Raw genomic sequence first — 142,416 nt, forward strand, 5'->3', positions numbered from 1 at the left:
GGAGCTCAAGGGCCGGGAAGGCCATAGTTTGCCACCTCTGCTCTAGTGAGCGGTAGACTGGCCCATTGGAGCTGAGTGTTAGCACCCAAAGACTGCCAGCCTTTCAGCCACACAAGCACTTTCCTCTTGACTATTCCTTGCAAATTAACAATAGGTGAATCCATGTCCCACTGAATCATTTCCCTGGGATATCCAGCCCTTGACGCTGGCTATTCACAGAAATAGCACCATCCTCTGCCCCTGAGGTGCAGTGAACCCCAGTTTACCAGTGTTACCTTAAACCACCATTCCTCACACAGCACTTGTGAGAACTTATAATAAAACAAGTAGGGCTGTCAAGTGATTAAAAAAATTAATCGAAATTGATTGCACTGTTAAACAATAATAGAATACTATTTGTTTAAATATTTTAGATGTTTTCTACATTTTCAAATATATTGATTACAATTACAACACAATACAAATTGTATAGTGCTCACTTTATATTATTTTTATTACAAATATTTGCACTGTAAAAAAGATAAAAGAAATAATATTTTTCAATTCACCTGATACAAGTATGTCGTGCAATCTCTTTATCATGTAAATTGAACTTACAAATGTAGAATTATGTACAAAAATGCATTCAAAAACAAAACAATGTAAAACTTTAGAGGCTATAAATTCACTCAGTCCTACTTCTTGTTCAGCCAGTCTCTGTGAGACAAACAAGCTTGTTTACATTTGCAGGAAATAATGCTACCTGCTTCTTGTTTGCAATGTCACCTGAAAGTGAGAACAGTCATTCGCATGGGACTGTTGTAGCTGATGTTGCAAGATATTTATGTGCCAGATGCGCTAAAGATTCATATGTCCCTTCATGCTTCAACCACCATTCCAGAAGTCATGCGTCCATACTAATGATGGGTTCTGCTTGATAAGATCCAAAGCATTGCAGATCAACGCGTGTTCATTTTCATCATCTGAGTCAGATGTCACCAGCAGAAGGTTGATTTTCTTTTTTGGTGGTTCAGGTTCTGTAGTTTTTGCATCAGAGTGGTGCGCTTTTAAGACTTCTGAAAGCATTCTCCACACCTCGTCCCTCTCAGATTTATGGAGGCACTTCAGATTCTTAAACCTTGGGCCTAGTGATGTAGCTATATTTAGAAATCTCACGAACAACATGTGCTAGATCATCATCCAAGACTGCTATAACATGAAATACATGGCAGAATGTGGGTAGAACAGAGCAGGAGACATACAGTTCTCCCCCAAGAAATTCAGTCATAAATTTAATTAACTCTTTTTTTTTTTTTAATAAGCGTCATCAGCATGGAAGTATGTCTGGAATGGTGGTCAAAGCCTGAAGGAGCATACGAATGTTATATCAATGGCAGTAGAAGGGATGCAGTGCAGGTGACACCGTTTCAGATTCAGGGTGAACCCATGATCTTCCTCAAGGATGGGCAAGCATATCAACATCTTGGCATGGTCACAGGTTTCCACGTCCAGCAGACACCTGAAGATATCATCATGGAGATCCTATGAGATGTGGGCAGGATTGACTCCTCCCTACTGGCACTATGGCAGTAGATCAACGCCTTGATCTTCCTGTATCTCATTCATCATGAGGGGATCTGCAGTGATGAAGGCACCTCTTAACAAGGCAGACAACACCATCAGGCAGCTAGTGAAGAAGTAAATGTTTCTTCCCCAGAGAGCCAGCAATGAACAGGTGTACGTTAGGGGGGAGGGATAGCTCTGTGGTTTGAGCATTGGCCAGCTAAACCCAGGGTTGTAAGTTCAGTCCTTGAGGGGCCACTTAGGGATCTGGGGCAAAATCAGTACTTGATCCTGCTAGTGAAGGCAGGAGGCTGGACTCAATGACCATTCAGGGTCCCTTCCAGTTCTAGGAGGTGTGTATATCTCCATTATTTTCTTAGGTTGGATATTAGGAAAAACTTTTTCATTCAGAGAGTGGTGAAGCACTGGAATGGGTTACCTTGGGAGGTGGTGGAATCTCCTTCCTTAGAAGTTTTTAAGGTCAGGCTTGACAAAGCCCTGGCTGGGATGATTTAGTTGGGAATTGGTCCTGCTTTGAGCAGGGGATTGGACTAGATGACCTCCTGAGGTCCCTTCCAACCCTGATATTCTAAGATTCTATGATTCTACATCTCGCACAGGCAGTGCAGCACCAATGTCCCTTGTATGAGTGATCTCTGTGACACTGCGGTGATCAGTCATGCCTTCCGTCTTCTGACGTGCCCTGATGCCATAGTGAGGAACATAGCAGAAAGTGCTATGTAGGATGTCTTCAAGAAGCAAATCGCAAGGACCCCTCCAACCAAGATGTTGCCACCTACCTGAGTAGCTCGTTGGAAGGCAAATTTGGAAGAGACGGAGAACACTTTACTTCACTCTGGATTCATGCCCACAATGCTAATCGACAACTGGAGATGTTTATAAGCTGCCACTGGATGTGGTGTGAGGAACGCCAGGAGTTGGGAGTCCTGGTACCACAGGTAAAGAATGCAGAGCACACAGTGTCACTCTGAGAGTTAGAACCATGCTGGAGAGGACCCTGAAGAATTCCCTCTGCTGCCTATATGTGGAAAATCTGAAATGGAAGCTGGACCAGGGCAAGGCATTTGAGGTTACGTGCAAGTGGGATTCCAGCAATCACTTCCTCCCTGGGGGCAGCTTCACCTGATTTGCTGACTGGAGGTTCATCAACAGAACCCAGCTCAACTGCATTCCGCTGAATGAACTGTCCACCATGGAAATCTGGACAAGTGATGCAGGAAGTGCAGCTATGTCAATGAGACCCTACCCCACGTCCTGTGTAGCTGCAAGCCCCATTCCAGAGCCTGGCAGCTGTAACACAACGCTAACCAAGATCGCCTAGTCAGAGCCATTCCACCACCCGTAAGGAAGGTGGCCATGAACTCCACCATCCCTGTAACCAACAGCCAACTGCAACCAGACATTGTCATTACCAACAAGGACCAGAAGAAGATCATGATGGTGGACATCACAGTGCCCTTCGAGAACAGGTTCCTGGCCTTCCATGATGCCCGAGCTCAAAAGGCGGAGAAATTAGTTGAAACAATAGTAAATTAGTTGAAACAATAGTAAAGAATAAAATTGTCAGACACATAGAAGTAAATAAATTGTTGGGCAAAAGTCAACATGGTTTCTGTAAAGGGAAATCATGTCTTACTAATCTATTAGAGTTCTTTGAAGGGGTCAACAAACATGGCAAGGGGGATCCAGTGGACATAGTGTACTTAGATTTCCAGAAAGCCTTTGACAAGGTCCATCACTAAATCTCTTACGTAAATTAAGTTGTCATGGGAAGATCCTGTCATGGATTGAGAACTGGTTAAAAGACAGAGAACAAAGGGTAGGAATAAATGGTAAATTTTCAGAATGGAGAGGGGAAACTAGTGGTGTTCCCCAAGGGTCAGTCCTAGAACCAATCCTATTCAACTTATTCATAAATGATCTGGAGAAAGGGATAAACAGTGAGGTAGCAAAGTTTGCAGATGATACTAAACTTCTCAAGATAGTTAAGACCAAAGCAGATTGTGAAGAACTTCAAAAAGATCTCACGAAACTAAGTGATTGGGCAACAAAATGGCAAATGAAATTTAATGTGGATAAATGTAAAATAATACACATTGGAAAAAATAAACCCAACTATACATAAAATATGATGGAGGCTAATTTAGCTACAACTAATCAGGAAGAAGATCTTGGAGTCATCGTGGATAGTTCTCTGAAGACGTCCATGCAGTGTGCAGCAGCAGTCAAAAAAGCAAACAGAATGTTTGGAATCATTCAAAAAGGGATAGAGAATAAGACGGAGAATACCTTATTACCCTTGTATAAATCCATGGTACGCCCACATCTTGAATACTGTGTACAGATGTGGTCTCCTCACCTCAAAAAAGATATACTGGCATTAGAAAAGGTTCAGAGAAGGGAAACTAAAATGATTAGGGATTTGGAACAGGTCCCATATGAGGAGAGATTAAAGAGGCTAGGCTTTTTCAGCTTGGAAAAGAGGAAACTAAGGGGGGATATGATAGAAGTATATAAAATCATGCATGATGTGGAGAAAGTGAATAAGGAAAAATTATTTACTTGTTCCCATAATATAAGAACTAGGGGTCACCAAATGAAATTAATAGGCAGCAGGTTTAAAACAAATAAAAGGAAGTTCTTCACACAGCACATAGTCAACCTGTGGAACTCCTTGCCTGAGGAGGTTGTGAAGGTTAGGATTATAACAGAGAGAACTAGATAAATTCATGGAGATTAAGTCCATTAATGGCTATTTGCCAGGATGGATAAGGAATGGTGTCCCTAGCCTCTGTTTGTCAGAGGGTGGAGATGGATGGCAGGAGACAGATCACTTGATCATTACCTGTTAGGTTCACTCCCTCTGGGATATCTTGGCATTGGTCACTGTCAGTAGACAGGATACTGGGCTGGATGGACTTTTGGTCTGACCTAGTATGGCCATTCTTATTTTCTTATGAGAAATATGCCCCTCTGGGCAAAACCTTGAGAGCTAAGGGTTACCAGGTTCAGACATACGTGCTTATCGTTGGAGCCCTGGGCACATGGGACCCCAGTGACGAGTGTTGAGAGAATGCAGAATCGGTCAGCACTACGCTTGGCTGATGCGGCAATTCATGGTATCGGAGGCCATCAGGTGGTCAAGGGACATCTATATAGAACACATCACCGGACATGGGTAACATCAGGAGAGATGAGCTGAAGTGGGGATGAGAAGCACAGTCAGGAAAGTAACTGAAATATTTTCCTCATGGATTGTATTTTCGAAAAGGACAACCAACTTTAAATTCTCAATTACTGAGGGACAATCTTCACTCATTGATATATTTGCTTTCCATAACCAACTCTCTATATAACTTTTCACGAGTGATGTACCCAAATACTTGGATGCTAATATCTAAACCAGGGGTTTCAAAGTCCTGGCCTGCAGGCCATTTGTGGCCTGAGAACGTCCCCAATGTGGCCTTCAGGACTCCAGCCATTTGGGGGCCTAGTCTATCCTCTGGCCCTGCCTGCCACCCCCTGGCACTCCCCCACCCCCCGGGGAACCCCCAGGTGATTTTAAATGGCCCGGGGCCCTGCCCACCACCGGCAGCACAGCGGAGATGAACAGCTTCTTGCATGCTTGCTCCACGTGGCTGCCAGTCTCTCCCTGCTGCCCTGGGGCAGGGTGGGGCTGTACCTCCATGTGCTGCCCCCGCCCTGAGCACCCCTGTGGCCAATGGGAAGCTGTGGGGGTGGTGCCTCGGGGCAGCAGCATGCGGAACCCCTTCTCACCTGTCCCGTCTTGGAGCCCCAGGTAAGTGCTGCATCCCCCTACCTCTTCCCCACACAGCCCCTCCTGCCCCCAAACTCCCTCCCAGAGCCTGCAACCCCACCCCCTTCCCACACACCCCCTCTACCCTCAAACTCCCTTGCAGAGCCTGCACCCCTCCCCCTCGTCCCTCCCAGAGCCTGCAACCCCACCCTGCACCTCCACCCCCTGCCTCAGCCCAGAGCCTGCACTCAGCACCCAAACTCCATCCCAGAGCCTGCACCTCAGACCCCTTCCCCACCCAAACTCCCTCCCAGAGCCCAGCCTCTCACCCCTTCTGCACCCAAACTCCCTCCCAGAGCCTGCACCCCAATCCTCTACCCCAGACCTCCTCCCCCACCCAAACTCCCTTCCAGATCCTTAGGCAGGTGGGGGCGGAGTTTTGGGGGATGGGTTCTGGGCAGCATTTATCTCTCATAAGTGTGAACAAACTCGTTTGTCTTAGTGATTGGCTGAACAAGAAGTGGGACTGAGTGGACTTGTAGGCTCTAAAGTTTTACATTGTTTTGTTTTTGAATGTAGTTATGTAACTAACAAAATCTACATTCATAAGTTGTGCTTTCATGATAAAGAGATCGCATTACAGTACTTGTATGAGGTGAATTGAAAAATACTATTTCTTTTGCATTGATTTCAGTGGGTCAGCTGACACTGCCCTTTACTGACATAGTGATTAAAAACAAATCCTGCCAAATCTAGTTGTACTGAAGCAGTCTTTTGTCTTTATCAATAGACAGGGCCACCCCTGTCTGTTGTAATTAGGGAGACCAGATAGAAAGTGTGAAAAATTGGGATGGGGGTTGAGGGTAATAGGCGCCTATATAAGACAAAGTACTGAATATCAGAATTGTCCCTATAAAATCAGGACATCTGGTCACCTTGGTTGTAATATTCCTTGTTGACCTCCAAGGGTTTTGATTGTTTACAGTTGTCTTTGATGGTTTTCCATTGATGGTTCTAGGATGGACATTGCCAGATAACTGAGCCTGGCATTACAGTGCTGGCTGACCAGGGAGGGGTGGCCACGCCCTCTGCAAAAATAGGCTGTCACTGAGTAATATTGCTGTCTGGTGTCTCCTTTTAACTTTAAGACCATTGGGGCGCAATTTCAATATAGTTAAATTATTCATTAAAAGACCTTAAATATCACCAGGATTGTGAACATCCATAAGCTGCAAGTGTTCAGTAGAGACCTGAGCTGTTACCCTTGCTGGGCCATTCCCTGTATGCAATGGATTTGACATAGCGAGTTTGTCAGGTCTGAGACAGGCATTGTTTGCAAAGAGCAGGGGATCCACTGACAAAGGGGCCTTTGTGGCACAGAGCTGGCAGATGCTTTTCAGGATGAGGCCAACCCCTCTACCCCACCAGCGTGTGGAGACTTGTTCCTCCTGCAGGAGCTCATTGGATCATCAGCCATGCACCAAAGCGCAAGAGGACTGTCTAGACTCATGGGGATCAGCTTCTAGCGGTGAGGGATTGTGAAGTACCCTGCTGTGAAACTGTGGTGTGAGGAGCGGTGGTGTGAGGTAGGGAGCCCCCAGAAGCACCCAAGGCTTGCTGTGGGAATACCAGTGAGCTTCCAAAGGCCCACAGGGAAGCCAATAAAACTTTTAAGGTCTGTAGAAGGAGTGAAATCCCCCCACTCCACTGCTAACCCATCACCCTTTCTTCACTGCCCTGGCCCATTCTCCTCTTCTCCCTGCTGTCTCCCCTTCCTCCCTTTTCCGCTGTCCCCACACTCTGCTGCCACCCTCCATGCCCTAAAGCTCCACTCTCTTCCTTCCCAGCAGGGCACTTGGGACATGGGTGAAGCAGGAGAGCAGGCATGCCCTCTCTCTGATCCGGCAAAGGAGCATTAGCAGAATTCCTAATGGTGCTGAACACACTTTTCTTAAAGCATCCTAGTTTACCAACAATCCATCTGGAGAATGTCAGTGTTTGGGGAAAATTCTCCTCTTCTCATTGAGAGGTCTCTGCGAGGGGTCAGTTTAAATGCTGAATTCCCTTTTTGCGGGGTATGGGCCGCCAACCACAGATCTCCAGAGTCCTCTATCCTGGGCCATTCGCTCTAGCTGGTTCCAGGTATAGCCCATTTTTTTGCTATCAGCCTGCAGGTCGCGTCGCCAGGTGTTTCTTGGATGGCCTCTTTTCCGCTTGCCTTGGGGGTTCCACCGCAGTGCCTGTCTGGTGATGTTAGTTGGCTGCTTAAGTAGTGTATGTCCTATCCAACCCCACCTTCTCCTTCTGATTTCTTCCTCTGCTGGGAGTGAGTGAGTGACTCAATGGATGATCTGTTTTACAACAGCTGTTGAGCATTGTCCCGCTGTCTGGAGTGGCTGACGACCCTGAGTGCCACTCCCAGGGCATATTGTCAGAAAGCAGGGCACGAACCCTGAACTGGCGGTGTGTTCTAGAGTTAGATTTCACCAACCCAGTAACAAGAGTGAACTCAAGCGCTATAACAGCCTTAACACGGAGTCACAGACAGTCCCCTTGGACACTCTGATTTATCTTGCCCCCCAGGCAAGCCTGCCTTTGTGATAGATGGTCTCTTACACCATCAGAACAATATTCAAGTTACTCCTAGTCTTAAAGGGCCAGTCACTTACCCCAGCAAGTCAATTGCACCCTAGATCTCTTACCAAACTAAATGCTTGTAGCCAATCCTATAATAAACTAACTAAAGATTCATTAACTAGGAAAAGAATTGAGAGTTATTTACAAGGTTAAAGCAGGTGAAGATCCACACACAAATGAGATAGTCTCAGGTTCCGAAAGATGATAGCAGCTGCTATAATACACATGCTTTATATGTCCTTTGCACTCAATCGGGTGCAAGGTAAACAGCTCAGAACTCCTTGCTTATGCTTAGAAACTCTTGCCCCTCAGAGTTCAAGCAGCACAGGAATAAAGTTTCTTCTGGTCAGGCATTTTTATTGCCTTCCTCCAGAGTTCAAACTGAAAGAACAAGCGACAGAGCCCATCTCCTTTTCATGTGAGCGGGGCAGGCAATCGACAAAAGTCTTTGTCCTTTGATGTTGCACAAAAGCTATTCATAAGGTCTAAACACTAAATGTGTTCTTATCAACTTAACATCTAGTTAACAACACTAACACACAGGTGAACCAGACTGGTTTCCAGCTATACATTTGTCAGTGCTCAGTGAGGCCTAGGAGCATTGGCATGAACTGGCCCCTGGTCTGCCAGGGTCACAAGCAAATTCTGATATCAGTCCTGTGTTCAAAATCTTAATCACTTTTAAAATTAATTTAAGCAACTAATCTTTGTTCTGGGGCACTAGATCTCTGCTAGGTGAATTGTCCAAGCTATGGGTCACAGTCATAGTGCTGGCTCGCACCTCTGTCCCCTTCCTGGTCTCTGTGCACACCCCTTACCAGTCTGAGAGTGGAATTTTGCAATTCTCCCACTCTCAGACTGGGAGCTGAGTACCCCATTTCTGGAGGAGGGTTGACTAGTGCACTCCACGGTGGCTGTGTGTGACATAGCAGCTATTTCTTTTCTAGTGCCCCCTGCTGGTCAATCTGGCCCCATGTTATTCCACCTCTTCTCATGATTCAGCCCTCCAGCCAAGTCATGTTTTAGTGCCTCCCCTTCTGGCGGAACAGAGAGTCCAACAAACAACAAGTCTTGAGCCCAGGGCCGGCTCTGGCTTTTTTGCCACCCCAAGCAAAAAAAAATAAAAGGGGGGGGTGGCTGGAGCGGCAAAGCAGAGGAAAAAACAAACAAACAAACAAACAAACAAAACCTGTGGCACAGCCAGAGCGGCAAAGCAGGAGAAAAAAACAAACAAAAAAGCCACAAACATGGTGCAGCTGGCAAAGCAGGGGAAAAAAAACAAAACAAAAAAACCCTAGAGGGCGGCTGGAGCCAGGGTGCAGGGGGACTCCCTGTGCAGCAGAGTGCATGCCCGGTCTAACGGAGGGGAGGAGGAGGGAGTGGGAGGCAGAGAGAGAAGGGGGCTTGCCAGGGCTTCAGCAGGGTGCTCGCCATGAGGACCCTCCCACCATGCCGCCTGCCTGGTGGGCTCAGCGCCACTCCGGTTGGCTGGGAGGGAAGGACAAGGGCTGCCCTGCCGAGTTTGCTGCAGGGCGCTCCCCTCCTCCAGCCCCTACAGGGTGGCCAGATTGGGGAGCCAAAACAAAAACAAAACCGGCCATGCCACCCTAGGATTGGGCAGAATGCTGCCCCATAGAATCTGCGGCCCCAAGCAGAAGCTTGCTCAGCTGGTGCCTGGAGCTGGCCCTGCTTCAGCCCCAACTCTGGGCCCTGTGTTTCTTGCACCCTCTTGTGGCAGGGCTTTCAAATATCCAGATCCCCTTATATCATGAGGCTTCACTCCACCTTCCCAGTGGCTGGTAGGGAAACCCAGGCTCTCCCATTACACTAGGTTCCAGTCCAGGGACCCTAGGACAAGCAGCCATGGTCTGCTCCATAAGACACTTTGCAGCTGATTTCCTGGACTCTCTCCTACCATTAGCCTTTCTTTAGGCCTCTCCCCAGCCTCTTTCTGGGGTTTTTGTGACAAACAACATCTGCCAGGGCTCCTCCCCAGAGTAGGTCTGGTTCCTGACCCTGTGTCAGGCAGAGGCAACTCCAGGCACCAGCAAGCCAAGCGCGTGCCTGGGGTGGCAAGCCATGGGGGGCGCTCTGCCGGTTGTCATGAGGGCGGCAGGCAGTTTGCCTTTGGCTGTATGCCTGCGGAGGGTCTGCTGGTCCCGCAGCTTCAGCGGACTTCCCGCAGGCATGCTGCCGAATCCGCGGGACAGGGGACCTCCTGCAGGCAAGCCACCAAAGGCAGCTTGCCTGCCGTGTTTGGGGTGGCAAAATACGTAGAGCAGCCCCTGGTGCCAGGGTCAGTCACAGGAGTTTGCTCCAATCCTGTGTCTTGCAGGCTTCTTCCTCCTCATTCAGGAGACTTCCTGTTCCCCACCCAGCCCATCATTCCCTGATACCTCTCTCCCTGCAGCCCCCTTCATCTCATCAACATCTTCTTCTTGGGTTCGTGGTGCAGTTACTTCCTGAGTCTCTGGCCACCATTCACTGGACTCTGTAGTTATGACTTACATTCCCCTACCTTTCCCAGTATTCTTAAAGAACTGCAGAATAGCTTTTTTAATTGGGGCCCATTTTCCTTGTACAGTAAAACCTGCCTTAGTGACTACCTCTGAAGAGAGACCACTTCTCAGGAGTGACTACTTGCAGAGGCCACAGAACTTTTTCCCCAATCATTTGTCTGTGAAGAAACTCTGAAGAGCAACCACCTTGCATTTGCGACCAGTGACCATATTTTTTTTCTTCCTTCAGAGCCGGATGCCTGGCCAGCAGCTGCCACTCTCTGCTCTGCCTTCAGAGATGGATGCTTGGAAAGCAGTGGCTGCTTGTTGGGTGCATTGCTCTTAAGATAGCATTGCTGCCGACAGCAGTGCAGAAGTAAGGGTGGCATGGCATTTCCACCCTTACTTCTCTGCTGCAGCTGGCCACGGCGCTGCCTTCAGAACTGCGCACCCGGCTAGCAGATTCTGCTTTCTGGCTGCCCAGCTCTGAAGGCAGCAAACTTTTGAAGAGAGACCATCATTTACAAGTGACCACTTTTGCTAACTCCAGTGAGTGGTCACTCTTGGCAGGTTTTAATGTATTTGGGAGAGGTGCTGCAAAGAAATGTTTGTTACTCCAAGGCTTCTGCATTTTCTATAGAAAAATATCTCCTTTCACTGGGACAAGCTTTACAATTCCACAAGAGATGATCTATTGTTTCCTGGACCATACATGTTTTGCATAGCCAATCTTTACTTTTGTTTATTAGCAATAGATTATTATTAAATTCACATTTACTTGTTAAAATTCTGATCAGAGTCACTTCCCTCTTCCTCTCCGGGCCTTGGCTCATATCAATATTTTCAACCCTTAGGCGTGCTTCACAGAATTTTTTCCCCTTCATTTCATGTGCCCACATTCTTCCCATATCTTTCTTAGCTCATTTTTGATTAAGTCTTTCAATTCCAGTTTGCTTAAGGGGATCTCTAGGTCAGCTTGTACCCTACATGCTTAATGGCATTTTTTGCCTCTTAGTCTGCCAATTTGTTGCCAGCTATCTCAACATGCTGTGGGATCCATGTTATTACTATGGTCACATGCCAGCCAACTGGGCCATTTTGGTCGTTAGCAGTCATATGTCATTACGTGTATCATTTCTGCTGTCAGACTTGCCATTGTATGGTGCCTGACGCCCTGATAAGGAATTGGACAAGATGGCCAGGTCAGCTGGCTGCATATCTAAGGCCCAAGTTAGTGCCAGCAATATTCCTGTATGCTCAGTCATAATGACAGACATAAAGTTAGTTAGTGCCTGAATATGAGCACTCAGAAAGCTACCTTTCTGCCTGTTCCTTCCTCTCTGGAGCCACCAGTGTACTGTTGGCAACCGCATCCCAATTTATCACAGATATATTGGGTTTTTCTATTGTGTATATTTATCATTCTTCTCCTTTTGTTCATTTGATTATATAATTTTATGTCTCTCTCTGGAGCAGGGTGATGGGGAGGGAAGGCAGGGAGGAGTTCTAGTGAAAGAGTATTTTCCCACAGCTACTTTAAGTCTTTCTTTTCACTGAGATTTATCCACTTCTTTACCATACTTGCATAAGGAATGCTGAGTTTTTGTCCTGACCGGTCTCTGCTTAATTCCTATCAGTCGGTGTATATTAGTTTAGGGTTATCTTCAATAATCCCTAGTATACTGGGCCAGAAGGGGAACTCTAGGCATTTCATTCTAAGAGTGATAGACATTTCTCTAGCTCAGGGGTAGGCAACCTATGGCACGGGTGCCGAAGGCGGCATGTGAGCTGATTTTCAGTGACACTCACACTGCCTGGGTCCTGACCACTGGTCTGGGGGGCTCTGCATTTTAATTTAATTTTAAATGAAGCTTCTCAAACAGTTTAAAAACCTTATTTACTTTACATATAACAATAATTTAGTTATATATTATACACATACAGAAAGAGACCTTCTAAAAATGTTAAAATGTATTACTGGCACGCGAAACCTTAAAGTGAATAAACGAAAACTCGGCACACTACTTCTGAAAGGTTGCCGACCCCTACTCTAGCTGCTATCTGCAGTACACAGAGAGGCATAGTAATGAAGGCTATATGCTGTATGCCTGTGCTTGGATACAGTCTAGTTTTCTCAGGTTTGTTTTCCATGCTGACCTAAAGGCCTAGAGCCATACTCAATTACAGGTTGGGTTAGCACTCTATATAGCATTATCACCCTTTTCTTATCTGCGCCCCAGGAGGTTCCAGAGCAGGGCCAGCTTCAGCTTTTTTGCCACCCCAAGTGGCAAAGCGGAAAAAACAAAAAAGAGGATAAAGCCAATCGGCGACCCTTCGGTGACAGCTCAATCGGGCCGCTCCATTCTTCAGCTGCAGTTCAGTGGCGGGTCCTTCGCTCCCTCTCTTCCTCTTCGGCAGCACTTTGGAGGCAGCTCAAAGAGGAAGAGACATACTGACGGACCCTTCGCTAAATTGCCACCAAAGACCTGGATGTGCCGCCCCTTCCCATTGGCCGCTCCAAGCACTTACTTCCTTTGCTGGTGCCTGGAGCTGGCCCTGTTCCAGAGATACTTTTACGTAACTTGATTCTTCCTTTGCACTTATTTATAATATTTTCAGTAAGATCCCTCCATGTGAGCTTGTTATCAAATATCTCATCTAAGAATTTGTCCTTTTTTTGCTATACTTATCTGCTGGTCAAATATGTATGTATGGTAGATAGATAGATGGATAGATTTTACCTCTTTTGAATCATCTGTGTTGTGAAGATCTTTCCCTTAGTTTTGTCAGTGGAGAACTTGAAGCCCCACCTGTTTCCCCGTTCTGTACTCTGAAATCCATCCTTGTTGCTTTCGATGGCACTTTGAAGGTTTCTGCTTTTCATCCATATGCTACAGTCATCAGCAAATCATGAGATGCCTATTCCTGTACACATCTTCTTTGGAAGGTCATCTGTCATGATGACAAAAAGGGTGGGGCTAATCATACTCCCCTGTGGAGTTCTGTTGGTCACAGAATAGATGGTGCAAAAGGTTTCCCCCACTTGGCGTTGTATAACTCTTTTGCTCAGAAAAAGAACCAGGTGTTCCTGTGGCACCTTAGAGACTAACACACTGATTTGAGCATAAGCTTTTGTGAGCTAAAACCCTCTTCATCGGATGCATGCAGTGGAAAATACTGTAGGAAGATATGTATATACACAGAGAACATGACACAATGGGTGTTGCCATACCAACTATAATGACAGTAATCAATTAAGGTGGGCTATTATCTCAGGTGCCACAGGTACTCCTCGTTCTTTTTGGGGATGGGGGAGTGCGAGGGCCGCGGAGAAGAGAAGGGGCAGCATTAGGTTGGGGTCTCAGGGGGAGGGGGTAGTGTGGGGAGGCAGGACCATGGTTCTAGCACAAGTGTCCCCCCCCAAGCCTTTTAGGGCACTTCCGCTGCTCCTGCCAAACAAGCGATGTCATTGCCAATTACTGACTTCAGCTAAAACACAGCTTGAGACAACTTCTAGCACCTCAACTGCTAGAAGAGGGCCTCATCCTCCCTGATTGAACTAACCTCGTTATCTCTAGACTGATTCTTGCCTGCATATATATACCTGCCCCTGGAAATTTCCACTACATGCATCCGATGAAGTGGGTATTCACCCATGAAAGCTCATGCTCCAATATGTCAGTTAGTCTATAAGGTGCCACAGGACACTTTTCAACTTGAGACAGTTCACCCTTATTTCCAGTCTTAATCTAGAGCAGATTTACAGCCCCCTTTCTGCCCAAGAAGGCCTTTCTGCCCTGTCTCTTCCTGCTGATCAACAGCTTTTCTCTAGCCCCTGGGGTCACGCAGGCCCTGGTTTTGGAGAGAACACTGCTAGTGAGGTGGGAAGGGCATTGTTGGCGCTTTTTAAGACAGAGTCTTTTTGTCTTTTTTAAAACCATCTGCAGCCACCCCTATTGGTCAGATCCTTTCTTTTTAGAAACCATAACTTATTTCATTCCTTCCTCTTTGAACCAGACATCTTCCCTGCTTCCTTCCTTCTGACGCATAACTCATTATTTTCTAGGCCTTCCTTCTACTTGCTAGTCGGGGTCCTGCCTTACAACACAGAAATTTCCTTAGCCAAACATAAGCCATCTCTAAGTCTTTTATTTCCTCTTTCTTCTACACCACGGATGCCACTTTATGTAAAAGTCTCTCTCTCCAAAATATATCGTAGGTTTTTTCAAAGTGCAGAAAGGTTACTATCAGGTAATCTTTGCTTCTCCAGCTTTCCGTGCTCCTGTCTCTATCTGCACAATGTTATCAGTCGTGCTGCTATCTCTTCTGAACCCACTTTGCTCCGATTTCTCATTACGTATGCTGCTAATCTCACTGTCACCAGTTTTTCCATCATTTGACCACAGCATGCAGGGAGGGCAGTTGGTCGGGATGCCTGAGGCGTGGAGTGCACCTGGAGCAGGTGCGTTAGCTTCAGTGCCCTGCCTCGATTCCAGGGGAGTTAATTATATGCTGCTGCACAGCTAGGTGCCTCCGGCAATTTCAGTTGGAGCAGTGCAGAGCTTCCATGACTAAAGCCAAAGCCAGGCGAAACTCATGTAGCATCAGATCCGAACACGCAGGTGAAACTAGCCACGCTTCGTGCAGAGCAGCGTGGGGTCCACAAATCTCTTGGCTGGGTCTGGGAAGGCAGGGTAGTTTCAGGCCTGGGTCTGCAGTTTTGCAGGTAACAGGCTTCTGGGCCAATGACTGGCTGAGCCTCCCTTTAGGCGGGGCAGTACACCAAATGACCATGCAGTAGGCAGCTGATCTGTGCAATCTGTCACTGGCAGTCACAACCTTGGGTCTGGAGGCAGGGATGGATGGAGGGCACAGGGCTTGCTCCATCCTGGAGCTGTTCCTGTTTCTAAAGTGGGGTGAAAGGCCACATCTGCGACTAACAGTGATAGCAGCCAGAAGGCCTGACTGAACCTCCACGCAGTAGAAGCAGGCTTGGAAATTCATTATTTGAGGCTGGGGATTATTATTTTACCTAATCACCAGGCCAAAGATGATTATTAAAGATGCAGTATGAGACCAACAAAAAGAACTCGCAGCAAAAGGCCCACAGTGCCTTGATACAAGAGACATCCCTTTCAAGGGGCTGTGGCTGCCGTTAGGAGAGTGGGGGAGGCAGTTGTATAGATTGTCCCATGCTGGAGTGTGTGTGTGTGAGGGGGGAGAAGCACCCAGGTCCCACCCCTGCAGGGTCAAAGCCCAGTGGGAAGCCAGGGCATAAGCAGTTATTAACAAGGATTCACATGGACTGGAGTGGGTCCGAGGCCCAGGCTAGTGCTGGCTACCAAGATGGCAGAGCCAAGGGAGCAGGTTGCCAGGGAGCATCAGAACACGTGCCCTTGCAGGCCCTGATTAAAGTCTGAGATGGGAGTTGTTGCCGAAACAGAGGGTGCCCGAGGCAAGCAACAGTGGTTTGTTGCCCAGAGTGCATAGCGCCAATGAACACACACCAGGGTGGGGAAGCAAGCAAAGTTTATTTGAGATCTCAAAGCAGTGCAAGGAGACGAACGCCTCAAATCATGCAACCCTACACAAGTGGCATTTCCCTTTTTATAAGTTTTTTTTCTCTTTCTTCTTTCTTCCCCGCCCCCGCTTCTTCCCGCTGTAGCAGTTACGTAAGCGCAGGTGCATTAAGTAATCTTGGCCGCAGCAGCTCGTTAGTAAGTTTTCCTTCTGCAAGTTATCTTGTCCTTCTGCTAAAGGTGCACAGGCCTTATCACTACTGCTTTAGACCGGTTTTAGCTGTGCTGCAACTGAGAACTTACTGTTACACATTTAATTTCTCAGCTGCTAGCTTTCTAGATCAAGTAGAGTTCAACATGGAGGAGCTTTGGTTCACTGAGGCCTAGATTTATGCCTAGTGACACCAACAGAGTGTTAAGGGCTGATGGATGGTTTGATATCGTGAATGATGCTCAGCGGGGCCCCGGGGGCAGTGGACGGAGATCGCTCCCACAGCACATGCCCAGTGCGAAGGGCACCAGACACAATGCCACCCAGCTCCCCTTCTTTATGGGCTTGCTTCTCAAGCCTTTATCTACAGCAGGGTAATTGCCCGCATCCAATAGCTGGGGGCAGCAGGAGGTCCAGAGGGATTCACACAGAGTGGCTCAAGACATGCAGCATTCAGCACTGCCTCCAGGAGCAAGGGGCAGTTGCATCCCCATCACTGGGAGTGACATGATCTGATTAAAATATGACCATTGTTGCAACCACTGTTATATATTTGCAGCAAATATTGTACAAAGGTTGTCGAGTGAGGTGTCTATGAAAAGGCTATCATTTGCTGGTTATGATTATGCTATCAGCATGCATGTATCATTTTTGTATGTGAAGTTATAAGTATTGGAATATCCACCAGCTTTATGGGGATTGTGTGCCCCATTCTTTGCAGTTCACACTAATTGAGTTACCACAGTTATCCCCCACTGGGACACCGGTCACAGCCAGATATGCCATGTAAGATATCTGCAAAAATGTTATATTTTGCCAGATATGATAATCTTGTTGATATGTTTGTATCACTTTTGTATTACGAGTTATAGATAGGCATGTCTGTCTGTATTTCAACAGTTTGGCATCAGCACTGCCTGGCCTGCTTAATGGTCCGTTAAGGACCATCAGCCATATAACTGACCCATTGAGAGAAGGCAGATACACCTTATAACTCAGCAAGGCATGCAGGGACCTGCCTATGGAGAGAACTCTAGGCTTCCAAGCCATGTGCTGGGCAGCTTGTGTTTGAAAGAAACGAAGCAGATGCCACATGGCAAGAGATTATAAAAGGCAGCTGCATCTTTATTTTGTCTTCAATCCTCCTTCTTACCTCTGAAGGAACTTTGCTATAAACTGAAGCTCTGAACAAAGGACTGAATAATCCATCCAAGCTGGGGATGTACTCCAAAGGCTTGAAGTAAACCAGCAGTTTATTCCATCACTTCTACAAACCTGAACCAAGAACTTTGCCATTACTGGATGTAGTTGTTTCCTTTAACCAATTTTAACTCTCATCTTTCTTTCCTTCTTTCCTTCTTTCTTCTTCCTTCTTCTGCGTGATTTTAGGGTAAGATCAGAGTTTTAAATTGACCTGGGTGTGAGGTTGGTACTTTGGGATCAGAAGAACCTATTATTTGATGAGATGGGTTGTAAAGAACCACTCATCTCTGAATCCAGTGTTTTTGGTGGTGATACACGGCTACCTCAATATAACGCCACCCAATATAACATGAACTGGGATATAACGTGGTAAAGCAGTGTTCCAGGGAGGGCGGGAGGCTGTGCACTCCGGTGGATCAAAGCAAGTTCAATATAACACCATTTCACCTATAACACGGTAAGATTTTTTGGCTCCCAAGGACAGTGTTATATCGAGGTAGAGGTGTATAAGAACTGGAATACCTAAGGTAACTGCCTTTATGTTTTCTTGTTAGCCAGTGTGGTGAAACAGGAGTTTATTTTTGTGGCTAGTTTGGTATATCTTCTAAAAGGATTGTTGTCAGATGCTACCGGTGTGGTGCTCTGCTCTGTTCAATGTTGATATCACTCGGCTGCGATCGTGTGTTCCCTCTGTGTGCTGTCCCAGCTCTGCGCAGATAGCTGACACAGCAGATCTCGAGAAACCCCCCAATGATCACAGAGTCCAGTAAGGTATGAAGGCACGTCGGCCAGGTTTATTGTCAAACGAAGCGCAATGATAGTTCCCCTAGATTGTTACTCTAGTAAAAGGCATTCTACTAATATGTGCCCCCTGGCAATGGACTCAGCTCAGTCAGTGGCGGGACTTTCCACTGCCCCCTCAGTTGGACAAAGACACTGCCCAGGGATGCATTCTTATACACAGGTACAAGTTACACATCACTCCTGACATATTGAGATGCAACCCTTCCATGTAGCAAGGTACAACCCCTCTACGTAGTAAGGTACCGCCTCTCACCTTGTACGTGTTGGTTCAAACAAAACAACTCTATCCATCATATTACCTTTTTGGCCCTGTTATTGGGATGGGTCAGCCTGTTCCTTGTTATCTGTGTGGAATGTGCAAGTATGTGAATGTTCTGATCTCTAGTGTTCAGTACCTTTTAGGTACGTAACTTCTTGCAGCATCAGCCCTTTCCTTGCCAGCTTGCGTGAGCAGGGCCTGCCTCTGGCTCAGAGCTTCACTTTGCTTTATGTTAGCAAAGTCTTGATCATTACTTTAGTTCAGGCCTCAGGCCTCATACCGGGCCTTTAATACCAAGATTTATATCTTAGAGCCTCCTCTTACTACAAGGATAACCACCAATTGTGGGTTGTTTGCCCTATTTCTCAGCAGTTTGTCCCGAATTTGGCATTCTCAGTTATGACCTACTAAGGCATGGTTACACCGTGTCTGATGGGGCAAGGCAAGCAGCGCCTTGGCATTGGCCGAGCCTTATCTAACTGCCAAGTGTCTGTGATGGGTGGGATGAGGGCTTTGCGCCAACCTCGGATGCTGGCCCAGGACTCCTCAATGAGGCAACCCCCTCATCGTGGCAGATGAAATGGCAGCTGCAGGTGTCCAGCCTGAGGATGGGCATATTCCAACTCCTGCCTTCAAACAGGGCTGGAGAGCTGAATGGGGGAGGGGATACATCTGCTTTGAATGTTTTGGGGTTGGTCATACTGCCACTACATGTCTGTCTGTTAGGGGTTCCATTTGGTTGCTTTGCTTTGCCAGGATTCCTTCATACAGCTCTTCCTGCTGGGGCTCAGCATTGCCACATGGGGCTGGACTTGGTCTGAAAAAAGTGGGGGTGACTACCATTTTCTACAGATATGAAAGAGATAGCACATCTGTTCTGCCCCTGCCCCTGCTCCCTATCTGTTCTGCACCCACATCTGTTCTGCGCCTCAGCTCCCTGTCCATTCTGCACCCACATCTGTCCTGCCCCCCAGCAACCCATCAGTTCTGCACTCCCATCCGTTCTGCCCCCCAGCTTCCCATTAGTTCTGCACCCACATCCGTTCTGCCCTTGTGACGCTCTGATCCCCAGGGGAACACCCAGCCCCTCCCCGCAATGTTCATCCTTGTAAAATGAAAGTGGGTATCCAATGCAAAGTTTCTCATGCTGGGTGTCTTTGGAAGGCTCATGATGCACTGAGCATGGTTGTTATAGTGATGTTATAGTAATTGTTACAACAATCTTATGTTATAGGTTATAATTTCATGTATATAGTTATGAGGCTGAAAATGTATCCTCATGGCTCAAAGCATCCCAGGCAAATACTCTCTAGGAACAGAGAGGCAGTTCACAACTCATCAGGGCAGGTATGGGACAAACCCAGCTCAGCCTCACAGGAACAAAGGACAATGGCCTAGGCAGCAACAAAAGAGGGAGTCGGCCCCCTTTCTTTAGTCAGTTTGGAGCTGTGATGAGGTAATGCTCACCTGACTCTGAAGGGCAGGGGGCAAAGCCAAGAGGGAAGAAAGGACATGATAAAAGGGAGAGACATTTGCCATGTTCTTTTTCTCTCTTCCACCTACATCTACAGACACCACCACACCAAGTGACTGAAGCACTGCTCAAAGGGGAGAGCCTGGCTGAAGGGCAACCAGCCAGCCTGTGGTGAGAAGCATCTAAGTTTGTAAGGGCATTGAAGGTGTTAAGATCAGCTTAGAAGGCGTTTTGCTTTTATTTCATTTGACCAAATCCAACTTGTTATGCTTTGACTTATAACCACTTAAAATCTGTCTTTCATAGTTAATACAGATGTTTGTTTATTCTACCTGAAGCAGTGTGTTTGGTTTGAAGCGTGTCAGAGACTCCCCTTGGGATAACAAGCCCGGTACATGTCAATTTCTTTGCTAAATTGACAAACTCATATAAGCTTGCAGCATCCAATGGGCATAACTGGACACTGCAAGATGGAGGTTCCTAGGGTTGTGTCTGGGACCAGAGATATTGGCTAGTGCCATTCACTTGCAAGTAGCTGGGAGCAGCTTACATGCCAGAGGCTGTGTGTGAACAGCCCAGGAGTGGGGGTTCTCACGGCAGAGCAGGGTAAGCCTGGCTCTCAGAGTCAAGGATTGGAGTGACCTAGCAGATCACCCCTCCAGATAACACCAGAGGAGAATGTCACAGCCCCCAGCTCCCCATCAGTTCTGCACCCACATCTGTCCTGCCTCCAACTCCCCATCAGTTCTGCACTCACATCTGTTCTGCCCCCCAGCTCCCCATCAGCGCTGCTCACACATCTGTCCTGCCACAAGCACCACATCAATTCTGCATCCCCTCTGGCATCACCTCTACTCCTCCTGCCATTCTTACCCTTCACCTTGCAGGCCTGAGGGGGGGGTCTTTGGCAGGGTCTCCTCCCCTTGCAGGTTGTGGGGGCTCAGTGGGGAAAGCAGTCACTCAAAGGGTTGAAATGTGGCCCCTCAGCTGGCTGGAGTCATAGAAATGTTATTTGCAGGATCTTTGTCCCCTGGGAGCCTGGCGAGCTTGAAGCAGAAGTAGTAGAACCTGCCCTGGATGCCTCCATTCCCCAGCCATGGAGACAGCTCTATTGCTAATCCCAGGCATTCCCAAAGAACTAATCAGGTTTCAAAAGTCATGAGACTGGCTTCAAAATAATAAACATTATCTCCCCCAAAATATCCCAAGCCCCTTCACTCCCTTTCCTGAGGAGGCTTGAGAATAATATCCTCACCAATTGATACAGGTGAACACAGACCCAAACCCTTGGATCTTAAGAACAATGAAAAATCAATCAGGTTCTTAAAAGAAGAATTTTCATTAAAGAAAAAGCAAAAGAATCACCTCTGTAAAATCAGGATGGTAAGTACTTTACAGAATAACAAAAGACGCAAGGACACAGAAGATCTCCCCTCCAGGCAAAACCTTAAAGTTGCAAAAATAGGGATAAACCTCTTTATTAGCATGGGGAAATTCACAAGCTGTAACAAAAATTAATCTAACACATTTCTTTTCTGCTATTACCTTCTATTTCTGCAAGACTAGATGCTTAGTTCAGATATACTTAAGAAGATGGAATTTCCCTGCCTGGTTTCTTGGCTGGCACCAAGAGACCAAGACCAAAACCTTCCCCCACAGATTTGAAAGTATCTTCTCCTCTTACTGGTCCTTTTCTTCAGGTGCCACCCAGGTTATCTGAGCTTCTTAACCCTTTACAGGTAAAAGAGGAATTAACCCTTTACAGGGTAAAGAGGGATTTTATGCTACCCTTAGCTGTATGTTTATGTCAGAGGGCTAGAAACTTAGCTTTTGTAACTGAAAGCTGAGGCTGGCTCCCTCTGACCCACCAGTGCTGGGAAGTCTAGCCCCAGGCAAGGGGCTGCTGGAGTGGTGGGGCAGGCAGGGGGATCCCCATGGAGGTCACAGCTGAATGGGAGCCAGGGAAAGCGAGGCCAGAAAACCAGTCATGCTGCAGGCCCAGCTGCAATGACACATCTTGGAAGAGCTCTGAGCAGGCGCTGCCCATGGCACAGCAAAGGGCAATGGGCCAGCCAACAGCAGGATCACCAGGGAGAGAGGTGAGCCCAGGGCAGATCCCAGTCCTCACCGATTGCTCCTCATCTTGTAGCCCAGTGGGAGTGACGGGGCCCCTTGGAGAGGATCAGGCCTGGGCTGTGGAGCAGTAGGGGTTAAAACCGTGTGGCCAGCAGCTGAGAATGGTTTCTACAGCCTCCTGCACTGCAGCCTCAGCTTCCCCTGTATTGGGGGTAGGGGGGCAGAATGTCCTTGTGGGGAAGATCCCGATTGTTCCAGGCCAGGGGGAGCCGGTGTCCTCTCCCAGGGCTCAGCATAAATGACGAGGCTCGCAGCGCCTCGGTTTGTCTGGTCACCCCCTGTGTATGGATAACTGTACACACCCAGGGCAGGGGTCTGCAGCCCCAGCCCCCTCCTTGGGAACAGAATCACATCTGTGTGCCCTGCCCTTGCAGGAGGGACCGCGTTGTCCCTTCAGTGCCAGAGGGGTGAGCAATGTAACACCCGGCCCAGGCCAGAGAGAAGACGGGGGCCCACAGGGAGCTGAGCAGCTGTGCTGAGGGCCAGCCATTGCCTGACAAGGCAGGGAGGGGCTGGGCTGCTCCAGGGGGTGACTCCTGAGCCAGCCAGCTTTGTGGTGCTCCGCACAGAGCCAGAGCATGGCCAGGATTCAAGCATGGAGCAGGTTTCTTTGTCCTCTCTGGAGAAGGCCATCCAGGGATCACTGTGCAGTTCATAGCCAGCCTGTGTGCCCACCCCTGTGCCTCACATCCCCTTGGAGGGTCCACAGCCATTCTAGAAAGGGGAAACTGAGGCACAGAAGTGAGTGACTTGCCGAAGAGCACTCAAGGAGTCAGTAGCTCTGGTGGGCATAGAACCCAGGACTGCTGCCTGCTAGTCCCCCTGCTCTAACCCATTAGTCCACACTCTCCATCACAGCTTGGAGCAGAACCCAGGAGTCCTGCCTCTATCCATCACCCCAGTGTGAGCCTGGGAGTGGAATCCAGGAGTCCTGACTCCCAGTCCCACTGTTCAGTCTATCAGAGCTTGGCCTGGCAGCTAGGGTTAACAAACACTCCCCTCTGCGGGGGAACCTGCTGGGTGGGAGCTGGTACATCATATTTGCTGGGGCCCCATTTCACTCATTACATATGTTCATGAGGCTCTCCAGAGCTCAGGGTCCCGGAATACTTCCTCCCCCACTGCACATCAGCCCTGGGTGTGTGAGCTGCAGTGCCCAGCCTAGCTGCGTTGTGGGGACAGCAGAGGGGAGCCAGGTCCTGGGCTGGCAGAGAAGGGGTGTCAGCAGCTGTGGAAATGGAACAGAGCTGCAATAACAGAGCTGGACTAACATTCCCGCCCTCTTCCTCCCTGCCAGCCCCAGCTCCCTCCCACAGCTCTGACTGATCCACAGCACTGCCCCGACATTCACATTCCCTGCACCGTTCGGCACAGAAGCTTGAGACACGGGGCCCCTGCCATTGCTCTGCCAGGCTCCGGGACACCCCCCATCTCCTCCACCCAGGGCACCAGGCTAGAACTGAGCAGTGACTGGGCCCCCCAGCCAGCTTGCAAGAATGCTGCTACTTCTGCTCCTTATCGGTGTTCTCTGCCACCGGGGAGATGGGGCAGGTAAGAGGGGTCCCCAGCACCCCTATGCAGGGCTCTGGCACCCTGAGGGAGCTGCAGAGCCACCTGGTCCTGAGCGGCTCTGAGGGCTTGGCCATGGAGACAACCCCTCGCTCTGATCAGTCCAGCTGAGAGAGAGAGAGAGAGAGAGAGAGAGAGAGAGAGAGAGATTCCCAGTGGTGTGGCCAAGGGATGGGATGGGGTCTACTCTCAGGCCAGGGTTTCCCTGCAGACACTGTAACAACCCCCATCCCCCTCCAGCCCCTGTGACACAGGGAAGTGGCAGGTCCCTTCACAGCTTAAATGCTTTTCCTGCACTCGAAGCACCACAGGAAAGGCTGGTGCCGGCCAGTCTGAAACGGCCCCCGCAAGGAGATACCAGCGGTGCTAGCATGACTGAGGGACTGGCAGTGCTGGGGGAGGTGGGCAGGGAAGCCCTGCGATGAGTGGAGCAAGGCAGGGAAATCCCAGCATCTGCTGAGCCCTCCTGTGGGAATTACCTGTGGGCTTCTCTTTCCCATGCATGGCTGAGTGCGGGCGAGCCGAAGCAGCTGGCCAGTGCTCCAGCAGGTGAGGCTGGGGGTTTGCTGCAGTGATGGAGGAATGCCTCCGGCCCCCTGGGAGGGAGGTCCTTGTGTGACAGGAAGCCCAAAGTCAGTGGTCAGGGGGATGTGGGTGGCCAGTGTCCTCCGACTTTCTGATTCTCTGGGTGTCTATCCCTCCCAGCCCTGCACACGTTCACCATGATTCAGCTCGCCCACCTTCCGAACAGCAACACCATTGAATTTTTGGGGAACGCCACTCTGAACGGGGTACTGACCCACAGCCTGCAGGGCTTCAATGCCAGCCAGCTGCTCCCGCTGGAGCCCCCAACGCAGTGGCAGGAGATGGAACGCAGCCTGCAGACTTACTTACACTCCTTCCATATGTTGGTGCAGGTGATCGCCAAGGAGAGGAAAGTGCAGTGTGAGTACCAGAGCGGGAGCGGCGCTTGAGAGCATGGGCCCCTCTGACACCTGGTGCTGGTGACATGGTTCGGGGGGTGGCAGCAAAGTGGAAGAAACAGAGTTTGCATCAGCTGGATGGCACAGGGGGGCATGCATGGTGTTTGCTACCCATAGATGGGTCAGCCAGGCAGGGTGCTGCGCTGCCCCCCCCCCCCCCACAAGCACTGTGTATAACGTGGGGGCAAGGAGGTGGAGGTGCAGCAGGGGAGAGGGTGTTATGCTTTACCAGGATTGCTAGGAGAATGTTTTTCAACCAAGTGTTTCTGGTTGAAAAAATGCATTGGCTTTGAGCCAACTCAATCCTCATTGAAACAATCTTTTCCCTTGCATTGTTTGATTCCACAAGCAAATTGGTTTTGGATCAGATTGAACCCGATTTTTTGTCACATTTTTCAGTTTGGCCCCATTCCCTGCTCAGCCTCCCACTGCCATAGCCTATCAATAGCAGTGACTTAGACCTTGGCCAAAAGGAAACAGCCAGGTGGCCCAGAGTCAAGTCTCTGTGAGCGAGCGATGTGTGCGTCTCCTGGCTTCAGACTGCACCCACTCGGCGAACAAAATGGCAGCTGCCACCCAGCTTTCCCAGGAACTCTGAGAGTACCACGAAAGGAGAACAGAGACACATCAGTTACCTAGCAGTGTGTGGCACCGGCTGGGGTATGGAAGCAGAGAGAGTAGGTGTGGGGGCGTGGGGATAGCAGTGGGGAATGGGAAGGGAAGGAGGAGGGTAGGGGGATCAGGCCAAGGGAGAGAAAAGGGGTAAAGGAAAACGAGTGGGGGACAGATCTGGGGAGTACAAAGGGAGTGGGGGTGGAATCAGGGGAAAGAAGTGAGGGGACGGGAAGATGGGGCTGAGCCCAGGGAGCAGATAGAAGTGAGGAGGATGCTGCTGACTGCCCCCCATCTGCCGGAGGGTTGCTCTGGCAAAACAAGGAGGGGCTGGGGTGCCCTCCTGACCCCTGCATCTGGGCCATGCCAGCCTGACCCCTCTGGCTCTGCCCCCTCACAGATCCCCTGAACTTGCACTGCGAGCTGGGCTGCCAGCTTTCCCCTGATGGCGCCTCCCACAGCTTCTATGAGGTGGCACTCAATGGAGATGACTTCCTGAGCTTCCGAGCGGCCAATGCCAGCTGGGTGCTACCGGGGCACAAGGAGGAGGACAAGCTGGCCACATTCGCCCATGGCCAGGTGAGCCGGTACCCAGAGACCACTTCCAAGCTGCAGTTCTTCCTGGAGACAACGTGTGTGGAGTTTGTGAGGCGGCACAGCATGATGGATGGCGCCAGGACCGGTACGTGAGGGGGGATCAGTGGGCATGGGTTTCCCAGGGGTGCTGCATAGGGACGGCACTGCAGCCTAGCAATCCCTGCGCCAGCCCATGCTGGCACCAGGACCCTCTGCCCAGCAGCAGGAATATGAACCCCCTATGACACTGGAAGGGGCTCCCTTCGGGCCCCCAGCCCAGGGGAAGAGGAGGAAACATGGGAATTGAACCTGGATCAGTCCCATGCACCAGGCCTGGCCCCCACTGTGCACGGCCCCTGAGAGCAAAGCCCGGTTCTGAGCCCATTCCTCTTGTCTTGCAGAAGGACAGCACAGGCGCTCGCACACCCCTCTGGCGCTGGGCATCACCTTGGGAGCCTTCGCCCTGGCAGCTTTGGCCGTAGGAGTCTTCCTCTGCACAGGAGGGTGGAGTAGTGGCACTAGAGGAGGCCACGCCCCAGCCAGCCCTCACAGTATGGAGTGTGGGGGGGCTCGGCAGCTGTCACACCCTGGCAAGGGGAAGGGAACGCTGCTCAGTCGCCACAGCTGATCAGCTCTGCATGTGGATCACCGCCCCTAAAGTACCAGCTCCCCTGCTATGTGCCAGACATGGGGCGACAGCTCCCACCACATCCTGTTCTTGTAGTTACCCCCAGCCCCAGCCAGTAGCCATCCAGTTGCCCTCTCCCATTCCTCGCCTGTCCCTATAGGGGAACCCAGGGCCCCGAGCAGTGACTCAGATACCAAGGAGCTCTCCTAGGGCCACAGCAGGATTGGGCCCTTTGTCCATCCTTGGGGGGCTTTGCCCAGCCCTGGTTTGGAATGTTCCCAGCGAGGGCCTCAGCCCTTCTGGGGTGGGGGATGTGGTTGGAGATGTGTCCAGGACCTTTGCATGGTCTGGGGTGAGGCCTGTTCCATTGACAAACAGATTTCTGGCAGAGGAGCTGCCCGTTTTGGGCCAGAAATGGGGAGGATGGCATGGCATGGCATGGGGGCATCTCAGCACCCAGGCCAGTTGAGGCTGAGTTGCGAAGGAGCAGGTCTGACCATGCCAGAGAGGAAGCCAACGCACTCCCAGGGGCAAACCTGGCATCACCCAGGCAGGTGGGGCAAGCTCAGGCACTAGCCCTGGGCAAAGATGGGGCAGCTGGAACATCAGCCAGCCTGTCCCTTTGGTGGCGGGGGAGAGCCATGCCTGACTCATCAGCAGAGCCTCACAGATGCTTTCAGTGCTTCTCCTTTGACTGGGCGAGGGCACGGGGAGGGTGGTTGCAACCAGTGGCGCTGGATGTGGCCACCTGTGTGCCGGTGTGCCTGGGCCCTGGTGCTGTTGGCGATCAGCCTGGTCAGGGATGGTTTAGTCTGTGCTCTATTAGCCTAAATCTGGTGCTGTGCATCGGGAGGGGGCTGTGTGAACAGCTAACAAGCTCTTGGCACTGCCTGGGGATGACCCTGAGTCAGCTCAGGAGCCCACCTGCTCCCTTGCCAGCCAGAGAGTGGTTCTGCCACACAATGAGAGGATTCAGTTGTTTGGAAGAACCACATTGAGGCAATGCAGCTCAGTGAACCTGCTGGATGAAGACATGCAGGATTCCATATTCCCAGGGGTCAAAAAACAGAGTTGCCAACCCTTCATGATTAGCCTGCAGTTTCCAAGAATGAAAGATGAATCTAATTAAAGACTATGTCACATAAAGAAACCTCCAGGAACATGTCCAACCAAAATTGGCAACCTTAAAAGGCATGAGTCAGGCTGCAAAAAAGGCACAGGATCTAAAACTCTAATAAATGCTGGATTTGTTTGACTTGTCATCTCATTTCTCTAAGGGATGCGCATGTGGTCATGATTTCAAGTGGGTCCCTGCAATCACGTGACCTTGAAAGTTCTGTTTTTAAATGAAAACTGGGCTCTCCTGCAATCTCTGGATTCCAGAGTTGAAGAGGGGGGTTAGGAAAAACACCAGGTCTTGCAAGGCTACCGATGAAACCATAAGACTTGGCAACGTAGGGGTTCTACGTTTCTTACATTGCAGTTGCTTTAGCAGTGATTCAAAAAAAGAGAGGAGTGACTCCTTTGGGAAATGTAAATGTGCCTGCCAATATTTAAAATACAATAGGAGCACCATGTCCCAGTTTGTTCCCAATTCATTGCACAGTTTGGATAATTCAGTTTTATGGGACTAGTTCATTCTTTCCACCTACCCTCCAGCTTGAGGGTGGCAGGGGATTTGTAATGGTAGGGGAATAGCAGCCCATGTACCCACACTTTGGTACACTTGTCTGATGAAAGCTGGTACATTATCAGAGTCAATACTGTGTGGTAAACTCCATTTAGGAAAGATTTCTATTATTAACATTTTTGCAGCTACCAGACTACTCTCTTTCCACCCATTTCCTGAAGCTATCTACAATTACAAACATCCATCTATTCTTCTGAGGTGTGGTGGGCAAAGGTCCCACAAAATCCACCTGCAAGTGCTGTAAGGGACCCTTTAAAGTCTGATGCATTAATTCCCCTTGCCTTTTCCTTCTAGCAGGCTCTTGTTTTGCACATGTTAAACAACTATGAATATGGACATTCAAATCCTCTTTCATTCCAGGCCACTAGCCCATCTTTTACAGTTTCTCTAATGCCTCTTCTAATTTCAGGTGTCCCCCCACAACAGAACCATGTATCCATCCCAAAGGAAGGTATTGCATTTGTTAAATTGCTAAAACCCATTCATTGTTTGGTTTTGCTATAATTAAGCTTTGTTCTTTTTTAAAATGGAATGCCCCGCCACTTTGAGAGGCATTCTACACTCCGTGGCTGTACCAACTCAACTTTTGCCTGAATGTCCTGTAATAATAGCAACCCTTCCTGGTTGTTTTTTGTTCTTGTTTTGCTTGTGCCTGGGTGGTTACTGCCAATGGCACAGCTTCCAATATTGTACTGGGTATCGCCGCTTCCTTTGCAAGCTTATCTGCCTCTTCATTTCCCCGTTGTAATGGACATTTCCTTTATGTGATTTTATTTTAACCAGTCTCAACTTATTAAAATTGGCTACCAATTCTTCCATTCGTTACCAAAGGATCTTGTGTTTAATTTAAGATCCATTGATTCCTGTAAAAGTCATAGTTTTCCAACATGGAAGATAAATGGTGGTACCTTTATAAACATAATCTAATGCGAATCAGTTCCAATAATTATTTCAGTTTTTAATTCTCTCCAACACTTCTACAACTGCTGCCACATCTGCGGACTGTGTTCCTCCCTTTTTTAGCTTGTATTGAAAGCATTTAAGTATTTGCCCGTCTCCTGTGTCTGAATCCTGTAATTCACTTTCCTTCTTTATAATATAAGCTACCATCCACAAGACAGATTGTTTTCCCAATTACCTGTTCAACCGGAGTTGTCGTAAAGACAGCGTGCACTTTAGATTCCTCCTGGGGCTCACAAACAGGTTCCTGACCAGTTAGGGTCAGACTCCAGACAGATATTTCAGGTTCTTTCAGGGTGAGCAATTGGACATTTTCTGTCATGAGAGCAAAAGACCCATTGGATAGCCTTATCCACTCACATACCCTTTGGATACATTTTCCTGACTTAGGAGTTTTCCCAGAGCATGATGGCTTTTAACAATTACTTTACTTGCCCCGATAAATCCCTGGGCTTTCTGTAGTGTCCAGTAAGCAGAAAGAGCAGTTTGCTCAGATTCCCAGTTAGCTTTCTGGAACTGTCAGTCCTCTGCTATAAAATACGCAACAAGTCTTTGGTGGGGACAGCCAAAGCAGATGCTTCCATTAACCCCCTTTTCAAGCTTTCCCATGAACTAGTTGCTTCTTCTGTCCAGATCCACTGCAGCCTTTTAAAGCACCTCATACAAGGGCTCTGCCTTTTCTGCATATCCCACCATAAATTCTCAGCGAAAGTTAGTGAGCCCCCAACAGGACTGTGAGGATTTAGTATCCACTGGCATTGGAAGGTTGCACTTCACTCTCTCCTTATCTACTGATCCTCCCTCTGCGCGCTGAGTCTATTTCCCAGATACTGCATTTCTCTCTGTTTGATCTGGGCTTTAAAAGGGTTACATTTCAAGGTGTGTGCTTGGCAGCAACCCCGTAAGTGCTGCACTAACCCTTCATGCTCTTCTTCAGTTTTACTTACTATCAAGATCTCATCCACCTACTGAACTCTCTTTCCTCTTTGCAACAATCCTCCTTTTCCCAACATACTCCTCCCAGCAGCACGGAATATCATGGGTCCATCGCAGTACCCCATAGGCAAAACAGTCCAGCAATACTGAGTGCCCTGGAACACAATGTTACACCGGGTGGGTAGCACTGGTGGCAGAGATAAACTGCACATGGAAACAGGCTTCCCTGTAGGACAGTGAAAAAGCCTGAGGTGAAATCTGTCAGAAATGGGTCTAACATACTGTCCTGAGCATGGCAAAACCTGTCTTGAATGAACAACCCTCCGCATCCCCCAGGAAAAGAGGTAACAGTTTCTGGTGAAATGAGGTTTGCACTGCCTGAGTCCAGTGGAAGAAGAGGCACTTAAAAGTTGTGGGACGATTAACTCAGATCGTGTTGAGAGCCCATTGTCTGATGTGCATTTTTTTAAAATATGGATTGGAAGGCTTGGGGTTGGTATTTTATTTAGTCCTCTTTGGTTTCAGAGCTGCTGTGAAGGGGACTGGAGTTCAAGATAACACCCACTACCAGGCCTGGCTAAGGTCGTTCCTGGAAAATTTGGGCCAACAAAATGCCCAAACCCTGGTTACCACAGAAGTTTGCAAGGGGTGGCAGTGGTGGGGGTCCTGCACCTTGAATTCTTCCTGCCTCTCTGACTTACCAGTCTTTCAGAGAGACTCCTGGATGCTGTATTTCGCCCCCCTCAGAACAGGAAAAACCCAGCCAAGGAGCTCTGGCTTCCTGCTTCCAAAGTGTCAGCTCCTGCTGCTGAATTTCTGCCCAACAGGTCCAGGCTGCCAGTACTGGTGCTGGCATTATGCAGCTAGGCCATGTGCAGGAGCATGCAGCAGCTCAGAAGCCCTGGCCCTGCCAGGGGGCACTGAGAAGAAAAAAATCAGTGCACACAATGGAGAAAGTGCCTGCTTGGAAACAGAGTGTGGAGAGGGCCAGTGGAACTGCCTGCTGCTTCCAGTGGAGGGGTCTCACAGGGGAATTAGTGAGGTTAGCAGGTCTCTGCATAGCTCCACCATCTGTCACTATACCATGCACTAGACCTCAGAGTGTGGCCACCAACTTTTGCAGGTGGCCACACTGACACTTTCCTGAAATACTTAATTAACTTTAGGAAAAACCAAATAAATATGTTCATATACACATCCACATCATTGTAATTATTTACGTAGGTTTGTCTTTTTTGCAGACTCAATAATAAAAAACCTGCTTTGAAAAGTGACAGGCATGTGTTCGTTAATATCACTTTTCCCAGCAGACTTACTAGCTAGCTGGGAGGCTGTGATAAGTTATACTAACAAACATACAAGTATCACCTATCACAGCCTCCCAGCTAGCTAGTAAGTCTGCTGGGAAAAGTGATACTTGTATGTTTGTTAATATCACTTTTCTCAGCAAGCCCCAGGACAAATTAAGCCCTGGGGGGGGGGGGGGAAGAAGGCAGTGGGGGCCCAGAGTGATTGGGGGGGGGGAGATGAATGCAGGGCTGGGGAAGGCAGTGGGGGCCCAGGGTGATGGAGGTGTGTGGGGAGCCTGCATGGCCGAAGCCAGGAGTCAGCATATGCTGCTGTGTGGTCAGAGCTAGGGGCTGTGCAGCTGAAGCCAGGTGTTGGGAGCTGGCTGCTGCGCAGCCGGAAGCAGGGGTCAGCACCCAGGGCTGGCTCCCGACACATAGCAGCAGGAGCCTGGGACCAGTGGACAGAGCCAGGGGGTGCCCGAAGTCCCACAGTCTGGCTCGTAAAGTCCCGCTGGGCTGAAGCCCAAGCCTTGCCCCCAAGGTAGACTGAAGGTATGGCTACATTTGGAATTTCAAAGCGCTGCCGCTGCATGTAAACCACATCCCTTATGGGTGTAGCGTGCAGCGCTGGGAGCCGCGCTCCCAGCGCTGCTGCCGATTACACTGACGCTTTACAGCGCTGTATCTTGCAGCACTCAGGGGGGTGTTTTTTCACACCCCAGTTGCAGCGCTGTAAAGTGTGAGTGTAGCCAAGGCCTGAGAGCTCACTTTGGTCCTGGAACATTGTGCTCCACCTGCCTCTAGAGGCACTGCAGGGCAGCGCAGCCCAGGGGAGGGGGAAGAGGTGGACACTTTGCCCTCCTTTCTCCCCCATCACCGCCCAGGAGGCTGTTGTGGCCACATAAAAAGCCCCTGGTGGCCACATTTGAGAAATGTTGCACTACAGAGAACAAAAACAGAGTTGCCTCTATGAGTGGAAGATGGTGAGGAAAAACCTAGTTTTAACAGATCCCAGAGCAGCAGAGTGAAATGCTAACACCACAGAGGGGACTGGGGAGCAGCAGGACAGTGGAGAGGGGCACTGAGCTCCTCCCAAGCGCTTTATGTTTGTGCTATTCAGGATATATTTAAGGAAACTAAACTTGAATCCTCCCAACTCTTCTGCCTCTAGCAACAAGCCCCCAAAGTCTCACACAGGGCTACAGTGCAGAGAGGGGTGGAGGGTGTTGGCTTTTCAGGGGAAAGGAAAGCAGCACTGCAGAAGTGTGCACGCATGCATGTATGTTCTGCTTTGCTGCTCGGTCTCTGCCATGCTCCCAAAGTAAGGGTCAGCACTACCCCCAGCAGAGCAGAGCAAAGGAGGGGGAGTTGCCCACAGGTGGGAATAGCTGGCTGCCATTTCTCACCCTTTGCCTGCATGGAATGAAGTACCACACAGCCAGTTTCTCCATCAGGATGTGCTTCAAGGCTTTTTCAGCTATGGCTTCTCAGTGTGCTGGAACACACAGTGGCACACTCCCATGGACAGCCTCACAGAGGACACCAGAAAAGGCCTGAGAAACCTATCCCAGCCCAGCAGCACAGTCCTCCTCTCCAGCTAAGAGGCTGAAGAGCTGTTGCCTGTATTACCTGTCAGACGTAGCACAGCTTGTATGTCACACACCTATTTTCATTAGGACAGAGCTTTCTTTAGAGACCAAGTGCTTGCAGCTACAATAGAGCCAGTTCTACCTAGCTGCATAGCCAGTCAATTGCTATTAAACTTTGAGCAGTTTTATTACAGTGCTCCCTGCTGCACCTGTTCTCTTGGAAGACTAAGTACAGGAGATACTGCACTATTCCAGCCAAGCCTGTGCGTGCAAGGAGATGGGGGAGATAAGAATTCCTAACACAGAGTTCTAGATCAGGCACAGGAAGAGATGGGTTATTTTTTTTAGAGCTCTATAAAGTGAAGAAAGGGCAAAGTGATAGCTGATATTTTCAAAAACCAGACTCAGTTCTGGCTTTAAATTTTGTGTGAATGTTGCGGGCAAACGACTATTTTTGGCATTAAGAGAGTCAGAAGAGGCCATCTTCACCACCACCTCCAGAATTCCATCCAATGGCTCTATAGCCACTCCCAAGGCCCTCACGCAGTTCACTTCTAATAGAAACTGACCTCTTTCAGGGGAGTTGTGTGTTCTGAAAGAATACAGCCCATTAGGCTCTGTGGGGAGGGGCTGAGAATGAAAGGAAAGTTAGGGGAAGATCAACGTGAGAGACACAGAGAAACGAGGAAAATACATTGAGAGGGTCAAGAAAAGTAACATCAAAATATATTTAAAAACCAGAATTTCCAATTTGCACTGAGTTTAACACCCCCCCCCCGCATGCCCATTTTCTTTCCTCAGGGGCTTTTCTCATTGCTCCACTACTGGGAACTCTATAGGCAGCACCAGTTATGCCCTGAAAAAGGAAATATTTTCCTTAAGCCATCTGACCACCTTCACCATTTGCAGAAATCTGCTTGAACCATCGCTCCACCCTCCCTCCTTTTTGTTCTGCAATGGGCAGAAGAAGACTGCAGATAAATATCACTGATTTCACTTTTCATTTGCAATCAAGTCCAATCTGTTGTGTTAGTATCCCTGCAGTCCATTGTACACCTTCTGCACAGATCCTTGTTTCAACAGCTGTTTGAGACCTACAAGAGAAAAGGAATAGTTACCACACCGCATGGAAGACCCCCACAATATTTACATATCTGACTTGCCACAGAAGCTACTTGGACACCCCAGCTGGCACATGTGAGCAATGGAATACAAACATCTGGCAGTCCCACTGTCTCACTGGACAGCTAAACAGAAGGGCTGTACACGTCCATTTCAGCTAATCCTGCACTCTCACAAAGAGAGGTGGCGCTAAGTGGATAATGCTGTTATATTAAAACCTTCTTACACATCCTCCCACAACACAGGATAGGCTGGGACCCAATGAGAAAGTCACCTCTGCTACAAACTAAGCAAGGTAGCAGATGGGGGTGGGGTGTACACAAAAAAGAGGCAGCTAGAGAAGATGCTCAAGATTCTCCCACACATACTACTTAACACACCACATCCTACTGGCCTGGGAGAAAAGTTGAGCCCAAGATACATTCTCTGGCCTCCTGTGTTGCTAGAGCAATCCACTCAACACGTAAAGAAAACAGTCTAGCATTTTACTGGGTAATATGGATACCACACTTAGTAAAGCCCTGTTTAAAACTATTTCAATGGATTATTTTGATGTCTTCCGATGTCCTGTCTATATCCATGTCTTGTCTGAAAGTGAGGGCTGGGATCTGATTGGCTGGCATGAGGTGTCAGATGCACTGGTTAGCACTCACAACACAATATCCCACCTACTTGGGTCACTGTATTAAGGGAAAGACAGACCCACTTGCATCTCCTCCACTTAGTGGCCTAGGCTGCAAGACATGGGTGGGAGCGGGACAGACAGGAAAGAGTGCGTACAGTTCTGCTGGTCTGAAACACAGCTTCCTGGCATGAAAGCAGCAGAAATGCTACTTCATTTAGACTTTTAACCCTGTGGAGTGCTGCACGTTGCTTGCTCCCCTCTGAACATTCCAGACTGCTCCTTCAGCTGCATGGGTGTTAAAGCTCCAAAACAGTAATAAAGCCAATTCAGAGAGAAGCAATGTAAGTATAGAGCTCAGGTGTAAGCACAGGAACCCTCTAGAATGTCATCTCTGGCCGGCAGGTGACAGAGAATCTGGTCAAAGGGACATCAGAGAAGCAGAACAAGGAGATCGTTTTCCCGTCTTTAGAGAGTCCCTCTGGCAGGATTCTCGCTGCTGGAGCAAAAGAAGCTCATGAGACGCCTCAAAAGAAGGTGCACTTAACATTACAAACAGCAGGGCCAGCGGCCAAGAATGAGAAAAGGAAGGAATTTTTTCCCCTCGCTAGATAAACAGAAAAGTACAGGACTAAATATTTCTTGAATATTTAGGCAGCACAGCTGCCATTCAGACAGTCAATTTATGTCGTTGATCCCCTAATAACTCCAGTAGCCCATGGGAGACATGGGTTGATCTTCTGACATCCTCCAGAGTGGTGTCCATTTTCAGTCATCTGAGAACACAAAGCCCCAGCAAGTGAAGTTACGCTTCACCTACCTCCACACATCTGGCTCAGCCATGCAGCACTGACACCAGCCCAAAAGACACAGCATTTGTAGTGCTGTTTCCTCCAACAAATCAGACCCTGTGGTGGTAGGGAAGTATCCTAGAGTTCCTATGAGCAGAGAGATCCAGCCTGCACAGTCAGCCACCCTCGCTGAAGGACAGGAGAAATGCCACTGAGTGCTCTGTGGCAGTCTTGCATAGGACAGTGTCTAGACAAGGTTGCCAAGCACAATTGGTAACCAAAAAGCACCATCACCCCACCTGCTTTGTGAAAGTAGAATGAATTATATTGTAAAAATAGAAAGGATTAAAGAAATGTTGTATGTACCTTTAAGCAAAACAGCTGAAATGTTAAAATATAGATGTTAGGAAAAGGAACATTAAGACATAAACAATGAGTCCACTTAAGCTAACGGTGAAACATTAGCTGGAGATTGGTAAAAGTCAGCAAGGAAATTAACTATGTATGTCTAGCCTCCCGTGAACTTGTCAGTTCTGCTCCCTTTGTTATCTTGTCAAGTTTGCGCCCTTTTTATCTGTTTAAATTAAGGTAGGGTAGGTCTTGCATGGTGCTCACATTATCTGGGTGTCATTAGCAGAGCGCTGTGCTAATAAACAGAGTGGTCTGACAAACTGAGCCTGATTTTGACAGCTTCTAGACTAGTGCACTAATACAGGAGAGGGAAATCCAGGGCTCTTGATGGAGACCTAATGGCCCCTCCTCCCTTCATCTCTTTAGTGAAGGCTCCACCTCCTTAGATGGGCTGGAATGCAATTGCACTGCCTTCAAGTGCTATATGTGAGATGGGGGCTGACACTTGGAGGATCTCTTTGCTTTGGGGGGGAAGATGTGCCAGGCATTCTAGATGGGAACTGCCCTACAAGACTTTGTGGCAGGCAGCAGAGTGTGCACTAGTACCAAGTCTCAGCACCCAGTCTTCATTGACTCAGGATTCATTCTGCAGGGCATTTTGCATCACCCTTGTGCTAAACCAACAGAATCTCTCTCTCCAGGAGGGTTTGGATTGAATTCCCATCCCTATGCTTTTTAAGTGCCCTGTGCATTGTGACCCAGTCCTGGTCAGGGACATCACTCTATTACACTGACAGAGCAGTCTTTCTTCCTCCTCTGACACATATGTCAAAGAGAAAGAGGGGCCCTGAAAGCCCAGAACAGATCAGAGCAAGCAAGAATGCATTGGAGACAAGGCTTCTGGAGAAAACAGCAAGACACCTGGACAGAGAGCCAAAGCTGCAGCACACACCCAAAAAAGTGATGGAGAGCTTTTAAAATCAGGACTGAAAGGAAGCTGGTGCTGCAGCTGTCAGGAGCTCCCTCACTGACTAATCAAGAAGGAAGCAACTAGAATATTCTGAAGGCAGCATTTCTACACTCTGATGGTGGCACACGACACCACTAAGGGGCTGGCTTCCACTCTACAAATTCTGGGAGATGTAGTTCTGCCATTCTTACACTAGGAGGCAGATACCCAGGAGGGAGACTCCTGGTAGATAGTGTCTTCGGAAAATGTGTGTGGTGGCCTTGAGCAAGCCCAAAGGTAGTCCAGATGCTTCTCTGTAAGTGGAAGTGGGAGAAGAGAGAGTCTCTCCATGAGCATCCATACTTAACTGTGCCAGGATCCAATTCCTTCTCCTCTTAGTGGCAGAACTTGGTTTCCATCATCCTGCTAGAGGGATATGTGGAAAAGAAGCTCTTGTTTGCTGCTGCCTGGAGTACAGGAGCAACGCCTACCGCAGATGCTGGGGGAGAGGGTGGTGGGGAGGTTCTTCTAACAGTGGTTCAGAAGTTGTGAAGAAGTAGGGGCTAAAGATGATGCTTCTCTGTCCTGCCCCCAGCTTTATGACAGCTACCTGCCCTGTCAATTGCCACCCTCAATTTAGCTCAGACATTCACCCTCTAAAGAGGATTAAGTTGCAGCAAACTAAGTCCACTTTACTCCTGTGTGAGAGCATCACAGGGGTAGGGGTTAATGGGCTATACTTTATGCATGTCGATTTCATAACGTTAGCTGATTTTCCTTAACTTTCCTGAGCATTCCTGCGTAGACTTGGCCTATGTGCTCAGGGTAAGGAGAGGTGGGGAGAAAGCATCTATTTCCTGACGCAGCGGAGCAGCTTCCACCTTAACATCAGAGCAATATCCAACTCCAAAGAGAAGTGGAGGCAGATGCTGGGAAACTGTGCTGTTAAGTCTGAGATACCATTCTAACAAGGGTGAAGCCCGTGCAGGGCTAAGACCAGTTCTAACCCACCTCTAACAAGGGAGCAATTGGTCCCTTGGATGGGAGCTTTGAAGCAGCTCCAGATTTGTCAAAGCTATACAAATATCAGACCAGTGGTCCATCTAATCTAATCTGGTAGCCTTCCAAGTACAGCAACTGAAACAAGATGCTTCAGAGGAAAGAACAAATTGCCCACAGTGCACCTAGCTAATTATATTATGCTGTATGCAGCAGCGGGGAAGAGAATTCCTTCCTGATCCCTGCAGGCGGTTATCTTAAATCACATGACAAAGCTCTATCATTGTTCAGAAAATGCAGAGATGTTGTGATAGGTTTTTAAAGCACAAACCTTCCCGCTGTTCATCTGTCAGCTGCTCTTTGGGGAAGTCCACATCAAAAGTAACGATTAGTGAGCCTTTGATGTTGTTGTTATCGAAGTTTGGAAGGCCTTCTCCTTTTTTCCACAGTTTGGCCCCAGGTTTTGTGATTTTATCTCGGGAAACATGAACCTACAAAGCAAGGAAAATTTGAGAAGTGTGTTAGTATCCTGTTATCCTAAATTTCCTTTACGGCAATACTAGAAAGGCATGCTCAATACTGAATCTGCCACAAAGCCAGTAATATTCAGTACCAGGACATGTAAGCGCACTGACACAGAACTTAGGATAACATATGCCAGCACATATCCCCTACCCTGCAGGCTAACCAGGTACTGTGCCCTCACTTGCAGCCTCTGGCGCAGACTCCAGATAGTCAAAATGGGTCTTTTTTTAATCTCTGAATGAGACAAGATTGTCTACGGCCAACAGCTGCAACCAGGAGTGGACAAGTCCCTGTAGGACACAGGGAATTCATTACTGAAATAATTTTGCTTCTAGAGAACAAGAAAGTAAACTCTTGCCTCACCTTGTGCCCATCTAAATGGGCAATATCCATTTCAAAGCCTATCAGTGCCTCGACCAGCGAGATAGTGACGTTTGTATACAAATCATCTCCTCTTCTTTCGAAGACTGGGTGCCTGTGAACAGAACATAGGAACTTGACCCACTGACCTCTCTTCCCACCTTTACTGCAAAAGTCAGGACTAGTGCTGAGCAAAATTGTTTTGGGAAATAGTAAAGTCACAGAAATATGCATTTTTATGGCACTGAAACAATGAATGAGTTCAGGCTGAATTCAACAAATGGCTTTGGCTGAAAAAGAACTGAGAATAAAAATGTCAAAGATGTTGTTTTGATTTGACATTTGAAATGTTTCCTTTCAACCTGAACAAAGCTTTTCAATTTTTCGTTTTGCCTAGAAAAATTCAAAAGGAACCCATTTTGTTTTTTTAATATTTCCATTCAGGCACGGAACTGAAAAGTCAATTATTCAGGACCTCTAGGTTACTTGCTTCCCTCCATGAAAAGGCTTGGAGAATTCACATAAATCTCAGAAGAATGGAGAAGACATTTGTAAGTCTGATTCAGCTTCCTTTTTCTGTGCTAGAGGATATGCATTACTAAGAATCTTTCCCTGTGAACTGAAAGGAGTGGAGAGGTGTGATAGGCACACTCCAGCCCCTGCATACTCCAAGTGTCCCCCTGCAGTGTCCAGCCCCATATCCATCGGACACTCATGGAATTACCAGGCCTGCTGGTCCCAAAGGAACAGTTCATTGTTGCTTACTATTTACACCTTAGAACACAGCTCCATATAACATACAACAGAGAAAGCAAGTGTAACCAAGGCTGGTAGAAGGCACAGTGGGGCTGTAGACAGGCTGCTGGGGTCAGAGTTGCCGACCCAGGGCTGTCTAGCACATAGAAACTCAGGGTGCGACCTGCATGCAGGTAGCTGCTTGTGAGCATCCCAGGCTGGGAGCTACAGTGGTAAAGCATTGTAAGGCAGCCAGGGTTGCAGGGCAAGTGGTGACATAACCTCTCACTGGTCTGGACTGCACTCCGCACTGTCTCATACATACCTAACTTCTCACATATTTTTCATACATATATCTCACAATGGTTATAATGACCAATGCGACACTGATTTTCATTATATTCTCTAGTGAACGAGTATGTAGATCACAGATGAGGGGATCCCTGTAATCCTTATGCACCTCTTTGCCCTTTCACAGTTGGCACAAAGAGGAATCTGGGACACAAGAGCTGTGTCAAACAGTCCCACATGACTCATCCAGCAGCTTCCTTTTTCCTGTTCTAGCGACATGTAGTACTAAGAACTTTTCCATTCACAGGGCAAGAAGTGGACAGGAGAGCCAAAGTATCATGTGATTCATCCAGCAGCTACCATCTAATCTTAGATTTTGAGCCAAACAAAACAAAAGGGAAGCATCCTCTGAACAGCTGGCAATAATCTCAAAGTATTCCAGCTCCTTTAACATATGACACTCTGTTCTGCAGAGTCCTGCCTCCAGCTCTCCATCAAAACCATCAGAGGACTGGCTCTCTCGCCTCACTGATGCTGCTGATGGGTAACAGAAGTGCCATTTGAACTGCAAAATTGATACCAAAGACACTGGTAAATTTTCTGTCTAGTATAATAATAAAAACAACAACTGTAGATATACCAATCTCCTAGAACTGGAAGGGACCCTGAAAGGTCATTGAGTCCAGCTCCTTGTCTTCACTAGCAGGACCAAGTATTGATTTATGCCCCAGATCCCTAAGTGGCCCCCTCAGGGATTGAACTCATAACCCCAGGTTTAGCAGGCCAATGCTCAAACCACTGAGCTATCCCTCCAGGAGAGAAGTAGGTTAGCCAGGCAAGTTACTTACTTGAGAACTTTTATTCGGAAGCGTAAGTCACCTGGCTCCCCGTCTACATGGGGTTCACCTGTGGAAGTAGGTTAGAAATGGTATGTTAAACTAAGTCATCAATTGGTGCTTCACCAGCAATTAGTCAGCTTGTCTGACATCAGAGAGACTCAGCTCACTAGATGGCTTGGTCTTGTATCCTTCTTCTAAACTGAAAAAAATCCACACCATTTTTACGAAGGACTCCCTACCTATATGCAACTTCATAGATGGAAGACCCCAGGCTTTTGGAGTCATGTCTCAGTGAACACTGTAACATGAAATTAGTGCAGAAGACTCACCTACAGAATGTGTATGTGACAGATATGGCAATGTCCTGTCACATCCTTAGGAGACTTCATTGAATAAAGTTTAAATATCTTTGAGGTCCATTGTATTAAATGAATGATTTATGTATTATTGTGGTTGTCAGCTGCAACTATATGCAACCTCTCTGGATTGGGGGGGGGAGGCAGGGGGAAGGAGAAGGAGGAGGGGGAGAGAGCAGACAGATGTGAGACCTTGAAATTCAGAGGACTATATTAAAAATGTGCCAGATGAATGGACATGGAGGGACAATAAATGTTAAGTGGATTTCCTGGGGAATACCTAGGGAGACGTTGATGCAAATTCCTCCCATCAGGTTATGTGAAAACTCAGCCTTCTGAAGCTACGCCCTGAGGAGCAGGTCATTATCTGCCGATTACCTGTTCCCAGAGATGAGATCAAAGGCCTGAACTGTACAAAAACAGCTGAACTGCTCAGACTGGGTTCTGGTTCTGAATCTGAGAGCTATTAACTTGTAATCACAGAGACAATCCAGTTGTGGGTATTAAAGGACTGACACCTACCAGAGCCAGAGGCTGGAATTGGGGTGATTCCTGGTAAGCTTTTTAGCATCTGGGTAGGTTCTTTTATTGTTTTGGTGTTGTCTCTGTAATACTTCCACCTTAACAATAAATGTGCTTGCTTAGAAAGAGCTGTGTGATACCTTATAACCATGGGGAACAGAATAGTCATTAACCTCTGGAGAGAAAGCAAAGCGCAGATGCTGGTCTTTTGGGCAGTCTGGCTTGCTGCAGACATCACAGTGTAGACTGGGAACTGTGCAGCCTTGAAGATCCCTCAGTCAGGAAGGAGTGAGATGCAGGCCTCTGCCCTATACAGATGACTTTTGAGAAGCTGAAAACCTCTAAGTGGGTGCTGTTGAGGGACCACACTGGAGAAGCACAGGAGCCACTGCCATGAACTGTGACAATGTGGATTATCCAAAACTCACACAGCTATAGTTGAGATACTGTGTAGCACTACACTCACAATGATGACTAAAGGCAACCAAAGGTTTATTGGGACATGAAGTCATGATACTAGTTAATTCTGTTAAATGGCTAGAAGAAGAATTTTTGCATAACGGAGACTTGCTGACAAAGCAGGTTGTAAGCAGAAACTGGGTCTGTTTCTGAAGCACGTACCTTTCCGCCCCCATGGAACGTCAAGGGTGAGCTCAGGCATAGGGTACAGTGATATAGGATTTAGCATTCTGCTCTGTTTTCCCTTTTGGCTTCCTGCTTTCACTTTGTCAGATCTGAACAAGTGACAATGGATAAAGACTCCGCATGCTTGGGCCAGGGGACTTGTGTACACACCTCAAATAGAGCTGAGCATTATGGCAGACATATGTCACAGGTCCTCTTTCTGATAGGAATGCTTTCCCTTTCTGTTGCCAGATGTCTAATATAAAAGCAAGGGGGCTGAACTCTAAGCAGGGCATTACTAAAATTGACTGTAGGGTGCAGTCTCTAGACTGAGAGAATGCATAGGACAAAACAACTGCTTAAAAAGGGGCAAGTTCAAAACAATGCCCCATGGCAAGTACTGAGATTCCTTAAAGCTGCCCTCTTCATAATCATCCTAGCGTTACCAAAGCTGATCTCTTTGGTGGTAGTGCCATACCTTCCCCGATGAAGGGGTATTCCATGCCATCCCTCACGCCTGGCTCTATCTCTACCTCTAGTGTTCGCTCTTCATTCACAAGCCTGGGGAGATAAAGAGAAACAAAGTAGAAGAGTGGATGCTGTGCTCAGCAAGAAGGCAGGTTTTATTCATTTTATTGGACTAGCGCAGGCTACTCCCACAGTGTACTGCTGCTTTTCTCCTGCTGCTTCTATCATTTACTGCACACTACCCATAGTGGAGGGCAAAAGGTGTGTCTCTTGCTCTGTCTCCACTGGTGAACCTTTATAGATAGAAAAGAGCGAAGCTACTGAAACCATCCCAAGATCCCACGTACACCACTACTGCAGCAGTCCCCACCTTCACATATCCCAATGAGGAACTGTACTCCTGTTCTACTTTAGTCCCTTTCATAGCAGTGCAGAATGACCTCTTTAGAAGGGTGTAAAGTCAAGGAGAGTGGAGCTAAAAATGCAAATTAAAAAACCTTTCACCTAATCCAGCTTCTCATTCCTGCCACGACTTCAAAGTATATGATAAAACCAGCTCTCTTTCCCAATAAGCCACCCCACCACGTTGATCATACTGGTCACACATGCATGTCCTTCCCCCATCTAGTGGCCAGTTGTGATTAGCTATCCATATCGCAGTACAAGGCAGAAACTCAACACTTACTTGACATTAGGACACTCATCACAGACAACTTCTTGAGTCATCTGGAAACGCCCCGGGCCTAGCTGGGTGGTCCTCATCTCCTGCCGGCAGTTGCATTTCCGTTTGCCAGGAGCCTGCCTGGCTACTGGCTTGTTCCTAACAACCTGCAAGAAACACATCCAGCAGTTTCATATCAACCAGTCACACTGTATAATGATCTTGAGGCTTTGCAGATAGAATGGTTCCTTCAAGAAACATATTCCAGACAATAAGATCCAAGATATCTGTGCTGCACCCAAAACAATAATTGCCTTTGATCTTGGAAATGCCTTCCTAAATACAGTCTTCAATTCACTACCTGAGAACCCACGGTGTCACTGTTATAGTCATGTTCTTTTTAAGCCTGCTTCCCAATGCTTATCCACCTTTCTAAATAAAAAAAGGTAACATTAGGCTGAAACATCTGATGCTTTTGATGAATTATTTTGGGAAGCTGGCTAAAATTCCATTCCTTTTACAGTAACTAGGAAAGAGTTTTTTCTCTAAAGATATTTAGATTTTTTTTTTTTCATATTCACATCTCTGAACAAGCTTATTTTAAAGATTTAAATCTGGCTGAGGCACTCGTCACTGAAGACAACACCTGAAGACTACAAGCTGTGCAAGTGCAGTACGTGATGATTCTTCTTTTTAACAGGGGTATGCCATAGTGCTAAGCTCCAGCTTTATTTCAAAACATGTCTTTATACCTGTTTTTTACTGGGTTAAAGGTCTAACAGGATTTCTGTGTCCAGATTCAAGTACTTCTGATGTGCTTTTGTGTCCATTTCCATATTATTTGGATGGGAAATCAAATAATTTTTTACACTGAAGAACCCGAGGAAATGAAACATGAAAACTGTTAATACAATGTTGAGATTCAGGAGATTAAAGTTATAGTTCCTAAATCTACCACAATTTGGCCCTATTTTATATATTAAGGTATACAGTTCGTATATAATATGGTATATTGCTATTTACACACACTGGGTATATCTACACTGCAGCTGGAAGGTGTGACCACAGTATGTGTAATCTAGGTAGACCAAAGGTAGTTTGAGTAACATTAGTAGTGAAGACAGCCATGCCCACCCAAGGCACTTCAATGGCTAGCTTGGGTACATCGACATGTGCTGCAATCATACCTGACAGCAGTGTAGACACACATACCCTTTAAGTTAATGGTTGATTGCTTTGGGAAACATAATTTTCAGTTGCCTGATTTACACACTTGAACCCTCGACTATAATGCTCGATTAATACAGCTTTTTTGCTTTTAATTCAGTACTGGGGATTGCCAGCAATAGAGACATAACTAGTTAAATGAAAGCACTGTATATTTGCTAAACACAGAATGTTAGACGTCTGTTGTGACGGAGATGATTGGCCATGTAAAAATTCAGTTAGATTAATATGGTGGCAACTACTTTGCTTAAAGAGGCAGTGTTTGATATGAGAGGACCTGACTTCAAGCGACTAAATAAGCTTACATCTTGTTTAATGTTTCATCTCTTTGCTGCAGCTTTCTATTGGATTTCAAAGCGACCTACTTGAAAACATCCCCTTCCCCACAGTGCTTTTGGTTCCCAGAACAGTATCAGGTACTTGGCAGCAACAGAAGGATGTAAAGCATAAGAAATTCCAGCATCGCCTCTCACCCATGTCTGTTTTGTACCTCACCCCGCCTCAGACACACTGTTAGGAAGTAACCCATTTCCATTTCTTTCTAAGAATGCACTATTCCCACCAACAGTTAGGCCAGCAGTCACCAGCAAGCTCAAGGGTTCAATAGGGAGGCTTCTAGAAATAGACTGTTACACTTACTTCCACAAAGTTTCCTGAATACACTTCCTCCAGTGTAACTTCCAGGTCCACAATGATGTCACTTCCCCGTGGAATATTCCTGTCTTGCTGACGAGGACTCCCTCCAAACATGAAACCAAAGTCACCAAAGAAGCTACGGAGTAATGGACATTCATTAATTCTGGAAGAAGTTTAAGTTCATTCCAGCTATGTGGCTTCATAAACAGGATCTCTGTTAGAACACAGAGATCGAATGCAGCAATAGGCTTCCTTGAAGCCTCTTCTCACCACTATATAAGATGCACTGTACAGCAAATTGAACATTGTCAAACCAAATGCTTATTCTTGGCCGATATTCCTTCAAATACAAGTTGCATGCTTTCAAAGACAAACAGAAATCAGTTATTTTGGGAGAGATTTCCTTATTTAAAGTCATCACAGCTAGGAATAAATTTTTGGCACCACATCTAAGGTACATGGCCCCAATAACCATAGTATCTGAGTTCTTCACAGTCTAACATATTTATCTCCTGTGAAGCAGGAAGCACTAGTAATCTCATTTACAGATGGAGACTGAAGCACTGAGAGGCTACGTGACTTGCATCCTCACAAAGGAAGCCTGTGGTGAAGTAGGAAATTGAAGCCAGGTCTCCTAAATCCTAGGCTAGAGCCCTAGGACATCCTTTTATGCAGTACCAACGTTCAGACAAGGACACTATTTGAGGGTGGACACTGAGGGGTCTTCTTGAGGAATGTGTCAATTGGCTTCAAGGGAATCCAGCCCTAGCAGACAGAGTGTTTAGTGGAGGAAGAAACAGAAACAAAGCATGGCCTTTCTTTTTATTCAGTCAGAGTAGTCAATAGGGGCTGCTCTCATCCTTCAAGCAGACCACACCAGTAGATACTGACACCCTAAATGACAACTGTAGCAAAGATAACTTTATCAGAAATGAAGAATCCACAGGTTTACCCTGAAGCAAGATGTGTTGTTTGAAGTGCTGGTGAATGAAGAGGTCAGATTTTGCTGTACTTAAACCAGTAAAAAACAGGAAAAGATACTGTACAGTGTTCCTTAAAAAAACCAAACAAACAAACCCCAAACCATTATCTGTGGCAGTGTAATAAACATCAGGCACACCCCAGAGGATGCAAGAAAGATTCTGCATAATTAATACAATTACAATCTATTATACATCACTCACACTAGCAAATCTGCCAAGTGAACAATGCTGGTTTGTGGGGGAGAGAGAACAAACATGGTCTTCATGCCCATTACTCAGTGGAAGAAGGGGTGGGATGTGTGTGAAAGCAGCAGCTAGGATATGAGCGTTGAATACACACTGTTGAGTCATTTATCTTTGACCAGGGAAAAATTAGGAGATTGAGGCTACTAATAACAAAGCATCTGGTCAGTGCTGGAGTCCGTGAAGTAATATTGGTGCTTTTATATTATGGACAAAATTAGTCTTCCCTGCTTGCAGAGTAGTTTGCCTGGATGAAAGCTTACTGTGAGAAGATGTCTCCATGGGAACCCTGGTGACCATCTTTCAATCCCTCCTCGCCATATGTGTCGTACTGCTTTCTCTTCTCCTCGTCTGAGAGCACCTGGAAGGGCAGAGTATGTGGGCAATAAACACTAGCGCATAAGTGAACTAGATTATTTAGACAAGGCTTTTGAAATGAACCCTGCCATTATTCCTAAACGAGGAACAAGAGACTATGGAGGCACTGAGAGAAGACTGTATTATGGTGGCGCTGGTCATGACTCCACAATTACCATTAAGTCAAAGTTTTCAGTTTAACGAGAGCTATAAACTTTTATTTTGTGTTCATCTAATTGAAACAGGAAAAGCCAAGACACAATATAATTCAACACTATTTCAAATTCTTCACAGTGGTCCAATGGAAAACAAAACAATAAGAGTCCAAAAATACAGCCCTTTCCGCAGAAATGTCACCATACTTTGTAAACCACACTGCTGCTCCTCCTATTCCTTGCTCCAATATCAGTCATACAGAAGGAGCATTTGTCTAGAGAATATTTCATAATCTTTAGCCAAAATCTCAGGTTTCAGCACCAATGGGAAGCCACCAAATGATGATGATAAATCTGCCGTGGCACAAACACTGGCACTCATTCCAGGACAACATGAGGCAAAGGAGGGGAGGGAAGAGAGATCATGAGAGCAGTGACCTCAGCTGTGCTAAGTTGGAATAACCTCCCAAATTCATGGAATGTGTGACAATCAGATGTACTGATCCGTTGATCCAAAAGCACGTGAGGTGGCTGTTAAAGTTTTGCATCAGAGTGGGACTTTGAAGAAGCTGGGATACATACAGCTTTTGGGTATCTGTTGGAGATGGAAGCAAAAGCCTTATAGAGTACTGGAGTGCGCTATTGACTGTTATACTCAATATGAAGTTGAAAAGGAAGGCACCAGTATTTCCTCTTAACTTCATATTTCCATGCTTTTCAGGTTTCAAGGGGGTAGCATACACCCTGATGCAACCTTAACTGCCACTAAATGTAGCTTTTGTTTGCTAACTTATCTTGATATTAGAACAATTACCAGCAGCTATAGCTGGGCTGTTAAACAAATAAATCTTCACTACACCTGTTGGAGCATGTCTGAGCACTGGCCTGCTAAACTCAGGGTCGTGAGTTCAATCCTTGAGGGGGCCATTTGGGGATTTAGTTGGGGATTGGTCTTGCTTTGAGCAGGGGGTTGGACTAGATGACCTCCTGAGGTCCCTTCCAACCCTAAGGACCTTGAGCTGCATGAAATATAACTTTCCAAAATAACAGGGAGTCCGGTGGCACCTTAAAGACTAACAGATTTATTTGGGTATAAGCTTTTGTAGGTAAAAAACCCACTTCTTTAGATTCATGGAGTGAAAAATCACAGATACAGGCCTAAATTTACCGGCACATGAAGAGAAGGGGTGTACAAGTGGAGAACCAGTGTTGAAGGCCAATTCAATCAGATTGGATGTGGTCCACTCCCAATAATTGATGAGGAGGTGTCAATACCAAGAGAAGGAAAATTGTTTTTGTAGTGAGTCAGCCACTCCCAGTCCCTATTCAAGACCAAATTAATGGCGTTAAGTTTGTAAATAAATTGTACCTCCGCAGTTTCTCTTTGAAGTCTGTTTTTGAAGTTTTTTTTGTTGAAGGATGAAGTTTAAATCTGTTATTGAATGTCCAGGGAGACTGAAGTGTTCTCCTATTGGCTTTTGTATGTTACCATTTCTGATGTCTGATTTGCGTACATTTATTCTTTTACGTACAGACTGTCTTGTTTGGCCAATGTACCTGGCATTGCTGGCACATGATGGCATATATCACATTAGTAGATGTGCTCCTGGTGAATGAGCCCCTGATGGTGTGGCTCATGTGGTTGAGTCCTCTGATGGTGTTGCTAGAGTAGATATGGGGACAGAGTCGTTAACAGGGTTTGTTAGAGGGATTGGTTCCCGGGTTAGTATTTTTGTGGTGTGGTGTGTAGTTGCTGGTGAGTATTTGCTTCAGGTTGGGGGGTTGTCTGTAAGTCAGGACTGGCCTGCCTCCCAATGTCCATGAGAGTGAGGGATCATTTTTGTGGATACAGACTAACACAGGTACCCCTCTGATACTTTCCAAAATAGAAACCTTCCAGACTGGAGTGTTCCATGCTTTGTCTGCCCAGAGCTGAAATAGTTTATAAAGTTGGAACACTACTGGTTAAGCTGTTTTAAATTAGGGGGAGGAGGCAAGAATCACACCTTTCCTACAATTTTATTTTTTTAAGACATCACTATAGTAAAAACGGCTGGTACAAGAAAAATGGCAAGGCCATAAGTCTCAATGAGGGCTAGTGCTTTGTGTGATTTTGTTTTAATTAAATAGGAGATTTTCAAATGGTCCTTATTCTACATGTACAGCGAGGGAAGATGAGCTGTGCATACACACATAGCTAACAAATATACGCTGCTTGGTTGAAGGTGCTTACAACAAGGTCTGATGCGAGTGAATTTGTAAATTCTGTATGTCATTCAGATGTCCCCACGTTACCTTTTCGAAACACCCACAAGAAACACTGCACTGATGCAATACTAAGATTGCACAGTCAGAAAGTGCAAGAACTAAGAGCACAACAGCAACATTAAATCTGCTGCATTGCACATATAACATTTTCTAATTTTAGTTCTGCAAAAATATTTAAGAACACAATGGACATGTAAGAGTCAATACTGGTGATTGAACCTGAATTTTTACGTTTCCTTAATGGGATTTAGTTGTGTCACCATGGTACCTTAAAGCAATATGGTTAACTTGAAATCTAGTCAACTTAAAAAAGAAATTAATGAGTTTAATGTTTCAAAGACTACATGTGCCCTGAGTCTCCCTGCTGATTTTTGTTATTTTACAATCACAATTTCCCGATTTTTTTAAAGCTATTGTGTCAGAGATGCACAGAAAGAGGTAAAACAGTAAAATGAACTATACAAAGTGGCGTCAAAAGTGTCAGGACCCACATCCTGCAAAGTCTTACACATGCTAGTAGTCCCGTTGATTTTAAGTTGGACTAGACATGAATGTAAAGCTAAGCATGTGCGTAAGTTTTCAGAGATCTGGAACTTTAAATTGGAAAGAAAACAGGTAAATATTTTTCACACAGAAGAAGTGGTGAATTTCACCATTTCCTGTTTGCAAGAGAGACAGAAAAAAAAACCCACTTCCCAGAACAATTTAAGGATTTCCATTCAAAGTGAATATATATTTTGCTTTAGAAGAGGTCCAAACTCAGCAAGACTAGTAGTAAACTTCCCTGTATTATCTGACTGAAAGTTACATCATCTCCTTTCATGCACTCATAACTATGTACTTGTGCAACAGTGCTTCTACAGTGAGGAAAGCACCAGATGTGCAATGGCTACAGTTGCAGATCTTAATCAGTTGCACAGCATTAGGGCCACCATTAAACCACTGCAGAAGAGTAAGTGTGATCCGTATCTGTTCTCCAGCACAGTATCTACTCCAGAAGTTTTACAGACAAACATACCCCAAATAAATAGATTCTTACACCTAAATAATCTGCTGGCCCAGGACAGCTGCTCACTCCGCCTCTACCTGAAAATTACTGTCAGTTCCTCCTCAGTGACCTCTCTCTGTTCCCTTGAGGCTTGAATGGAAAGGGATAGAGAAACAGCACCAACCACATAAGAGCACAGGAGGAAGAGGAAGGACAGCCACTGGATAGTCTCTAGACAGTCATCTAAGATACGAGTGTCCAGCCTGCAATAATTTGAGGTGTATCCAATATTAAATATGGGGAGGTAATACGAATGTGAGGGTTGCATAAAGTGCATTTGGGATGGCAGGGCCCATCTCTCCTTCTCCCTGGAATGCCACAAAAGGCCCAGGCAGCTAGCCCTTCACTAAACTCTTCAGTGGCCTGGGAAGGCCGCCATCCCCCTCCACTTCACTCCCTTCTCCTGGGCCACCAGCAGCCAAAAAGAGGAATACCTGTGTTGTCCCACTATAAGTGCCAGACAATAATTTTTAAGGCTGTTCTCTCACTCCGTGAATTAAATACAGATTACAAAATGAGTTTAATAGATGTGAAAGCCAGAAGGGACCATTATGATCATCTAGTCTGACCTCCTATGTAGCACAGTGCACAGAATTTCAGCCAGTAATTAAGCCTGAATCAAGCCCATATTTTGTGGCTGAAGTGGAGCATATTTTTAGAAAGACATTCAGTCAATGTAAAGGCTTTAAAAGTGAGAAAGCACCATATTTGTTGATAATTAACCATTGAAACATCTCGCCTTCACTATGTCTAACCTGAGTTAATCTAATTTTAGTTTTCAGCCAGGGGATTTTCTCAATACTTCTGTCTCCCAGATTAGTGAAACAGATCTCCCCAACTAGGTACTTATATACACCACAATCAAATAATCTCTTAAGGTTATCTTTAAATTTCTTAAGTCAATTAACTCACATAGTGAGAACACCCTTAAACCAGTTTAAGACTGAAAACATTAATTGTGCCATAAGCAATAGATAACAAAAGCCAGGTATTACAGAGTTTGGTCATTTGTCACATATTTTGACAACTTCCACTACACACTGACAGGTCTGAAGACTTAGAAGTATGTTTCAGCTCCAGACTTGAGGACAACCAGGAATCAAATTTCAAACCTATATCCTACTAGCCTAGGAACACATGCTAGGGATGGGAGAGGGCCGAGGAACTACAAAAAACTTTAAATGATCTATTTCAGGTACAACTATGAAATCCCAGAATAGCATATCCTGTCTGAAGATTCCAAAAGAATGCATAGAGATGTCCATTTTATTAATCATGCACTAGCTTCCCTTCCCCAGCGAGAGAACTTAACACCAAAGTTTTGGTGCTTTGAAAGAATAAGCTATTGTTTTCCAGAAAAGAAAATTTAGTCACCGCTGTCCTCATACACCCTGAGCATCCACAGCAATCACGCTGCATTTGGTCTCAGAAAGCCAAACACTGTAATATCTCCTGCAAAGTGAAACAAGATGTTCAGATCCCTATATAGGAATCTGCAAACTCCATCAAAGGAATCATTCCCTCTCCCACAACATGCAAGAGAGGATAACTTAACTCTGAAAATTAGAAAATTGGAATCCAAAAATTGGCCTGTGACCACTGCTAGAAATCTTAGAGCAGGCCTGCACAACCCCCCCACCAGCGCCGCCCAGCTCTGCTGAAACAACCCCCCACCCCAGCACTCGTGTAAGCAATCAGGATTCACTCCAGCAGTGCCTCCTGCTGGTCTCAGGAATTAGCTCATCCAGCCATTGGAGTGCCCTTTGGAGGCCGATGTCCCGCTGCCGCTGGCCCCGTGTCCCTCCCAGACCCCGGTGCCCTTTGATCTGGGTTGCTGCTTGCTGTGTCCCTCCTAGTCAGTCCCCCACCCACCACTCACCTTCTCCTTCCCCTGCCAGGAACCCCCCTGCCCGCCCCTAGAACCCCTGCTGGCTCACTGCTCGCCTCTTTGCCCACCCGCCGCTTGCCCACCTGCTCGTCTCCGACTCAGAGCCTCCCCCCACCCCCCGCAAGTATAAAGCCTCATTCAAAGACCCAGTGGTCACTATATTACTGCATACAGCAGTCAATCAATGCAGTTGTAGATAAATCTCTGTTTTATGCATTTTTGTATAACTTTTATATGACTTTGTATTGAAACTTGGTAACACGTTATAGTGGGCGCCTGAGGATGTAATGGGCCAGTGGTAGCCACTCCATAGTTCAGACTGATCCTAACTTACAGCTAAGAACCTTTTTTAACTTCCCTGTAACTTCTACAAAAAATTACCAGATCCCCTGAGCTCTCCTAGGCCAGGTAGGATTTGTCTGAGAGGTTTGGTAACCTTCAGAAAAGAGCTTTTGCAATTAAGGTATTTCACAAATATCCATCATTCCCTTTCTGAACATTTTTCTAGCTTCCTACCCCCAAAATGGCTTGGCCCCAAACACCAGGTGTTTGGCTGAGTCGGACAGGGGCCTCTGAGTGTTACTGGGGGATCACAAAAACCTGTGTCATGTTTATAATCTTGACTCTGTAAATTATTTAAACTGCCCTTCTTGCTGAGCCCTGGCTCTGCAGCAAAGTCTGCTCTGCAGAGGAAAAGGTAAGGCCCAGGACTGGCTGCGATGTTGCTAGGATTCTTAGGAGCAGGGCAGGGGGGATGGAGAGGAACAGGGAAGAATGATATGACTGCTGGGTTGGATCCCTGAACTGTTCCTTTCTAGACTGTCCTGCCTTTTGGTTTTTAGGGAAGTTGTTGAGTATTTGTAAGTGAGATTTGTTGATGGGCTAACTGGGCTCCTCTAAAATTTGCAGCTTAACTCTTCAGCTAATGAAGTGGTTCAGATTCATGTGCAGTATGTCATAGTTCTCTCTTCTCTAACATGGGGATGGACATTTGATTTGATCCTATCCTCACTTTGTCTTTGCACTGCTGGGAACAGACTCAGGTGCACAGGTTCTCAAAGTGTGATGGGATTGAGTCCAGAGAGCTGGGTGTGTGCACATGGAGTCAGCTTCTTCTGACTGTGAGACAAAAAGAAGTTAAATATACATTTAAGGGTCCTCCTAGTGTGGCTTTTCCATGCAATTCCTGCAGTGACAACAGCCACATGAACCCCTGATCCAAACACAGCAGCCTGTCTGGTCCTGGGATTAGCAGTGATTCCCCCCAGAAGCTGTCAAGCCTTAATGACCCAATTTTCTTTACCACCCTGGGGCAGTTACTGGAACATTTGGGACCATCAGGGCATTCTGCCATTTCCCTCTCCCAATTGCCCCACCACCACTGCCCCCTGCCCGCTTGACTCCTTAGCTGCACCCCCCTGCCCCGCCGCCAGCTCACCTGCCCCGCCGCTCGCCTCCTCAGACACCCTTCCCCACCGCCAGTTCACTTGCCTGGACTCTTACCTTCTGCCGCTGCCCCCGCCTCCTGCCACTGGCTCAGGCCTGGTCCACACTACAGCGTTAAATCGATTTAACGCTGTACCCGTCCACACTACAAGGCACTTTAAATCGATTTTAAGGGCTCTTAAAATCGATTTCTGTACTCCTCTCCAACGAGAGGAGTAACCCTAAAATCGATATTACTATATCGATTTAGGGTTAGTGTGGACGGAAATCGAAGTTATTGGTCTCATTCTTTTACTGAGCTACCCAGAGTGCACCGCTCCGGAAATCAATGGTAGCGTAGAACCATGGAAGCACACCACCGAATTAATGTGCCCTAGTGTGGACGCGTAAAATCGATTTTATAAAACCAGTTTTATAAAACCGGTTTTAATAATTTCGATTTTATGCTGTAGTGTAGACGTGGCCTCACTCTCCAGAGTCTAGCCTAACACTGGCCCCGTCACCACTCCACCCACTTGCTGGCCAGCCATCCGGCCGTTGGCTTGCCTACTCACCCCATGCGGGCCGCACAGTGAGCCCACCTACTCACCCCCCCACGGGCCACACAGTAAGCCCCTACGAGCCACATGTTGTGCAGGCCTTCCTTAGGGTGACAGCAATCAGGTTAACACACACCAGACTCTTTATGATTTTTCGCTATCACCTCCATTGCAGTTTCTAGTTATTAAACCTGTCCGACTTTTCACTTTTGTTACAGCAATGCATTACCAACAGTGCAATGTAATCATTGCTGACTCCTCCTGATTAATGCCAGCTCCAAGGACATCACTGGGAAAGAGCATTTGTTCACCCCTCACCAAAATGATGAGATGGGCAGAGATGCCAACAATACAGGAAAACCATGTTTGTGTTAGTACTGGGAGCAGATACCTGATTAACTCACTGACCTCATAGGCAGCACCCAAATCCTGGAACTTTTCTTGTGCTCGCGGATCGTCAGGGTTTCGGTCCGGATGAAGCTGCAAAGCCAGTTTCCGATAGGCTTTTTTAATGTCTTTTACTGATGCACTGCGGGACACCCCCAGAATCTTATAGAAATCCCTCCTGAGAAATACAGAACAAAATAAGCATCTAGTTGTGACCTGTGTCACATAGAACTATTCCACATGTGCTGCACATTTATCACTCATATGACAACACCACCACTGTAGCATCCAAACAACTCAAACAATAATGAATGCATCTTCCTTGAACACCTGAGAGTTTCAATAAGTACTATTAACACCCTTTTACACAGTAGGAATTGAAGCACAGAGACATTCAGTGACTGGCTCAAGATAACGTGTGCGTGTGGGCTGATGGTGATACTGACTGCGTGCTGCGTGCGCAGGGGTGCATGTGTATGTGTCTGTAATGGGATAGTCAGAGGCTGTGGGGGAGGGGGGGAATGGGCATGGGCCAAGTTTGGAAGATGGGAGGACCAGGATAGTTGGGGGCTGTGTATGGGGGATGGGCAGGGGCCAGGTGTGGGAGCAGGGGTCTGGGATTGTCAGGGGCTGTGTGTAGATGATGGATGGGAGACCAGATGTGGGAGCAGGGGAGTCAGAATAGTTGGGGTCTGGGCAGGGGCAAAGTGTGGGGGATGAGCTAATTGGAGGCTGAGGGGGGAGGAGATAGGGGCCAGAACAGTCGGGGGCTGTGTGTGGGGGTTGGGGGGCCAGGATAGTCCGAGACTGGGCGGGGGCCAGGTGTGGGGGATGGGATAGTCGGAGGCTGTGTTGGGGGTGGGCGGGGGCCCAATTTGGGGAATGGCGCCCAGGATGGTGGGGGGCGCGGAATGGGCGGGTGCCGGAACGGACAGGGGCTGTGTGTGTGTGTGTGTGTGGGGGGGGGAATGGCCGGAGGCCGGGTGCGGGGAATGGCGCCCGGAATAGACCGGGGCGGAGGAGAAGGAGGATAGGCGGAGGTTGGTCGCTGCTTGGGGTGGGCGGGGTGAGTGTGAGCGGAGGAGGGGAATGGCGTGGGCGGAGACCGGGGAGATCCACGAGGAGCGGGGGCTGGTCGCTGCTGAAGGGCTCGGAGTCGGCCTGAGGGATCGCGCCCCCTTACGAGGAGCGGACCTAGGCCCCCTCAGGCCGCGCTCCCCCGGAATCCCCGCCCACCGCGCCGCACTCACCCGGCGCTGGCCTCCCCGAGGAGGTAGAGCAGCAGCAGGCAGAGGCGGCCGAGCGAGCGCGGGGCCATGACGGCGGCGAGGCCTCACTCCCCGCCGAGCCTGCACGGGGCCGGGACACGGCTCGCTTCGCCTGGCGGGGGAGGGGGCGGTCTTCGGCCGGGTCCTGCAGCGGCGGAGACTCAGTCGCCGGTAACCATAGATATGAAACAGAGCCCGGCGAAGAGAGCAGGCCAATCAGACTGTGTCACAGCACGCGACCCCAGTGAAACCTCACCAATCACACTTACACACTTCATCAACCTCCCGGCCGGACTGGCCAATCACATCCCTCTACATCAGCAGTGAGCCTCCTGACCAATCGCTGCTAACTGCATCACCTACCCCAGTGTCCAATCAGAATGCCAGGAAGGACAGTGACATCACTATGAGAAACCCACTAAAAGGGAACTCTCGGGGAGTGCCGGTCTGCAGGGTAGCCAATCACAGACTGCTCGTGCCTCCCGGCCAATCACGGAGCGGATTATACCCCCCGACTCCACCTTCCTCAAACGCACCAATCAGAGCCTCATTACTGTGACGGAACGCGCAGGCGCTGCTATGTCCCAGAGACCCTGTGTCCCCGGGCATTGGTAGGGTCATACCAATCACGGATACGGGTAATATGTAAATCAGGGGGGCGGAGCAGCGCGAGACGCCAGGCCGGCTGCAGCTCGGGCGGACGTTTGTTGTGCCGGGGCGCTGAGGCGTTACCTTGCCTGAAGCAGGGGCTAGCCCGCGAGGAAGAACAGAAAAGGCACGTGGGGCTTACGGGTATGGGACGGAGCCTGTCCCGCTGGTGGTCCGGAAGGGGACTGGGTGGGGCACGTCTAGCTAATAGCTCGCTGGTGTTGGTGGGGACTAGCTAGGCAACTTCTCGCTGGTCTGTTGGTAGCGGCGGGTCAGTGCGCATGCGTGGTTGCTACGTGTGGCTGGGGAGGGAGCGGGGATCTCGTGCCCTGCCTAGGGGCAGGTGAGCGCAGGCTCGGGGCGCGGCGGCCGGGGTTCCGCCTCGCGGGGGGGGCAGGCTCCCTTGGAGGTTCTTTGGCCCGGCCAGCCGCCGCCCCCAGTGCAGCCCCTCCTGGGGCTCCCTGCCCGGGCCGGCTTCCCTGTGAGGCGGGAGGACGGGAAGCCCTGAGTGCGGGGGCTGGTGGTGCGTGGCCTGGGCTTCCTTTGTAGCGCTCACGGCTGTCCCCAGCAGGCCGGAGCTCTTGGGTCTGTGGGAGTGGGTTATAAACACGTTAATTCGGGTTGCCCCCCGTGGCAGAGGCTTTCCAAGCATGGTTCCGTTGTTGATCGTTTGTGGCCTGGTCGGGCCTGTGACCCCCAAGCCTGGCCCGGGCCCCCTGCACTAAATGCTGTACAAACTCGGTACTAAATGCCAGCCCTTGTCCCAGATTGCTCACTCTGGCCTTGGTGCAAATGTGCTGAGTGTTTTCGGATCAATGTCTGGTGTTTTGTTTGTCAGATCTGCAGGGAAGGCAGTTCACCCCTAGTTGTGGAGTCCTCAGAGCTGGTTAAAATGGATCAGTCCATGGTGCATCTGTGGGTGAAAACGGAACCCTTCATAGTGGGGGCTTTGCAGATCCCCCCTCCATCCAAGTTCAGTATGCATTATCTCCGGAAGATGTCCACGTATGTCCGGATGCGGGCCAGCGAGGGTTGTTACCCATGCCTTTTCTGGCCTATGTGGCGGCACATTGCCTGTGGGAAGCTGCAGTTAGCCAAGGATTTGGCCTGGCTCTACTTTGAGATATTTGACAGTCTAGTGGAACGGACTCCAGAGGAACGTCTGGAATGGGCAGAGGTGGTGTCCAGCTGCACGTCAGAAGAGGAGCTAGAGAAGCAGAGGAATAAGGCATGTAATATAGTGTTGTAATCTTTCTCTAGTGAATAGTTTTAGGCACTGGAGCATGGGTTATGCCAATCCAAGTTGTATGGTTAGGGCCTTTTGCTACTCACGCACAGTCATTTGGGATCACATCCAGGCTTTTGATCTGAAGTGTTGTACAATCACAACTCCAGCAGCCTTTTTCTCACACTCTTCATGGCAGTGAAGCCCTAATCCAGTGGTCCCCAACGTGGTGCCTGTGGGGGCATCTTAATGCGCCCGCGTCCTGGCCCCTGGGAGAGCATCCGCCAAAATGCTGCCGAATTTCAGCAGCATTTCGGCGGGGACGCCTCTTGATGATGCCGCTTGTCACCAACAAATGACATCATCGAGAGGCATCGCTCCTGAATTTCATCTGGGACACCTCTTGATGACGTCGCTTATCGACAGCAAGCGACGTCGAGAGGCGTCACTGCCAAAATGCTGTCGAAATTTGGCTGCATTTCGTCGAGTGCTCCACCGCTGCAGTGGTCCTTCGTCTGGCACCTGCCAGACGAAAAGGTTGGGGACCACTGCCCTAATCATTCTGCTAACTGCGTGTGAATGCAGATCACACTACCATTCAAGTTGTTAGTTGTTTTCTGTTTGACTGAGGTAAATACCAGCAACCATATCTGCCCTTCAGAGCCACATTGCTACTTTTCCACTTCAAAAGACAAGGTAGCATTACAGAACAAATGCTGTTCAGCAAGATTGCATATGGTTGGTATAACTAAAAGACACCTTTCTAGAGTAAAACATTTGACATAAAAATAACAGGGTCTTGCTTAAACTCTCAAAAGCAGAGAAATCCCAGGTGTGGTTTATTCCTAACACACTACTGTTTTTCTACACAACATAGGAAGATATGCACAAAGGAGACTTCTGTAAAGGTGACCTGCAAACAATTTCAATTAGCCTAGTCCTTTTTTGCTGCTTTATGATGTATAAAATAGATTCGAACATCTACATTTTTTTCTCTGTTTCATTTTATCAGGATTGTCAGCTTATTTTTTCCACTGGTTCTGCTGGCTGACTTGTAGGGAGAAGGGGGGAAAAAAAGAAAGGTCGCAAAATGTATGTTCTCCTACAAAGGGTGGGCCCATTCAGAAAAGTCATCCTTTAACGTGTTAGTTGGTCTTACCAGAAATGAGATTTAAACAGTCTGATTTAAAAATCCACTCCTGTTTTTCTTGCCTCTTGCAACGTCATTTTGCTTATTCTCTAGTCATTGTAAGGCTAGACAGGACCTGAATTTTTAATGGGGCATGGTGGAAAGCAGAAGAAAACCTTTGTCATCTGGCACAAGTCCAATATTTTTCCTTTGCATGTCACTGTTAAAGAACTCTTTCCACACTTTTTGATAAACTTTAAACACTTTCAATATTTGTTGATTGGTGGCCTTTGTGGAAGGGTCTGGATCATGGCTTATCCTTGTGGGAGGAACCTGACCTCACTTCCTTTGGTCTGTACTGGAAAAGCCAGTGGTCTTCTGAAATTGTAATGCTGTTCTCTGACAAACTCGTGTGTGGTGCAAAGAGACATGCTAAGGAGTGCACATATAAAAGATCCACGTGATAGTCCTGAAATCAATTGAGCTTAAACAGCAAGCTCCCTAAGCCAGGAGTAGCCATCCATTAGTCATTTGCACTGGCCCTTTGGGTCTTGTGTTCATCCACAAAGTCTTTGCACTGTTATCTAATGGGGCTTTGGTAGTGCTTGCAGTAGTCAAGGTTGCAAAACAGGTTTGTTTTATGACCACCTTTTTGCACACTGATCTTTGAAATGTACATCATGTAGGGGGCACGATTTGAACACAGGTCTGCCATTTGAAGTAGAGGGTGGAAAAACTATATCCATTTGAAAACCATTCTAGCACACTCGTTAAAGACTACACTTAGTTGTTTTGTTTTTTTTTTAATTTGACACTTGATAGTGGCCATTTTTCATTGGAGGGCCTAGTGCTTTTGTTTGATGGTGTCCCAAACTGAGCCCAAGGAGAAGTGTTTTTAGGAAATTATGGGCAAGTAGAAAAAAGGTTTGAGAATGAGTGTTTTCCCAAGGTTACCAGTGGCATGTGCAGTGGCAAATATTGTGATGTAGATAGTGAGAGAGGCTGAGTTTTTTGCATGGTGTAACGTGGCTACCAGTGAGGCTTGTAAAGAAGGGGTGTAGAGTTAAAAACGAAGAAACGGAAACCCCATAGAAACCAAGCAAGCACCTGTCAAGCCCATAAATCTTGTGTGTGTGTGTGTGTAAGCTAGAGCTTTCTTGAGGCTTGTTTAATAGCTGATAGTAACACCACACACCTATTTGTGTAGGGGAGCCACAGTCAGTTGTGATATTGTAGCTACCCTGTTGTCTACTTTCTAAAAGAATAGGCTCTTCGATTGAATTATTGCATGCATTAGTCCATGTTCTGGTATATGTTAACATTGTGTTCCTCTCTTGGCCAGCTGTCAGTAGACACTCTGCAGTTCCTGCTGTTCTTGTACATTCAGCAGCTAAACAAGATTTCCTTGCGGACATCTTTGATTGGAGAAGAGTGGCCAAGTCCCAGGGACAAATCTCAGTCTGCCAACCTGACTGGAAAATCCACCTGTCAAAATAAGGTATTGTTTGTAACTCTGTCCCCACAGAGGTTACTATGAGGGAGGGGCTGCAAAACCTTTACCTTAAAGTGGGGGTGGGGAGCAGATCTGCTTTGTGGGAGAAGTGAACTCCTGCCTGAGGCTTGTGTATGCACGCAGGGGTGCACTTAATCAATTGAGCTAAATAATAAATGAGATGGTTACTGTAACATTCATTTTCAAAAATCTAACTTGCCCATAAAAACTTGCAGCAGACTGAACTTTCACATCCGCTCTCAATCTGTGATAGGTTTTTAAAATTTCCCCCCCTAATCTTTGCCCTTTAAATTAGAGGAGTGTAACAAAGCAGAAAATGTTCATTTATTTCAGATGCTGCTCCTCCATAATTACAGGTTCAGGTTTCTAGGGTAGCCATTCTTAGAGCAATGTCTAAATAAGTTACACAGAGCTGTGAGAAATAGATTAGTTAGTAAAATATAATCAAATGTAGGTGATTAAGTCTTGTATCTCACATTCAGAAGAATCTGAAGTTAGGCAGGTAAGCCAATCCTGCTGCACTACCATATTAGAAAGTGACTTACAAACTGAGGGCAGCACAATAGAGACACTTAGCTGACCCACACGTTGAAAAAAGGCCAGTTGCTAGTGTCAGCAGGATTTTTGTCAGAGGTGACATCAATACCATACATGTTGTAGTGTCACGTGAAACAAGAACTGTTGAACTGCAACTCAAGAGCATCTGAAACTAAAAATAGAGGTTAGCGGACTTTAAACACAGACTTATAATAGACAGGAGTGGAAAAGTGCTTATCCAAGGCTTTGTGCTGAATGGTCCTCTTTACCCATAGTGTTCAGGGCATTCAGCATCATTCTATAGTCGATGATTTTTGTTAACTGCAGTTCAAGTTCAAAACTAGACTGGCCCATCTTGGGAAGCTTCATGAGTAGATAATGGATCTGTCATATTTATTTCAGAAGCTTCATTCCCCCACAGGGTGGGGGATTATATTCATTGTACTTATCCTTTTGTGAACTATTGAGGAAATGCCCCTGCTTGACGCTAACTTTCTAGATGTCTGGAATGGGCACTCCAGGTGACTGTAACTTCTTGGTGTGGTCCAGTGAGGCCTGTCCAGCGTAAGCTGATGTCTGTTAGAGTTTTCATCATTGGCTGTCTCATATTCTGGTCTTCCCTTGCTATGGAGACCTTCAGCACTTGAACTTTAATGATCCTTTGAGATGAATGTTTAATGGGATTTTTCCTCATAATGGATTATCTGAGGTTTTTTCTCACAACTCCTCCTGAGTTAGTACTTGATTGTATCTATTCTAAGCATCCAGCTTCAATAGGAACCATGATTGCCTTTATGGAGGCTTAGACTGTCAGGTGTTCGTTACAGTTCATTCCCACCCTCATTTCCAAGCACCTGTGTGCTGAACCTTTTCATGAAGAGTGGAGTGGGAATCCATTTCCTTTTCTCACTCTAACTAATATAGTGACTGGTTGGTCATGGCCACAGCAAGTAGAACCACTGAACCTCTTCCACTCTGAAGATGGCTAGTGGATCCAGTGTCTTTTATTTGCTGGGGGAGTCTGTTGTGGGGGTAAGAGAAGGCCTGCAGAATTAATGGTTCGGGGGAAGAGTCTGTATTCTACTTCTACTGATTTCTCCATTTAGAGCTGCTGTGGGTGGGATCTGAGCAGGATGCAATGGATATTGCATTGGGAAAGTGTCTCAGCCCAGTAAGAGCGCCTTTGTTTGTTTTTGTTTTGATTTCTAAGAACTGGAATGATTACACCCACCAAGCGTTTGTGCAGAACCACCTTTTGGATCTGCTGGAACTGCTACTGGACCCGGATCAGCTCTCGGCCTCATCCCATTCCACTCATGGTAGCCTGGTCTCCCCTGAAGCTGTTCGAGCTCTCAGCTTTCTCATTGAGGGGACTGTGAACAAAACCAGGACTGTCCATCCTCTTCATGAGCTTGCTCTCTGGCAGCCCTTGCATGTGAAGAACGGCTACTCGAAGATTACGAAAGCCTTCTCTTTCCCCAAGCTAGAGGTCTGGCTGAGGGCCTGCCTGATTGGGAGCCCGTTTGGGACATCTGCCTGCCTCAAGTCTGGGAAGAAACTTGCGTGGGCACAGCAAGGTATTTGAAAGCCTTGGCTTTGCTCTTTAGTTTTAGGATCAACTTTCCACTCTCCTCTGTTCCTGTTGATCAGGAGTCTGGTTTGTGGGCATTGGTGCTCTCCTGCCTGTCTTCTGGTTTACAGGAGAGAAGCGGGAGTTCAGAGCTGAAAGAGCTGGTCATGTAAAATGCTTTCACTTCCTGTTTCCAAACTCTCCTATTTAACACTCATTACTCCCTCTCTGTTCTCTAGCTTGCATGTGTCCCCCCTCCCTGCTTCAAGTTGATATCCAGATATTGTGTGGTGTATATTGGCTGTTCCTAGCAGGCTTTCTTATTCTTAAAAATACATATTTGTTTGGAAGGTGCATTCTGCTGCATAGTGAACGTTAATGGCCAAAAAAGCAAACAATTGATTGCACAAGCTAAACCCAGGGTTAGGTGGAATTGCTGTATAAGCTGCTCCATATAGCTCTGTCAATGTGATTCAGTCCCGACTAATGTTACTACTCTTCAGTTCCTAAGTGGGGACTAACAGATGAATGGAGTGATCCTCTAGCTGTTCAGGTACTTTCATGGCCTTAGCCACTGTTGCATCTGAGTATCTCACAAACATTAGTGAATTTACCTTCAAACACTCCTCTGAGGTGGGTCAGTATTATTACTCTCGTTTGACAAATGGGAATTGAGGCACAGTGTAGATTAAGTGACTTGCCCAGGGTTGCAGAGGGCAGTCTGTGGAAGTATCTGCACTGCAGCTGGGAGGTGTGACTGCAGCACATGTTGACGTACCCAAGCTATCTTTGATCTGTCTGTGGGTGTCAGAATGAAGACTTCTGATCTCGTTTAACATGCGATTATAGGTTTTCAAAGAGAGAAAACGAGTCTTATTCCATTCCATCAGACAGAATGAAAGAACATCCTATGGTAACAAGGGCCCTGAGGGCTGTATACCTACAGGGAGCACACCACTTGGTAAGAATGCATTGGAACAGACATGCTCCTATTCCATCAGCACAGTGTTGCAAATCTGCAGACTGCTGTAATTCTCAATTTGGCAGAAAGAGCCCTTATGTTCAGCAGGAATTTTGCAAAGAGAGTTGGGATCTAAATCCCAAGCATCAGGGTGACTGTTTTTTTGATGGGCTATTTACTCTGTGGCTGCCTGGTGAAATATGATATGATGGTCTGCCTGTTTAGGAAATATGTTCAGTCTTTTTTGTGCTAATGTATGTAACTTTTGCCTTGCAGTTGAAGGAACAACCAAGAGAGCAAAGATTGCCTGCAATGTCCATATGGTTCCTGAGGTTCACCGCATGGTGGTGATGAGCCAAGTCTACAAACAGACACTGGCCAAGAGCTCGGATACCCTGGTGGGTGCTCATGTGAAGATCCATCGCTGCAATGAGTCCTTCATATATCTGCTCTCCCCTTTACGGTGAGTTTACATTCTCCTGGGATGCAGTGAAATGTCTTTGGATGGGTTGCATAGATATTTCCTGGTTCCCATTAGACATGGCAACCCCACTTGAACAGTGTGTGGCCTTGTCCTGTTCTTGGGCATCCTGGCTTACTTGTGATCTTTCTCTCTTTCAGATCTGTGACCATTGAGAAGTGCAGGAATAGCACTTTTGTCCTGGGCCCTGTGCAGACAGCCATTCACCTCCACAGCTGTGATAATGTCAAAGTTATTGGCATCTGCTACCGTCTGTCTCTCTCTTCTACAACAGGCTGCACCTTCAACATTCTCACGCCTACACACCCTCTCATTCTCTTGGGTAACCAAGCAGTAACTTTTGCCCCTTATCACACCCATTACCCAATGCTTGAGGACCACATGGCCCGCATGGGCCTGGCTACAGTGCCTAACTACTGGGACAGTCCAATGCTGGTGTGCAAAGAGAACAGTGATGCCAGTGTCTTCCGACTCTTACCCCCCAGTGAATTTTATACCTTTGTTATTCCTTTTGAGATGGAAGGAGACACGACAGAAACGCCTGGGGGGCTGCCACATGCATACCAGAAGGCACTGAGTCAACGAGAGCAGAAGATACAAGTTTGGCAAAAAACTGTGAAGGAGGCAGGACTAACCAAGTGAGTAATTGGCTTCCTCCAGAAGGGGAGGAATGTATATTTAATGCTCTGAAACTCAACTTTTCCATACAGGTACAAATCTTTGACTTGACATTACTGAACAAAAATGCCCTTGCATGAGGTCTGTTTATCTAGTCCAGTGGTCTCCAACCTTTTTATATCTAAGATCACTTTTTGAATTTAAGGGCAACCCAGGATCTACCCTGCCCCTTCTCTGAAGCCCTGCTCTGCTTACTCCATCCCCCGCCTCCACCCCGTTGATTGCTGTCCCCCTACCCTCACTCACTTTCACCAGGTTGGGGTAGGAGTTGGGGTTTGGGAGGGGGTGAGGGATGCAAGCTCTGGGAGGGAGTTTGGGTGCAGGAGGGAGTATGGGGTGCTGGCTCAGGGGTGGGGGTTTTGGGTGAAGTAGGGGGTGTGGGGTGTTGGCTCTGGGAGGAGGAGTGGGATGTGGGCTCCTGCCGGGCGGCACTTACCTCAGGCAGCTCCCAGTCTGTGGTGCAGTGAGGCTAAGGCAAGCTCCCTGCCTGCCCTGGTCCCATGCTGCTCCCAGAAGGGGCCAACACGCCCCTGTGGCCCCACGCATTGCCCTTCTCTGAAGGCACCGCCTCTGCAGCTCCCATTGGCTACAGTGCCCTGTTACCGGCCAGTAGGGGCGGTGCTTGCAGGTAGGAGCGGCATGCGGCCGGGGCAGGCAGAGAGCCTGCCTTAGCAGCCGTCTCATTGCACTGCCAGACTTTTAGTGTTCGTGATCAACTGGGAGAGTTTCCTTAATCGAGCAGTCAATCGTGATAGACTGGTTGGTGACCACTGATCTAGTCTGTGTTTTATGCATGAGTGCACTGTGAGTGTGAGGCGCTGGTAGCGTTTGGTATCCACTTTTGTATTGAAAACTCCTCCCACCTTATTCTGTTTGAAGGAAATCGTGTGTTAAAAGCTCACAAAATACAGGAAAAATTGTGCAAAGATTTTATGAAATGAAAGAACACGCATATTATAGGGTTTACTCTGTGTATTAACTCCTCAAACACAAAATGAGAAGCTTGTAGTTCTGTAAGTAAAACATGTTAACACAGTCAAGTCTCCAGTCTACTAACTAGGGCGTACTTTACTTTTGTAGCTGATCTTGCATACTATACTAATCTACACTTTTTTACCAACTTATTGCTTTTTCAGCTCCTAGCCTGTTAAGTTTTGAATAAATTAAAACATATTCTTTTGATGCCAAACTGGCTGGATAGGAGTGCAGGACTCCAGATATTGATCATTCTGAATGTAGCTGGTCCTGTCTTCAGGATTTTACTCTTGGTATCATTTTGATGCAAACAAACTGCAACAAACTGTCTTCCAATGTTGATAATTGCAAAGTAATGCAAATTGGAAAACATAATCCTAATTATACATATAAAATGATGGGATCTAAATTAGCTGGTACCACTCAAGAAAGAGATCTTGGAGTCATTGTGGATAGTTCTCTGAAAACATTCACTCAATATGCAGTGGCAGTCAAAAAAGCAAACAATGTTGGGAATCATTAAGAAGGGGATCGATAATAAGAAAGAAAATATCATATTGCCTCTATATAAATCCATGGTATACCCACATCTTGAATACTGCGTGCAGATGTGGTTGCTCCATCGCAAAAAAGATATATTGGAAAAGGTTCAGAAAAGGGCAACAAACATTCTTGGGTATGGAACATTTGCCGTATGAGGAGAGATTAAAAAGACTGGGATTTTTCAGCTTGGAAAAGAGATGACTAAGGGGGGATATGATAGAGATCTGTAAAATCATGACTAGTGTGGAGAAAGTAAATAAGGAAGTGTTGTTTACTCTTTCTCATAATACAAAAACTAGGGGCCATCAAATGAAATTAATAGGCAGCAGGTTTAAAACAAACTGAAGTATTTCTTCACACAACGCACAGCCAGCCTGTGGAACTCCTTGCCAAAGGATGTTGTGAAGGCCAAGACTATAACAGAGTTCAAAAAAGAACTAGGTAAATTCATGAAGGATAGGCAGAGATGATGTCCCTAGCCTCTGTTTGCCAGAAACTGGGAATGGATGATGGGATGGATCACTTGATGATTACCTGTTCTGTTCATACCCTCGAAAGACAGGATACTGGGCTAAATGGACCTTTGGTCTGACCCAGTATGTCCATTCTTATGTTCTTATAACCTCCTTCACAAACCCACAAAAAGGGAGAACTCTGGTCTTCAGTTTTAAAGGATAGAAGAGAAGGAAGCAACAATAGCTTGTGTTTCAGCTGTATTTTGTTTCCCTGTTCTGGGCTCAGCCTGTGGCTTCTATATTTGGGGGTCAGTAAGCGAAGTCATGGAGAGAGTCCATAGCTTCTCTGAATTATTTAATTCTGGATGGTCTCAGTCTTCAGTTTAGTTGGATGAAGCCAGAGTTCCAATGATAAATCACAGACCAATGATACTACTCAGTCTCAAGTCCTTCCAAACCACCACCTTTTGTTTAGGGCCTGAAGAGTCCCTTGTCATTGAGCAAGGTGCTCTTTGCACTCAGTGCAGATTTCAAGACTTGACTAGATTTGAAAATGGCATTGGTTATCTGACAGTCTTCTGGTTCAGAATTTCTATTTCTCTATATTATATCTGTCTATCTTGAATCCTGACTCCTCCAGTGTGTGTGTCTTGTTGTGTAAAGGCAGAACTTCAGACGGGACTGATTTAATACCATTGATGTGAAGTGTTGGGAAGTAGCATGGGGTTAATGTGTCACTCTCTCCTCTGGAGAATACTATTTACATCTTGCCTGGGTTACAAATGGCAGACATGTATAGACTTAAGTTTTATGTGATGTAGGTTTTTTGTTAAGGTCACCGGACGTGGGCAATAAACAATAAATCATGCAAACCAGAGCTCCATCGCCTGAGGCTGAAGTCGCAGAGGTCACATAAAGTCACTGAATCCCTTACCTCTGTGACAGACTCGTAGCCTTAAGTATGTATAATTGCCTGTCTTGTGCTCTGAGAATCCTAGGGCAGAAGTCCTACAGGGCAGAGGTATAGTAACAGCAGTGTGGGGAAGTCTGCGTGGCTTATTTCAACACCAGCAGTCTCTCTCTCACAGATATTCTAACTAATAGTTTTTATTAGGTGAATTCAGTCTTTCCCGTGTGGGCAATATGAGAAGCAAATCCAATGGCTTTGTTAGGTATGATAAGTGTAGATCTGTTGCTTGTTTTGGTGAAGATGGAAAAGGCTACTCATTTGAGTAGCCAAGGAGAGATGTTTGGAAGTGTGGTGTGAATGCTTACAAGACTGTATTTCACTTGCTACATTGCTGATGTCCTGGTGGGTTTCAGAGATCAGAGGAAGCAGTTCCAGGTGCTGGTGGAGAACAAATTCTATGAATGGCTAATTCACACAGGACATCGTCAGCAGCTGGACAGCCTCGTGCCTCCTGCAGCAGGCTCCAAGCAAGCAGCAGGATAGGTTACTCTTCTTTAACAGAAGGAAAGGAAGGGTGAGTACTGAGACAGTTTCTCTCCTGCTACATGATAGAGAAATTGTCATACTACTTTACATACATTTGTGTGCATGTGGTATCCAGATGGAAACAATGAGTGCGAAATTGTGTCCGTGGGCTTCCTCCCAACAGCTTTAGATCTGGCTTTGGTTTTCAGTTTGGAGCCAAAACCTTCTCTGAGCGTCTATCTGCTCCCTCACTCCAATTCTTCCTTCCGTCCCCATGGCCTTTCTGGCTGAAGAGCTCTGTATGGATCTCTGATTTCAGTTTCTGACAGAATAATTTTGAAATGAGGTTGAAGTGCTTCACTTTTATGTGTCTGGTCTGTGTATAGTATCTGTCTGACAAACCAGCCTGCATGTATCTGCATAGACACGATGTGCACTTCAGGTATAGTCTGAAACCAAATCAGTTAGAACAGCCTAGTTGTTCTGATGCCCTTACTTGTCCTCTTCTCCGGCCACTCACCAGGCACCTGAGAGCTTGTCTACACGGGGGTTTAATCCACAGTAGCTCGAGTCAGACTAGTGTGAAAATGCCTGTACACTCACAATGTAATTCATTAGAGCGCAGTTATACTGCAAACTCTGGAATCTTCTTTCAAAGTGTATTGTGTTTGATGCAAATTGAGTTAGTGCAGTTGATTGTGTGGACACGATGCTGCCGTGCAGTACTGCGGCAGTTATTCAGCTGGTATCCCACATTTCTGTGCATGTGTCCATTACTGATCTGTCTATCTGTGCACCTTCCACTACTCTGGGATCAAGTTGACTGGATGTTCCTTCCCCCGTTTAAAAATTGTCATGGGAACAGAGTTTGCCCATTTGCTCCTGGGTTCAAATATACTGGCATTCCTTCATGCTCTGGCAGCCTTTAAAACATGCCTTAAGCACCCACTTGGAGCCTTGCTGTGCCCCAGATCTCATTGCCTGCTGGGGGTCAGTGCAGCAAGTTCTTGTGGCCAGCCACCAGATGAAGGATCTCTTTTTGGACATTGCTAAGTTGGGGTCCATAAGGGGCCACAACCAGGATGCTGACCAGTGTGGGATAAAGAGTAAACAGCTCAGGAGGACTTAGATTAAAGCCAGGAGTGCCAGGAAAAGGTCCAACAGTGGAATTGTATCCTACCTATTTCTTGAGGAGCTAGATGGGCTTTTGATCAATTACATCGTTACCAAGCCTGAGGAGCTTGTGGACCCTGATACTCCCCCTGTAGACTTCAGACAAGTGGCAAGAGTCATCAGAAGAGGAATATGAGGGCAGTGAGGGACTCTCCTCAGAGAGTCAGGATCTCCGCCAGAATCAAGATCCTGATTCCTGACATATGAGTGAGCCAGAAACCAGGCTGAGACTGCAAGGCAGATTACATGCCCTTCATAGGATTTATCTTTACAATGTATTATTGTAATATGACACCACTGTGCTAGCTTCTGATCCAAGTGCCCCATGGCCACAACCTTTTTTGGCGGGTGAGAGCTGGGAGCCTTTCCGAGTCCCCAGCACCTGCCTCCCTTTCTTAGCCTATGTTTTCAAAATGACGTCTGCTCCAGCCGAGCAGTTGGCTTCTGTCTCAGGTGAAAACCTCGACCATCAACTCTTTACAAGCATTTCCCACTTAGGACATGTATCCATCTACCTTATTTTCTTTTCTCCTTTCTGCATCCTGTCTGGCAGATGCGAGCTCCCTCTTCCTCCCTCCCCCCCAAACCTCTGTCCATCTGCTCAAAATAGTGGCTGGCAGCATGGCACAGCTGCAGTCTCTACTCCAGGGGTAGGCAACCTATGGCATGTGTGCCGAAGGTGGCACGTGAGCTGATTTTCAGTGGCACTCACACTGCCCAGGTCCTGGCCACCGGTCCAGGGGGCTCTGCATTTTAATTTAATTTTAAATGAAGCTTCTTACACATTTTAAAAACCTTATTTACTTTACATACAGCAATAGTTTAAGACTATATTATAGATTTATAGAACGAGACCTTCTAAAAAGGTTAAAATGTATTACTGGCACGTGAAACCTTAAATTAGAGTGAATAAATGAAGACTTGGCACACCACTTCTGAAAGGTTGCTGACCCCTGCAACTCCCTCTCTCACTCCCTTGCCCCCTTCCCACAGCATGTTCGAATAATGAAAACACTCAGTTGTGCAACTTTGAGCCATTTGAGACAGTGGCTCTGGGCAAAGGGGTTTGGTTGGTAGTCTCAGATGACATGGGCATTGCATGCCTGTAAAGCTCCCTGCTATAAACATGCATTCATACATGGAAAGAGGTCAGCCTTATGGATAGCATTCAGCTTTTAATGTCTTTCCACAGACTTACATAGAAAATTGGAGCAGTTTATGCTTCGAACAGTCAGTGCAGAACCTGATCTGTTTTTCTCTGCACTTTCAGCTTGTCTGCAGGGGAGATAAAGTAGAATCAGAGAAATTGCTTGATTCCCACCCCCCCCTGCACTTTATCAGGGATAGGTGCACAGTTATTGCCCTGGCATGCCCTCTACTCCTCCTGCCACGCTTCTGGGAAACCGGCTTGGTGAAGAACTTCACAGTGTATCTCACTGGTCTGCCTTTTGCCATTGTTTAATAAGACCATTCTCTGTCACCTAATCACCCACCTCAGTGTAACATCACTGAGCGTCAGGACACAGATTACTATCCTGCTCATTCCATATGCACCCCACTAAACTCCTCTGACACTGTAGAAACAACTCCAAGGTGCAGCCAAATTGCAAAACCAGAGTGGGAATATAATTCCCAATCCCACCCCCAGTCTCTGAGGCACAGCTGCAACTCAAGCCAATCTAGCCCTCCTGAGCACACACCACCTACTGGCTGTGAGGGCACACCAAGACAAGAAGAATCTCAGGGGTGGTGGGGTGGGAATGAGAGAGACACATTAAAAAAGATATCCTAGCCTGTCTGGAATACCACTACCATCCACCTGGCTAGGTTTTTTCCCTACTCCCTCAGCAGTGGCACCTGCAGTGGCCAGAACTTCAGGGATGGGGGCTTTATCCATGGCTGATGGGGAAGAAACAGAATTTGGGATCAAATAGCAGGGTTTCATTGTAGACCGTTTCCCCCCAAATAAAAAGAAACCGGTGAAGAGCTGGTAGTTGTATTTGAGGTCAGAGATGGAAGAAGACAGGGAGCTATTGAACAAGATTGTTGAAGTGGCTAGAAACAGCATCACAGTGGCTAGGGAGAGCGTTGCCATGGCAAAAGGCACTGTGGAGGAAGAAAGACAAATGCGTAGGTCACTCAAGGACGTTGTACAAGCTCAGAATGCTCTGCTGCAGTGCATGCTGCGAGTGGGCACACAGACAATCCAGTGCCCTTAGCCATGACCCAGCCATGTTCTTCTTCGAGTGATTGCTCATATTGATTCCAGTTAGGTGCGCGCAGTTGTCAGAGAGTTTTTCTCTTAGGAACACCCATCGGGTCAGCTGTGGAGCCCCCGGAGCGGTGCCTTCATGGCGCTCAATATATGACCCTGCCGACCCAGCACCTCCTCAGTTTTTTCTTACCGCCAGTGACAGTTGTTGGAACTGTGGCGTCTTACTCAGCAAGTTCTTCCATGTTTCCCTACTTTTTGTTTGTTTGTTTGTTCTCTGTACATATTAGTTAGTGTAATTGTTAGTTAGTATTAGTAGTTAGCAGTTGGGATGGGGGGGGTTAATCCTCTGTCCGGACTTTTTTTTCTTGGCAGGGCTCACATGCCAAAGTCCTAGGGGTTCAAGCCCTGCAGCAAGCCCATGCCAATGAGTGACCCCCACAACACTTGTCTAAAGTGTCTGGGGGAGGCTCACCAAGCCGGTTGGTGCAGGATTTGCAAGGGGTTTCGCCTCAGAACCCAAAAGGAGTGAGACTTTCACCTCAAGCAGCTCCTTATGGAGATGGCACTTAGACCTCAGCCTCTGCCAGCGCGGCAGGACCTGGCGCCGAGCTCACAGTGCATAGCACCCTGGCGGCAGTGGTGGAAGCGGCACCCTGGACGGACTCTGGCCGAGACCCGCAGCACCCCCACTCCAAAACTGGTGGGATCAACCCAGCACTGCCCCCACTCCCCAGTGCAGAAGTGGCACCAGAAGCAGGGGAGGAGCAGCTCTCTGTCCCAGCGGTCCACCCTTCTGGAGCCGGCTAATGGGGTGCATCCTCACAAGGCGCACCCAGTGCTGACATATGCAGAGACGGCACCATCGACTTTCCCCCCGCAAAGGGACCATCGAGTCTGGTGCCGTTGGACTCCCCAGCCCGGGTCATCAAGGAGGTAGAGCTACCATCCACCTCGGACACCTTTGAGACCATGAGGGACCTCATCGCCATGACAGTGCCCAGGTCACCCACTCCTTGCACCAAGCCTCCAGTACCACATCGTATGGCACTGTTTCGAGGCAAACCAGCTATGCTCCAGCCCTCAGCACCGCTGATAAAGTCCCGGTGCTGCTCTAGGTTGTGCCAGCTCTCCTGCTCACAACATCAATCCATGTATCGGTCCCCATTATGCAGCAGGTCCTGGTCCCGACGCCACTTAGTGACTCCGCACAGCTCCAGATCGTGGCACTGCTCTCCAGCCCTTGAGATGAAGGATGCATATTTCCATATAGCAATTCATCCCGCACGTTGACATGTCCTACGCTTCATGGTCAACCACAAGCATTACCAATTCACTGTCTGTCCTACCATTAGGCCTCTCAACAGCCCCCCAAGCATTCACCAAGTGCATACTGGTCGTGGTTGCTTTCCTCCATCAACAGCCAGTGCAGGTATACCCCTACCTCGATGAATGGCTGCTCAGGGGCCACATCAAGGGACAGGTGCAGTCCCAAATCCGTTTGTTCAGGTACATGTTTGAGCTGTCCCTACATAGCAAGATCAAGGAACTGAGGGCAGTGTGCCTAGCCTGCCAGGCCTTTCAGGCCCGACTACAAGGCCAATGCTTAGCAGTTCTACCGGATACCACCACTGCCATGTTTTACATCAACAAGCAAGGGGAAGCCTGTTCCGCTCCACTATGCAAGGAGGCCCTGCGGCTGTGGGAGTTCTGCATAGCCCACTCTATTCACCTGGAAGCATCCTTTCTACTAGGAGTTCAGAACACGCTGTCGGACCACCTCAACAGGTCCTTCCGCACTCACAAGTGGTCTGTCCAGCTGGATGTCATACACCTCATTTTCCAAAGGTGCAGGTTTCCCCAGGTCAACCTGTTTGCCACCTGATGCAACAGGAAGTGCCCACTGTTCTGCTCCTTCCAGGGTCGCAGCCCAGGCTCCCTCAAATGTCTTCCTGCTACTCTGGAGACGTCACCGGCTCTATGCCTTTCCCCCGTTCCCTCTCGTGCACAAGGTCCAGCTCAAGGTTTGCAGGGAGGGGGTCTTGGCAACACTGGTACACTGCCCTACTGGAGCGGTCAGTGGACGCACTGGTCACATTACCTCTCCTCCCCGACTTACTCAGAGCTACAGTCGCCTCTGTCACCCTGACCTACAGTTCCTCCACTTCACAGCTTGGAAGCTTCATGGCTGAACCCCATGGAACTTCTGTGCTCAGAACAAGTAAGGAAGGTCCTTGTTGGCCGCAGGAAGCCCTCCACTAGAGCCACGTATCTGGCAAAGTGGAAGAGATTCTCGTGCTGGTGTGACCAGTGTCACAACCCCTCTAGAGGCGCTGGTACCCCGCATCTTGGAGTACCTCCTACCCCTGAAACAGCAAGGCCTGCTGTCGTCCTCCATAAAGGTATACCTCGCTGTTATCTCGGCCTTCCATCCAGGAGCGTTTGGTCGATCCATCTTCGCCAACCTTATTGTTGGTCACTTCCTCAAAGGTCTGGACTGCCTACATCCCCAGATCAGGCAGCCTGTCCCTGCATAGGACCTTAACCTGGTCCTCTCCAGGCTCACGAGGCCTCCATTCGAACCTCTGGCAACCTGCTCCCTCCTGTATCTGTCATGGAAGGTAGCTTTTCTGGTCTCTATTACGTTTGCGAGGAGGGTGTCTGATCTAAAGGCTTTCACCTCTGACCCACCTTACACAGTTTTCCACAGGGATAAGGTGCAACTCAGGCCACACCTGGCCTGTCTCTCCAAGGTGGTATTGCACTTCCACACCAACCAGGACACTTTCCTGTCTGTCTTTTACCCTAAGCCTCATGCCAGTAACTGCAATCAGAGACTGCACTCCCTCCTGCTAAGCTGTTTAGAAAATCGAACCAGTTCATAGCGGTGGTGAACTGGATGAAAGGACTTCTGGTCTCATCTCAAAGAATATCCTCCTGGATCACGTCCTGCATCCGCACGTGCTATGAACTGGCCAGAGTGCCAATCTTGGCTCTCCCAGCATACTCCACTGGGGCCCAGGCCTTGTCAAGCAGCATTCCTGGCCCAGGTCCTGATGCAAGAAATCTGCAGGGCAGCGACTGGCCCAAGCTCAGGGCAGCAAGAGCAATTGCACCTGGGAACGCAGCACTTTTGAACCATCCAGTCCCCCTGATAACTTTGAGCCGTGCCATTCAACACCAGACGCCCCAAGAACAAGAGGCAACTATGAAGCGTGTATTCAGCCCCTGTTGTAGTCTGCCGTCCACTGCACTGTCACTTTAAAGCTTTGCTTCATTGTTTAATTAAAGCTTCATTTCTGCTGGTTTAAAAATCCATTCAGAAAGAGTCAGCGATGCACTTTATGCAGGCAGTCTATTCATTTTGACTAAGTCAGAGGTTTTTACAAAAGGGTAAAGGCACAGACAAAATAAAATAAGGATTGCCACATCTACCACCAATCAAAGGGACTACACAGCTCACAGTCCTTTCCCAGTTGGGATAACGGCTGGATGTATAGCTGCACATTTTCAGGTCTGAAACTCCAGGAGCCATAGACATCCCTGACAGTACTGCACTGGCTGTTTTCCATTTTCCATTGGACATTTTGCTGGCTGCTCAAACCCCTGAGCAAGTCTCCGCACCCCAGCCTCCAACCCATCAGAAAGGCTTTCTCACTTACTATCTCAAATATTGTGCAAAATATAATATGCAGCATGTTTTTTTTTTTCCCCTCTAGCTTCTAACCTATTCCACACAGTGCCAGTTTCCTTGCAGACAGCCAAATGCACACTCTGCTGTCATTCTGCAGCTACTGAGGCGATAGGATCGTGAACCAGGGCAGCAGCAGCAGAGTCTCCCACGATAACTGGAGCAATTTCCACATCATTAATGTCCAGAATGATGCTGGGGGCAAATTCTTCTTTATTCACTCAGATAATTAGAGTTGAAAGAGCCTAGCATTGTGGGCCTTTCCAGGCCACCCTATGTTTGTGAATCTGCCACGGTGGTCAACCAGCCCTTGGAATACCATGGAGAAATATCCTTCTGGTTATACACTCTGAGCCATGGTGCGGGAGACAAGCAATTGGCATGTGGGTCCCATCAATTGCCTCAATGTTATTTGGGAACCCCACATGTGCAAAGCCATCAACTTTCTCCTGAATATTACAAATTGGCTGGTTATGGATCAGTAGCATTTGGAGGTGACCAGCTTGCACATGGCATTGGTGACCAGCATCTCTATGGGTCTGGGCACCGCATGTTGGTATGCTGCCACTGCAGCTCTGGGGCTATCTCAAAAAAGATAGCTCTTGCCATCTTGAAATTCTCTCATCACTGCTGGTTGTCCCAGGTCTATGGAACAGTCCTTTCCCACCAATCCCCACTGGTTTCCCAAGCCCTGAAAAGGTGTTGCACAGTGTGACCCTGCTCCAGCAACAGCTCTGGTAGTAGCAGTTGCTCTGTGTCTTCCTTGTCTTCCTCATCCTCATCTTTGTCATTGTTCCTCCACCACTGTCCAACCTGCTGCTGAAGGAGCTGCTGCTGGAGCTGCCACATCCACTCGGTAATGTGGTGGCTTTGTCTTTGGACTCTGCCCAAGTTGCTCAGCTTTGAGAGCTGAACTATATCCCAAACAGCCTCTTCCTGTGTGCAGTTGCCAGCATAGTGGTGTGGAGCATTGCTGGGTCCATGCTGGCTGACAGCAATTTGCAAACGGCACTCGCCTCTCCAGAAAGAGAGGAATGATGGGCTGGAGAGAGCTGAAGCATGAGATATTTTTGAATTTACTCCAAGTCCTGGAATTTCACTGGCTTCTATGCATCCCACTGCATGCAGCGAGAGCAACTCCAGCATTTACACTGCTTAGCGTTGACGCAAAGGACGATGGGATACCCTCCGAGAGTGCCAGGCACTTAGTGCACAGCAAGCCCCTGCCATGTGGACACACAGACGCAGACTGAAAGCAAGCACAGCCATCCCATGTGTACACTATTAGTGCAGCTTGCGTTAATTATTGTGTTAATATTGTGCGTTAATTCTGTGGATTAATCCCTCTGTAGACAAGCCCTTAGTGGCCACTTCCTTCAAGCCTCAAAGAATTTTTTCTCATATAATCTTTTGAATTTCCTAATGTGGTGCACAAGGAGCCAAACACTTGTCCCTGGTATGGGTACAATCACCACACATTTCAAAGGGTGAGGAATAGTTTGCTAAGTCAAACTGATCATGCTCTGGGTTTTTCTCTAGTAAGCTGTTGGCCTGGGGAGGGAAAGTCACTGAATTGTTAGTGATTGCATGGTTGGAGTGAAGTTGTGCTTTGTTACAGCGTTGTGAAGATGGATGGTGACAAGCTGACACTGGTTTCCAGTGAATACTTTGGGGCCATGCTGGTTAGACACTCCTGTGGTGTTGCAAATTAATTAGGATATCTGGACCTTGGCATCAGCATGAGCTGGACCTTTTTTTTTTTTCCTGTCCTGTTCAAGACATCACTGCATCATCTTGCTCCTTTCCAGGACTTGGGGTACATCAACTCTCCAGCCGGCTTCAGGTGGAAACCAAATGAAGGATTACGTGGTAAGGAAAGGTGATGCAAAGACAAGCCTGCGCCTTGCTGTGGGCCTCTTAGGCAGGGTGGGTGCCTAGTTAAAATTCTGGGCATGTACGTATCCTGCGAAGGCATTCATGCTGGTGTGACACTGGCTGCAGGGACGCGGGGCTGTTCTGTGTACCTGTCTGTGGAAGAGCTTGTTGCTCCCATTCATAAATGAAAAGAAAATGTTTGATTTATTTTTTTCCCCGTCTTCAGTGTGTAAAATGAACTCGAGGTGTTTTTCTATGTGGAGATGGAGTTAGCACTTAAAGGATGAAGTTTCATGAAATTGCCTTGTTCTTTTTCTTTGCCTCCTCCTTGCTTCTGTGAAATGTCAATAAATGGAATTTTAAGCCAAGTCAAGCATGTTTCGTAGGAAAAGATTTCTCAATAATGAGGTGGCCAAGGATTGAGGGGGCTCAGACCCCCAGATCTGAGTACCCTAGCTCAGCTCAGTGGGTGAAGCTCTGCCTCTGGCAGTTCCAAGGCTGGCTTGGTGCAGAGCTGCCTGGCTGCCAAGTAGCAGGACAAGCAGAGAGAGTCGCCAGAGGCAGCAGCAAGAGGGGTGTGCCAGGCCCCCGTATGGTGCGGAGTCCCTCCTGAGTGCAGCCATGCCCAGTGCTGATGTGGTGGGGGCAAGGCTTCTCTGCTGTTGACTAGGAGCAGATCTGGCTCTGGGGTTGGTGCCCCACAGGGAGGGAGGGAGTGAGAGGGAAGGAGCTGCAGAGAAAGGAGCCAGACACAGCCATCCAGCCCCTAAATAACCCCCTACCCAATGTCATCCTACTGCCCCAAAGAAACCCAAGCCTCACAAAACCACTTTCTGTTACAGCGCCTCACTCATCCCCCTCACATTTAGAAGAGCCTGACACAGTAAATCTCTGAATTCTGAGAGTCAACAGGCTAGAGTGGAGAGCTGGGCGTGTGAGGTGCGTGTGAGGTGGGCTCACTCTCCTATTGCCCTCCCCTGCACACAGGCTGGGATGGAGAGAGCAACCCGCACACGTGCACTGGAGAGTTGTGTCTGACTGTTCTGACCCACCACAAAGCATATTTTAACTAGCCACCTACGGTTCTAACTCCTGCGGTGCTCTAATGACATGTAAATGTGGCCATATTTCATGTGGGGGGAACATTAGTTCCCTTAGCAACAGTGGGTGAGACTTCTCAATCCTGGAGGTCAGTGAGTTTAGTATCAGCTGTATCCCTGTCATGACAGTAGTTTGATCTCAGCAGCATTTCCTGTCATCAATATTTCAGCTTCCCACAGTTGAAAATCAGCGGGAGTGGGTCTTGCTCTCAATATCTGCTCTCAAGACCACCAGTCTCCAAGCGTATGTTCACAGTGGGATAAAAACTAACCCACGGCTGGCCTGAGTCAGCATGGCATTTGGGCTCGGGCTGATGCCTGAGCTCTGGGACCCTGAGAGGGTGGAGGGTCCCAGAGCCTGGGCTCCAGCCTGAGCTTGAATGTCTACGCTGCAATTTTTAGCTCCTTAGCCGATGCCCCTCAAGTTCGAGCCAGCTGACCTAGGGCATGAGCAGGGCTCATGGGGTACATCTGATTGACCAGTTCACAATTAGTGAGGCAAGCTGCTGCGTGGTTGATTACATGCAGCATAGTGAGATGTTTACCCAACTGGCAAATGAGAAACAGAGAAACCAAATGTGTGGCGCACAAGGAAAATAACGGGATCTGATGCGCTAGCCTCGACATCTTCTGGAACTATGCATGCATGAGTCAGCATTTCCAGCAGGCTCCTAGAGCCAGTAAGTGGAAGGGAGAAGGGGATTGAGATATGGTATGAGGAGAGACAGTGCAGCCACATGCTTCATTGGTATAGCTCCATTGACTTCAGAGGAGGAGTGATGTCTGATTGACAGCAGCTGGTGTAGTCTTCTGGCATTCAGCCAAAACTTCTGGCCATCAGTGGGTGTCATAAATCTAAAGGGAAGGGTAACAACCTTTATGTAGGCAGTAACATAAATCCCTCCTGGCCAGAGATACAGAATCACTTACCTGTAAGGGGTTAATCAGTTTAGTTAACCTAGCTGTGTTTGTTTTGCCTGAGTAACAAGTGAAGGTAAGACTTGGACGTGGCTCTTAGAGGTGTGGGACAAACCCAACTACACCCTCGGGTTACTACCCAATCCAAAGTGGATGATGATGAATCTGTCTTGCACGTTTGCAGGATGATGATAAAAATCTAATTTGGGAGCACACCCTCATAGTGTTGTAATGTCACAATTTTGCCCACCACAGGACAACTTACTCATGCAAACTCCTCTTCCCCCATCCCTTGCTCCCCCCCACCAACCCCCTCACAAGTGGATGTCTGTCCTAGGCCCAGGGAAGACATGGAGATGTTGGCTCTGAAGTTCACCTACCAGCATTTAAATAGGGGATGTGGGATAGCAAAAGAGAATCCAGTTCTGGGATTAATATACTGAGCCACTGTAACACCCTTCAGTGGGAGCTGAGTCCTAGGCTGGATGCTGGGATCTTCACAAACAGCTCTTGGATTAATGGTGGTGAGTAGCCTCACATCTAGCAGAAAATCAGTGTGTGTAAGCCACAGACCCTGATGCTTAAAGGATTAGGCAGGAAGGATAATGGGATGCCATTGGGCAGATATCTAGTTCAACCTATTGGCCTCAGGGTGCCTCTGGAGTTGGCAGGATTTAAAGGTGTGCTGGTGTAGACAGCAGTATGTGGAATCATTGGGATGAAATGGATCTGTTCTGACAGACTTGAAACAACAGCTAAGTGGTTCAGGCACTGCTTGCCAAATTCATCTGCTGTCTTTGTCTCTCTAAGCCTTTGGAGTGGTGCCGGCAATAGCTGGAGAGGTGTTTATAACAGAGTGACTTCTGGGGTCACAGACATCTACACCCCTGAGTTCCCTGCTTTGTGCTCTGCCTTGATTGTGGTAAGTATTTACCTAGCCCAGTGCATCGACTCAGTCTTGTGGTGGTCTTGTGGTTGAATCACAGTTGATCTTAGTTCTGTCCCTGACACTGATATGGACTTCCTGTGGGACTGTGGACACCTCACTTAATCCTTCTGTGCTTCACGTTCCTCATCGTAAAATAGGGATAAAAATCTCTCCCTTGGGTATGTCTGTTAATGTTCTTAACAGCAGTTTGAGCCCCTCAGATGGAAGGTTTATGAGAGTGCTATAGATGGAGGGTGCTATAGAAATAAAAACAGTCTTATCTAGAGATCCCTAGATCTCAAAGCACTCTACATAGGTCAATATTGCTATCCCCATTTTATAGATGGAGAAACTGAGGCACAGAAAGACGTGACTGGCCTAAGATCACCCAGCAGACTAGCAGAGCCAGGTTATAGAATGTAGGTCTACTGAATCCCAGTCCAATGCACTATCCACTAGGCTACACTGCCCGGTTCAGTGTTATCACTGCTGCACAGACATTCCTGTTACTTGCTTTCAGATAGTGTCTTCTAAGCAGAGACCATTCTCTCCAGCTCTCTTCCCACCCTTCTGCTGAGCATGTGTTTATGAAACCTGTCACCACTGCACCCTGCAACAGTTGGAAAATGTCCTCTCACAAGTCTTGGTCCCTTTTTACAGAGGGGCGCAGGGCCTGAGATTCTTGGATTCTAGTCGATCAATCTTCTTTTTTAGCACATTCAAAGCAGAGAGAGCAGCCAAACTGTGTCATCGCCCCAGGCAGGGGGCTTCTTAGTTGGAATGTTTTTGGCCGAGTTTTGGTGTTCTGACTCAGCAGACCATTCAGCTCTGATGTTGCAACAGCCAAAAAATAAAGGGCACAGCGAAGCCTCCCTTTATTCCCTAATCCTATTTGCTTTTCTAGAAACAATCCCTAGCCCTGGAATCACTGACTCAATTCTTGGATCCCATTCTCATGACAAAGCGAATGTCTGGTACAAAAGGAGCCTTATAAAAAGAGGCCCCCAGATTCTGGGTCTTTGCAGTTGCTTCTGGAATTCTGCAGCAGTTGGGGTGTAGTGCCTAGAACGGAAAATGTCCAAAACAGGAATCAGGGTAAGTTTGTGTGTGTTTCTTTCCGAGGGGAAGAGATGCAACTTAGGAAGCTGCTCTTGTTTACAAACATGGCAGAAGTGCAGAAAGAGCTTAGGGTAATGGAGCAGAATTTTGCACAGTGGTAGGAGAGTCTGTTATTTCTCTGAAAGAAGATCAATGAATAAAAAGCAAGTGTTTCAAAAACATACGTGACTTTTCCACTGGGGACAGGAGCTTTTCAAACCAAAAGCTTGCTCAGGTTGATAAAATGACTATTTAAAATACAGGGCTGTATTTTGAGTGATAAAGACAGTTTCTCCTCCCTTTTTCTTCAGACTGGATATTTCTCTTTCTGCTACGGTACATCAGGAGAGCGGAGGTGGGAGGCAAATGCTGTGGCAGTTGGGGAGACTTTCAAATGTGCCAAGTGCCTCATGCTCTCCTCGGTGTGTTACTGGGGAAGGTTGCTGTGCCATGGAGAGTGTGGCAAGCTTGTGGGAAGATGCGCTGTCTGTCTGCAAAGCATCTGAATTCCAAAGCTAGCAGCCAGCACCAGTGTATGCTCCATAGTTAGGCTGTCGAGGAGAAAGTACAGCGTGACTGCTGGGATGCTGATGCCTGACTCTGATCACAGGTTGGGGGAGACCAGTTGTGTGAAGTGTATCATACTGCCAAAGAGGGCACTGCCCAGACACCTGAGGTTCTTCAGGGTATGTTTACCCCAGTGTTTTGGAGTGAGCCTCCCAGCCTAGGGTGACAGACTTGGGCTAGCAGGGCTTGTGCGAGCACTCTAAAAATACCTGTGCAGACAGCGCTTTGAAGGTGCCGCTTGGGCTGGAGCTAGGGCTCTGAAGCCCACACCCTTCCCTAGCCTTCAGAGCCCGAACTGCGGCTTCAGAGTGCTGTCTACACCACTGTTTCTAGAGCATGAGCACTAAAACGGGCACAATGACACTGCACAGGCATGCCATGCAAAATATTCTTGACATCCACTCCTGTCTCCGAGTCCCATCGCAGCATGAGAACGGGGTCCTGCAGGCAGGCAGAGACCTGCCCCATTATCAGGTGGGCACCAGGGTCTGCTCATGTAGAACTTATTTCACTACTGGGACCTAAGCTCTTCTAAGCAGGGGGAAAGGTGCTTTGTCTGACAGCTGGTGGTGTTGGGGCTGAGCCTGTTGGTGGACGGTAACTGACTAAAAATCAGGGACAGGTTCACTCGCTGCTTCACTAACTTCTTTTCTTGTTGCTGATGTAACTTAAATTGTGGGGAGCAGGAGGCTCCAGTGCCCTCCGAGAGGCAGGATGGTCCAGTGGTTAAGGCACTAGCCTAGGACTCGGGAGACCTGCTGTGCCACAGACTTGCTGTGTGACCTTGGGCAAGTCACTTAGCCTCTCTCTGCCTCAGCTCAGCACCTGTATAATAGTGACGCCAGCACTGCCCTGCCTCATGAGCTGTTGTTACTGATTGTAAGGAGCTCAGATGCTATGGTAATGGGGCCCACACAAGCACGTATTACCCCAAATGCATTATGTGCTGTGGAGCCCCTACCTTGGCATTCTGGCAGTTAATGGGGTAGAGTTACACTAGGGGGTTGGTTGGTTGACTGAGGGGGTGGAATGTCACATGTGATGGCTATTTCAGGCTGGTGCACTCCAAGCACTGTGTGGGTTGTCAGGCCATTGCAGAGATGGGCCAGGAGTTTAGAACTGCAATCCAGAATTCACCAGTCACTTCCCTGCAGGTTAGAGCTGAGCCATCTCACTTGAACTAAGGATCTGTGCCCACTTGCAGTGAAGTCTGTGTGTGTGAACGGAGCTTAGTGGAGGGCTGGTGGGGAGGAGCATGTTCCTTACACATTCCCATGAGCTCTTCTCACTAAGGCTAGACATACTGATCCTTATTGTTAGTCCATTCTTTGCTCTGTGGACATAAACTTCAGGGGTTCTCAGTTCTCTCTGTGGTCATGTTTGAAGGGGGACGGGAAGCAGCCTGCAAACAGGAGCAGCAAATTGTTCTCTGTGCCTACAAAACTTCGATTTGCTTGGTTAAAGCAAATTGGGGACGGGGGAGGGAAGTGAAGTGTATTTTACAAATTTCACTTTTGAACCTTTTTTCCAGTGGTAAAATAAAATGGTCATATTATGGCATCATAGCTTCGGAAGTGGAAACAGGCTGCTGTATGTTCTAAGAACTATGAAAGGGAAAATCATGCAGTTAATAGTTAAGGCCCAATCATGCAAACATTCACATGCTTAGTTTTAAAGCATGCAAGTAGCTCTCTCACACAGTATTTGGAGGTGGTACTTTCAAGCCTAAATGTTTTTACCTCTGTTACTAATCATCCCTGAAATAATTAAAATGACAAGAGATGTGAACCAGACTAGCCTTTTCCCTCTTGATGGTTTGTTGACTTTTCGCATTTCTCTTAGTGTGGCCAATGAAAACAGGCAGTTTCATTCATCAAAATGAGAACAGAACTATGGTGTTTGGGTTGCAAACAGCAGTGCCAGCCTGGTCGCTCTTGTTACAAAACTGGCCTTCCCTCGGGGTACGCACTCTTCTAGGGACTATTGGTGGGTATGAGGCTTCACAGAATTGGGCCCACAGCAAGCAATTTAAACTAAAGCAACCTTCTCCCCCCACCCCAGTTTTTTTTATTGCCTCTTTCTTTGAATGTCATTCAAACCATTCTAATAATATTAGGTTTTGTCATTTCTTCCCAGGGCAGTCCCTTTAACTGCTCACAGTTAATGATGCGCCTTTATGTTAAAGGCAGTAGGTAAGGAGTCAGCCTTGTTAAAATGGTATGGTTTCAACTAACACATGCTTGCTTCAGTGACAGCACTTGCAGTTCGCACCCCTTCAGCCTGCCTCTTCGCTGCTTTTGCCCAAGAACCATTGACTGAGCCGTCCTCATCTGTTTGGAAGAAGGAACCTCCCCTCTCTCTGCTTTGCTTGTATTTCAGATCACTTTCTACGAAGACAAGCATTTCCAGGGCCGTCGCTATGAGTGTGACAGTGACTGCCCTGATTTTCACACCTACCTAAGCCGCTGCAACTCCATCCGAGTGGAGGGGGGTGCCTGGGTTGTCTATGAGCGGCCTAACTTTGCAGGGAACATGTATGTTCTGACCCATGGCGAGTACCCTGAGTACCAGCGCTGGATGGGCCTTAATGACCGCCTCAGCTCATGCAAAGCCATTCACTTAGTAAGTCTGACCTTCCCTTCCTCTCCCCAGCCTCCCCCAAAGCACACATGTTGCTGCTACTCGGTAACACAATGGATGGGATAGTCACAGATATACTTGAGAGCAAGGTTAAGAGAATCCCAGTAGGTCACATGGGACAATTTCTGCATCATCAGAAGGTTGCAATCTGAGGGGCAAGTGAACAAACCACAGCCCTGAGAAGGCAGAGAGAGTAAGAAAACCTTCCCAGGAAAGCTGCAGTGTTTTCATGTAGAACATGACTGTAGTTGTATTGAAACACTGCTGCAACTCAGCCTAACCCACAACAGGAAAATGCTCTGAGCTTCCCCTTGGCCCGGCGAAGTGGGGCAAAGAAATTTTATGTCACCGGATAAGAGAAACTCCCCCACTGATTTCAATGAGGAAAAGCAGTTTGCTTTGGGCAGGTTGTAGGTAAGTTTCAGTGGCTACCTCTACCAATTGGGGTGTCAGCGTAGTTTTGTTTGGAAATAAGGTTGCTGCAGTTTGCTTCTAGGCAGCTGGGGTTTGGAATTTATACAGGGGAGGTAGTTACTCTGTACCCTGCTTTCCTGAGTTTGCTCCTCTTCCTTGCAGACACAGTTTGCAGCAACTGGCGCGTACACATGGTGACATTTCCCTAAGCACCTATGTCAGTTAGGGGCACAAGACCCCTGGGAATTCCCATCCCTGGGATTTGTGCTCCTCACTCAGTTGCTCAGGAGAATCTCCCCTGCATGGCCTGTGCCAGCCTGGATTTGTCTGAACCTCTGTAGCTTGTTTCCCACTCTGCTTCCTGAACTGATCTCCTGGTCATTCAGTTTCAGTGCACCTGGCACTAGAGAAAGGAGATGGCTGCCAGGCAGTGGCTCAGCCCCCAGCCCCCAGCGGTGGGGTGTAGGTAAGGGAATGGTTCCCAAGGAGCACTCTGCTGGTGAGGACTTGCACGTGCCTGCCTGTGCATAAATCCCACACTCCATCTGCCTAGTTAAAGTTAATTGAAAACAAAACTACTTGCCCCCTCTTCCCTGGGATTCAACGTATGGTTGGAGATACGAGACAGTGTGCTGCCTGCTTTTCCCATTGACTCAGCTGGACACAGGCTCCATCCCGTTCAGTCAGACTTCCAGCTGCTTCACGGTAGGTGTGCAGCCTGCGTGGAAGGAGCTCGCTGTCTGCAGCAGGGGCTGGGAAGGACAGTGAGGATGTGAAATAAAGCCAATTGCGTTTTGATACAAGACCTTTAGTAGAGGGCAGAGTCCTCTTTGCTACATGCTGGCAGCAGAAAGGAGCAGTGAAGTGTGTGAGAACATTCCCAACTCATGGAGGGCTGTTTTTGCTTCTCGGGATCATTAGCAGAGCATGGGGAGCAGCACAAGGGGGAGCAGCCCTGAGCCAGATCGATCCCTCAACTGCCCAAGACTAGAGAGCGCAAAAGGGGACTTTTAAGCCTCGTATAACCTCAGGACCTGCCCCAAGTGCAGGAACATTGGATCTAAGATTTCTCATTCTGCCATGGTCGCAAATCGCTCCATCCAAGCATTTCAGTAGCTCCTGCCAGCACTCGCAGGGCATGGGGCCTGGCCTTCGGAAATACTGGCTGTGTACCTGCTGCACTGAGGAATCCCTGCTTACCTGCTCTTACGCAGGAGTGGGTGTGAGCTCTGTCCTGCAGCTGGTGCTGGCACCAGGTCACCCTGTGGGCAACCTGCTGAGTGAGCAAGGGGCAGCGAACACTCAATAGTGGTGCGAAAGAAACAGCTGATGCATAAGGTGGATGGGAAGGTGGGTTCCCTTCCAAAAGTTTAGAGGAAGGGACTGTGGGGTAGGCTGGCAGGGTGTGACAGGGTAACCAAGGCGTGTTCCCCTGAGTACAGGCAAATGGGACCCTGAGCGAAGGGCAGGCAGTTTTCCCAGAGCATCCCCCTTCCTTAGTCTACGCTGGGAGTTACGGTGGCTATCAAAGGAGAACACAGTGCTTGGCTGGCTTTTTTTGCCCTTCTTTTAAAGGAAGGCTTTGCTGCTTGTGCTCAGCCTGCCAGCGTGAGGAACCCGGTGCCATGACTAGGCTGTGAAGAGCAGGGAAGCTTTCATCCACTGCTGGCATTCATGTGACCCTCTCCACTGGCAGGGAATCCACTGGCCTGTGCTTCAAAAGCACAGGCCAAAGCTGATTTTGAAAGGGACGCAGCTCAGCAGTGTTTCAATGATGGTATACAGCACCCCTTTGCATTGTCCTGCATGTGTTGGTTGGAAATGTATTTATCTGATCAAATGCTTTTGTAGCTTTGTAGTGCAGCTGCCCCATGATCTATTAAGTATGGAATAAACAGCCCTAAAAATGCAGGTCACGTGGAAGGAGGGGGGGGGCCAAGTCTCAGTGTAATGCTGGAGGCAATCAGTGTGCTTTAACAGTGATGCCCTGTGGCAACCAAGGAGTGTAAACTAAGAGGGGATAAACCAGTGTCCAGCCAGCTAGTGCCCAGAGCACTGCCCCTGCCAGAGGAGGGAAATCCAACCCATTAAATACTGCATGCCTCCATATTCCAGAGCCAGGACTGGGGCATGAGCAGCTGCTCCAGCATCCTCCAGCCAGAGCATACTGTCCCACAGGGGGCTCTGGAACAGCTGGGTGAGCCCCAGAGGACACCACCTCCCCTGCCACTGGTCTCATAGAGCTGCCCCTTCTGGTTGCTTTACAGTGGTGGAGCCCTGCTGATATTCTATAATTAAACAGTGAGTGAAAGTATTTAACTTGTAATTCTGACTATTAATCCAGTCAGCTGGTGCCTGGTTTAGAGGCTTTCACCTCCCCTGCTTCCTTCACCAGCAGCCAAGGCCTCGTAGTGGTATGTGACTACCTTCAGCTGTGATCAGTGCTTGAAAGAGCCAACTGATGGGGGCACTCAGCTAGGGGGTCAGATGAATGTGAGCTATGGGAAACTTCCCCATGTGGGCATGGGACTCCAGCTCATCCAAGGCAGCAGTGAAGCATTCCTTTCTGGTGGGGAGGGCAAGAGGAACAAGCTGCCCTGAGGCGAGGCAGTTCATCACCCCATGGGAAACGGTGGCATTCAGCTTGGAGCTGGTAGTGGTAATAAACCAGAGAGGGAGGGATGAGTGGGCCAGGCTGCATGGGAAGCTGCAGATTAACACCCTTGCAGCGCTTATGGCTATTCAGTGCTTGAAATCTCAGCAAATATAACATCTTGCACATGTGAAATGTGAGTACAGACTGTCACCATCTCATTGACCCCTTACGGCCCTGGGGCTCACTGCAGCTCCAGTTCTGAAAGCAACCGAAGGCTTAAAGCAGTGGGAATCAGTTTAAAACACTGAAGTGCAACCTGCCAAAGTGCATCTCATCTGTCACCAGCAGTGCCCTGGCCTCTCCCCACTTGAGCCTGGGTTTGCCCTACCCGGCCCCATATCCAGTCTTTTCCACCCAGGGATCCTAATGCTGCATAGCAGGATGGCAGCATCTGACACCATCTGGAGATGGGCCAGTGACTACATGAGGTGTAAAGTGGGGGAGAATCAGACCTCTGAGCCTGCAGGGCCTGCTCAAGTGTTAATGCCCCTGGGCAGTGGAGGAGCCAATACTGGTACAGCAAAAAAAAATCCAGATGGGTTGGGGGAGCCTAAGGTGAACTGGAAAGCCAGCCGATTGTTTTGGTCAGGCCTGTCCTTTTATACATCTGGGAGCTACCTCTTCCCCCAACCCCCACCTCTCCTAGTCACTGTGTTCCCATCATCAGTGCATTCCCCAGGGTTGGGGGGAGAGGGGAGGTTTCTTGCCTCTCAAGTGTAATGAGGCCCCTTTAATTGTCCACCTGTGATGCTCATAAACAGCACAGTCCCATGCAAACCCAGGGTCTCTATGGCCAGTGGCCTCCTTCAGCCTTCATCCAAAGCCAATGAGACAAGAAGGATCTTGCACAGGAGTGCAATGAGCGAGGGGTCTTGTGGCATAACAGCTAATGCTACTCAGAGTTCTGGGAGGGAAACAGAACCTCCTGCTCCACTGTGTAAATCAATCCCTAGCTACCAGGGGTTAGGATGAAACCTTGAGAGGTAGATTACCGTACATCTGCCTGTTGTGGGGTCCTTTATCTTCCTCTGGAGCATCTGGCAATTGCCAGGGGCAGGATCCTGAATGAGCTGGACTCAGGTGAGCCAGCCCGGCAGTTCTATGCTCCCTGTGTATAGTGAGAGAAAGCCTGAACTGTGCTGCTGTGCCCAGCAATGTGTGATTCTCTGTCTCCTGTTCCAGTCCAGTGGAAGCCAGCACCGCATTCAGATCTTTGAGAAGGGGGACTTTGGTGGCCAGATGTACGAATCTACAGAGGACTGCCCTTCAGTCATGGACGAGTTCCACATCCGGGAAATCCATGCCTGCAAAGTGCTGGAGGGGGCCTGGGTATTCTATGAGCACCCCAACTTCCGGGGCAGGCAGTACCTCTTGGAGAAGGGGGAGTACCGCAAGCCTGTTGACTGGGGGGCTGTGTCCCCCACTGTCCAGTCCTTCCGCTGCATTGCAGAGTGAGGGGTGGGGCAGCTCCCCCTTTGCTAGGGAAACTGTGTGGAGTCTGTGAATAAAGCAAGTGGCTGATGCAGTGCTGCCTGTCCTGCTTATTTCCACTCCGGTTGTCGGGCCACGGCTGACTGCACCCCACAGCCACCCCTCACTCACACTAAGGGCTAGACCTTTGCTACCATTCGCCCTCCCTGCCCTGTGCCGGCTCCTCCCCTCCCCATGGCACCAGTGCTCCCCTCCCCACCCTGTTAGGGTTGCCAGGTGTCCAGCTTTCGAACAGAACGCCGGGTCTGAAAGGGACCCTGGTGGCTCCAGTCAGCACTGCTGACCAGGCTGTTAAAAGTCCGGTCGCTGATGCAGCGGGGCTAAGGCAGGCTCCTTGCCTGCTCTGGCTGCATGCAGCTCCTGGAAGCAGCCAGCATGTCCCTGTGGCCCTTAGGCAGAGAGACAGCCAGGAAGCTCAGCGTGCTGCCCCTGCCTCAAGCACCAGCTCCACAGCTCCCATAGTCTGGGAATTGCAGCCAATGGGAGCTGCCACATGAGCACCATGCAGAGCTGACTGGGCACACCTCTGCCTAGAAGCCAGATATGCCAGACGCTTCCAGGAGCGGTGCAGGGCTAGGGCAGGCAGGGAGCCTGCCTTAGCCCTGCTGTGCTGCCAACTGGGAACCACCTGAGGTAAGCGCTGCCTGGCCAGAGCCTTCAACCCAACCCCCTTGCCTCAGACTGGAACCCTTTCCTGCACCCTAACTCCCTCCCAGACCCTGCACCTCCACCTGCAACCCAACCCCCTGCCCCAGGTTGGAACCCGCACCCAAACTCCCTCCTGGAGCCTGCACCTTGCCCCCACTCCCAGACTCTGCCCCCCTGCCCTGGTCCTGACCCCTCCTCCTGCACTCCAAACACCTCGGCCCCAGCCTGGAGCCCCCTCCTGCACCCCAAATCTCTTATCCCTGGCCCTACCCCAGAGCCTGCACCCCCATCCAGAGCCATCACCCCCTCCTGCACCCCAAACCCCTGCCCCAGCCCAGTGAAAGTGATTGAGGGTGGGTGAGAGCAAGCAATGGAGGGAGGGGGCTGGAGTGATTAAGAATGGGGCCTCAGAGAAGGGGCAGGGCAGGGGGTGGGGCAAAGGTGTTCGGTTTTGTGCAATTAGAAAGTTGGCAACCCTACGCCCTGTGCCAGCCTTTCCCCTTCCCATGGCACCAGTGCTCCCCTCCCTGCCCTGTGCCAGTCCCTGCCTTTCCCAGCCCTTGCCTGGCTAGCCCTGCTGGGAGCCCTGGCCCCCAATGCCCCAGGCTTGATTCTCCATGGCCATGCACCTTGGGGTGGCCTTTGGGGGCCTGTGTATTCAGTTCCTGGCCTCAGTCACCTACCCTGCTTCCAAAGAGCAGTGACTGGTCACCTACCAAAGGTGATAGTATGTGGGGCCTTGTGCCTGTCGTGCCAGCCTCCCCCAGCACTGTGCACTGTCTCGCCAGCAGATACCTGCTGGGATTGGGCCCTCACCACAGCACCAGCCATGCTAAAGCAGAGGAGCTGCCCATGGGGGACAGAGGTGTGGAGGAACTAGGAAAGGGAAGTCGAGGTGAACCCAAGAAAGGGAGAGCACGAGGGGAAGGATCCCAATAAGGGATAGAGAGCTGTCGCCCCACTTCCTGAGGGGGCAGTCAGGGAGTTTTGGTAGCTCAGCCTCTTTGTGACCAAGAGATGCCTTGTGCCTGCTTTTCAGAACACCCCCAGCTCCGTGCAGACGTGGCTGCTGCTCACCGGGGCAGGAGGGAGGGAGACTCAGCTGAGAGACAGGCTCCAGGGAGAGCCAGACAAAGGTGGGGTTGGGGAAATAGGCACAGGGGCTGGGGAAAGAGGAAGAAAAGAGAGATGAAGGCGAGAGAGCAAATGGGTGAGAGAAACGAATGATATGGGAAGAGGAAGGAAGGAAGAAATGGGGGGATGGCAGGAAAAGGACATAGCTCAGATGGAAGCAAGGGCCTGCCTGTGCAGAGCCTGGGATGGGAAATCATTCGTATGGCTCATGGTTAATGGTCCATGTTCCAATGGTGTTGAAAGGCCCCAAACGAAATCAGGGCCCCATCGTGCTGGGTGCCGCACTTACACACACTGGGAGAATCTCACCCCCAATAAGCGTACAGTGTAGGCCCTGCCTCTGCCGACTGCTGGAGCACCTATCTCTGACCTCCAGGGGTGCCCCGGACCAAATGGGCCTGCTTGCGTCGTTAAAGCTGAGCACGTGCCCTCCATCTCTGTAGGCCTGGGGTCATGTACTTACTTTGCAGCCTGTGCAGCCAGAGTTGCTGGCGACACTCACATTCACTTGTCAGCATTTTGTCTTTCCACCCTTTGGGGGTGGCACAGAAATATTCTCAGCCTACAGCAGCCGTGCGGGTAAGGCTGACCCCAGTGAATGCCTTCACGGGGGAAGAGTGAACTGTTCCTTGGAAGGTAAATAAACCCAATAGCCCCCGAGGGACCATTCTCAGATGCAGCAGGTTTTCCCCAGCCAGAGGGTCCAGCTTTCCCTGGTTCCTGGTCTTGGCATCTCCTGAAGAGTTGTGTTTTCTCGCTGTGCCACCAGGTGTCAGGCTGGCTCTGCTGTGCCCACCACCGCTGGTGTAATCAATCACATTTCCTAGGCAACGCATCAGCGTGCAGAACATGACAAATGTCCATTTTGCAGGGCATGTTCTCTGCACAGGACTCTGGGGAGCCAGCAAGTTTTTTGCATATCAAGCAAGGGGACTGGGGACTTTGGATAATGACATTTGCTGCTTAAATAGAGCCCCTCCCAGCAATGGCCCTGCAGTCTCGTCCAGGTTGATAGATGAGGTTATTACGTGGCAGTGAGGCAGGTTAAGTGATGCTTGTCAGGCGCTGCAGGGATACAGCCCCCTGTGAGTACATTAGTAATTGGGGGTGGGGCGTTTGGGAAAGGGTCCTGCTCCAGAGGAGAGGGGCTCTGCTGCAGCACAGACAGGAAAGCAGGGGGGTCAGTGTGGGGGCTGCATGCCCTGGTTGTAAGGGACTAGATGTAAGAGGAAGGGCCCAGTGGGCAAGTTTAACTGAGGAAGGAGGCCTGTGGCATGGCCCTGGCTGTGGGCATAATGTGTTTAGAGAGGTGGCTGTGGGAAGAAGCCGCTGCAGCTGGAAAAGCAATCGTCTGCCCAAAGCAGCTACAGCCTCTTCCCCCACCTGGACAGCAAGGAAGCTGAAGAAACCCCTCCTCCCTGTCCTGGAGCAGGAGTGTACAGGGCTTCCTCCGGCTCACATGTCCTGACCAGCTAGGCCCAAGTCGTGTAATCCACTGCCCTTAGCCTTAACCCAGAGCGCTGGACGCAGAGGGGCCCCAGTGGCTGCTGAGCTCTGTGGGCTGCTCTTTGCCAGGTGCATGGACAATTCCTGTGGATCGCCCCCAGGGAAGGGTGGCACATTCCCCGTCCCACCGGCACAGTCCTTTGCTGCTTTCCTCCTTTGCACTCAGCTTTTCCAGTGTGTTCCTAATCAGTCTCATTTCTCCTCCTCTTTCCATTTCTCTGTCCCCTTCTCCCCCTGTGTTGTCTCCTCTTTTCACACTATCGGCCCTTCAGTCCACTCTTCCCCATCAGCCCCCTTCTTCTCTCCCCTTTCATTCTCTTCCCATCCTGTACTCCTTTGCTCTCACCCTCCTCTGTCACCACTGCCCGCCCACAGGCCGTGCATACTTCCCTTGGAGCCGGCAATCTCCCTCACAGGACAAGAAACACAGCTAGAGCAGCCCTGGTCCCTTCGCTTCTAGTCTGCCCAGCCAGTCTCATGGCTCTTTGCAGGTGAGGGTGGAGCTCCGCCTTGTGTAGAAAGGGGACCATTGTGTGCATGCGGTGGAGCACACCTTCCTCTTCACCAATACCCCAGGACAAGCGGGGGTTGCGGGTCCAGAAAGGCAGCGTGGCCCTATAGTGGAGCACTGTGCTGTCCATTCCATGCATACCCGCCTCTAGGCACAGGATGTCCTGCCATGCACACAGTGCGATCCCCTTCCCATGCACTCAGCAGGGTCCGGCCTGTACACATGCTGTCTCCTCAACACCCATGTAGCGCAGCTGGCTTCCTGTGCACAGAGGTGGCAGCTTTCAATACCTTTGTTGGGGCTCCCCTCCCCAGTGTGTTCCCACAACCTGATGTCCCTCATTCTGGCATAAAAGCAACCACTGAGGCAGATTTGAGGATACCTTAGAGATGATTAGATCATCTAGTCCAGGGGTGGGCAAACTACCGCCCACGGGCTGGATCCAGCCCGTCAGGGCTTTGGATCCAGCCTGCGGGATTGCCAGCCCCATGGCCCAGCACAGCTAAGGCAGGCTCCCTGCCTGCCCTGGCCCTGCGCCGCTCCCAGAAGCAACCAGTACCATGTCCCTGTGGCCCACAGGGGAGGCAGAGGGCTCTGTGTGCTGCCCTCGCCTGCAGGCACTGCCCTCCGCAGCTCCCATAGACTGGGAACAGGGAATTGCGGCCAATGGGAGCTTGGGGGGAGGTAACCACAGGCGAGGGCAGCGCACGGAGCCCTTTGCCCCCCCCCAGGGGCCGGGGGATGTGGTGCCGGCTGCTTCCGGGAGCGGTGCGGAGCGAGGGCAGGGAGGGAGCCAGCCTTAGCACCGCCGTGCACTGCTGCCACCCCGGAGGTGCACAAGGTAAGTGGCACTGGGCTGGAGCCTGCACCCTGAACCCCTCCTGCACCCCACACTCCAACCTGCTGCCTTGAGCCCCCTGCCGCACCCTGCACCCCTCCTGCACCTCAACCCCCTGCCCTGAGCCCCCAACCCCCTGCCCTGAGCCCCCTCATACATCCTGCACCTCTCCTGCACCCCAACCCCTTGCCCTGAGCGCCTTCCTGCACACCACACCCCCTCCTACACCCCGCACTCCCTCCTGCACCCCAACCTCCTTCCCAGCCCTACATTCATAGCCCTGCATGCAATTTCCCCACCCAGATGTGGCCCTCAGGCCAAAAAGTTTGGCCACCCCTGATCTAGTCTGACCTCCCGCACATCACAGGTCATTGCATTCCACCCCAAGCACCCCTGGATTGAGCCCAATGATTGAGTTCGATTGTAGCAAGGAGGTGTGGCCTCTCTTGGAGATTGAGAGGTAGGAACAGCAGGATGCACCCTGGTGGGTGGAACCTGGAAGGCCTTGTCCACCCCTCCGAATGCAGAGGGGCAGGACAGGAACAGGAAATACAAAGGGCCGTCCCTGCAGCTCAGCTGAGCTGGAGCTGCTGAAGGAGCAAGTTGCTTCCAACCTGCTGCTGGAGCAGGAGCCTGCAGAAGACCTCTGCTGTCCTGAGGACTTACTAGAGCTGCCAGACATGCCTGATGCTGAGGAGCTGCTGGGATTGCCAATGGTGATGTACCCCAGGGAGATGGAAGATGACCCTGGGACTCAGGTACACCCTGAGGGGAGGGGAGGAAGTAGCTCAGGGATGGCTGACTCTAGTCTGGCTGTATTGCTGCCTGAACACAGGTCAGCATGTTGTGGCTGGATTCCCTGCTGACCCAGTGGTGGAACTCTCTGCCTTGGGCTGGGACCCAGTGGGCCCGGGTCCCCCTAACCTTTGCCACCCCACCCCTGAGGTGGCAGCTTCCCCACCATAGGCCAAGAGGCCTGTGTTAGTCTATCTTCTACCAGAGCTAGGATGCTAGACCAGTCACTGCTCTGCTCTGCCCTGCCTGAGGGTGGGAGCCTTAGACTTCTCCGGTACTCTGCCCTGCCCGAAGGCCTGGGCCCCGATGGCAGATACATGCTTGGCCCTGCTGAGAGAGCGTGAGCTCTAGAGACAGCTGATTTCCCCCTTTTACAGATTACCCTTCTGAGTGTGTGACAGCGAGGAGGTGTGGCCTCCCTTGGAGATTGACAGGGAGGGATGGCCACACACACCTACTTTGACTAAAGCATTTCAGTCCTCAGGAGACTAATGTGTGCACCGCAGGCAGAGATCTTTTGAGTTTGCAAATCAACAGAAATATATATTTTTAAAAGTGGTGTGTCCTCTTGTTTTCCCCCTTTGATTACTGAGGGAAAGACCTGTCTTTTTAGATTTGTCAATCACCTACCATGCTTGGGGGGGCACCATTCAAATAGAGCTGGACAAAAGATTTTGGAATCAGAAATCTGCACTGAAATTCTGAAATTGGAAACAAAAAAAAAAGACTTTGGCAAAGTTTGCACAGATTTCCCCCTCCCCTTTCATTTTTCCACCAGTTGCTGAGCTGGTCAAAATTTTGACTTGAAATGTCCCATTTCAAAATTGAAAAGGGGAAAAAAAATTGTAATCCTCCTCCCTGTTTAAAACAGCAGGCTTAATCCAGTGACCATATCAATAACAGCGCATTATTAGGCACATTTTTCATGTGGCACAACTAAAGAAAAGTTCAGTGAACTGGCTGAGAGGCAGTGTTGTCTAGCAGGTTAAGCACTGGCTGTTTAATCTTCAGACCTGCAGTCAGCTCTCAGATCTGGCCCTTATTTGGTGTGATTTAGTTTTTGTTTTTTTTAGCATCTCTGACCAGTGTTCATGGTGATGGTGCTGAACGCTGTGCAGGGCAAATCGATAAGGTTGCCAGTTTTGGTTGGACATATTCCTGGAGGCTTCATCACCTGACAACATCTTAATTCCTGGAGACTCCAGTGCAATCCTGGGGGCTGGCAGCCCTATACATGGGAGCGTCACACTTAGCTCTGTGCAAGTGGCTTATTCTTCCTGGGCCTCAGTCACCCTGTGTCTGAAAAGAGGCCAGCCAGCCATTTTCTCTTCTGTAGAGCATTGGAGCATGTACAAATGAACAAATGCAAAGTAGCACACTTAAGCCCATTTCACAGATAGAGAACTGGGAACCAGGAGAGCTGAGAGGTGGCTGGGTGGATTTGAGTGTAACCCTTCTGCCAGGTGCTAAGGCTAAGGCCAGCCACGAGGGCTGATTCGAAATGTGTAGGGGTCCTTCTTGAAAAATAAATAAAACATCTCACGTAGGGCTGTCAGTTAATCACAGTTAACTCACGCAATTCCCTAAAAAAATATTGTGATTAAAAAAAATCAACTGTGGTTAATCACAGTTTTAATCGCACTGTTAAACAATAGAATACCAACTGACATTTATTAAATATTTTTGGATGTTTTTCTGCATTTTCAAACATATTGATTTCAATTACAACACCATATACAAAATAGACAATGTTCACTTTATATTGTTTTCTATTACAAATATTTGCACTGTAAAAATGGCAAACAAAAGAAATAGTATTTTTCAATTCACCTCATACAAGTACTGTAGTGCAATCTCTTTATCATGAAAGTGCAATTTACAAATGTAGATTATTTTTCTGTTACATAACTGCACTCAAAAACAAAACAGTGTAAAACTTTAGAGCCTAGAAGTCCACTCAGTCCTACTTCTTGTTCAGCCAATCGCTCAGACAAAAAAGTTTGTTTACATTTATGGGAGATAATGCTGCCCGCTTCTTGATTACAATGTCACCTAAAAACAAGAACAAGCATTAGCATGGTGCTTTTGTAGCCAGCATTACAAGGTCTTTACATGCCAGATTTGCAAACATTTGTATGCTCCTTCACGCTTCAGCCATCATTCCAGAGGACATACTTCCATGCTGATGATGTTCGTTATTTAATGCATTAATTAAATTTGTGATTAAACTCCTTGTATGTCTCCTACTGACTTTACCTGCATTTTGCCATATATTTCGTGTTATAGCAGTCTTGGATGATGACCCAGCACATGTATGTTTTAAGAACACTTAACACCAATGTGAGATTTCTAAAGATAGCTACAGCACTTGACCCAAGGTTAAGAATCTGAAGTGCCTTCCAAAATCTGAGAGGGACGAGGTGTGAAGCATGCTTTCAGAAGCCTTAAAAGAGCAACACTCTGATGTGGAAACTACAGAACCTGAACCACCAAAAAAGAAAATCAACCTTCTGCTGGTGGTATCTGACTGACACAGATGATAAAAATGAACATGCGTTGGTCCACGCTGCTTTGGATAGTTATTGAGCAGAACCCATTATAAGCATGGATACATGTCCTCTCGAATGGTGGTTGAAGCATGCAGGGACATGTGAATCTTTAGTGCATCTGGCACATAGATATCTTGTGATGCTGGCTACAAAAAGTGCCATGCAAATGCCTGTTCTTACTTTCAGGTGACATTGTAGACAAGAAGCGGGCAGCATTATCTCTTACAAATTGTAATCAAACTTGTTTGCCTGAGCGATTGGCTGAACAAGAAGTAGGACTGAGTGGACTTGTAGGTTCTAAAGTTTTACGTTGTTTTATTTTTGAGTGCAGTTATTTTTCTGTACATAATTTTTAATTTGTAAGTTCAACTGTCATGATAGAAATTGCACTACAGTACCTCTATGAGGTGAACTGAAAAATACGATTTCTTGTTTTTTTATAGTGCATTTCTTGTAATCAAAAATAAATATAAAGAGAGCACTGTACACTTTGTATTCTGTGTTGTAACTGAAATCAGTATATTTTAAAATGTAGAAAACATCCCAAACTATTTTAAAAAAATAATTGCGATTAATTGCACTGTTAAACAATAGAATACCATTTATTTAATCACTTGACAGCCCCAATCTCACGCTAGCTTTGGGGAATTTTCCTGGTCATCTCTGCTGGCGGTTCCCTCCCCCACACACCTTGCAAGCATTCAAAGTCCTTTGTGCATATGGGGCACCGGAATATTCTTTGTTTAGGGACAAAGGTGAACACTCCAAAGAACTGTGGAGGAAACCCTTTATCTATAGGTATGAAACTGAGCAACCCAGATTCCTCCAGGAGGGGTTTGGTCATAGCATTGAGACAGGTGGAAAACTGTCCAGAATGCTGCCTCATTACAAACTTCCCCCCACCCCAATCAAAATCCCCAACCACTGACCCAGTCAATCTGCCCAGGTAGGCAAGGGGCATCTCTAGTCTGCCCCAGTCCTGACAGAATGGCTCCACTAGGGCCTATTCTGAGGTGCAGCTGGCTGGGCCAGTTCAGAGATTTCAGGTCTATATCCAACAGTCCAAAGCGCTGGAAAGTTGGCTCAGTATCACAGAGGCCAGATCTGCTCCATCCTGCCAGCCCCACTGTATGACGGCAGCTCTTGTCCAGTTGAACTTTGCTGTAGAGATCTTCATATCGTGCATAGTGCAGGATTTTCAGCTGGGGGAACAAGCAACAGCTCCTTGACCCCAAGTCAAAGCCCTTTCCCTTCACTGAGCCCAAACTGTTAGCCAGCCAAAGTCTGTTCTTGTAAGCCCCTCGCCCAGTGCACATCCTGCACAACTGCTATACGTTGGGCCAGAGGGAGACTGGGCCCGAGAGAGAGAGCAACTTTCAGGGCACTCAGCTGGGATGGGAGAGAACCGGGGTCAACTCCTTGCTCCAATATGTAATTATCTATGCAAAGTGGATGAGCACCAACAGGAGAGACTGAGGGTGTCCCTCCCCTCAGCAGAGCCAGTAGCTTGGTGTTAGTGCACTCACATGGGAGTGGCAGACCTGGGGTCATGTCGCTGCTCCACATCAGGCAGAGTGGGGCTTCACAGCTGGGGCTCCCCCGAGCGCCGTCACCACTGGGCTATCAGGTTTCTAACCTGTGTTGCATCATGCCTAAGTAAGTCTGAAGGCCTGCTCTGAGCACTCCTACTGGATCAGGCCCCGCTGCTGAAACAGGCAGGGGAACACTGGATTGGAGAATGCCTTTGGAGCTCTCACACATGCCCGCTAGCCATGGGGCGGCATCAGGACTTTGACACCTTTGTGAACACCCACCAGCGGAAATGTAGGCACCTCTGGGAAGTTGGGCTCCGGGGCTAGGCAGCAGCTGAGTGGGCTTTTGAGAGGGTCAGTGGCACCTGAATATTGGACTTAGGTGCTGAAAGAGGCAGTTAGGTGCCTCCAAACCCATAGGTGCTGACTTTGTGGGTGCTCCAGGGCTGGAGAACCCACGGAAAAAAATTGGTGGGTGCTCAGCACCCACCGGCAGCGCCCCGCCCCACCCCACTGCTCCACCTCACCTCCACATCCACCTCCTTCTCTGCAAGCGTGTCACCGCATCCTGCTTCTCCCCCTCCCTCCCAGCGCTTGCGCCGTGAAACAGCTGATTCGCGGGGCAGGGAGGGAGGGGGAGGACGGGGAATGCAGCATGCTGGAGGAAGAGGCGGGGCCGGGGCGGAAATTTGGGGAAGGAATCCACAGGGGCAGGGAGGAGGCGGAGTTAGGGAGGGGACTTTGGGATGGGGTTGGAATGGGGGTGGAGTCAGGGGTGAGGAAAGAATGGAGTTGGGGCAGAGAAAGGGGCGGGGGAGCACGGGCACCCACCAACGCCAGAGAAAGTTGGCGCCTATGTACATACCTAGCACCAGAATCCTTTTCAAATCCAGATGGGCTGTTTTTCTAAAAGCTCTGCTCTAGGAATTATTTTGGGACAGGTCACTGACCTGTGTCATACAGGAGGTCAGATGAGATAATCACAACAGTCCCTTCTAGGAATCTCTTCCCTGTGACTCTGGACAATCAGCGATACTGTTTTAGCTTCCCACACACAATTTACCTCTGTCCTTTCATCACCCAAATGTAGACATTGCAGATCATACTTTAGTTTTCTTTTGAGCTGTGATATTTAGTGGTTGTTTTCAGACTTCAGAACGAGCTGTGGGACACATTTTCAAGCCCAGTTTTCAGCTAAGTAATCACAGAGCATTGAAACTGTTTGAACAGGGGGCTGAGAAAGTGATGTGTGTACAGAGTTCTTTAAAAGCTTGCTCTTTTGGTGCTTGCCCTACTTGCAGATAATAGTCCATGATGTAAATGTTGCATTGCTAACTGATGACATGAATGATTATTAAGAGAACAGCTCACGTGGAAACGTAGTAAAGTGTTAATATTTTAAAGGCCTAAACACCAGTTTGAAAACTGGGCTTTCTCTGCAGCAAAAGAAACCAGTCATTTCTACTCCTTAGCCCCAAACAGTACCAGAAATGAGTGGCCAAATCAGAGCAGATGATGCAGATCTTCATAATATGCCCCTTTCTCTCCTTTCTTTCATGCTTAGGTGAGATGCCAGATAATTAACAGTGTTGTCACTGAAAGTACTATCACTGGCAGCTGAGTTAGCGGCTGTTGAGATGGAAGGGACAGTTCGCAGCTCAGAGCTATAGTTTCAGGCTCCCTGCAAACTCAGCAGACATAACTACATCCATTACCTTTGTTTCATAATTTGGAGGTTTCCTTTGCAACCGATATAGCTGGAGACATACTTTATTAAAAATGAAAGGGAAGACTCTGGAAAACAATTGAAAGGTCTGTTTGTGTCTCCCAGTCTTGGCTAGATCTTTTCACCCATCGATAAGGTGGGCCCCACACATTGGGAAACATGGCATCTGGCACTGCAGAGTGCATGGGATTTAAAATTCCCCTAGCAAATAATATATATATATACCCCCTCCTTAAAGAAACACCTCGTTATCCTAACATGACTGTGGGTGTTCTCGGTGTCCATACCAAATATCTAATTCTTTCACTTATCCTGTTAGGCTCTTGGCCCAGATGGAATCTGGTGGCAATGAGTTCCAGAGGTTACTTGGGCACTGTGCAAAAAAGTATTTCCTTGCATCAGTTTTAAATGAGTTGCCTTTAACTTTCATTGTGTCCTTGTAGTAAAAGAAAGAGTACATAGCAGAGACCAACCTGCTTGTTTTTATTAGATCTCATCCATATAGGGATTTTTAAAAAATTTAAATTCACATTGATGCAGTTCTACCAGACTAATCCCCTCATTTAGACGCTTTTATTCTGGTACAAGACTGGATTTTTTTTTTTTAATTTGGTTGAGCTTATGTTGCATGGGAAGGGATTTAGGCTAAACCAGTGGATTTCAACCTTTTTTTTATTTGCAGACACTTAAAAATGTTGAATAGAGATGTGGACCCCTTTCAAAATCGTAGACATAGTCTGTGGAGCCCTTGGGGCCCATGGACCAGAGCTTGGAAACCACTGGGCTACACCAAGAGTCACGCTTATACCAGAAGAATCCACATCATCATGGAAGTTTATACTGATATAACAATAACTGGGTAATTACAAGCCCATATTCTCCTTTCTAAATTAGCCAGTCCCAATCTTCCTACTTTCTCCATATGGGAATTATTCCAGAGCTCTCAGTTTTGGCTCCTGTCTTTTCACCCCCTTTTGTGTCATATCCTTTTTGAGAAGAGCTGATCACAGTATTCCAGATGCGGGCATCCCACTGTTTGATATGATGATGGCAGCTCATTGTCCTACATGACGCTAACAGTGTATGTTTAAGACATCATAAAAGAGCCATGGATTTACAGCATTAAAAATCAGTGCAAATCCAAGCTGGAATTTTGGTTTATTAGTGATAGACTCCAGCTCCTCCAGTGGGGATGGGGGTGATTCTGTTTGACTTCCCTGCTCCTTCACTGTGACCTTGCTCAGAGCACAAGAGGGACAGACCAATATATTCTCATGTGTTTGAGTCTGACTTTTGGTTGTTAGCCCGACTTCTTCTCCTGGGACGGATTAACATTTTGTAGGTCCTGGTGCATAGACTGTGGCCCCGCCCACTGCTCCACCCCGAGGCCCTGCCCCCGCTCGGCCTCTTCCCCCTAAGGCTCTGCCTGCTATTTGCATGGATGGGGATGGGACAGAAGGGAGCAAGCCGCAGGTGGGCGGGGAGGAATAGGGCAGAGGAGTGAGCAGCGTGCAAGGCAGGGAGGGGGCAGAGAGTAGTGAGTGACAGGCAGGGCCTCGGTGGGAAGAGGCTGAGCGGGGGCAGGGCCAGGGCCCAGGTGCCAGGGACCCTTCTGAGTGTGGGCCCGGCCCCACGGTGCCATTGTAAGTGTGGTACTGCGCTGCTCTCAGGACAGTAAGGAGTGCTGTGGGGGTTGTGCAGGGGAGGCGTCACAGTCGCGTCTCTCACTGCCGGACTGGCACCTCTTCCTGCTCATTCTGGGGATTAGCTAGAGGCTGACGCCCCCTGTCCACAGCTTGCACCCCATCATTGCATCTCTGCCATCCACCGGCAGCCCCTCTTGCAGCCTCAGGAACCATGTCACTGTCTGTGTCCACCCTCCCAGGGGAGTTTAGCTCCTAATCCTGCCGCTTCCCCAGTGATGACTGTAGTCAGTTATCCTGCCACTTGCCCAGTGGTCAGTGTGTGGGGATCCAGGTCAGGGACCCTGTGGATTGCAGCCTCCTGCGGCACCTCAAATTCCTCTGACCGTTGCTATGTCTTCATGGGCCACTTTCCCATGGCTCCAGCACCTTCCTCAGGGCCTGCAACTATCTGTTCCCAACAGCCAGTCAGGACCTCCTCTCACTCCCCTAGTCTCTGCCTGCAGTAGGTCTGTCCAAGGTGCCACAGGTCTCAGCCTACTAAAGACACAGTCATCACTTCTTGAGCTCCAGACAGTGACTGACTGCTTCTGGCCCTGCAGCTCTTTTTATATGGGCCTGCTGGGTCCTGATTGGCTGCTCCTTACAGCCCTTCTTCTATTGGCTGCTTTCTGCACAGCCTCCCTAGGGCTCTATTAACCCCTTCTATGCTAGTAGGGGGTGGACACCCCATCACTTGAAGGAGCACCCCCTTCTGGCCAAGATAGGAATCAACACAGTAGCTGTTGGCAGCCTTGTGCTGGAGGATTGCTGCAACTGGAGGCGGGAGAGGGAGAAGGACTTGGTACAAATCCAGTGGGATGTCTCATCTTTTCTCCATGTTTGAGAGCCCTTCTGAGAGGCTGGGAGCAGAGATGTGGATGTTAAATGCCCCTAGACAGAACCCCATGCTCAGGAGAGAGAACGTTCCAAGGGTGTTGTTCTACACTGCAAACAAGTCAGCTTGAGCCACTCCGTGGTTCTGCTGATCGGGGCAGAGCAGCCAGGACCGTGGCAATCTGTTCCAACAGGCTAATGCCAGTCTGTAACAAGCCACCCCTGTAACACCCAAGAGCTGCTCCCTGTCACGCACGCCGAACGATCTGAGATTCTTCCATGGCTGAGTGGGAATGTGGTGAGTCTGATTCCAGTGTGCAAACCATTTGCTTGCCTGATCCACTTGCCCTTACGTTAACATTTCCTTTGCATGTCCTTTTATTGGAGTGCTTGGTCTGCCCACCACCAAAATGCAATTATCAGAATGCCTGCCCCGCCCGCGCTCCCCTGAATGGCTCTTGCCCTCTGGTGAATTTTCATTGTGCCCCTCATGTTGGCAACTCATACCAAGAACAAAAAAATGTGCTCCAGTTTTTTTGGTTATTATTTTATTTTAGATTACTTTTTCCACTGGGGGCTCCCTTGTCAAGGCTGCCCACGGAACAGAGTGCATATGTATATGAGCCACAGACCGAGGGAAAGCAAGCAAGCAGGCAATCCAAACCTGGGCTGCTGATGCCTTCACTTGACAGCTCATTTCCATTTTTCAGTATCAGGGGGTCTGTTCCAATAATTGGCATGCAGATTGTGTCTGATGGGCCTGTTATACAGAAGAAAGGAATCTGCTAGTTAGAATAAGCCAACCCCAGGCTGATGGATGGGGCATAAGGAGGTCATTTCAAAAGAGAATATGTATATATTCGGTGTGTGTGTGTGAGTGTGTGCGTGCATATATATATATATATGCATGCACATGCGTGTGTGCACACACACACACACATATAGATATTTCACATTTCATATCCTCTCCCCCTCCTACTTTCTTTATCCTGCAAACTCTAATCTAGCATATTTCATTGAGATGAATCCTTCCCTGTTTCTCTCTCTCTCTCTTTCCTTTTTTCCCTTTAAGGGATATTTTTGACAGAACCCAGTCTTGGCTTTAATAATAAGATGGTGGGGGCATTGCAGAAATTAAAGTGATGCCATGGTTCATTAACAGCTTGGGATCATCCAGAACTGGCCCACGTGTTTAATTACACTTCCGGAATTAATTGGCATGAGGCATTTCTCTCTTCCATCGTCCTTAATCCACTGGGCATGTGAGATGTTCTGATAGCCTGGCAGAAATCATAACACATCTTTGCGGCCCCTGTTTGGTCTAAATTGTTATTGTTCCTATGTGTTATTAAATGATAATTCTCATTGGCTTAGGTCATGTATATATCAGCCTCAGGCATCAACTCTTTTCCCCTTGGAACACAGCTGGAATGTCTCCCCTTCTCCCTCCCACCCCCAGGCTATACATATGTGCAATAGCCAGATACTAGAACAAACCGAGCTATTTCATGGAGGCTCCATGCAGTGCGTGCGTGCAGTGTGCACGTTACTACAGCTAAAATTCACACTAGAATGCTGATCATCTCCAGCTACACCATCACATCCATAAAGGGTTAATCTCAGGAGTTGCTAGGAAACAACATCTTGTTTTCAAGATCACTGATCAGCCAGTGAAAATTGTTCCAATGGTTTGATCTTGCATGCTATTAGCTGAGTGAGTTGTCACTCAATATCCCCTTGGAGGGCAGAGAACTTTAGGAAGTGAGAGTAGATTTTGTTTCCAGCAAAGAGTCCTGTGGCACCTTATAGACATCTGTTAGTCTATAAGGTGCCACAGGACTCTTGCTGCTTTCATAGATCCAGACTAACATGGCTACCCCTCTGATTCTTGAGTTTGTTTCCTTCACTCAGCTGAATAGAAATTGTTGAACCCTCAGTCCCAACCTGGGGCTCCAGCATCTACACTGCATTATGTAGGCTCGAGTCCAACTACCCATATCCCAGACTTCCTATCGCCCTCCCAAAAAGTGGCCACTCTAGCCATTTGTTCATGGTGCAGTGTGGGAAAGCTTGACTAACCACCAAACTGGACTGTCCAGCGGACAAAGAAAGTTGGCCTGTGGGATTGTGGGATACTTTTGGTGGACTCCCAGAGCATTAAGTTCAGTGGGGCTGCATCTACACTGCAAAGCAATTGGGCTTGAACCCTGGGTCCTGGCTTGACTCAGGCTCGGACCTTTGTGGGGTCCTGCGACACTGGGTCCAAGCCCTGGGTTAGAGTGATTTGTGTGTAGATGGAACATAGGTTAGGCTTGAACCTGAGTTCAAACCCTGGGCTTACGTTGCAGTGTAGATGTGTCCCGGTCAGTGACTAATTTGGTTATTTTGATGGCTGCCTAACTTATGTGAAAGCAAAGGTAGTCACTCCACTGAACAATTCAGCACAATGCACACCTCTGATTTCTCAGCAGCACACACCAAAGTACAACCTGAACCTGGCCCTCTGATATTTAGGAGAACAATAACAGACTTGTTAAGTACACGTCTGTCTGCTGGTAATATGCCATACCCTTGGTGGTGGGGAAGGTTTTCATGGCATGATCGGGATTAATTGCATTACCTCTGTACTAGTGACAAAAGTCACACAATCAAATCTTGTGAAATAAGTGTTAGTAAAACCTTTCCGCCCTGCCCCATCACCCTGCCATTCTGTCCAGGCCACACATTTTGCAGTACGTTTGACATGACGGGGATTCTTAAGTTAAGACTAGCCCTCTCTAAAACTGCTTCACTTACATGGCAGAGAAGAATAACTCCCACCATTGCAGCCTCCTCTGGGTGAAGTTCTCTGCCATGTGCTATGCAGGAAATCAGGCTGGATGGTCATAATGGGCCCTTTTGACCTTCACATGGGATAGCATACTGGTACTTCTCATCTCTCCATTTGTAAGGTCAGATTACCTTAATACCTGGAGTTTAACTGCTCTGTTCTCCAAAAGGACCAACTATAATTACATTGCAAATGGCCTGACATAGCTGTTGTGTAAACAAGCCGTTCTATGCCTAACCCTCGGCTTCATGGCTTAAGCCAATCTCTGGCTATTTGAGATCAGGATGGGACCTAATGTGGGAGGCAAACTGTCCCACTTCTGCCATCGCAGGGTTCCTACACCTTCCTCGGATACATCTGGTCCTGGCCCACTCTCAGAGATGGGAGACTGAGTTAGATAAACCTCAGGTCTGGTCCATTATGGCAACTCCTATGATCCTAAGAACACTGTGATGTCTTTTAATTGAGCAGGGCTACAAATATGTTTTTACCATTAAAAGGGATGCAGGGGGCTCCTGCCTTCCCAGCTCCCATTTCTAGTCCTGATTGTGAGACCCCAGCCTTGAAATCTGTCACTGCTCCAGGACTATTGCCTGTCCTAAATCTTAGGCCAATGTAATGTGTCTGCGTATGTGCGTGTGTGAAATTTTACTGCCATTAAGAGCAGATTCCCATCTCCCCCTGGAACACACAGCATTGATTCTAGCTCTGAAAGGTCGGAGACATCAGCCCTTAGAATTGTGACATTCTCAGAACAGAGAAGAACAATTTTACATCATTCTCAGACGTTGTTATGGCTCCATCTGAGCCCTGTGCAGTTGGACTTGTTATAACAAAAGAAGCCTGACTATACAGGTAGTGGGATACAAAAAATAGTCTTAATAACACTTTTAAAAACTCTGAAACCCTGTGAATTTTTTTGTGCACCGCAGGCAGTACGTATAGTGTATAGGGTGTTGGGAGAGTGGAGTAGAAGTGTGATAGATTCTCATTTGTGACAATTAGCATAACTGAGAACATGGCTAATCCCAGACTCAGGACAAAGTGCTTGTCCAACACCTCCCCACCTCGTAGATATAAATAGAGATGGCATTCATGTCTCAAAATGCAGCACCATGGGATCAATGTGCCTTTAGACTTCTGGACACCTCATCTTCCCTGCCCGCTAATCTGCTTCCACCGGGACTATGGATCACCTACTAAACATCTCAACAGCCACAAAGAGCTGCCATTTAAACAAAGGAGCCTCACAAAACAGTTCCTTTTTGCTCCCAAATCTGGAATTTCCCTATAAACCACACATTGCTCTGAGTCCCAGTATGGGCAATATTCAGTCCTGGACCAGGGACAGATTTGTGATTGGCAGGAGGTCAAACTAGGCCACCGGGTTCTAGCCTTAACACCTGTGAATCTCACTGGCAACCTGTCAGGTTTAGAAACGTCAGCTGCATATTCCCATTTATACTGTGACATTGTTATGCATATAAGCGCTCTTGGACATCAGCTGTAGTGGTTTTTATGGCTCCCTCTAAGCCCTGTGCAGTTGGACTCATGGTAAGTAAGGCCTCGATCCTACAAGCTACTCCCTGTGAGCAGAACCCTATACCATGCAGACATCCAGGGGCCTCTGTGCCACCACAAGGTTCTGCCTATACAGAACAGCTTGTAGAATCGGGGCCAAAAGTGGATCCCAAACACTGTCCCAGCCTATTTTTGTTAGAACCCTTGTAAATGAGTTTTCCAGTAATATGTGGGGCCCATGCAGGAGGGAATGGGATGGTAAATAGGTATGATCAGCCCTTGTGATTACCTGCATAAAATAAAAATAATGAAACAAAGAAATCCTATTTCTGAGACTACAATAAATCACTGCCATTATGTTCTCCCAGTTCTTAAAAGAAACTGGTCTCCACTCACTCCTCTTCCCCCTCCCCTGTCTCACCTTGGATTCAGCACTAAAAAACTGTAAAAGACGTTAATAAGACAGCAGGCGCTTTATGCCAGAGGGTATGAGTGATACGGTTGGAAATGAAGAATATTCCTCTGAATGTTGTCAATTTGTTACTTCTCATGGCTGGTGGCAGCTCAGCAAGGGGCATGGTTATCTCTGAGCCAGAGCATCATAGCTCTGGGTTTCTGCCTGGACTATTAGATATTGCTTCGTGGCCCCAGTGGGACATTCACAATTTCTTTTTCCTTGAGAACCTTTAAACAGTTATCAGGTCCTAGCTGCCTGCCTGCACCTACCAGATGGCACCGGTCAGTAGCATAGTGCTCGTGAGAATGGTCTGAACGCCTGGTCTAAAGGTGAGCACATGGCCAACAGGGCCAGAACATGGGCATGCTTATGGGGGTAAGCTCATGGCTGGATTGTCTGCTCCGTGGACAGCTCTCTGATCCCTGGAATTGGTTGCCCTTATTAATTAGACTCCTCTGAAATCTCTGGAGAGGGGGAATATTTCCACAGCTAAGGCTTGCTTAGGCTCCTTGATATCTCAGGTATTTAGGGCGATGAGCTACAGAACTTTCTCTTTTGGGGGTCTGTCCCCAACCTTCCCCTGACTGGACGGGACCGCTCAGTTCCTTTGTGTCACCAGCAAGCAGAGGCCTTTCTCAGCCTGTTTTTCCTTCTCCTCTCCCTTTCAGGGTGCATGCTGTTAGCAATAGCATAGTCAGGTTTGCTGCTGTTCTGTTGTCTCCCTCTACCGGGCAGTTGCAGATGTCAGGGTCTTGCTGGTCGGTGTATCGTTGGAGAAGAAATAATTGATGTGGAATCTGGATATTGGATAGCGTAGTATGTGACATGCATCTGACGAAGGGGTATTCACCCACGAAAGCTCATGCTCCAAAACGTCTGTTAGTCTATCAGGTGCCACAGGACTCTTTGCTGCTTTTACAGATCCAGACTAACACGGCTACCCCTCTGATACTTGACTATGACTCTCTTTTCAGTGGAAGCCAGTGCAGATCCTGGGGGAACTGTAGCCTGTGTTGTTAAGCAGACAGTACCTGAAATGATGCAAAACTTGGCAGATTTACGGATTGGATTAAAAGCTGTTTGGATTGAAGACAATGTTGTATCACTTTCTCCAGTCGTATTTGCCAATGCTACACTATTTAACTCAAATGCTTAATAAATAAACGGGAGAAAGGAAGTCTGTGTTAAACATTCAGAACTTTCAATGCAGCAGTGACAGGCCTGTTCTAGGGCTGGTCTACACTGTGTGGCGGAGGAGGGGATAGATCTAAGATATGCAACTTCAGCTACGTGAATAGCGTAGCTGAAGTCGAAGTATCTTAGATCGATTTACCTCTCGTCCTCACGGCGCGAGATTGACATCCGCGGCTCCCCCTGTCGACTCCGCTACCGCCATTCGTGCTGGTGGAGTTCCAAAGTCGATGGGAGTGCTTTTGGGGATCGATATTGTGACAGACCCAGACCAGTGGGGTTAAGGAGTCTGGTAGAGTGCAAATATACTGGTCACTGAATGAGTAGTTTTCTGTTCCCTGAGTGACCAGAGCAGGCACTGCACTAGAGTAATCAGGAACCTGCTAGAACCAATTAAGGCAGACAGGCTGATTAGATCACCTGCAGCCAATCAAGGCAGGCTAATCAGGGCACCTGGGTTTAAAAAGGAGCTCACTTCAGTCAGGGAGGGGAGAGCCAGAGGAGAAGAAGTGCGTGTGAGGAGCTGGGAGCAAGAGGCACAAGGAGCTGAGAGTGAGAGGGTGTGCTGCTGGAGGACTAAGGAGTACAAGCCTTATCAGACACCAGGAGGATAAAGAAAAGAAGTTGTTTGGAGGAGGCCATGGGGAAGTAGCCCAGGGAGTTGTAGCTGTCATGCAGCAGTTACAAGAGGCACTATAGACAGCTGCAATCCACAGGGCCCTGGGCTGAAACGCAGAGTAGAGGGTGGGCCTGGGTTCCCCCCAAACCTCCCAACTCCTGATCAGACACAAGAGCAGTTGATCCAGACTGTGGGGAAGATCACTGAGGTGAGCAAATCTGCCAATAAGCGCAGGACCCACTAAGGTAGAGGAGGAACTTTGTTACAATATATATCACGTCTAGATGAGACTCAATATATCAATCCCCGAGAAATCGATCGCTACCCTCCGATACAGCGGGTAGTCTAGACGTCCCCCTGAGGCTCCCAACAAGTCCTCCAGCAAAACCCAAGGAGACCAGATTTGATATTCCTGATATTTTGAAAGTCCAAAGGAGGCAGATGGCATTACATAATGACAACCAACCAACCCAAACGAACAGCCTTACTCCCAAGCCTCAAACCATCAATGCTATCTACACCATAGAGGCGCCCAGCTCTCTGTAACCCCTACAATAATGCTCTGCCTTGTCTACATGAGGGCTCTGAGATGCTGGTAGTGGACCTCGTGGGAATGCTGAAGGTGCAGTGCATCATTACTAGCCAGGCACTTTTGTCCCAGGGTCCCACTTGTGCTGTATGGCACAGCTGCCATTTCACTACCTTCTGAGTAACTAGCCCACGGTACGTGGCACCCCTCCCTGAAGCCCCAGGAGTGCCAGATCCATGCTGTACTTCAGCACCTGGCTCACTAGGTGGAGAGCTGTGTTGGGCCCAGATCTGGGATCCCACGGTGGTGGGACCAAATCATTCTCCAGGCTACTGGGTCACCTTGGGCAAGTCACATCTCTTTCCGTGCATGTGTGAACTGAGGCTAACAGTGCTGCCCTCCTTTGCAAAGCATGGTGAGATCCGCTGATGAACTGCACTTGGGGAGAGCTCGACATCCATCATTCAGTCCAGAAGCAGGATTGTTCTTTACCTCTGCAGGGACCTCACCCTCCCACTGCAGCGCCAAGCCACTCAGCTGGCAAAGAGAGTGGCAGTTATTGGGGGGGGGACCCTGGTGACCAGTCAGTTGGGCACCGGTTTGGGGCTGAGGTGTCTGGGGGAGGCTGCTGTTGTGAGTGCCCGGCATTAACTTGAGATTTACATCATGTATGTGTTAGATGTATACAAGAGCTAAAAAGGGCACTTACAGTACCATGTCATTGCTGAGTCAATGTCTAAGGCCTGGTCTACACTGGGGGGGGAGAGGGGGGATTGACCTAAGATACACAATTTCAGCTATGAGAATAGCATAGCTGAAGTCGACGTATCTTATTTTGACTTACCTCGCATCCTTGCGGCGCAGGATCTACGGCTGCCACTCCCCCGACGACTTTGCTTCCGCCTCTTGCTGAGCTGGAGTTCAGCAGTCAACAGGAGAGCGATTGGGGATCGATTTATCGCGTGTCATAAACAGATAGCTAAGGGTTAATGTCTCTTTCACCTGAAGCACCTGACCAGAGGACCAATCAGGAAACCGGATTTTTTCAACTCTGGGTGGAGGGAAGTTTGTGTCTGAGTCTTTGTTTTCTGTCTGCCGGCTTTCTCTGAGCTTTGGAGAAGTATTTCTGCTTTCTAATCTTCTGTTTCCAAGTTGTGAGTACCAAAGAGTTTGTTTCTTTTGTATTTACATGAATATAGTGCTGAAGTGCTTTGATTTGTATTCTTTTTGAATAAGGCTGTTTATTCATATTTCTTTTAAGCAATCGACCCTGTATTTGTCACCTTAATACAGAGAGACCATTTGTATGTAATTTTCTTTCTTTTATATAAAGCTTTCTTTTAAGACCTGTTGGAGTTTTCTTTACTGGGAAACTTCGGGGAAATTAAGTCTGTACTCACCAGGGAATTGGTGGGAGGAAGAAGTCAGAGGGAGATCTCTGTGTGTTAGATTTATTCGCCTGATTTTGCATTCCCTCTGGGTGAGGGGGGAAAGAGAGATTAACTCTCGGTAATTCTGTTCTCCAGGACTGGAAAACGGGGAGGGGGGAGTCCCTCTGTTTAGATTCACAGAGCTTGTGTCTGTGTATCTCTCCAGGAGCACCTGGAGGGGGGAAGGGAAAAAGGATTATTTCCCTTTGTTGTGAGACTCAAGGGATTTGGGTCTTGGGGTCCCCAGAGAAGGTTTTCCAGGGGGACCAGAGTGCCCCAAAACACTCTAATTTTTTGGGTGGTGGCAGCAAGTACCAGGTCCAAGCTGGTAACTAAGCTTGGAGGTTTTCATGCTAACCCCCATATTTTGGACGCTAAGGTCCAAATCTGGGACTAAAGTTATGACATGGTGGCAGCACGTCTACACTACACGCGATAAATTGATCCCCAATAGATTGATCGCTACCCACCGATCTGGCAAGTAGTGTAGACGTACCCTAAGAAGTGACTAAGTCCTAGCCAGGAGAGAGAGAGGGGGAAATACTTCACATCTCACAGTTTGATGGCCCGAGAGTCAGAGTCTCTTTCCTACAGCAAGGGCAAATCCTAAGGAACCCTTAGGGTACTGCAGTAAAAGTTATGGCCCCTTCACAGGACTGAAACATTCACAACAGTTGCCTGGGTACCTCTGACAGAGCAAGCCAGAGCATTACACTAAAAGAGGGTCGCCAGCTTTCTAATTTCTGAAAACCGGACACTATAGCAGGAGCACTGGAAGCTCCCCCTGCTCTGCTTCTTCCCCCAAGGCCCTGCCCCATCTCTGCCTCTTCAGAGAATATTGAAGAGGCCTCAGCAGGTCATCTAGTCCACCCACCTGCTCAAAGCAGGACCAATCCCCAGCTAAATCATCCCAGCCAAGGCTTTGTCAAACCGGGCCTTAAAACCAATAAGGATGGAGATTCCATCACCTCCTTAGGTAACCCGTTCCAGTGCTTCACCACCCTCCTAGTGAAATAGTGTTTCCTAATATCCAGCCTTGACCTCCTCCACTGCAACTTGAGACCATTGCTCCTTGTTCTGTCATCTGCCACCACTGAGAACAGCCGAGCTCCATCCTCTTTGGAATCCCCCTTCAAGCAGTGGAAGGCTGCTATCAAATCCCCCATCATAGACTCATAGATTCTAGGGTCAGAAGGGACCAATGTGATCATCTAGTCCGACCCATCCACTTCTATAACAAACCCCTAACCTATGTCAGAGCTATTGAAGTCTTCAAATTGTGGTTTGAAGACCTCAAGCTGAAGAGGTCTTCAAGCTGCATCACTGCATCACTGTTCTCTTCTGCAGATTAAATAAGCCCAGTTCCCTCAGCCTCTCCTTGTAAGTCATGTGCCCCAGCTCCCTGATAATTTTCGTTGCCCTCCGCTGGACTCTCTCCAATTTGTCCACATCCTTTCTGTAGTGAGGGACCCAAAACTGGACACAATACTCCAGACATGGCCTCACCTGTGATGAATAGAGGGGAATAATCATTTCCCTCAGTCTGCTACCAATGCTCCTACTAATGCAGCCCAAGATAACGTTAGCCTTCTTGGCAACAAGGGCACACTGTTGACTCATATCCAGCTTCTCATCCACTGTAATCCCCAGGTCCTTTTCTGCAGGACTGCCGCTTATCCAATTGGTCCCCAGCCTGTAGCAGTGCATGGTATTCTTCCGTCCTAAGTGCAGGACTCTACACTTGTCCATGTTGAACCTCATCAGATTTCTTTTGGCCCAATCCTTCAATTTGTCGAGGTCACTCTGGACCCAATCCCTACCTTCCAGTCTAACTACCTCTCTCCCCAGCGTAGTGTCATCCGCAAACTTGCTGAGGGTGCAATCCATCCCATCATCCAGATCATAAATGAATATACTGAACAAAACTGGCCCCAGGACCAACCCTGGGGCACTCCACTTGATACCGGCTGCCAACTAGATATTGAGCCATTGAACACTACCTGTTGAGCCCAACGACCTAGTCAGCTTTCTATCCTTATAGTCCAGAGATAGGCAACTTATGGCATGGGTGCCAAAGGCGGCACGCAAGCTGATTTTCAGTGGCACTCACACTGCCCGGGTCCTTGTCACGGGTCCGGGAGGCTCTGCATTTTAATTTAATTTTAAATGAAGCTTCTTAAACATTTAAAAAACCTTATTTACTTTACATACAGCAACAGTTTAGTTATATATTATAGACTTATAGAAAGAGACCTTCTAAAAACATTAAAATGTATGACTGGCACGCGAAACCTTAAATTAGAGTGAATAAATGAAGACTTGGCACACCACTTATGAAAGGTTGCTGACCCCTGTTATAGTCCATTCATCCAATCCATACTTCTTTAACTTACTGGCAAGAATACTGTGGGAGACTGTATAAAAAGCTTTGCTAAAGTTCACTGCTTTCCCCATATCCACAGAGCCAGTTATCTCATCACAGAAGGTAATATAGGTTGGTTAGGCATGACTTGCCCTTGGTGAATCCATGTTGACTGTTCCTGATCACCTTCCTCTCCTCCAAGTGCTTCAAAATGGATTCCTTGAGGACCTGCTCTATGATTTTTCAGGGGACTGAGGTAAGGCTAACCAGTCTGTAGTTTCCCCACATTCTCCTTCTTCCCTTTTTTAAAAATGGGCACTATATTTGCCTTTTTCCAATCATTTGGGACCTCCCCCGATTGCCACAAGTTTTCAGAGGTAATAGCCAATGGCTCTACAATCACATCAGCCAACTCTTTCAGCACCCTCGGATGCATTAGATCCGGACCCATGGACTTGTGCATATCCAGCTTTTCTAAATAGTCCTTATCTGTTCTTTCACCACTGAGGGCTGCTCACCTACTCCCCATACTGTGCTCCCCAATGCAGCAGTCTGGAAGCTGACCTTGTCTGTGAAGACTGAGGCAAAAAAAGCATTAAGTACTTCAGCTTTTTCCATCTGTCACTAGGTTGTCTCCCCCATTCAGTAAGGGTCCCACACTTTCCCTGACCGTCTTCTTGTTAACATACCTGTAGAAACCCTTCTTATTACCCAGCACATCCCTTGCTAGCTGCAACTCCAATTGTGCTTTGGCCTTTCTGATTATACCCCTGCATGCTCGAGCAATATTTTTATACTCCTTCCTAGTCATCTGTCCAAGTTTCCACTTCCTTTTTGTGTTTAAGCTCACCGAAGATGTCTCTGTTAAGCCTAGCTGGTCACCTGCCATATTTGCTATTCTTTCTGCACATCGGGATGGTTTGTTCCTGCGCCCTCAATAACCCTTCTTTAAAATACAGCCTGCTCTTCTGGACTCCCTTCCCTCTCATGTTCACCTCCCAGGGGATCCTGCCCTGCCTGTTCCCCCGAGGCCCCACCCTCTGCTGCGTCTCGTCCCCCAAGGCCCCAGCTCTCACTTGCTCCTCTCCACCCCTCCCCCATCACTTGCTTTCTCCTCTCCCCTTTCTTTGTCACTTGATCCTCTCCACCTCCCTCCCTGCCCCAGCTGGGCTCCCTCTGCTCCAGGGCTGGGATGGGAGCTTCACCCCTTATGTGGCGCCTGCTGCCTACCTGTCCATGAGATGCAAGTAGGAGGTGGCCCCAGCTGAACAGGGGCTGGCAGGAGTTGTTGACCTGGCACCTCTCCCCACCCTCACCCACGCTAACTGGACATTTGGTGTCTGGTCAGTACATCTGACTGGACACTGCACAGGTCCCCTTTTGACTGGACTTTCCGGTTGAAAAGCAGACACCTGGCAACCCTATGCTAAAACCAACAAGCTGACTGCTTCTCGGGACCTCTAAAAAGCAATGTGTCAGTCTCCATGAACTAGTACCTCAGCCTCAGATTTCTAAAGGTATTAAGGCGCTGCTGCCGGTCTCATTTTCAAAAGGGATTTAGGCACTTAGGCTAAATCCCATGGTCTCCCAAGTGCCTAAATCCCTTTTGAAAAGGCAATTTCTGCTCCCAAAAATCCCGGACGTTACCTGTTGTTTGAAAATCTGCCCGGACAGAGGGTGGAGAATCAAAAAAGAGGCACAGTCTGGGAAAATCTGGATGTAAGGGAACCCTAAATAGATTGAGCTCCTTGAGTCTATCGCTGTCAGGCAGGTTTTCTATTCCTTTAATCATTCTCGTGGCTCTTCTCTGAACTCCTCTCCAATTTATCAACATCCTTCTTGAACTGTGGACACTAGAACTGGACACAGGATTTCAGAAGTGGTCACCCCAGTGCCAAATGCAGAGGTACAATAACTTCTCTGCTCCTACTCGAGTTTCCCCCATTTATTCATCCCAGGATTGCATTAGCCTTTTGCCCACAAGGCCACACTGGGAGATCATGTTCGTCTGATTATCCATGTGATGGGATTCACCTGGCCCTTCATAGCCCCATTGCTGGCGGGTCTGTGGTCCTGCTAAGCTTACCCCGGGAAAGGAGCAGAAGAGATGGGTCCTCCAGGCCTGCCTAGAGAGCTCTTGTGGAATCAGCCAATTAGAGCCCAGCAGCTCTGAGTGCTCTAACCCTGAGCTAAGGGGAGAAGATGCAGTGCAGTGACCTTAGCCCTGAGAAGGCAACAAGGCTCCTTTAGAAGTCCAAGAGATGGGCTGGATTTAAAGGACCCAGAGCTGGAGCTGAAGACCTAGTGAGGGCAGTTTGGTGATCTTTTTGCTACTCTGGTAGGGGTCCATATTGACTGTGTGACCTGGCTGGAGGGCTGACCTATTGAAGACTTGCCTAGTGAGGCTGGCAAACTACAGGAGGTGCCAGGAGCAGGAAAAAGATTGCAATACTGCACCCAGCTGCTAGGAGGCACTTAAGGTGAATGCCACCCTGTTACAATCCACGACAACCTCCAAATCTTTCAGAGTCACTACTTCCCAAGATAGTCCCCCATCCTGTACATAATTTTGTTCCTAGATGTACACATTTACATATAACTGTATTAAAACACATATCTTGCTTGAACTGTTTCTACTCAGAGAAAGAACTAAGACAGGAATAGGGTGTCAAAGTGACTCATGCAAGCAGGGGACAGCAGACAAAACCCAACTGTCCCTTCAAGAATGTCACTGCTTGCCCAGAATTGCTGAAGTAGCTAAATTAGGGACAGCATTAGGGTGAAGAGGGTTTAAGATTGTGCTTTGGTAAATGTTATGTTTCCTGGAGTACACACAAGGGAGTTAGATAAAAACGTAAATACTCTAGCTAAAAGGTTGTACTGTAACGCTACTTTCATTTTTAGAATTCAGAATGATAACACATAAGAACCTCCCAACAGAGTGAGACAAAACAGGCTGCTCCCTAAGTTCAGAGGCACCACTCACTCCACCTGACTGTAGGCTGGCTCTCTGCAGACTGCTGGCAAGGCCCTTATTATAAGTTTTGCCAATTTTGCTTGGACGTATTCCTGGAGGTTTCATTATATGACATAATCTTTAATTAATGATTAATCTTTCATTCCTGGAGACTCCAGGACAATCCTGGAGGCGTGGCAACCCTAGTTATTGCACACTTCCCTACAAAACACTCAGCCTGCAGACAGAACCAGGAAAGCTCCCTGAAGTTTAAAGTGACAACACAGTTTTCAATACACCACAGCAAACCTTTCTACCTTCTCTAGCAGAAAGTGGGCTGTTCTGCAGGTGGTTACTCTTTGCTTCCTGTCCTTCTGTGCGGCAGTGAAGGAAGAGTGTCGCTCCTCGCCTGGCAGTGAAGTGGGGAAGTGTCAAGTGAGCTGGATGTGTGTGTTTCTGTTCCATTTATTCTTTCACGACTGTTTTTTAAAGCAAAGCTTGCAAAGGAAGACCCAGCTGGGGCAGTTGAAATTGCTCCTAGCGACTGCATTTCACATGTCCTGCTACCTTTTATCACATTTGCCGCCACATTCAACTAGGGTTTGTGAGTAGCCCTATGCTACACTGGCTCAGATCCCGCTTCATAAAGTCTAGCACAGTAGTATGCTCCATTCAAAGGTGAGACTCAGTGGGCAGCTGGGTTGGCTGGGCACCAACTCCTATTTCAATTGCCATTCCTGCCTCGCCTGGTCCTCCTCCTCCTCCTCCTCCTCCTCCTCCAATTGCTGTTCTATTCACCATTGAATCTGTGGATCCAGGTTCTTATGGACACCTGGCCCCCTCCAGTCAGGACTCAAATGAAGAATTCTGTGTGATCTGTGGTAATCTGCAATTAGTTGGATGAGTCTTGGGGCCTTCTGAGGCTTGCAGCTTATGGGGTTTCCTTGTAGCCCACTGTAAGGCTGTGAGCAATGGCTATAGATCTGAGTCCCCACCCAGGTTCCCTGTAAGCTGTGTGGCCACATGGCTGTAAAGCTGCCTTTTAAGCTCTGTGCAGGGGCTCAGCGCTGCAGTGGGGAGAGATACCTGTCCCCCAGCATGGATGTGCCGTGGCCGGGGGAGAGGCGCCCCTTCCTGCCAGCCCCAGCGCAGATTTGTTGTGGCCAGGCACCCCTCTCCACTGATCCACTTGGACTTACTGCAGCTGGGGAAGAAGTGCCCCTCCCCCGGCTCCAACACGGACCTGCCCCAGACTTGCTGTGGCTGGGAGAGAGGAGCCCCTCCCTTGGCCTGGTCCAGGGCTGCTGGAACTGCTGCAGCTGGGGAGAGGCACCTCTCCTCCTTCCCCGAGCTGCTGTGGTGAGAGAGGGCTGGGAGGAGTTCTCTCTCCCCACCACATCCCTGGGACAGATTGCATCCCAAACCCCTCATCCCCAGCCCCACCCCAGCGCTTGCACCCCTAGCACTCCAACCCTCTGCCTGAACCTCTCATCCCCAGCCCCATCCCAGAGCCTTCACCCCTAGCCGGAGCCCTCACCCCCCTGCACTCCAACCCTCTGCTCCAGTCCTGAGCCCCCTCCCACACTCCGAGCCCCTTGGCCCCACCCCCACCACACATCACCTCCATATTGGTGCACATAACAAAATTCATTCCGCACATGGATGTAAAAAATTAGAAGGAACACTGGCCTCCTCCCAGGAGACTCAAAGCCCCAAAGAATTTTGTTCAGGCATAACTCCTTTTTATAAGGGGTGGGTGATCAATCAGAAATGAAACCATGTGACTTAGGAGACCAGTTAAAGAACAGGGAACATGGTGAGCTTAGAGGGACAATTATTTACAGTGGGGAGGGGGGAGTTTGATGGGATTTTAACCAAACAATTCAACACTGATCTGTGATTGAATTTCAGTCCAAGGATTCAAATAAATTCCAGGCAGGCTCTTATTCTGTCTTTGCACAGAATTCCAAATGGCTTAAAATAATTGAAAAGGCCTTTTGGCTTTTGAAGATTTCCATGGTAGGATCCGTGAATCACCATTTGTCTTTTAAATTCATCTCCTCAGGTTCCTACAGCCTGCCTGCTTTTCCATGGCGAGCTCTGGGCCATGAAATTGCACACCAGCCTAGAAGATGATAGAGGTATCTTTCTCCAGAGTTAGCCTTTACAGGGAATAAAACTGAGGTGTTAGGCAATTACCAAAAGAAGAGGTGATGGAGCAGCTTGGGAAACTGTCCTGCAATAAATCAGTCTGGGGTGAACCAGAAAGCAGTGAGGGAAAGTCAGAAGGAAGGACCAGCCAGGCACTTTGGTTTTCTTGCAGCTCTACAGAAGAGACATTTTTTGGCTGCTCTTGCATCCTGATGGGCTGTAGTTGTATGTTATAGTGTTCTGTGGCAGGGCTCCACTTGGTGGCACTGCTGCCCTTCTCTTCCCCTGGCAAAGATGGAGCCAGAACAGGTCATATGTTAGACAGGGGTAGGCAACCTATGGCACGGCATGCGAGCTGATTTTCCATGGCACTCACACTGCTTGGGTCTTGGCCACCGGTCCGGAGGGCTCTGCATTTTAATTTAATTTTAAATGAAGCTCCTTAAACATTTTAAAAACCTTATTTACTTTACATACCACAATAGTTTAGTTATATATTATAGACTTACAGAAAGAGACCTTCTAAAAAGGTTAAAATGTATGACTGGCACGCGGAACCTTAAATTAGAGTGAATAATGAAGACTCAACACCGCACTTCTGAAAGGTTGCCGACCCCTGTGTTAGGAGAACAGTAAAGCTAAATTCTGGGCAATAATTAAATCTGAGTGAACATTAGTTTGAATAATATTGAATCACTTAGATCTAAAGCCCTCCTTTTGCCTGGATTGGCAAAACCTAGGCATGCTGGTGAGATAGTGCCAGGGTGGGCATGAGGACCAACTGTAGTGTGGGTTTCCAGTGAAGTTTGGCAGGTAGGTGGTAGAGAGAAGTTGCATTGACATCTGGCAACTGAATTCCTGATCTCCAGAGAGCATTCCGTCGCCTGCGTCACCCTCTCCACCTGCCTGGTTCTCCACAACTCAGTCATGTCTAGCATCTTTACAGTGGGAAGATGCTCTGGTTGCAGCCGCTGGCAGCCAGCCTTTGGACCATCTGTGCCTGGGGACACCCACAGAGTAGACAAGTCAATCTGACATGAGCTGTGATTAGCACTGATGCAATATGGCTTGGTGTCAAGCAAAGCTAAGTGCTACTGGTACCTTTTCCTGTCTATACTAGGTGGTAGCACTGGTTTAGCCGCACCAATGGCAGAGCATCAATGTCTGAAAGCCCAGAAAAGACAAGGCCTTAGATATTCCCACAGATCCTTCTCCAAGTCCAAGCAGCAGAGGTGCAAATGAATACAGCTTTTTCTGCAATTAAAAGTGTGTGTATTTTTTCCATTTTTTTGAGGAGAGGGACACTTTATATCATTATAGTCATGTCTGCATTTTTTTAAGAACACTATTTCCTATGGAATCTGTACCAAAATATCCTTTTAATTGTTATTATTTTTCCATTCTTTCTTTTGGAACATCATTTCACTAACAGAGTTGTTCAGTACAGCAATTTGTGTGATTTTTCCATCAGAAAATGCACAGGGATTGCAGACAGGGTCAGACATGAGGTCTCTCTAGTGCAGTAGCATAGCTCAGACAGTGGCTAATAGCGGATGCTTCCAAAGGAGATGAAAGAAACCCAGTACAGGCCAATGCTAGAATAACCCACCCGGTGGGGAAGGTTTCTCCTAAGCCCAGGCAGTTGTTAGTTGACTTATACCCTGAAGCATGAAGGTTTACATCCTTTATAAATTTTTTTATCTCATCTAGTGTAATGGTCAGTGATCTATATAAATGTCAAATCCAAACAAGTTCTTGGTGGCAGTAATATCATGTGGCAATGAGTTCCTCTGGCTAGCTATGCATTGTGGAAGAACTGTTTCCTTTTATCAGTTTCAACGGCATCACCTTTCAGTTTCATTTATTGTCTCCCTTTGGTTTTCTGAGAAAGGTAAACAGTTATGTTCTCTACACCATTCGTTATTTTATACATCTCCTGTATAAACGGAAAGGTCCTAATCTTCATCTCTCCTTCTGGAAGGGGATCTTCCCATGCCTTGGATCATTTTATTGGACTGTTTCAGGACCTCCACTCTTTCTGCTAGACCCAGTTGGAGAGGGAGGCAACTAGAATTCCAGGCGAGGGAGTACCATTTATTTCTATAATATCAGGGCTATTGTCTAGCCTATGCTTTATGCAGCCTCCTTGCTTTGTCTGTTGCATTACACAGAAGTTTTCACTGAGGAGCTCAGATCTCTTTCCTGAGTCGATGCTGTAGTTTTAGAATCCATTAAGTTGTAGAATCCATCCACTGGATATGTGTAAAAGTGGTAGTATCTAATAAGTATACATAGAGATAGATGAGCCTGACCCCACTGAAGTCAAACGAGATACATCAACTTACACTGGCTGAGGATGAATCTGGCTTTACATGTTGAATGGGAGGGAGGCAAGTGGCGGGGGATGTCAGAGGGTTAGTGGGACATTTAAGGACCTACAGTGAGTCCACCTGCCTCCTAGGCCTTTGACATCCTGCCTCGTGGGCGCAGCAGGTTCTCTGGAGACCAGATCTTCGTGATGTCCTGACCCTTGTACCCCTCAGCCCTGTTGCCTGTGCTGGCTCCTTTATTCCATAGTCCATTGCCCCGTTGCTCTCCTATCAAACACTGCTACCTCCTTAGAAATGACAACTGGGGGACGGAGAAGAGTGGATGTGGCACAGAGGGTAAGCACTGAGGGGGTCAAGGTGGAGGTGACCAGGATGGAGTGTGGAAGGGCATATATTGAGGAGGCTCAGGGCTGGCACATGGGGAGTATGAGAGGTGTAGACAGACTGCAGAGGAAGAGCAGGGATGCATACATGGGTGTACAGGGGATGGGTGCTCCCATTTAATGCCGACTAACATGAGGGAAAGTCCTATCCAAAGTCCCCAAAGCCAGTTCTCAGAGCCAGACTTAGACCCCCACCCTTACCTTCAATCCTGGGCCCAGTTCCAGTTGGCAGAGATCAGCAGTTCTGCACTGAACCACAGACCATCTCTGCTGAAGTTCATGGATCTCCAGATTTCCAGCAGCCGGGGGTCTGGGCCTAAAGGGCATCCATGTAAGAGCCACCCCTGTCAACATTACCACCCTCCTATCTCTGGGCTCTAATCCTCTTCTTTACTCTTTCCTACAGCCAGCTCCAGACACTTCTTGTCTCTGCGCACTTTCCCTAGAGACAAACTGTACCTTTCTTTTCTACTGGAAACACCAATTACTGGCTGCTTCCTGTTGGAGACTTCTCAGGAGTTCTCTCTTGCGCCTTTCTGCTAGCTGTAGCTTAAAATCAACATGTCTCAAAGTCAGATGGATTTCCACGAACAAGGAGTTTGGCTGGGTAGCAGGTGGGTTGGTGTACGTTGGTACTGGCAGGGCATGCGGTGCGGTGACCCTTGGCATAGGAACATGCTTGTGGAGATAAGTAACGTGTCCAGCCCCACCCATTGCAAGCAGAGGGAGGGCTGGACACAATGCCATTGAGCAGCTGGATGGCGAAGTAAGTCAAAACACGCTAACAAACTGACACACCAATTTGCCCATCTCACAAAGCACACAGCTAGCAGTGCACCCCCAATGTGTATGCAGAGGCTGGAATGCCCCCTTAGCTGTCCCCATTGAGCAATGCTTACTGGAAATGCCAGGGGCCAGTGTGCAGGATTCCCAGTGCTTGCAGCTGGCAGTTAATTTCTGGCTGTCTGTGTGTCTTTCACTGCACCTTTCCTAGCCATGGAGTCTCAGGACCCCCGACCCAGCCACCATCCTGCCTTCTCACAGGCTGTCTCAGCCAGCCATGGAGTCAGGACCGAAATCACTTTGCCCAGGGAGAGCATTAGGACAGTGGCTGTAACACTGGGGTCACCCGTCCCACCCTGCAGAATCTTCAGCAGTCCCTGCCCCAGGGATGGAGCTGTCGGCTGCCCTCCTGCTATCATCTCCCTGGAGAGCACCCTACCTTCCCAGGCAGTGCAAATCCTTCCTGGCAGGTAGGAAAAAATCCAGTGATGGCAGAGTGACCACTGGAGAGTGGTGGAGGCTAAGCCCTGAGGGAGACGCGGGATGGGGTGCAAGTGGGCAGGAGGGCATGGCAGGAGTATGACAGACTGGAGGCAAGGAGGCTCCAGGGGAGGGGAGGACAAGAGGAGTGCATGGAGGAGCATGACTAGGGAAAGGAGCATGGCCTGCTACAGGCTCTGCAGGCCTTAGAAGAGTTAACAGGGGCGCACTGATGGTCTGGTCATGAGCTGGCTCGTTCTATCCAGAAGATGGCTTAGGCCTTGTAAGCACACCCCGACAGCCTGATGTTCATGGCAGAAGCCCAGACACTCCCCATGTCTGCTTTTACCCCTGAATCTAGCGCAGGAGGCTGTCTCCAGCATCACCCCAGGGATGCTGGGTGAGTGGAGACCCCTTGTGAGTCCCCTTTCCTCTCTGTTTGAACTAGAGCAGATTTCTTAGAAAAACACCTGATCAGGATTTACAAATTGCCAGTGAGGGAGTTGCCCCTCCCCCCGGTAAATTATTTCAATGCTTAATTGTCACCATAAAAACATACACCTTTTCTCCAGTCGTATCTGTCTAACTTCACCTTCCAGCCACTGGATCTTATACTCTTTTCCGCTAGCTTGAAGGGGCCATTATCAAAAATTCGTTCCCTGTGTAGATATTGATAGACCAAAATAACGTCACTTCTTGACCTGCTCTTTATTCAGCTGAGTGGATTGCACTTGTCGACATCTATTCTCATTCTTTAGCTGTTCTTCTGGCTCTCCTCTGAACCCGCTCCCATTTGTCAGCATCCTGCCTGAACTGTGGGCACCAGAGCTGGACACAGGACTCCAGCAACCATAGCATCTGGGCCAAACAGAGGTAAAATAACCTCTCTAGACCTACTCAAGATTCCCTTGTTTACGAATTCAAGGATCACAGTATGAGTGTTTAATAGTGTATGGGGGGGACAGTAAAAATGGCCGCTGCAGTTCCGGACTCTGTATGGAGACCCTACACCGTGGGACAGGGCCATTTCAAAGTACTTGTTGGGATTGCATTCTGTTTCAGGCCCCCCATGCCAGCAGCATGGCAGCAAATTGGAGGGAGGAGTTCAGAGAAGATGAAGGGGCAGGTGGGACTCATTGAGGGGGAAAAGGAAAAGAACAAAAATATCTTTGGCCCGGTTAACCGCTGAGTGCAGGCCACGTGACAGCTGTCTGCTAGGCACGGGGTGTGTGAGTGCCAAGGAAACAGATCATTGAGGGTGCTCCGGAGGAAAGGGGAATAATGGAATGAAAGAGAGAAAAGGGAAATGTGCTCTTAATGCAGCCCACATTCCCATTTATTCTATAACATTATCAATTACATTTGGATTATTATTACTTATCCAAACCGTGGAGCGGCGCGGCCAGCTAGCTCCTAATGGGGAACTGTTACAGGCAACTTATTAACGAACAATGCGTCATTAAGGGGGGAGAGCTTCAAAGACTCATAAATGCATTTCAAAGGACACAATACGCATAGAACCTGCAATTGTATATCTGGGGGACATGACAAAATTCGTAACGAGGAATAGACTGGGTTCAGTGTAATTAACTAATTCTTGATCAAAGGGGTTTAAGAACGGAATGGTCAGGGGATTCAGTTGTGGATTTCCTAATGAACTGGTGTATGCCTGAGCTGTTGGACATATTTTCTTATGAAAAAACAGAGCAGCAGATCTGGCCTATAGTTTCTAGGGAGATGAAAAGAGCTAAGCCCAGGGAAAGAGCATCCCAAACAGAATGTGGCTCTCAAGAAGCACAGAACCACATGTTGTTTGGGAGAGAGGGGGCCTAATCTTAGAATATCAGGGTTGGGAGGGACCCCAGGAGGTCATCTAGTCCAACGCGCTGCTCAAAGCAGGACCAATCCCCAGACAGATTTTTACTCCAGTTCCCTAAATGGCCCCCTCAAGGATTGAACTCTCAACCCTGGATTTAGCAGGCCAATGCTTGGTGACACGAAGCCTTATCTATATTTCTGTTTAGCGCTACATCACAAGTGTCAGCCTAAGGTAGAGAAGGGGCCACGGCAGGTGTGTTCTGCTTACATACATCTGTTCCCAGTGGTGTTTGGCTGTGTGCGGTGAACATCGTTGGAAAGGTAGTGGTAGCATTCTGTACCATGTCAGTCTTGATTACCTGTGTGTCAAATCCTCCACCAAGCAGCTGTCTTGTGAGGCACTGGTACAGTTCCAAGTGCAATGGGGCCCTGCTCTCAACTGGGGCACCCAGACACAAGCATAATACAAACAGTCAAAGAGAGCATGTGGGCTGAGATCACAAAATCACTGAGGGGGAAATGGCTTGAATTATTTCCTCATGAATACAGCAGGTTTAACTAACAGCAGAAGCCACCAGGGCCAGTTTACACTGCTGTAAAGAGCTCATGGTCTATAGGTACATGGGGCGGGAGCGGATACAGGTACAGAGGTGAGGTGATTTGGAGGTGAATTGGAGGATTGGGCTGAAAGAAATCTGATGAGGTTCAATAAGGACAAGTGCAGAGTCCTGCCCTTAGGACAGAAGAATCCCATGCACCACTACAGGCTGGGGACCGACTGGCTAAGCAGCAGTTCTGCAGAAAAGGACCTGGGGATTACAGTGGATGAGAAGCTGGATACGAGTCAGTAGTGTGCCCTTGTTGCCAAGAAGGCCAATGGCATATTGGGCTGTGTCATAAACAGATAGCTAAGGGTTAATGTCTCTTTCACCTGGAAAGGAGTAACCTGAAACACCTGACCAGGGGACCAATCAGGAAACAAGACTTTTTCAAATCTGGGTGGAGGGAAGTTTGTGTGTGAGTCCTTTGTTCTGGGGTTCTGCCTGTACTCCCTCTCGGCTATGGGAAGGATTTTCTATCTCCTGGCTTTCTAATCTTCTGTTTCCAAGTTGTGAGTACAAAAAGATAAGACAGTGGTTTATATATATTTTTTGTATTTACATGTGTGTAGTTGCTGGAGTGTTTGAATTGTATTCTTTTTAAATAAGGCTGTTTATTCATATTTCTTTTAAGCAATTGACCCTGTATTTGTCACCTTAATACAGAGAGACCATTTTTATGTACTTTTTCTTTCTTTTTATATAAAGCTTTCTTTTTAAGACCTGTTGGAGTTTTTCTTTAGTGGGGAACTCCAGGGAATTGAGTCTGTAGCTCACCAGGGAGTTGGTGGGAGGAAGAAGTCAGGGGGAAATCTCTGTGTGTTAGATTTACTAGCCTGACTTTGCATTCCCTCTGGGTGAAGCGGGGGTGGAAGAGAGATTAGATATCCTGGTGCTTGTGTTTTCCAGGACTGGAGACTGGGAGGGTGGAGTCTCTCTGTTTAGATTCACGGAGCTTGCTTCTGTGTATCTCTCCAGGAACCCAGGGAGGGAACACCTGGAAGGAGGAGAGGGGGAAGGGAAATGGTTTATTCCCCTTTGTTGTGAGACTCAAGGAATTTGGGTCTTGGGGTCCCCAGGGAAGGTTTTTTGGGGGACCAGAGTGCCCCAAAACACTCTAATATTTTGGGTGGTGGCAGCTTTACCAGGTCCAAGCTGGTAACTAAGCTTGGAGGTTTTCATGCTAACTCCCATATTTTGGACGCTAAGGTCCAAATCTGGGAATAGGTTATGACAGGCTGTATTAGCAGGAGCACTGCCAGCAGATTGAGAGAAGTGATTATTCCCCTCTATTCGGCACTGATGAGGCCACATCTGGAGTATTGCATTCAGTTATGGGTCCCCACTACAGAAAGGATGTGGACAAACTGGAGCGAGTCCAGCAGAGGGCAACAAAAATGATCAGGGGTGTGTGGCATATGACTTACGAGGAGAGGTTGAAGGAACTGGATTTGTTTAGTTTGCAGAAGAGAAGAGTGATGGGGGATTTGATAGCAGCCTTCCATTACTTGAAGGGAGGTTCCAGAGAGGATGGAGCTAGGCTGTTCTCAATGGTGGCAGATGACAGAACAAGGAGCAATGGTCTCAAGTTGCAGTGGGGAGGTCTAGGTTGGATATTAGGAAACACTATTTCACAAGGAGGGTGGTGAAGCACTGGAATGTGTTACCTAGGGAGGTGGTGGAATCTTCATCCTTAGAGGTTTTTAAAGCCTGGCTTGACAAAGCCCTGGCTGGGAAGATTTAGTTGATGTTGGCCCTGCTTTGAGCAGGGAGTTGGACTAGATGACCTTCTGTGATCTCTTCCAACCCTAATCTTTATGATTCTATGACTTGTTCAAGGTCCAACAGCCAGATTGAGGCAGAACTAGGATCCTCTGCCTCCACATCTTCGCCTTTTGTTATGTGAGGAGAAAAGTCTTGAATGATAATACCTCCCTTCCCTTGTAATTCCTCCTGCTCTCAGCTCTGCCATGCTGCTAATACGGTTCCAGAGCTGAGAGGATATGGAGACACAGTATATTAGCTCTTCTTACACTGGGTCAGGTCCTTACTTGGCCAGGTCCTTGGCTGCCTCAGAATAGGGAGTAAAAGGTGGCTTTAAGAAACCCAGTAGTTCAGACTCATCAGGTAAGTCTGCCCTGTTGCAGACCTGTACTGGCCCTACTTATATGTTAACATACCACATCACCATTCACTCTGTGCTGGTATACACAATATGGAGGATGTGCAATGTGGCCCTGGGTAATGTTGTTATGGTGTAAGAATTTGAATTGTGTGACTTTCAGAAGTGGAATTTCTGTTGCATTCCCATTTGTTCCTGGAGGTGATATATATTCATTATTAAAAAAACCTGCATTAACAGAATATTAAGATTGTGCATAAAAGTAAGGAAACGCCCAAATTATGGTGTGGAGTATGGTTTACTCTAATTACATGATCACATATATTTCTGAAATAGTACAGTTAACATCATAACATTGTCTTCTACCCACTTTAGCCCATCTTGTAATATTTTACACTCTTTCAGTCTGTCTTGCATTAGTTGAATGCTCCTAACACTCTACTATCTGACACAGATATTTTTGCGTTGTTGCCTTCACTCTAATTGCTCCTTCAAGGTGCTGAGCAGTCTGGCCAGGATCCAGCAAAGCACCTAAGAACAGGAATAGCCTCTCTGATATCAGTGAGCCCAGAGGTTCAGGGCAATGGAGAATTAGGCCCACTTACTTTGGCTTTATGTAGCGAGCATTGTGCATGACTTCTTCTGCCATCTCCCACTGGAATATTCATAAAGACTTGTGCAAAATCTTGCCCCAAGAAAAGGCTATAGTGCTGTCAGGTCTTATCCTGAATTCACAAGCAATCAGAATTGGGTTTTTAGTTAAAAATATAATTGTTCTTTGTCTATGAAAGGGGCATCTTCTAGTCCTGCAGTAGTTTCTTCTACTGCAGAAAGTTGGTTTGCTCACTTTACAAAGGAAAATGTATTATGAATTTTCCCTTCATTCCTCTCCTTTTTTTTCTCCACGTTTAACAACTGATTTGTGTGTTGCATGAAAGTTACACAGTTCTTTAGATGCATTCGTTATTTTATTTTCTTTCATTCAAAAATATGTCAGTAATCTTTTTGTTAACATGAAAGATAAAGGATTAGTAATGCAAGATGCAGTTTTCTTGTAACCTTCTTGAAAGCAGACTATAGTTTCTTATCTGGCGCTAACATTCATTTTCCTGAAATGAGAAAAAAAAGACTTCTTAAAACGAAATAAACTATATTCAATTCAGACAAGCATTGCTAGCAGAGAAATGTATTGCAGCTAGCAGAATTGAGCAGCAAAACAGAAGTCCTTCTTTCCCAGCAGTGGATAATTTTTAAACAAAATATATAAAATTTTGCATATAAAATACAATTGCAAAAAGAAAAGGACTGTGACCAAGTCCAGCATTGATCATAAACTAAATATTACAAGACGTGACTGTCCAGTTAATTCCACCAACCACTTGAATCCAACAAAGCATGCGAAAAATAAAAACCACAATGAGATATGACTGTGCTTGGCTGGTGAGTCTGAAATAGCACTGCAACAAGGAGATCCAGAACCTAGACCTGACTTCCAGCTAACTAGTCTGGGACAGACTGGAAGACTAGGAGGCAATGGAGAAATTATCCTGGATGTAACTCCACTGATTTCATTAGACTGACATCAAAAATGAATTCAACCTAATAGATTCATCTCTAGGGGCATGGCATATTTCATTAACCCCTTGTACGCACTGTGGAGGTTCTACCTACTGTATAGGGTAGCATCCTATGGAAGATCAAGTGGCATATGATATGAATTATTTTAAACTAGACATATCAACCCCCCCAGCCCCCGAAAGCAACATTTCAGATTTCCCCACCAAGTGAACTATTGCCCAGCTCCTCAAATGTGCCTAAATATCTTTTGAGGAATTGGGCCTACTTGTTCAACAAAAGCCTTCTGCTATGCTGGTGGGAAAGTGACCGTTACGTGCCTGAAGGAAGGGGATGGGGTATATAGACCTGTTCTTTTCATCTTTGAATGGGCCATAATTTATACTAAGGTTCCATTTTTAAATGGTTTAAAATAAATGATTAGTTAATTGTTCTAGGTTGTCCTAGAGTCCAACAGGTTGTTGGTAGTTAGGGTTTACAACCATCTAAAACATTTTTTGACTGATGTGCATATAACTTTAACACATGCTACCCATCTCTGTAACATGCTTATAACATCTATTAACCTGTATAAACTATATATAAATGGAACTTAATCTAAAGCATGACCTTAGTATGTCTAGGCCAAATTCTCAGTATAAATTGTATTGACTTCCTTTTCATAATGAAGTATGTTTTTATAGCTTAAGTCTTTAAAAAGTCTCCCAGGAGGAGTGGGAGCTGGAATGAAGGTCTGGAACTGGAGGAGCTAGAGGGATGTGAGCCATGGCCCCAGAAGGACTGCAGGACCTGGCAGGGCCAGGGGAAAGTGCAGAGTGTAGGCACTCTGAGAAGAGGGTAGAGGGGAATCCTGGGAACACAGGATAACTGGAAGGTGACATGGGTCCCTGGGGATGAAAGTCCAGCTGCCTATGCCTGCTCCCCCCAATTCCCCTGTACGCGTGGTGGCACATTGCAGTAGGGCTTACAGAGGGGGGGTTGATGGAAGACTGCCTTTGAAGTACTACTAAAGCCTCTACATTCTGCAGTCTCTGAGAGGAGGACGTCACTGGAACATGGCTGAAGCTGATAAAAGGGTGAAGCCTGCTGACTCAGCCCCCGTGCAAGCAGCTGATCCCACTGTTCTGTTTGTGTACACATCATCTAACAATGAGAAAGTCTTGAGTCATAGATGGTCTCCTTCACTCCACTCACACATTTCAATCTTTAGAATTGCAGCACACCACTCAACTGAAGAAGAACAGAGATGATTGGTTGAATTACCGTCAATGTCACTAAGACAAAACAGTGCTTCAGAATGTCCCGACTCTGATTATGGTCATATCAATGAGATGCAATGGTCATTACTAATTTTGCTTAATTATACATCTCATTTCTTCAATGTAGCTTTTTTACAAGTAGCAATGAAAATGTATGAGAGAGGGAATTTTTGGCTCAAGGAATTTTGGATAGGTAGCTAGGAGGTCTCCTGAACTGTTATAATCTCAGGCTGAATCCATCTAAAAAAGGGAGTTATTCAAAAATGTTTCTTTTGAAAAAATTATTATGTTTTTAATCAGCACAATCTTATAGAAAATTCAGTCAGCCCAAAGAAGACTAAATATGCTAAAATTGGAACCTACATTCTAAATGTAATATGAGTGTAAAATCCAAGGATTACTGTAATTTCAAATCTCTACACATCTTAAATTTCAACATCATTTGGGAGCCCATAATAGTCATCCTCAGAATACTGTGACCACTACAGATATTTTATTCAGAATTGTTTGATTAATTTGTACAAATCTATGCCAGCATTGAGCTTTTTACAAACTGTCACAAATATTAATTCAAGTATTTGATATTTCAGAATTTGCAGTTTGAGAGGTGAGATTGGTCAACTAATTCACATGGTATTTGTGTATTCTCTGCTTGGATGACCTAACCTTTCTATAAATTCTACTTGAGCCAAATTTCATTGAGTCATGAAACAAATTAAATTGCTTGATCAAAGAAGGATCTGAGCTCCTTCAAACTCAGTTCTTAGGTTAGTACTAATAACTCATTGGCAGTTTATACAGCCAGTCAAAAAAAAGCAGTTGGTTCCAGAAAATCTGGAGCATTCTCATAAAGGAAAAGTTGATATTGAAAGAGCCCACTTGCAGAGTTACCTTGAAATCAAGCAATCTTTTTTTGGAATTTGCTATGAAAGACCAAGGAGCTAACACCCCTCCTCCATTTGTCTCATTTTGGCCTATTCAGAAATCATCTTCATTGTAGATTTCATATAGTTTTCCTGAATATTCACACACAGATGCCATTTTCCATATTCCTTCAGTCTGACCCCCCAGTTAGAGCTGCTGCAAACTCCAAAGAACACAAGGTGTGATCTAGTGAATAGGGCCCACGACTCAAAGGACATTGGTTCTAGTCCCTGCTTGCTGTGAGATTTTGCACAAGTTGCTTCCTGCCTCTGTTCCTTTGTTTATCTTGTCTATTTGGGGTCTGGACTGTTTCTCCAGCCCTTAGAACAGTGATAGAATGTGTGTATAGGAGGAATAAACAGAGATCAAAGTGGGGAAACAGAAAAAGAAAAGCTAGGAGGCCCAAGTGAGAAGAAAGGACCAGGAAGTGGGGCTATAAGCATTAGTACAATGGCCACCATAACTGTGAGCTTTTCCCAGGGTCTCTAGGCACTACCAGTCTAAAGTAAACAACTTACATTTCATGGGGGCTTAATTCTCTTTGTAGGCAAGATGGAATTAAAACAAACATTGACAGTGAGCCCAGAGTAGTCCTCATGGCGGCTCTTCCTAGCTAAAAGCAGACCCAGGAATAAACAAAAGGGAAGCCATTCATCCTGAAAGAGGTTAGCTGTACCTATCCTGCCAGAGAATGGCAAGAAAGCCTGTTGCCTCAATTTCAGCTCTCTACAGGAGCAAGGGGAGAGCAGTCATTGTGGACTAATTATTTGTTTTTTAAAAATGTGATGGTTTTTAAAGGGTTAAATAGGACTTACATAAAAAGTGTTGGGTTTAAATTGCAATTAACTAATGGGTCCTCAAGATGCAAAACAAGGTGCTTTTCCCCCAGCAGGTGGATTTGGTTAATGCTGATTTAGCATAATAAGGAGCTTGCATTCTCATCTTTGTTTATAACTTAATTTGCTGTGGATACTTTGTTTTGCTCCTGAGAAATTTGATATTTTCTGTTACCCAGAGAAAGAATAATTTCCTTGGATTGCATTCTGCTCTGTCCTCTGCACTGGACAATTTAAATGAGATTCTAGTTTTTCTGGCTGAAATCTTTAATGAGTCCCCTCGTCCTGTGCTAACAGAGGTGTGATTGCATTTAAGGAAAAGTATGTGTTCATCTCAAAGAAAAATCCCCCAAACCCAATCTCCCCCCCGCCACGTGGGCACACATGCGATTTTAAGATTTTATATATTTCATAAGCTTTTATGCCTCTAAAAGAGAAGTGAATTTGTAGAGAGTTGAGCTGTACTTCAGAGCTAGGAAGTAATTCAGGGTGAAGCCTATATTAATCTCAGGTGAGAGATATTTAAATTCAGGCAACTAGTGAGAATATCAAATGGGGAACTCTTTACAAAAATTTCAAATTGTAATATGCAAAGCTTAAAGAAAAGCAACCCCAAGGGAACAGCTTTCCTCTAGAACATTTTGTTCCAAACGTCATCTCTTTGCCATTACTTTTTTTTATTTCAAAAACCCTCCCTTTGCCATTTTATATTTTTAAATTAAATCTTTCCATTTTTTAAATGAAATTTTTTATTGCTGCGGGACTGCGAGGGGGGAGAGGACGCAGGCACTGGGGTGTGGAGAACGGCACCTGGGTCGGAACTTCAGCTAGCACAGAAGTAATAGGCAGCACTGGGGAAACAAAGAATAATTTCTGCCGCCAGGGGCTGCCCCAGCCTGTCTTTGGAGCATAGGCCAACAGTGATGCAAGTGGCAAGCTGGAGATATCAAGGGCCACCCAATCTGTTTCAGGAACGAACCTCACCAGGCTGTCTGTCAGGACTGGACTGGCCAGCTTTCACCCAAAGCCACTAAAACATGCCACCTCAGTCCAGCCCCCAGCATTACCACACCCAGTTACCAAGCTGGGGACACAGCACACTGTCCACCAACGGGCCCGTAAATTGCCTTTTTCTTTCCTTCTGATCGTCCTTTCAGGTCAGAGTCAGGCTGCCAGTAGCCCTGCAGACACCTGAGCCGCCGAAGCTGCTTGCTAACACCTCAATTGCCCATGAGTGGCATGAGCAGAGCCACTCAGTGAGATCCCCTGCCACTGTAACAGCATCCCATAAACTGAAGGGCAGCGGTCAAGCAAGGGGGCTTAACTTTACCCCAGCTCGTGGGACCCGGAGCGGTTAAACACCAGGATGAACCCCCCTGGGAACAGCTCACATTGCTCCACCACCTGTCTATGTAGCACAGACCCCCATGGCTGTGAATTGTGAGGCGGGTGAGCATAGGATGGGTGTTATGGCCCATACGCCATGCTGCAGTATGGGCAGAGGCCAGTGGGGTTCAGGGACTGCCGGGTGAGGCCGCTTTGGATGGAGCAAGCACTTGGATCACAACAGCAAGTTGTGGAGGGAGGGGAGAAAAGGTGGACAACTGAAACCAGAGCCAACAGGCTGGATCCCTCCTGCTGGGGCACGGGAGAGAGAAGCAGACCATGGCACTAGTCACAGAAGCAGAGACCACTGGAGACCCTTCAGTGTCAGTGGCTCCCCTGCTGGCTGCAGAGCATCCAGGCTGTCCCCCCGCAACCAAAGCAACAACCCCCCAACTGCGCCCACCCTCTCATGGGACAGGGTGCCGAGGAGCACTCCCAGAGGCACTCTCCTTGGTGTCCAGCACTTATCTTCATCAGCCTCCTCTCCACTGGGTGACCAACAGCCAAAATAGGGAACAATGGGGCTTGGAAGTGGAACTGTCACCATCTTATAGAACTGTAGACACGTCCAGCTGGAAGGGACTTTGAGAGGTCATCCAGTCCAGCCAGCCCCCTGTGTGGCAGCAGGACCAGCCCTGGCCAGTGATGATGGGCATTCCACAGCAAGGACTTGTCCAACAGCAGGGGCTGAACCAGGGACCTCCAGAGCTGAGAGCAGGAGTTGCTACAAAGCCAGGTGTTCTAGCTGAGAGCTGTAACAATCACATCCTATGTGGACCTGCTGAGCCTGTAACCCATGCTGGCCAGTAGGTTACAGCAGCACTGACAGATTGGATGGCGTGTAACTGCAGAGCTGGTTGTTAAGGATGATTTCTCGCCAGCTGGAGTAAATGAACCAGCTTTGCAATTTGAGAAGAGGTGTACAGCGGTGACCGGCGACAATGCTGCTGTGAGCAGTGCCAGTGCCTGGGAACAGACCCACACTGAGCAAAGCCAGTCTGTAATCACACTTCACAATAGTGTGAAAAAATCCAAGGAAATAGCCCCCCCCACATAGCCAAACTGGGTATAAATCAGGGGACTGTAAATATGCAAACCCCTCAGTTGAGGTGGTTGGGAAAATTATTGAGACAGTATTTGTGCGGTGGTGCAAGAAGAACAGAAATGTTTTGGTTGCAAGCTATGACAATTCTCTCGGGTAATGCTGCCAGACAGAGGGGGCACAGGAGAACGTGGAGCAAATGTGGCATTCTGGAATTTGGGAGCCTGAGAGTAATTGCATCCCCCCAAAAAACAAAGTGCAAAATGCTCCTGTGATTTGGGAGTTAGCGAGAAAGGTTCCTCTCCTTTGCAAATGGGTGACTTTGGTGTGTGAACAGGGGAAAAAAGTTGATGGGTTTAATAGAAGCTTCTTCCCCTTTTGGCATGGGCACATTCTTACTGTTCTCCACTCAGTTCATGGTCATTGTAGCAGACAAAACCCATAAGCCACATACCTTTAATTCTGTTTCCCAGAATCCGTGATGAGACCAGCACTGGCTCTAACCTGCTGCACCTGAACTATTTGTTCTTACGCTGACAGTGCTCCAGAAGCAGCATTCAGACTCTGATGCATGCAGTCACCCACCTTCTGCCCAGCCCTGTGCCCAAGCTAGGATTGGGGCTGGCCGGGCAGGAGCAGTCGCTCTATCCCACTGCAGGAGCAGTCCTCTGGCATGTTAGTGCACCTGTGTGGGATCTGGGGCTTTGTACTCTCTCTCAGATTCCTGTCTGTCTGGAATAAGCAGAGTCTCTGCCCTCATTTCAGTAGGGGACTCCTCCCAGTAACATGCCAGACAATGAATCTACCAGACCCCACCAAGCACTGGGCACCTGCATCCTATGCAGCTCCCTGATGTCCAGCTCCCCTGCCAGTGCCTGTCTCCCGAGACCTGCCAACTCATGACATGTTCCTGGTTACTATGGCAGCACATCTGTGACGGTGCATCACGAGAGCTCTGACCCTTGATAGATTGTAGCTTCTGACTGCTCCTGTAGGAGGCCTCAGTGCTGGTGGGAGGTGACCTGAAGGGACTGGGCGGGCAGCCTATGGCATTTGGTACTGACTGGGCACTGGGAAATGGCTCTCACTCTCTCAGGCCTGGGGCCCTTATCCTACTGGGCACCGCTCCTGGGATTGGCCCTTGTTGAGTGTCTTCTGGAGATGGCAGTAGCAACAGTGTGATTTCCCCTGGGTCCATGCATCCATCCATTCCCTGAGGCTCTCTGCAGGGGTTCTGGCTGGCTTGGGTCAGGCCCCCCAGATCCTGACTGGCTGGTGTGTGGCCGGACTGCTTCAGCCATGGTTGTCTGGCATGTGGGAAAATAGCTGGCCCTTGGAGTCCTTGCAAAGCAGCTGGGCTGGGGTGGCCTATGGTGAGGTTGCCATGGGTGCAGTTTGAGGTACAGCATGTTTGTACTGGCTGCTGGTGCTTGCACCTGGATGGGTTCCATTCATATTTCCAAGGAGGGCATTTTTCTGGGTCATCCCTCTCACTTTGCCAGGCCCAGTGGCCTCAGGCCCGGGTTGTAGTCTCCTTTTAGTGCCATGTCCCTACATCTCGTGGCTTTATGGGTGCAGTCAGAGGTGAGCCTTGAGCTGTGAAGCTCAGCTATGAGGTCAGGTTGGCAGCGATATGCCCCAGTGCTCGACTGTGGCTGGGGGCTACGCAGTGGCTGAGGGGATGGAGGCATGTCCTGCCTGACCACATTAGACCTTTGCTGTGCTTCTGGATGGTGGAAAGGTCTGGCTGCTGGCCTGATGCCCAGCTTTTGGCGTAGGTGGAGAGGGATGAAGCCACTAAACCTCTGTGTGGACACACTGATTCAAATGTAAAGTGGCCTTAATTTGATTTAGTTTAATTCCATTCCAAAATCTCCCACACAGCCTTTATACCTAGATGTATATTTTTGATTGACTTCCACAGGGGCTAGCAGCAGGGTTTGAACCCACTTTTCTGCACCACAGGACAGACTTTTCCCTGTATAAGCTACAGGCCTAACAGATGTGGATGGGACTGTGATTGTTGACATGGCCCACAGTTGGCAACACTCCTGAGGCACTGATGCCCCTCACACAGGCCAGTATGTGGGAGGGGATGGGTTGGCAGGTCAGTTGGGTGAGCCAATACCGGAGGATTGATCACTAGTCCTTGCGGCTGGTATTAGCCATGGGAAATAGGCTCTCAAGCTTTCTGTGAGAGCCCCAGGGCTGCCTGATTGAAGCTATGTGTGACAGGTTCGGTGAGAGAGACTGCCATCTGATGTGCTGAAATTACCTCTGAGCCTGGTTTCCTTGCCAGCTTGGGACTCCAGAACCCTGCCTTGTTGAGCCAGACACACCAGTCTGCTGCAACATAGACCCAGGGTCTGGGCCATGCCCCCAAAGCTGCAGACTTTAACTGAAAACCACTCAGCAGCTATTCCTGTCTCCAGAACCCAGATATCCAGCTCCCAATGGGATCCAAACCCCAAATAAATCCGTTTTATTCTGTATAAAGCTTATACAGGGTAAACTCATGAATTGTCCACCCTCTATAACACTGATAGAAAGAGATGCACAGCTGTTTGCTCTTCCAGGTAATAATCACTTACTCTGGGTTTAATAATAAACAAAAGTGATTAAGAATAAAAAGTAGGATTTAAGTGGTTTCAAGTAATAACAGACAGAACAAAGTAAGTTGCCACCAATAATGGCCCACAGTTTGCATAATTACAATAGGACCTCAGAGTTTAACTTCATATTTCTAGTTTTAGATACAAGAATGATACATACATGCAAATATGATGAACACACTCAAAAGATTATAAGCTTTTTAATGATACCTTACAAGAGACCTTTTGCATAAAGCATATTCCAGTTACATTATATTCGCATTCCAAACATATTTTCATAAAGCGTATGGAGTGCAATGTCACACTATGTTCCAAGTGTTTATGAAACCGATCAAGTCAGAAAACCTTGTTCACTTTGTGGGTGATTTTCTGTGCTTTTCACTCTGACTTCTGGGGCGGGGTGACCTTCCACTAAATCAGGAACCTTTGACATTTACCTATCACTACGTTTTTCACTTTCCGAGACCTAGCTTCACTGTTTTGTTTCTCTCTTGCAACAGTTTGACATCCCTCACACATACTGCAGTACCATGAATTCACTTAGCTAGGTGCTGATTAAGAATATGCCATCAGTTACTGCAACAGAAATAGAAGTCTGGCCTCAGGTCCTGACAGGTAAATAAAGGAGGAATGTATTGTATAGTGAGGATTCATATGTTATTTCTTTTAATCAGGAGTGGGAAGTCAGACAGGAATGGGTACAAGCAAGGCTCTTCTCAGTGCCAGAGAAGGAGAAACAGTTACTTTAGTGATGAAGCTGTTTCCTTATTCTAATAAAGTCCCTTGTTCAGTGTTAGAAGAAACATCTCTTTCTGTGATTCTTTATCATGGCATGTTTTTCAGCTATTTTGTACTTTGAAGTCGTTAAATAGGCTCTGTTATTGATTTGTGATTGAAACAGCTTGTTAATTTATTGCTGAGGGTGTGGGAAATCACCGTAATAAATGTGCATGGTATGTTCTGTATTATAACACATCCACACAGGGGAGCATATATTCGTATGTGAGCCCCATATTTATATCAACCCCCAAGCTGAAAACCAGCTACCAGGTCAGTGAACATGGTGACAGATGACATGCTATTATCAGCTCTGTCAATTAATTAAATGATACATTATGCTTATGAGGATGAAATACAGAGACACTCTAGATTAAGTGTCTCAATTAAGTCTTTAATTTAGATTTAATAAGTGAGTTATAATATGTTAATAAAAGATCAATTAGTTATTGAAAGAGCATTGATCCAGGTACAATAAATACATCAGGGAGACATCAAGTTGACATTGAAGTAACTGGAGACTGCATGAACAACACATGTACAATTAGGTTTTTAATACAGTAAAACTGTAATGAATGCTGGCACATTTCACTGACATTAACTGGAAAGTATAGGAAAGCTGTGATGTCTCTTACAACATGTCCACATAACAGTCCACATTTCTGAGGTGGATTCAAGTCTTCCCACCTGGAAAGCGATAGATCTTCTCGCAGATATATTTTGGTAAAGTCGAGGCAAATGTGTGTGACAGAACTTAAAATGTTTGTAATGATAAAATGTGGCCAGCTTTTATTCTATATCAAATATATGTGATGGCCCTAATCTGAAAAATATTTGATATGAATGACATCAGCAGGTGTAAATCAGCATAGTTCCATTGACCTTAAGAAATTTTCCCAGGAGTTCCATAGCCGCCTTCCTCTGGGATTCCTGAAACTTCTTTATCTGAAGCAGCTGAGACTGTAATTCTTAGAGACAGGAGACTGGGCTAAATGGGAGCTTGGTCTGATCTAATATAGTAATTTCTATACCCTTATGGAGTTGCCCGGCGTTATACCAACTGAGGATCTCACCCTATATTTCACCAAAGCATAAATGTGAAATGTCACAAAAACCAGATAATTTTGTAACATTTTAAATATCATTTATAGATTCTATATTTATAGATATAGACTGTCTGAGTACAATTTTAACCTAGCATGGCATGAATCTATAGGAAATATTTGTGCTTTCTCTAGGTAAACCTAGCGCGGTAATTCTTGTAAACCTAGATGACGTTGGGGAGGGTAGTCCATTTTTCTTTTAATAGGGACATTTTTAGGGAAAACTGCAAGTTATAAATGGCATCTGAGCCTCCAACTCACATTTTCCCATATGCGCATAAGCATTCCTCTGCAGTGAATCCAGCTGAATATGGATGACATCACTACGTAGAGCCATCCTTTCAAGAACAGACAACTGGGTTTTTAAAGCGGTGACCTACAGCATACAAATGATGGGTTTAAAGGAAATAAAAAAGATGATTTCAATAGCATACATTTATAGAATAAAAGATTCCCCTCCCCATTTCTCCATTTCTAATATCTTTCCAAGAGGCAGGCGCTGTGTATTCGAAAAGAAATTAAACCACTCCTCCTAAATACGGGCCAGGCAGTAACAATGGCAGAGTTAAGAAGGTTAGAAGACTTAGTCGTCCCAGCAATATGTCGTTGATTTGAAATGAGCGGGAAACACAGATAATATATGAAAGAGAGGGAGGAAGAATAACAAAACCACAAGAGGAAAAATGCCAAGAGATTGAAAAAGAAAAGGAAAACCCCTTTTTATTTGTTGTTTCATTAGGTTGAATCTGATTTTATAGTCTCTAAAAGAGCCTAAACTATAATCTCCTTTGGTGTAATGTGTGTGTTAAGAAAATGTGTCAGCAGCAATTCTTCTATACTCTACAGCAGCATTAAAAAAATGAGCAGGGATATTCATGCAGAGCAGCAAAGGAAACAAACAGGCCCATATTTCAAGCCTGGGTTCTCATTTAAGATTTGGTGTTTTTAAACTTTTTATTAACATTTTTAGGGCCCCATTGCAGTACATGATAAGATGCATGGTAGAGGCTCAAAGTTAGCACACTAAGCCCACTTCTGCTTTTACATGGAAAAGGAAGGTGAGGTGAGACTAAACAAGAGGAAGAAAGTCTTGGAATATGTATCTGTCTGTCTAGCTTAGAGTTTTCTAGATTAGTATATTATGTATTGCACTAGCGCCTAGAGGCCCCAGCTGAGCCCAGGGCCCATTGTGAGAGGCACTGTACAGACACATGGCAAGAGACAGTCCCTGCCCCAAATTGCTTACATTCTGAAAAGACCACACAGACAACCACACCACCAGCATGGATTCACCAAGGGCAGGTCATGCCTGACTAAACTAATTGCCTTCTATGATGAGATAAATGGCTTTGTGGATGAAGGGAAAACAGTGGCCATGTTATTTCTTGACTTTAGCAAAGCTTTTCGTACAGTCTCTCACAGTATTCTTGCCGGCAAGTTAAAGAACTATGGGCTGAATGAATGGACTATAAGGTGGATAGAAAGTTGGCTAGATTGTCGGGCTCAATGGGTAGTGATCAATGGCTCCATGTCTAGTTGGCAGCCGGTATCAAGTGGAGTGCCCCAAGGGTCGGTCCTGGGGCCAGTTTTGTTCAATATCTTCATTAATGATCTGGAGGATGGCGTGGACTGCACCCTCAGCAAGTTTGCAGATGACACTAAACTGGGAGGAGTGGTAGATATGCTGGAGGGTAGGGATAGGATACAGAGGGACCTAGACAAATTAGAGGATTGGGCCAAAAGAAATCTGATGAGGTTCAACAAGGGCAAGTGCAGAGTCCTGCACTTAGGACAGAAGAATCCCATGCACTGCTACAGACTAGGGACCGAATGGCTAGGCAGCAGTTCTACAGAGAAGGACCTACAGGTTAAAGTAGACAAGAAGCTGGATGAGTTGACAATGTGCCCTTGTTGCCAAGAAGACTAATGGTATTTTGGGCTGTATAAGTAGGGGCATTGCCAGCAGATTGAGCAACGTGATCATTCCCCTCTATTCAACATTGATGAGGCCTCGTCTGGAATACTGTATCCAGCGTTGGACTCCAGACTACAAGAAGGATGTGGAAAAATTGGAAAGAGTCCAGTGGAGAGCAACAAAAATGATTAGGGGGCTGGAGCACATGACTTATGAGGAGAGACTGAGGGAACTGGGATTGTTTAGTCTGCAGAAGGGAAGAATGGGGAGGATTTTATAGTTGCTTTTAACTACCTGAAAGGGGGTTCCAAAGAGGATGGCTCTAGATTGTTCTCAGTGGTACCAGATGACAGAACAAGGAGTAATGGTCTCAAGTTGCAGTGGGGGAGGTTTAGGCTGGATATTAGGAACAACTTTTTCACTAGGCGGATGGTGAAGCACTGGAATGGGTTACCTAGGGAGGTGGTGGAATCTCCTTCCTTAGAGGTTTTTAAGGTCAGGCTTGACAAAGCCCTGGCTGGGATGATTTAGTTGGGGATTGGTCCTGCTTTGAGCAGGGGGTTGGATGAGATGACCTCCTGAGGCCCCTTCCAACCCTGATATTCTATGATTCTATGTAAATGAGCTGATGTAATGTTAACATGGGAGTAGCTATGTAAATGAGTTTGGGTAAAGGTATGCATGTAGCCATGTAATAGATGATGTTGGATGGGCATATTTATGTAAATGAACTGATGTAATGTTGCTATGGGTGAGGCAATATAAATGAGATCAGGTGATGCCAGTATGGGAGTGGCTGTGTAAATGAGATGATATGACATTGGTAGGGGAGTGGCTATAACAGAGTCTATTTCAAGCTCATACCTGACAACATCTTCTGACACAAAAAGTAGAACTAAAATGTACTTACATTCTCGTAGCTGGATATGCAGCAGAATTACAGCACCTGCTGGGGGCCGGGTAGCTGCATGATCCTCTCCCTTGATGAGGACTGACTGTGGTGTCCAGGGGTCTGGTAAGCACATAATAACTCAAGTCCCACTAGGCTGCGGGCAGGAAGTTAGTGTGGGAGATCCCAGTGGCCCAGGTAGCTGGCGCTGAGGGAAGATGTCTGGCTGTTGCGGAGAAGGGAACCTGGTGGCGCATGGCAGAGATAAGTACACATGTTCAACCTTAACAGTGGTATTTCCTGTCTCCCAAATCTTTCCCTCTGTCTTCTTGACAGCACATATTCCTAGAGGTGAGCACCTCTATTATTGGGTACTCAAACTGAGACACTCTTAACAGGTCCTGATTCTCAAAAGGCAGGTGTCAGCGCTGTCTGTTAATCAAGACCCTTTACATTGTCTCTGATTGGGCACCCAAAAATGGTGCCCCTCCTGCCTGACCTATGAGTCACTTTTGAAAACCTTGGCAGTGTTTGGTGTGGTGCTTTAGAGATGTGTAGGTATTAGGGAGCAGGGCAACCTCTCTGCTCGTCTGGTTACAGGAGAGAAACGTCCCTGTCTGACGAGCAAACATGGTGCATTACAATGGGTCTGTGTGGTACCAGTAGAACAGCTCAGCCCCTGACTCTGAGTTCCGATCAAGGAGTTAGTTTGGCCTAGAAAAACACAAGCCCCTGTTACATGGAGCAGGTTCTGATTCAGTGGCCCCAGAAGAAAACACTTGGATGGGGTGGAGGAGAAAAGAGGAATCTTCAGTGAGTTTAGAGAGACACAACAGTGATTCCCCATAGAATCCTTTGGCGTCATTAGTGCTTTGGCTGATTCCCCATAGAATCCTTTGGGGTCATTAGTGCTTTGACTGAGCACTAAGGCCATAAGGGGAACCCACAATTGTACCCAAACCATGCCCTTATTATCCTGTGTTATTTACCTTCTAGCAGTTACAACAGGAGACTGGACTCTCCTCGGCTGTCTTAACAGCCAGGATGAGACGCTGGAAGCAGCTGATAATGGCTGACCTAATAACAGAACCAGTCTGGGAGCCTCGGTCACTGAGTTTATCCCACCCTGTTTTAGAAAATGAGTCTCGGCAGCTGACAATGATGATTTACAACAGCGTTAGAGTAGAATCAGGCCCTTTATTTCTTGTTTCTGGGACGGCATGTGCTTCATTTCCCTGGGTCTAATCAGGAGGCAGAACACTGCTGGCTGAGCATTGCTCACTGGAACCAACTGCTTGGGGCTTGAGTCCCAA

The 142,416-nt window shown here is 47.8% G+C and overlaps 4 protein-coding genes across 14 annotated transcripts; 3 read left to right on the forward strand and 1 right to left on the reverse strand.

Annotated features, from left to right (window-relative positions):
- The first annotated feature begins 23,321 nt into the window (after positions 1-23,321).
- PROCR (protein C receptor) lies at positions 23,322-27,684 on the forward strand. Of its 2 annotated transcripts, none has more exons than XM_030575820.1 (4): positions 23,322-23,612; positions 24,336-24,575; positions 25,626-25,907; positions 26,203-27,684. In XM_030575820.1, the coding sequence occupies exons 1-4, from the start codon at positions 23,558-23,560 to the stop codon at positions 26,427-26,429; spliced, it is 804 nt and encodes a 267-aa protein (XP_030431680.1). In that variant the 5' UTR covers positions 23,322-23,557; the 3' UTR covers positions 26,430-27,684. The 2 variants fall into 2 exon arrangements, with proteins under 2 accessions (XP_030431680.1, XP_030431681.1); XM_030575821.1 differs by lacking the exon at positions 23,322-23,612 and adding an exon at positions 23,815-24,179.
- A 5,918-nt stretch (positions 27,685-33,602) lies between these two features.
- DNAJB11 (DnaJ heat shock protein family (Hsp40) member B11) lies at positions 33,603-55,814 on the reverse strand. The gene is made up of 10 exons (XM_030575817.1): positions 55,536-55,814; positions 54,307-54,463; positions 46,461-46,558; positions 44,975-45,107; positions 43,133-43,275; positions 42,458-42,540; positions 40,487-40,544; positions 38,616-38,727; positions 38,059-38,218; positions 33,603-33,987 (listed from the first exon to the last, which is right to left on the reverse strand). Exons 1-10 carry the CDS (start codon positions 55,601-55,603, stop codon positions 33,923-33,925), a joined length of 1,077 nt encoding a protein of 358 aa, XP_030431677.1. The 5' UTR covers positions 55,604-55,814; the 3' UTR covers positions 33,603-33,922.
- Positions 55,815-56,192: 378 nt separating this feature from the next.
- TBCCD1 (TBCC domain containing 1) lies at positions 56,193-88,215 on the forward strand. Of its 9 annotated transcripts, none has more exons than XM_030575814.1 (8): positions 56,193-56,345; positions 57,040-57,429; positions 59,898-60,053; positions 61,816-62,182; positions 63,413-63,599; positions 63,758-64,255; positions 67,592-67,752; positions 76,398-77,022. In XM_030575814.1, the coding sequence occupies exons 2-7, from the start codon at positions 57,094-57,096 to the stop codon at positions 67,719-67,721; spliced, it is 1,674 nt and encodes a 557-aa protein (XP_030431674.1). In that variant the 5' UTR covers positions 56,193-56,345; positions 57,040-57,093; the 3' UTR covers positions 67,722-67,752; positions 76,398-77,022. The 9 variants fall into 9 exon arrangements, 8 of the variants coding, with proteins under 8 accessions (XP_030431674.1, XP_030431676.1, XP_030431675.1 ...); XM_030575816.1 differs by having other exon boundaries at positions 56,193-56,328; XM_030575815.1 differs by lacking the exon at positions 56,193-56,345 and adding an exon at positions 56,356-56,544.
- Positions 76,566-88,500, forward strand: CRYGS (crystallin gamma S). 2 transcript variants are annotated; one of them, XM_030575829.1, is made up of 3 exons: positions 76,566-76,648; positions 83,645-83,887; positions 88,158-88,500. In XM_030575829.1, exons 1-3 carry the CDS (start codon positions 76,634-76,636, stop codon positions 88,428-88,430), a joined length of 531 nt encoding a protein of 176 aa, XP_030431689.1. In that variant the 5' UTR covers positions 76,566-76,633; the 3' UTR covers positions 88,431-88,500. The 2 variants fall into 2 exon arrangements, with proteins under 2 accessions (XP_030431689.1, XP_030431688.1); XM_030575828.1 differs by lacking the exon at positions 76,566-76,648 and adding an exon at positions 79,603-80,695.
- The last annotated feature ends 53,916 nt before the right edge of the window (positions 88,501-142,416 follow it).

This window comes from Gopherus evgoodei, chromosome 9, assembly GCF_007399415.2.
Source record: "Gopherus evgoodei ecotype Sinaloan lineage chromosome 9, rGopEvg1_v1.p, whole genome shotgun sequence".
Classification (NCBI taxonomy): domain Eukaryota; kingdom Metazoa; phylum Chordata; order Testudines; family Testudinidae; genus Gopherus; species Gopherus evgoodei.

Coding starts and splice junctions, on each gene's coding strand:
- CRYGS (XM_030575828.1), top strand. CDS start 80,675: ATGTCCAAAACAGGAATCAGG. Junction 80,696..83,644: donor TGTCCAAAACAGGAATCAGG/GTAAGTTTGTGT, acceptor CTTGTATTTCAG/ATCACTTTCTACGAAGACAA. Junction 83,888..88,157: donor CATGCAAAGCCATTCACTTA/GTAAGTCTGACC, acceptor CTCCTGTTCCAG/TCCAGTGGAAGCCAGCACCG.
- TBCCD1 (XM_030575813.1), top strand. CDS start 56,950: ATGCCAGCCCTTGTCCCAGATTGCTCACTCTGGCCTTGGTGCAAATGT. Junction 57,430..59,897: donor TAGAGAAGCAGAGGAATAAG/GCATGTAATATA, acceptor TCTCTTGGCCAG/CTGTCAGTAGACACTCTGCA. Junction 64,256..67,591: donor AAGGAGGCAGGACTAACCAA/GTGAGTAATTGG, acceptor GGTGGGTTTCAG/AGATCAGAGGAAGCAGTTCC.
- DNAJB11 (XM_030575817.1), bottom strand. CDS start 55,603: ATGGCCCCGCGCTCGCTCGGCCGCCTCTGCCTGCTGCTGCTCTACCTC. Junction 54,464..55,535: donor CTCGGGGAGGCCAGCGCCGG/GTGAGTGCGGCG, acceptor TGTATTTCTCAG/GAGGGATTTCTATAAGATTC. Junction 42,541..43,132: donor GATGAGTGTCCTAATGTCAA/GTAAGTGTTGAG, acceptor TTATCTCCCCAG/GCTTGTGAATGAAGAGCGAA.
- PROCR (XM_030575820.1), top strand. CDS start 23,558: ATGCTGCTACTTCTGCTCCTTATCGGTGTTCTCTGCCACCGGGGAGAT. Junction 23,613..24,335: donor CCACCGGGGAGATGGGGCAG/GTAAGAGGGGTC, acceptor TATCCCTCCCAG/CCCTGCACACGTTCACCATG. Junction 25,908..26,202: donor GATGGATGGCGCCAGGACCG/GTACGTGAGGGG, acceptor CTTGTCTTGCAG/AAGGACAGCACAGGCGCTCG.